The sequence below is a fragment of the Dendropsophus ebraccatus genome, chromosome 1 (genome assembly GCF_027789765.1).
Source record: "Dendropsophus ebraccatus isolate aDenEbr1 chromosome 1, aDenEbr1.pat, whole genome shotgun sequence".
Lineage (NCBI taxonomy): Eukaryota > Metazoa > Chordata > Amphibia > Anura > Hylidae > Dendropsophus > Dendropsophus ebraccatus.
Window position 1 is genome coordinate 164854006 of NC_091454.1, and position 144179 is coordinate 164998184.

General features: G+C 44.0%; 2 protein-coding genes across 5 annotated transcripts; one reads left to right on the plus strand and one right to left on the minus strand.

Annotated features, from left to right (window-relative positions):
* The first annotated feature begins 36608 nt into the window (after positions 1 to 36608).
* SH3GL3 (SH3 domain containing GRB2 like 3, endophilin A3) lies at positions 36609 to 82319 on the plus strand. Its single transcript, XM_069956617.1, has 9 exons — positions 36609 to 36804; positions 68066 to 68134; positions 70030 to 70102; positions 70198 to 70341; positions 71475 to 71608; positions 72527 to 72685; positions 79815 to 79918; positions 80699 to 80823; positions 81610 to 82319. The coding sequence occupies exons 1-9, from the start codon at positions 36760 to 36762 to the stop codon at positions 81813 to 81815; spliced, it is 1059 nt and encodes a 352-aa protein (XP_069812718.1). The 5' UTR covers positions 36609 to 36759; the 3' UTR covers positions 81816 to 82319.
* Positions 82320 to 92714: 10395 nt separating this feature from the next.
* On the minus strand, positions 92715 to 115796 carry LOC138801137 (lamin-B3-like). 4 transcript variants are annotated; one of them, XM_069983667.1, is made up of 13 exons: positions 115242 to 115796; positions 114503 to 114659; positions 110372 to 110497; positions 109461 to 109631; positions 106815 to 106946; positions 103477 to 103602; positions 102147 to 102367; positions 100433 to 100664; positions 100014 to 100121; positions 99413 to 99532; positions 98637 to 98732; positions 98474 to 98532; positions 92715 to 95582 (listed from the first exon to the last, which is right to left on the minus strand). In XM_069983667.1, exons 1-12 carry the CDS (start codon positions 115592 to 115594, stop codon positions 98494 to 98496), a joined length of 1881 nt encoding a protein of 626 aa, XP_069839768.1. In that variant the 5' UTR covers positions 115595 to 115796; the 3' UTR covers positions 92715 to 95582; positions 98474 to 98493. The 4 variants fall into 4 exon arrangements, with proteins under 4 accessions (XP_069839768.1, XP_069839760.1, XP_069839783.1 ...); XM_069983659.1 differs by lacking the exon at positions 98474 to 98532 and having other exon boundaries at positions 115242 to 115794; XM_069983682.1 differs by lacking the exon at positions 106815 to 106946 and having other exon boundaries at positions 115242 to 115792.
* Between the last annotated feature and the right edge of the window lie 28383 nt (positions 115797 to 144179).

The window sequence follows — 144179 nt, forward strand, 5'->3', positions numbered from 1 at the left end:
CAGCAAGACTGAAAAAGATGCCAGCCGGGGAGATAAGCACTTGGCTGAATGTGGATCTCCTATTCTCAGTGGCCTCTCCTAGCATAATAAGGAGCCCATGCAATATTATTCTGCCTGTAGCCTCAAGTCTGTTGGCATATACCGGTGGGCCTGGGGGCATTAACTTAGAGTGCAAGGGCTAAACTGTGCTGGGGTTTTCAGCCCAAGGAAACACCCCATGAACCTATTATTTCTAATGCCTGTCTTATTATTTTTTATCTCTATACTTATTGTGTATCTCATTGATTATACTGTCTACTTGTATTGTATTTTGAGAGGTAAACCTCACTTTTTTTTATACTACCTTTTTCTTTGCTTTTTTACTTCTTTTGGTAATATCTAAAGCAAAATGTATAACGAAACATTTGGTCTGCTGGGCCCAAGCATAAAGGGTTAAAGAATTATTGTTATTACTGTAATTATAGTCATTATCATAATGGTAACAGACATTGCTTTGTTATGATCTTGGGGATATTTCAATGATCACATGCTAGCTGGGAACGATCTTGTTTTTTTCTTAAAACTAATAATCTTATCTTTTCTTCAAATAATTTTTGTTGTAAAATGTCATTTGATGCATTTACCTATAAATGTGTCTTTATTACTATATCTTATGATCTATCTCATTTGTAACAAAGGAGGAACCTTTATTACAATGTGACATCTTTACATAGGTAAAATACAATGGCTCTTACAGTTTGAGCGTTAAATACGTTTATTACTCCCTGCAGCCAGGGCCAAGCAGTGCCAAGATCCTATGTGACATACCAGGCAACAGAACATTTAAAAGGTTTGGCCTCGGTGACATTCTCCTTACAGGGATCCATATGGGCAGAACATTTGGAGTGTAAACTAGTGCATAGCTGGCTAGTTTCACATGTCATCCTGATGCTGCATGGCTTAGCAGCAGAAGTGATACACTCTGACGCTGGGAGCCCGGAGCTGTGCACAGTTAAGATTAGCCCTTCTCAGTCTGTATAGAAACCATGAAGCTGCAAAAGAGTGCACCAGGTAAATGTGATCACTGGGTGATTTTCATCTCCCTGTCACAATTTATATATGTAATACAATATTATGTAGTGTAACGACAGAATGTGACTGACATCTGCACCACATATTGTTTGCCCTGAATAAGTACTCAGACTGGAGGTCAGTTCTGTACATCTACCTAAATCATGTTAGTGAGGACATTTTTAATGTCTAGAAAATTGGAGTTTATTGCCTTGTTTTGGACAAGATACAATATAACTTTAAGGTTCCAGTAGACATAAGTCTTAGTTTGTAGATTATATCAAATTCTCTATATCAGGGGTCTCAAACTCAGCCAGGTAAATGGGCTACGCATAGAATGTTAAAGTTGATGGTCTGAATTCCTTTCAAATTTGAAGCAATACACAATTATTGTAAATCGCTTAGTTATTTGGCCCATTTCGTAATATTGCCCACCATGCCTCTTTACTGTGTTAATGCCTCTTGTTCCTCCATTCAGCACCAATGCCTCCTGGGCCACCATTCAGTAATGATAACCCCTGAACAACAATGCCTCCTGGGCCTCCATTCAGTAATAATAACCCCTGAGCAACAATGCCTCTGTGCCTCCATTCAGTAATAATACTCTGTGTCCCCCCTTAGTAATAGTACCCCTGTGCACAAAAATAAGTTCTGTTCCAAGGAGCACATCCTTTAAGTCTTTCAGCCTGAGGCTGTCAGCGGAAGGCAGACGTCTTGTTAAATAGATGGCCGCTAATATTAATCATGATCATTATTAGCGTCTGTCTATGTTACAAGATGGCCACCTTCCTTGATATTTTCCCAATGTGGGAGCATAGCCTGAGAGCCACAGAGATGATATTTCTAAGCAGGCGTGATGAATAATGGTGCAGCAAGGAGCTGATAATACCCCTAGTGACCCCCATTCCTCATGTATGGTTTGATAATTACATGTGTATCTCTGTAATGTCTGATTTTTGTCTATGTATGTACCCCCAGACCTGTAAAGTGGTGCGCAATCTGTTGGCGCTATATAAATTACTACCCACCAGTCACAGGTCTATTTGTGATTACAGTGCAGTGACTGGCACAAGTTAGATGCTTCAGAAAAGTACTGTTCTTCCCATCAAAATGACGAACACCAAGATAGACCTCACCAGGCCCCATTAGAAGCCAGTGGGTTTTATCCATCATAAGTTATTATGGGCCTAAAGATTCATTGAAAACATTGTAAAAATCCATCTATTTCTTACAAATTCAATAAAGTTAAAACCAACCACCACCACACATATAACCTTTGTAACAAAACCTTGTCGAGATAGATGTTTCATGGAGTCTATATATTGATTGAAGTCATTCATGAGCAAATGTTCAGCATGTGTTCAATGGATGAGCGACTTTAAAATTGTGGCTGCTCACTTTACTAGCAGGCTATGTCCATAATCCCTGCGGAGATGCTATTAGCAGTCGGTTGACCTGAAATTCACATGAGCTGGCGGAGGTGCACTGCTGGACTGCTCGGCACAGTTTGAGAAACTGTACACTTTATGAGCAATTTTTATAAGGGACCTATCTTTTGAAATGTGGGCTAATACATATGCAGGTGACATATTTATTTCAGTAACATTATTACCTTCATCACACAATTAACTCAGTTATATAAGCATAACATATGTAAAAGACATAATAGACCTGCTGGAGAGAAATAATAATAAATAGTATAAACGAGTAATGATAATGAAATTGGAAAGATAATGTTGTCTTTCAGAACAATTAAACTACACAAAAAAATTGAAAGAGGTACTTGAAAAAGTGACTGCTATCACCACTCTCTCTGCAGAGGCAGCAACACATATACCACTGTGGCAAATGTGTAAAAAAAATAATTTAATGTTACTCTCTGGAGTACCAGTTTAATATTTGTTGGATAGCAATGTGTGGCAATTTTTTTTTTCATGTTCATGCTCTCTCAGGGCTTAAAATCTGCTCCAAAAATGAGAACTTTACTTTAACTGGACGTTTACTATGGTAGATTTTAGTACTCTCTGCTCCCGTAGCCCTCATTCACACATCCATATTTTTGTCTGTAATTGTGTATCTGGACAAATTACAGTCCCATAGGTTTCTATGTCCCCAACTCCAGTCCTCAAGGGCCACAAACAGGTAAGGATTTTAGGATATCTTACACAAAAGGACACTTGTGGTGAAACCTAGTGCACTGACCATAATTATATCACGTATGAAATACTAAAATAATCCTCAAAACATGACCTGTTGGTGGTCCTTGAGAAATGGGGTTGGGGAACACAGGTCTACAGAATCTCCCTGCATGTTTTTCTTAAAGGGGTAGTTCATAAAAATATTCTTTCAAATCAGCTGATTCTTTAAAATCACTGAGACCGTCGGGATTCCGCAGTGGAACTTCCACCTGTTTTACTCAGTGTAAACATACCCTTGTCTGTAATGGCTAATTCCGACAATGTTAGTCTTTGAGGCTACATTGTCAGAACTAGCGAGCGCTCTGGAAGTGGATCGCGCTGCTGTCATGCTTTTTCCCAGAATACAAACAAATTTTTATTAAAACAGGCAAACTATGGTAGCTACAATAGTAGGACTATTACACAGTAGTTGCTGCTCAAAATTGGAAAATGTAAATTTTTTAAAAATGTAAAAAAGCCTGTCAATCATTCATTTTCCACCGTGGACAGTAGTGGACTTGTGGTGGATCAGTGACGTAATAACAATTTTCTCCCAGGACAGCAGTGGACATTGGTAAATGAGCACCCAGTAAGTTATTAAGATGGACACTGTGTTCCCTATGACTTCCTATAATCCACACCCAGCACCCAGTTACTTGGTATAATGAACAAAAGTTACCCAGTTATTTGGTATACTGGACAATAGCTTCACTGCTGCCACAGAAAACCACCCATAATCCTCTCTCCTATCCTCTCCTCTCCTCTGTGTCCCTATCTCTCTGTATGGGAATGGGATAAATTAATAGTTCGGGCGATTATGCACACGGCGATACCAAACATGTTTGTTTATTTATTTATTTTTATTTGGGAAAAGGGGATAACATGGGAAAAGGGGGGTGATTCTGACTTTTATTAGGGGAGGGGGCTTTTTACTAATAACAACACTTTTGTTTTTACTTTTACACTTAGGCCCCGTTCCCACTGAGCAAAGGTAGCGGAATTCCGCGACGGAATTGTCCGCCGCGGAATGCCGTTAGCCTCCCGCTCATAATGGGAGTCTATGGGAGGCGCGCTCTCCTGCCCTGTCCGCTCTGAAGAATGAACATGTTTATTCTTCAGCGCGTACAGAGCAGGAGCGCGCGCCTCCCACAGACTCCCATTATGAGCGGGAGGCTAACGGCATTCCGCGGCGGACAATTCCGTCGCGGAATTCCGCTACCTTTGCTCAGTGGGAACGGGGCCTTATACTAGAAGCCCCCCTGTGGGACTTCTAGTATAAGTGCACTGATCTCTTATTGAGATCTGTGCTGCATAGATACGAGCGGCTACGATACGAGCGGCTACGAGCAGCACCCGGGACCGAAGTGGTTCAGAGCTCTGAACGCGGGGAGGCGGCTCTGGACATACATGTACGTCCAGGCTCGACTAAGGGTTAAGCAGGAAACAGATGTAACAACAGGAGTTGCGAAAGCTGACAGACAGTGGAGGATGAGGTTGTCGTCCATAGACAATAAAGAATGGAGATGTGCCAGTGGAACTCGAGTCCTAATGGTTATATGAAAACTTTGCCCACAGAGACAGACTTGACCTGTTGTCTTGGCATGCAGAGACAAATGACAGAGATATCTTCTCAGGACCTGATTGACTCTTTCAACTTGCCCATTGGTCTCAGAGTGATAGGCCAAAAAGAAGTCTAACTTCACCTGAAGTTGGGAACAGAGAGCATGCCAAAACCTGTAAACAAATTGATGTCCCCTGTCTGAAACAATATGCTGTAGAAGGCCATGCAATCAGAAGATATGCTGGAGGGAAAGGCTAACCAGACGAAGAGCGTAAGGCATACTGGGAAGAGGCACCAAATGGGACATCCATTGACTGTGTTCTCCGCAGATTGAGGAAGGTCGGTGACAAAGTCCATGACAATATGCGCCAAGGGCTGATCCAGAATGGTTAAGGGCTGGAGCAGACCATCTGTCTTCAAGTGGCAAGCCTTCTTTTGGGCACAGGTGGTACAAGAAGTCACTTAGTCTTTGATGAACTTTAAAAAACTTGTCCACCATTAATGTTGGGAGCTGGGCGCACATAGGTCTTGCCAGGAGGTACACTATGCAGAATTGAGGCGGCCTAAGGAACCAAGCGTTCAGGAGGGATGATATGACAAGACGCGTCTTCTTGCCCCAGGACATCAGATGCCCCTGAGAGGTGAGAGAGCATCAGCTTTTAAGTTCTTCTCTGTCAGACTGAAGTGGATGACGCAGTCAAATGTGGGAAAGAGACCATCTGACTTGCCTGGGATTAAAACATTGAGCCTTAGGGCCCTATTCCACAGGACGACTATCGTTCGCATAATTGTTAACGATAAACGATCCAAACGCCCCGTGGAATAGGGCCCTTATGAAGATAAAAGAGGTTTTTATGATTCGTATATATGATTCGTATATCGTTAATTGAATGCTTCGCCCCTTCCAGGTGATGACACTATTCTTCCAGGGTCAATTAGTCACCAGTAGCTCACGATCTCCTATGGTGTAATTCTTCTCGGACAGTGAAAAGGTCTTCAAGAAAAAGCCACATGTTCTAGTCCTTCCTGAAGAATTCTTATGGGTGAGAATGGCTCCAGCTCCCACAGAAGAGGCATCCTCCTTAAGGGTGCCTTCACACCTACCGTATCGCAGCAGAAAATCCGCTGCGGATCCGCAGCAGATTTAATTAAATGAATGAACACAGCATCAAATACGGACTGTCAAATCCGCAGCAGATTTGACAGTGCGTATTTGATGCTGTGTTCATTCATTTAGTTAAATCTGCTGCGGATCCGCAGTGGATTTTCTGCTGCGATACGGTAGGTGTGAAGGCACCCTAAGAGAGAATGGCCGGGCAAGGTCTGGACAAGACAGAACAGGGGTTCAGGCAAAGACGGACTTAACAAAGGCTTGCTTAGCTTCGACAGGCCACTGCTTGGGGTTAGCGTTTTTCTTGATAAGGGCCACAATTGGCACGACCAGGGTAGAAGAATGTGGAATAAACTACTGATAATTGGCAAACCCCAGGAACCGTTGTATCACTTGAAGTGCAGTGGGCGTGGCAACTGAAGCACAGTAAACAGCTTCCCAAGGATACACCATCCCACAGAGCAGGCAAGGGAGCAGGACGGGCAGGAGTCCGGGCGACAGGACCCGCAGATGTCGCCAGGAAGGAGTAGGGACCACAATGTGGCCACGCAGAAGGTACTAGATGCAGCTGTGACAACAGATTGTAGTGTCCCCGCTCGTGATCTTCCCAACATCATTAATAGGATACAAGTACCATTTAGTGGTCTTGCATTTAGCCAGTGAATAAATAGGGAATTTTGATGCACACCCTGCCTCTGGAAACATTTTAGATGTGCAAAAAACTAATCCAAACCTCCTCATCACAGTGAGGTCAGGCAAGGTAAAAGGACGTATAATTAGTAGTCTCTGTGTTTTCTGATACTAATCCTTTTATTGATGGGTGACATACAGCACACGTAGTTACTAATAGAGAGGTTACATTAAACTATGCCCTGCAATGTGTTTCTAAACATGCTAACCCTTCATCCAGGATGTACCTGTCAGATCTCTTGTCACACTGCACCAGATCCTAACTTTAGCTCATTATTTCTCTTGGGAGCTTAGATAGATAGAAGCCACAGAGTTAAAATTTGTCTTTTGTATAGAAGGTTTAGCGCTTAACACATTCCAGCAACTCAAAACGTTAATCAAAGGAACGTGGCACCCAGTGGATCAGACATCCCTTCAGCTGCTTTTTCACATGACAAACTTCCAAGCAGCTTCATTTTAATTACTATGTCTGACTACAAGTTTGAGCTACACTGAGCCCAAACCCACCTCTATGGTGATAACCACCCACAAGTCTAACTATACTGTAGAGTAGGCATACTCAACAACTTGTAGTGAAGGTCCACTTACCAGGGTCTATTGTCAGGTGAAGGTCCGAGCTTAACATCAGTAGTAAACGTGTTTTGTTACTTTTCACAAATGTTGTTGAACTATTTACATACAGAATTGATGCTTATTAGTGGGAAAACTGGTATTTTTTTCTCTTAGGTACAAAAAGGGATGACTGCCCCCAGTAGTATATAGTCCCCCTGTTTCTTCCTTTAGTAGTATATAGGCCCCCTGTGCTTCCCCAGTAGTATATAGCCCCCCGTGCGATCCCCCAGTAGTATATAGCCCCCCTGCTAATCCCCCAATAGTATATAGACTCCTGTACACTCCCCCTGCTGCTCCCTTAGTAGTATATAGACCCCTATTTGCTCCCCCAGTAGTATATAGCCCCCCTGTGCGTTCCCCCAATAGTATATAGCCTCCTGTGCTCTCCCCCAGTAGTATATAGCCCCCTGTTCTCTCCCCCAGTAGTATATAGCCCCCTGTGTGCTCCCCCAGTAGTATATAGCCCCCCCTGTGCGCTCCCCCAGTAGTATACACCCCCCTGTGCGCTCCCCCAGTAGTATATAGAAACCCTGTGCTCTCCCCCAGTAGTATATAGCCCCCATGTGCTCTTTCCCAGTAGTATAAAGCCCCCCTGTGCGCTTCCCCAGTAGTATATAGCCCCCTGTGCACTCCCTAGTAGTATATACAGTAGCCCCCTGTGCGCTCCCCCAGTAGTATATAGCCCCCCCTGCTCTTCCCCAGTAGTATATAGCCCCCATGTGCTCTCCCCCAGTAGTATATAGCCCCCTTGTGCGCTCTCCCAGTGGTATATAGCCCCCTGTGCGCTTCCCCAGTAGTATATAGCCCCCCTGTGCACTCCCTAGTAGTATATACAGTAGCCCCCTGTGCGCTCCCCCAGTAGCTCCCCCCGCTGCGGCCAGTGAGGGGGGACTGACAGGGAGGGAGCCAATGGCTCCCTCTCTGCCAGTGCTGCTGCACGGTAACTATGAGCGCTTGTTACGTGCGCTCATAATTACTGTGCAGAGCGCGGCTCAGTATACAGGTATACTGAGCTGCAGCAGGGGTCCGGACAGCTGGCCTTTGCAGTTTGCGTTCAGACCACGGTCCGCCAGTTGAGGACCCCTGCTGTAGAGAACACTGCGAGCAGGCGTAAATCATGATAAATGAGGCACGGCCACACCTGATCCCCGCCTTATCACGCCCCCACAAGCTCCGCCAGCCTGCCCAGCGGGGCGTACGCTTCGTAAATCCCCCCCTATGTCTTCAGGACACAGCTCCCTTTTGGAGCCAGACAGTTAACAGTATCTGCATACATCGCTGCTCGCTGTGCTGAGCGAATTGCGAGAAGAGGGTGAAGTGATTTAACTCCTTTTTCGCTGGCCTGAGCACAGTGTGCTGTGCACAGCAAGTGAGGGGACAGGAAGCAGCGATCTGTATAAATCACTGTTTACTGTCTGGCTCCAGAAGGGTTGCACAGCATGCCCACTTAAAGGGAACCAATCACGCCAATTGATAAGGAAACATGCTGGTACATCACCCAGCACGCTTCCCAAAGAACCCCCAATACCCTCCATCCCCTTCTTTATTACCCCGTAATCTTACATTTGTGAAGTCCCGCGCCGTATACTAATCAGCCCCAAGTAGTCATGGTGGGCTGAACTAGTCATGGTCCTGGGCGTAGTTATCTGGGCGTGATTCAAAGACCTGCGCTCCGCCAACATCATCTCTGGCTTGCGTTCCACGACCGTGTCGCGGCGCGTCTATCGCACACCGCGCATGCGCAGTACGGCGGGAGAAGATGCTGACGTACTGCGCGTGTGCAGTGTGCCAGAACAGCCCTTCTCATGGTCGCACTTGTATTATAACCAGTTCTGTTCTTGAAAGCTATGGTCCACTGCAAACTGTGTGTATTGTGTTACCCTTCTCAGTATTCAGGTCTGCTATTCCATTCACTTCTTGTATCTATATTCAGGTATCAGTGCCTAATGGTATTATGTCGCCCCCCAGTGTTCAAGTATGGTACTTCTCATGTATATTTTTCTGTATATGCCTAATGGTGTGATGATGCAATGGCTGGATGTCACATGACTGTGCCCCTGCTTCCATGGTAACTCCAATGGTCATCAAGCTTTGGCTGGGGTTACTATGTGACTTCCTGTTGTGCCTCAGTCTTGTCTTGTCCTCCACCTTCAGGAGACAAGTTCTGTCTGTCTGTCCTCTCTCCCTGCTAAGAGAGAGGCCTGCGTGTGCTCTGCTGCTCCAGTCCACTGGCCGTGTTCCTGTCTCAAGTCTCAAGATTCTCATCTGGGTGTCGATTCTTCAGTCGTTCCTCTCATCAGCTTCTCTAATCATCAACAGCAAGTATTTCATTCAAGTCTTATTCCACCCAGCACCTCAACTTCAGTTTCACTACTACTCCCATCATTCAGCACGCTACTCTCACAGCCTATTGCAGCATCACCCATTACTCTGCTTTATTTAAGATTGCCTTATTCCCGGTTGCATCCGGAGAGACTCTTGCTACTAGTTACCACCGTTACAATAAATATACAACTACCGTTGTTTCTGAACCTTGGCATTGGTGTGATAATTGGTGCCCTGACTAAGGACAACAAGGAATCGCATGCCCAGTATTCCCGCATGGTCAGGAGTCCGGTTTCCAGCTGTATCACCCTCGTGCCTACACCGTGACAACCTTATACCCTACAGCTGCCCCTTTCCTGCCTGTTAGCACCATCTATACTGCGGAGTGGCCCCTAGGGGCCTGGGGCATTGCACGTGCGCGGCATGCGGAAGACATCGGTGCGCCACCGTCGTGGAACGCAAGTGCCGCCGACGTGGAACGCAAGCCCGAGATGACGTTGGCGGAGCGCAAGTCTTTGTATCACGCCCCTCTGGGGGTGATTAAGACGCTGGAAGCCGCCCAGGACCCGGATAACTACGCTCAGGACCATGACTAGTTCAGCCCACCATGACTACTTGTGGCTGATTAGCATACGGCGTGGGACTTCACAAATGTAAGATTGTGGGGTAATAAAGGAGGGGACGGAAGGTACAGGGGAATGTTTTGGAAGAGTGCTGGGTGATGTACCAGCACATTTCCTTATCAATGGGGGCAATTTCGGCGTGATTGGTTCCCTTTAACCCCTTTCTAGCAAACTGCATCACTCCCTCCATCTTCCCTAGATACCAGGCAGGCAGCAGGAGATTGTAATCTTCATCCCCTTCTCTGGTCAGACAGTCCTTCTTCACCCCTTTCCCTTGCCTTGTTGGTGGAGCCCTGAACTGGGTGCTACTTTCACAAACAAGTTGACGGCCCCTCCCCAGTATTTTGTCCATCGTATAACTCCCCCCCCCCCCCCACACACACACACAGTTTTTAACATGTGCCTCTTAGTAAATCCAACATAGGGAATAGGGATGGAGATTTAGGTAAGACTGGCTTACTAATACACTAATAAATCCCCCCTATGTCTCTATACAGCTACATTATTGATACTGTATATACACCAACCAGACCACTGCTTTTAGAGCAGAGCGGTGGATGGTAACCTAGACAATGAGCTGTCAAGAATGGGAGGAAAAGAGCTGGTATACCAGGAGGCAAGTTTGCTAAATAAATGTACAGTAGTCCCTGACATACAATACCCCCTGACATGCAATAGATTCAACTAATGATAGCTTTTCAGAGGCCATTGTTAGTTGAATACAGTATCAGCTTACAATGCTGCTCGCATCAGTATGCTGGGCAGGGCCGGATTAAAGGGAGGGCACAAGGGGCATGTGCCCAGGGGCCTCCACCACTAGAGGGCCTCCACCAGTCCAAACCCAGAAGTGGTGTCTGGGAGCCAGTCCCACGCGCAAAAAGTATGTGGAAACCCTACCTGGACACAGCACTGGCAACACTGCATGCTGTCCAGGGAGGGAGGGAGGTGTAGGGTCAGGGCCGGATTAAAGGGAGGGCACAAGGGGCATGTGCCTAGGGGCCTCCACCACTAGAGGGCCTCCACCAGCCCAAACCCAGAAGTGGTGTCTGGGAGCCAGTCCCACGCGCAAAAAGCATGTGGAAACCCTACCTGGACACAGCACTGGCAACACTGCATGCTGTCAAGGGAGGGAGGGAGGTGTAGGGTTAATCCTGTGTAAGCATCTCCCTCCCGGCAGGCTCAGACTTCCCCCTGGTCGGTCTTAAAATGGATTCTTCCTGTCAAGCTTCCAGGTGCCTGTCTCCTGCCGAGGTCCTCACTCCGGGTCGGGCTAAGGTGAATAAGAAGGAGCACGTCCCACTAGCCAGTACGCATGAATAAGGGGTCCGTCCCGAAACGTCGCGTCACGGCAGTAAGGAACGCCCACTCCGTTCTATGCACACCCGAGAGAGCCCACTAGCTACCAGTATGGATTCACCATGCGAAAATTTCTGAAATAAAACGGATAAAATTCAGCAACTGAAACGTGAGTCTACCTCTCCTTTATTTCTGAAAATATAAGGAATCATAAACAGTATTGTATGTATTTATACGGCACTCCAGCACCTTTATATCCGATATTATTGCATGTGTACGGGCTAGTGGCAGCCTGGGAGTCTGAGAGTGCACATCACCTGTGCGGATCATTGACACACACAGTGTATAAGAGACTTTGTTCACACTAGACATTTTTGTACTTTTGATGAGGTCCTCACTCCCCCTTGCCCCTCCCCCTCACTGAAGAGAGGACTGCGTGGGACCTTAGCAAGAAAACCTGATCTCTCCGGCAGGGATGTGACATCATGGAGCATGCTGGAGCATCTGTCACAGTGGCTGACAGGCTGAAGGAACAGTGAAGAGCCAGAAAAGAGAAGACCTATCATCTACCCAGATCAGGTGAGTATGAGGTTTTGTTTTGTATTGGCACATCAGAGCAGGGGTATATACTATAGAGGCATATATCAGAGCAGGGATATATACTATAGGGGCATATATCAGAGCAGGGGTATATATTATAGGGGCATATATCAGAGCAGGGGGCATATACTATGGGGGCATATATCAGAGCAGGGGTATATACTATAGGGGCATATATCAGAGCAGGGGTATGTGTATATATATATATGTATATATATATATATATATATATAGCCTGTGTGCAGCATATGACATGTAGCCTGTGTGCAGTGTATGATATATAGCCTGTGTGCAGCCTATGATATATAGCCTGTGTGCAGTGTATGGTATATAGTCTGTGTGCAGTGTATGATACATAGCCTGTGTGCAGTGTATGGTATATAGTCTGTGTGCAGTGTATGATACATAGCCTGTGTGCAGTGTATGGTATATAGCCTGTGTGCAGCCTATGATATATTGCCTGTGTGCAGTGTATGGTATATAGTCTGTGTGCAGTGTATGATACATAGCCTGTGTGCAGTGTATGGTATATAGTCTGTGTGCAGTGTATGATACATAGCCTGTGTGCAGCCTATAATATATAGCCTGTGTGCAGTGTATGGTATATAGCCTGTGTGCAGTGTATGGTATATAGCCTGTGTGCAGCCTATGATATATACCCTGTGTGCAGCATATGACATATAGCCTGTGTGCAGTGTATGGTATATAGCCTGTGAGCAGCGTATGGTATATAGCCTGTGTGCAGCATATGATATATAGCCTGTGTGCAGCATATGAAATATAGCCTGTGTGCAGTGTATGGTATATAGCCTGTGTGCAGTGTATGATATATAGCTTGTACACAGTGTATGGTATATAGCCTGTGTGCAGTGTATGATGTATAGCCTGTGTGCAGAATATGGTGTATATATAGCCTGTGTGCAGCATATGGTATATATAGCCTGTGTGCAGCATATGACATGTAGCCTGTGTGCAGCTATATATGCCATGATCCTTAGGGTACGTTCACATGTACCATATCCGCTATAGATTATACACAGCCTTTAAAGAGGACCAATCACCTAAAAATCACTGTCCCTATTATCAAAGGAAATCTCTCCCTAAGTCTATCTATGAAGATACAGACTGCCTGTGCAGTCTGTATCTTATCCCTTTACCCAATTCTCTTGCTTGCTGAACGAAGGCCGGGCGCCGCCATCTTGATGACGTGACTTTGCGTTTCACCGCTGGAACGCAAGTGACGTATTCAAGATGGCGTCGCCCGGCCTTCCAGCACCGAACAAGAGGATCAGGTAAAGTATAAGCTACAGACTGTAAAGGCAGTCTATTTATGAAGATACAGACTGCCTTTGCAGTCTGTATCGTATACTTTACCTGTTCCTCTTGTTTGCTGCAGCAAGGCCGGCGCCGCCATCTTGATTACGTCGCTTGCGTTCCACCGCTGGAACGCAAGTGACGTATTCAAGATGGCGCCGCCCGGCATCAGACTGCAACGGACAAGAGGATCAGGTAAAGTATAAGATACAGACTGCAAAGGCAGTCTGTATCTTCATAAATAGACAAAATGAAGATTCAGACTGCTGTTGCAGTCTGTATCTTATACTATACCTGTTCCTCTTGTTCGGCCCGGCCGCCGCCATCTTGATTACGTTACTTGCGTTCCACCACTGGAACGCAAATGACGTAATCAAGATGGCGGCGGCCGGCCTTGCTGCCGCTGTGGATGACGGGAGCTTCCTGTCTCGAGCCGGCTCTTTTGAAAAGAGCCAGCGCGAGACACTGAATTGAAAAGTGAATAAAACAAAAACGCGGCCAAAAAAATAAATAAAAGTATTTACAAATGTTAATTAAATAAATAATTACATTGAATTAGAAAATAAAAAAAAATAAAATTTCTTCCGTGATTGGTTCTCTTTAAGTACTTTCTGGGTGCTCCTTACTGCTTTAGGTAGTTTATATGGTTGGGAACTGAAGATAGAACTTGCAAGTCCAGATTCTGCTTGCGATTCACAACTGCATATGCTAGCTGTGGTGGCTAACACAGTGGGCAAGAGAGCACAGAAAGTGCTAAAGTGCTGTGTTCTCGCATTGAATTAAGTGGGAACCCACCTCAATGCTCACCCCTTCCCCATCCTGTCTCTAGATCCTGGCATCTTCCTCTGGACTGCAGCCTCTAGGGACCATCATCTGCAGAACAGAGGAGGTTGCTGAGCCATACAGCCAGGAGTGAGGAGGGGTAGGTACTAAGTCCCCTACAGTAAGAAGCCACCTGTATAGAATGCTGTATGGTTTATTTGTGGGGAAAGAAAATGGGGGGCCCCAACAAAATTGTTGCCCAGGGCCTCCACCACCCTTAATCCGGCCCTGATGCTGGGGCGTCACTATACTTAAAGAAGAACTCTGTGAGGTCACTGATGAGGTCACAGCATTGTGTTTTTTTCTGATGTATCTGTTGCTGGAAGGCACAAGTCGTAGTGTGAATACACCCTAAGATTAGGTAATTGTAAGATTTTTAAATGGATTTCCAGAGCCATGTTGCCCACATTGGAGGCAGCTAAAATCATACACTATTTCATAAGGTGGAGTAATAGCACTAAGCTGAGGGAAGCATATATTATACATGGTGAGTTTAGATTCATATCTTATATCCCTGGTAATCTTCTACCTATTTTTATTATATTGACAAGGATTGTGCAGGGGTTAATGGTGATCTTGGGCTGTAAAATGTACCTATAATTTAGTTAAATAGGCCTAGGATTTTGAATGTATGGCTTTGTTTTTTGTATCATTCATCTATCTAGTGTATTGTGTTAAAAGTTTTGCTTTCCAACTGTATGGGAATTTTTACAGCTCTGACTGTAAGCAATATTACATTCATATGCAGTGAGCTTCCCCTAGTGGTAGCAGGGAGAATTACAGTCTTTTGGTACATTTTTAGTCATGTTTACTGCACATTTAATGCTTTGACCATCTAGTAACATTGATTTACACAGCATTACATCTGTGGCAAACATGGTATGTGTGAATGTACCCTGTAACTGGTGGTTTTCCTGAATTGCTCAGAAGGGGCTTTTCCGGCCAATTCTAGTGCACATCCGTAATACTTTAATATTGTAATAAAATATTATTGGGAAAGCTGGGTACATCTTTGGGATGTGACACATACTGTTAGTGAGTGGCTGGAAGTCAGAGGAGATTAGGATCCTATAGGTGATGTTGACAGAGAAGCTATAAAGGTGCAGTAACTGTGCTTTCACCATGGCATCTCGCAGCACATGAGCTCCAAGAGCTAAGCCGGGCTGCAATCAGTTAGGCTGGACAGCATGAAAGAGTCACTGAGGCGTTACACAAAGGTGCAGGACGGTGGCTCTGACGCCTCCTTGGCTCTTACAAATCAGGATAAAAGGCGCTTTTTTATTCAGTGCAACGGTGGGCAAAGAAATCAAAGGTACATATGTAATGTGGTTATCAGATGCAATATGGTGCTTTGCTTGGCTTATTTGCAGGGGCATAACTAGAAATGGCTTGGCCCAATAGCAAACATTTGATTGGGCCCCTCCCCTTTCCCAACTTACCACTAAGCAGCCAAGTGTAGCCATAACTGCAAGCACTGGTCAGGAGTGTTTTTAGTTAAAGGGACAAAGAAATCAAAGGTACATATGTAATGTGGTTATCAGATGCAATATGGTGCTTTGCTTGGCTTATTTGCAGGGGCATAACTAGAAATGGCTTGGCCCAATAGCAAACATTTGATTGGGCCCCTCCCCTTTCCCAACTTACCACTAAGCAGCCAAGTGTAGCCATAACTGCAAGCACTGGTCAGGAGTGTTTTTAGTTAAAGGGACATTTGCATAACTCGGGAGGCCTGCTCGGCCAATTGGTACTGCAAATGATGACAGCTCAGGGGGCCCAGCGTATTGCAGGATCAGGCCACGGGGCCCCCTGATGCAGCGGGCCCCATAGCAGCCGCTATGGCTGCTCCAGTGGTAGTTACTCCCCTGCTTATTTGGCATTTTCAGTATGACAGGTTTCCTTCAAAGTCAGATGTGTAACCACAGCGATGGGTAGGGGATAAAGCTATATGCAGTGATACCTTTATTGGTGTGAAGCTGTGATCAGAGAAATATCACAATTCCTCAGTCACTGCCCAGTTGTTACTCTTCCCAGTAAAGGCCTTATAAGTGCGATTATCTGCCAAATCAAGCAAATATCACCCTGTGTATTAAAGCAATCTATCGGCTGGTGAAGAAGCAAACGCCCACTTGTCAGCTAATCACTCACTTTAAACATGTATAATATTAAAGCAGAGGGATGCAAAACCATCTAGCAGCCCTGGTTGCACGATCATTCAGCCATATAATAGGCCCTGTAAGTGAGCGCCGATCTAGTAAATCAGCACTCTTTCGATTTGGGCCATGTAAGGTGGAAAGTAAAGAAGTGATCAGTTGTGGGGCTAAGATAGGGGAGGAAGGTTTTGGGCACTGGACACTCATTATCATAATTAAAAAATACTGATTGTTCGTCGGCTGATCTCTGTCCTTATTACATGCGGTGTTATCAGCTTGATTTTTTGCCATGTGTAACTTGCCATGTGTAACTTGATTAACCCTGTACAAGCAGGAGCAGTATGACTTTGTTGTTTTACTTCCTTTTTATGATTTGGGGCGGGGGGTTGCGTCACCAAAAGAAAATTCTGCACAGGGCGCCATCTACCCTAAGGCTAGCCCTGCCTAGTAATGTCAGCATCCTACTGCCCCAGGCACGGATGGTCTGCGCCTGTTGGTACCGCATAGCGAATAGCGGCTGCAGAAAACTGACATGTCATTAGTTTGCAGCGCCGATAGGGATCCCGGCCGGAGAGTATACTATGTGTATACACCGGGATCCCATAGACGGCAAGGTAACGTATATTTTCGTAATAATCACAGCCGTTGTTGCAATGTGCAACAACGGCCGTGGTTTTACGAAAATATATGTTGTGTGAACATAGCCTAAAGATGTAAGATTAATTTGTGTGTATACTAATGGCTGTTTTCCTACTCAACATGATGTGCGAGATGGTGTTACCCCTCCCTTAACAATGTAGCACTGTGATGTGCAGGGTGAAAATGTATACTCTAAATTGCTTTTATTTGAAGGGAATCTGTCAGACGGTTCCAGATTGTGAAACGTATGCTTTTGAACGGAGCAATTTGTGTGTTTCATACATGCAAATGAGCAGCAAGTGCAAGTCACAGGGTGGGCCTGTTTGCCTTATGTGCCCAGCATTTTCATCCCTTATAGCCAAACATCTCCTGTTGCATTTGGTTACTAGCCTCTGTACTGGGATGGAAATTCCTGGAGAGTCCTTAGTGCTCATTAACATATACTGTATGAAGAAACAAACACATTGCTCAGCTCCTAAGTCTCTTACTTGTCCTAACTAATGAGAAAGATAAAATAAATATAACTACAGGATCAGACTACACTGAGGTTGTTTGTGGTCTGTAACCATGGATACATATTGGCCTTCATATGAGCTGTAAATACAAAACAGATGGATATTTTTACCATAACTATTAGTTTTGTTTCTTATTTTACATGTATTGCGGTAATACTAAATTGTAGATATCTTTAAATTCAGCATAAGCTATCCTCTAGTGCATATACTGTAGGTTATATAGGTGCATAGGTTACAAACCATTAAATACCCATAATATGAGTGGTAATAATAATAATAATAATAATAATAATAATAATAATATGTCCATGTCACTTAATGGCAGTGATTCACAATAATTTAATGCTAAAGCACATGGTGGATATAAAAAGTATTTAAAGGTGTTACCAAATGACAGCGGAACAAAGACACTAGACATGAATAATATTAATACAATGTGTCATGAAGAAGGCATTGCAAATTTTATTTCAGTAGTTAAGTACTTTATTCTGCTGCGTTTCCTTCAAGATCATACATTTAGCAAGGCAAATTCTTTTGAAAATGTATTTGGCTTCACAACAGTCAGTTCTGGAACCGAACCTGGGATTACCAGGTAATAATAAAAGTGTTACTTATATGAAAATAGCCCTAATGGTCATGTGCCAAACTCCACAATAATTTCCAGCTTTGGGTAGGCAGAGCGTGTCACTACCTTATGACATGTTTGGTGGTATTACAGTCTTTAGAAGAGAAAAATCTGTTATTTGCTTGTCACTGAGCACATGAGCTAATGTTCACATAATTATTCTGTAACCACTGAGGCCTTTTATGATCTGGAGCTAAAGTGTTCAGCAGCTGCGGCCCATTTAGTTACAGTAGAGGCACCTATATCCCTGCCTTCTCCTAAATTGCTGAACGCCATCATTCTGCTTTTGGGAGCAGTCTCATTGAAATATACTATATGTCAGTTTTTGCCAGGTTGCTAGATTGTTTGTACACATCTGTATATGTATAACTGAGTGTCACATTTTCTTCTAATTAGTAGTTTAAGGGTGCGTTCACACATACAGGATCTGCAGTAGATCTGCAGCAGATTTGATAGCACAGATTTGAATTTGCAGATTCAATGCAAAGTAACTCTGGGCCATCAAACCTGCTGCAGATCTGCTGCAGATCCTATACGTGTGAACTCACCCTTAGGGTATATTCACACGAACGGGCTCGCAGCGAGATTCTCGCTGCGAGCCCGGCAGGTCCTGGCAGTTCCCATACACTACATACTTGCTGCGGTCTAAACGACCGCAGCGAGTATGTAATTATACCGCCCTTAACCCCTTCTGCTCCCGCCCGGCTCCCCCGCTGTAAGCATACATTACCTCTCCTTGCTGCACGGGTCCGGCGTCCTGCTCTCCCGTCCGGCCAATTAGTGTGTTGCCCAGCTGCAGCCACTGATTGGCCGGACGGGAGAGCAGGACGCCGGACCCGTGCAGCAAGGACAGGTAAAGTATGCTTACAGCGGGGAAGCCGGCCGGGAGCAGAAGGGGTTAAGGGCGGTATAATTACATACTCGCTGCGGTCGTTTAGACCGCAGCAAGTATGTAGTGTATGGGAACTGCCAGGACAGGACCTGCCGGGCTCGCAGCGAGAATCTCGCTGCGAGCCCGTTCGTGTGAATATACCCTAAGGGTACGTTTCCACTTACCGGATCCGCAGCATATTTTTCATTTCATTTAAATAACTGAACACAGCATCAAATCTGCACCATCAAATCTGCTGCGGATCTGCTGCGGATCCTGTAGGTGTGAACGCACCCTAAAGGGGTATTCTGCCCATGGCGTAAAAAAGAAAAACATTCCATAGCCCCCTGGTGAGGCACAGTCTGCTGCTCCAACTAACATGCTCCCAACTTGTCATTATTTAGCATGGATGAGCTATAACAGCAGATGGCCAATTCCAGGTCTAGGATGTTAAGACTTTGGTGCAAGCGGTATGAATTGGTGAACCCTTCCTGTCAAGTGTCAACAGTTCAGGTTGGTGGAGCTGGCATACCGGTGTGTGGACTGTTTTACTCTGATAACTGTGGATGGCAATTGGACAGAAGGGCTAATAGTGTTTAACAAAAACAATATTCTTAACATTCCCCCTTCCCAATACCACCCTATGTCTAATATACATGTAAAGCCTATTGTATCTTGCACCCTTTCCCTGTTTTTTTTCTAATTTTTACCTGCTTTGGATGTCTAAATTCATCTTCTCCGTGTCCACTCTGACAACATGCTGCTCCCTCTTCCCCCTTCCTTTTGCAGACACAGGACATGTGATATCCTCTCTGGGGGCCGGCTTATGGTCCTTTTACACGAAACGATTATCGTTCGAATTTGCACAATAACGATCGAATTCGAACGATAATCGTACGTGTAAACGCTGCAAACGATCAAACGATGAGCGAGAAATCGTTCATTTTGATCTTTCAACATGTTCTCAAATCATCGTTGGTCGTTCGCAAAAAAAAATCGCAGATTGTTCCGTGTAAACAGTCTTTCACCGATTTAACCTATGTGCGAGATAGGCTTAAGCGATCGCAAAACGATCGCAAAATGATTTTTCTGTACGATATATCGTTCTGTCTAAATGCTGATCGTTATAAAAAAAAATCGTTACTTCGAAATCATTAATCGTGCGATTGGGCGAATTATCGATCTGTGTAAAAGTACCATTCGCTGTCTATTGACTTGGTAATCCGGGACCCAGGAGACATCATCTGCACCTGTCCACTGGTAATGAAAGTGATGCTTCCATAGACTTACATGTGTCCCTGAGCATAGGTCTCTGTAATATCAAACTTTATAGTTTTATCTCTGCTTGCTGTCAGTGTATGCAGGCATATGTACCTGTCTTTGTGTCTCAGCTCTGTATATTGTAAGTGTTATAGATGTTCTTAGAGTCTGGATGGAACTAGAATGTTTTCATTCGCAGTTAGCAAGCAGAGATCTAAACCTAAACTCTACACCTCCCAGTAAACAATTGCTGTTATGCAGCACAGGGAGATGAATGAAGAGAAATGTATTTTCCTGGCCGTCGCCATCTTGGTTATACATCAGCTTTTAGAAAAATATGTAACTAGCATTTCATTTTTTAGCTTTTAGGTGAACAACCCCTTTAAGGGTGCCTTCACACCTACCGGATCCACAGCGGATCTCACTTCTGCGGATTCGAAGCGAGAACCGCTGCGGATCCGGTATCAATTCACCCCTATGATAGCACATATTCGCAGCGGGATTAACATCCCGCTGTGAATATGTGCTTTAACTCCCTGGTGCCCGCAGCCCCGCCGTCGCATCCCCCATCCCCGGCAGCAGCACATCCCCCCCATCCCGGCCACATCCCCCCTGCTCGGCGGCGCGGCTGCAGTGAGGCTCCGGTCCCGCTCAGCTGATCTGAGCGGGTTCGGAGCCGGCAGCCTCACTGCAGCCGCGTCGCCAAGCAGGTACTGTATGCTCTCGTTGGCAGCGGGCTGGGGGTGGGCTGATGGGGGGATGTGGCCGGGATGGGGGGGATGCGACGGGGATGCGACGACGGGGCTGCGGGCACCAGGGAGTTAAAGCACATATTCACAGGTGCACGCCTCTCAGTACAGCTGGCTGGCCGCTGGGCGCAGGTATTGCTCAGAAATCTACACCTGCTCTGGCTGCACAAGCTGTGGTCCCAGCACAATTACACACCACTTACACTGTCATTACGTATGAGAAGACTGTCTGTGCTGCAGCACAGTGTAGCAGAGCAAGCGGGGATAACTCTCAAACTTTACGATGGACAAAAGAGGATAGAGCATACAACAGCGCTAGTGATATGTAACTGTGAAGGTATCAGGGCTTATGAAGCCCTGCAGTTCCCGACACAGCCATTGGAGGCAGCCAAGGGTCAGTATCTTTTGTAACTGCTGCTACTCAAGGTAAAAATGTTAAAAATAAATAAATAAAAGTGATACATGCATTACCAGACTTAAAAATAAATGTTCACACATTGCTTGTGAAAGTCAAAGGAGAACTTTGTTGTGAGTCCATAAATGAAGACCACTGATTCCTGGAGGGAAAGGGTAATGGCCCCTTATTTACTGGAGATTATGTACTGGATCAAAAAATCTATAAAAGGTCCTGGGTGAGTCAATTTGCACATAATTCCTCACTTAGTGCAGTGACTCCAAATGGCAATATAACCGACATATAACAGCCAAGGATGGGATCTGTCCCGGCGCTTGGCACTGTGTACACAGATCCATATTACCCAGTTATGCTTAGGAGCTATTGCTCACTCCGTAAAACTGACTGGTTCATAAAACTTAAACTGATGGAAAATCAGGCCTTACTCTATATTCTACACAATGGCAGCTACCATAATGACATTTTTGTAGAGCTGGGTTTGCCAATGCACTACATTTTGTGATGTTGGCATTTGGTTTTCACAAAATGTAATTGGCTCTATTCCTGCATGTTAACCCATTGAGCTCTATCACAATGCACAAAATATTGTATATAAAATTAACATCGAAAAATACTTTTATTCTCCTGTCCAAAGAGTGAAAATGGCATTCCCAAACTCCTGAGGTGCCGTTGCCTGTTGTGCCTCTTCACTCCCCCTCCCATCCCTAATGTATGCTAGGTGTTGAAATGGTTCTGCAGGGATATTAGAACATGGGGTTAAGTTATTGCAGCTAATGTAAATTAGATGGAGATAAGATGTAGTGGACAGGATAAAATATTGACATTAATGCAAATTAGATGGAGGTACTGACATGCCCAGGCACCCCTATCATATCTCATAGATCTGGGGAATGTAAACCAACTTTTGACTATATGACCCTTGTTCACTGACCTGTTGACAGCATTCTTTTACCATAGGATAAATGCTTCCATGAAGTTATGAACTTGGTTGGGGCAGTTCTTAATTAGGGTGCCTTCACACCTACCGGATCCACAGCGGATCTCACTTCTGCGGATTCGAAGCGAGAACCGCTGCGGATCCGGTATCAATTCACCCCTATGATAGCACATATTCGCAGCGGGATTGACATCCCGCTGTGAATATGTGCTTTAACTCCCTGGTGCCCGCAGCCCCGTCGTCGCATCCCCGGCGCATCCCCCCCATCCCGGCCACATCCCCCCATCAGCCCACCCCCAGCCCGCTGCCAACGAGAGCATACAGTACCTGCTTGGCGACGCGGCTGCAGTGAGGCTGCCGGCTCCGAACCCGCTCAGATCAGCTAAGCGGGACCGGAGCCTCACTGCAGCCGCGCCGCCGAGCAGGGGGGATGTGGCCGGGATGGGGGGGATGTGCTGCTGCCGGGGATGGGGGATGCGACGGCAGGGCTGCGGGCACCAGGGAGTTAAAGCACATATTCACAGCGGGATGTTAATCCCGCTGCGAATATGTGCTATCATAGGGGTGAATTGATACCGGATCCGCAGCGGTTCTCGCTTCGAATCCGCAGAAGTGAGATCCGCTGTGGATCCGGTAGGTGTGAAGGCACCCTAATTAAGAACTGCCCCAACCAAGTTCATCCCTTCATGGAAGCATTTATCCTATGGTAAAAGAATGCTGTCAACAGGTCAGTGAACAAGGGTCATATAGTCAAAAGTTGGTTTACATTCCCCAGATCTATGAGATATGATAGGGGTGCCTGGGCATGTCAGTACCTCCATCTAATTTGCATTAATGTCAATATTTTATCCTGTCCACTACATCTTATCTCCATCTAATTTACATTAGCTGCAATAACTTAACCCCATGTTCTAATATCCCTGCAGAACCATTTCAACACCTAGCATACATTAGGGATGGGAGGGGGAGTGAAGAGGCACAACAGGCAACGGCACCTCAGGAGTTTGGGAATGCCATTTTCACTCTTTGGACAGGAGAATAAAAGTATTTTTCGATGTTAATTTTATATACAATATTTTGTGCATTGTGATAGAGCTCAATGGGTTAACATGCAGGAATAGAGCCAATTACATTTTGTGAAAACCAAATGCCAACATCACAAAATGTAGTGCATTGGCAAACCCAGCTCTACAAAAATGTCATTATGGTAGCTGCCATTGTGTAGAATATAGAGTAAGGCCTGATTTTCCATCAGTTTAAGTTTTATGAACCAGTCAGTTTTACGGAGTGAGCAATAGCTCCTAAGCATAACTGGATAATATGGATCTGTGTACACAGTGCCAAGCGCCGGGACAGATCCCATCCTTGGCTGTTATATGTCGGTTATATTGCCATTTGGAGTCACTGCACTAAGTGAGGAATTATGTGCAAATTGACTCACCCAGGACCTTTTATAGATTTTTTGATCCAGTACATAATCTCCAGTAAATAAGGGGCCATTACCCTTTCCCTCCAGGAATCAGTGGTCTTCATTTATGGACTCACAACAAAGTTCTCCTTTGACTTTCACAAGCAATGTGTGAACATTTATTTTTAAGTCTGGTAATGCATGTATCACTTTTATTTATTTATTTTTAACATTTTTACCTTGAGTAGCAGCAGTTACAAAAGATACTGACTTTTGGCTGCCTCCAATGGCTGTGTCGGGAACTGCAGGGCTTCATAAGCCCTGATACCTTCACAGTTACATATCACTAGCGCTGTTGTATGCTCTATCCTCTTTTGTCCATCGTAAAGTTTGAGAGTTATCCCCGCTTGCTCTGCTACACTGTGCTGCAGCACAGACAGTCTTCTCATATGTAATGACAGTGTAAGTGGTGTGTAATTGTGCTGGGACCACAGCTTGTGCAGCCAGAGCAGGTGTAGATTTCTGAGCAATGCCTGCGCCCAGCGGCCAGCCAGCTGTACTGAGAGGCGTGCACCTCATACCTGCAGGTGTGCTTTAAATCATCTGATTAAAAAAAAAATAAACTACTTTTAGGGTGCGTTCACACCTACAGGATCCGCAGCAGATCTTCAGCAGATCCGCAGCAGATTTGATGGTGCAGATTTGATGCTGTGTTCAGTTATTTAAATGAAATCTGCTGCGAATCCGCAGCAGAAAATATGCTGCAGATCCGGTAAGTGTGAACGTACCCTTAGAGTGCCCTCACACACACTTTTTCACCGGAAAAAAATCATATGCAGCGCATGCCATTTTTTTTCATGCATTTACATTTTTCTGGCATTTTTGACGTTATGTGTGAATGAACTTGTTTGTGGTTTAGACGTTTCTGTGTGCTGAACTTTTTTTCCTCTGCCATTACATGACCTAGCTGCTGGACCACAAAGGGTGACAAAAATGCCAGAAAAAAACGCCATACTCACAGCAATGGTGTTTTTGAGACAACCAGAATATTCCCATTGAAGTCGACGAGACAAATAGCACCTGAGTTGGCAAAAAAAAAAAATACTCCTCCACACCCTCAGCATGCTGCAATTTGACAATAATGCCAAAGAGCCTCAAAAGCGCCAGAGAGGAGAGAAAAACACCACCCCAAAAGAAGCCAAATGTATGAAGCAAATTATAAACTTCCATTGATTTCTAGCTAACATTTGGCGGCTGGAGGATTTTAAGGCAATGTAAAGCTAGCCTTGTAGGCAGCTATTATCTACTACGGTATACTCATGTGGCTTTGAAATCCTGATTTTATCCTGCCATCTACAGGTGATTTTTAATATAGCAGGTGCCACAGTTGAAAATCTACAGGATTTTGCAGAGAATTTCCGGATTTTGGTGTAGACTTGCCACTGCTTACTGGAGCAAATCCTGTCCCGATACTATAGTGAGCAATGATACCATATGTATCACTGCTCTCTTACCTGAAATTATAATAAAAAATTACAATAGTGCAGGAAAGGATGTTCACTTTATTACGTTTGTATTTAACTTGTTGCATGGACCAGCGGAGGTCCTAGCTGTTGTGGCTGCTCATAGCTATTCACTAGGAGAAAGAACATCATGGTCTTGCTTCCATTTTGGTGCTCTATCACAAGCTCTGTGTATTTTGAAGGTTCTGAGCAGGCCAAAGAACAGCAAGGAGTAATTTTTTGCCAGCTCAAATTCTGCTGAATAAACAGACACCACACCAGATAGAAACCCAATGGACCTTTTGAAGTCAATGGGATCTTTCATGGAGTAGGTCTGCATCTGTTAATGTCCATTCTTGAACAGACTATACAGCTTAGTTTCAATGCGCCGAATAGATTTTCTGACAGAAGCTCTAAATTGGGCCTTGGTGTGAGTGTAAACCTGAGGGTACCTGCATCTGAGTTCCATACATGAACCCTATTCATAAAGCTAGTGAACAGAACCCTTTAAAAGTGTTAATTCGGGAAGTGTATTTGCCATACATAAACAAATGTGACATTTTCTGCAAACTATAAGCTCTGCAAATTTTACACAGTATGGCTTTGTTCACACAACGTATATTTTCGTAACATCATGGCCGTTGTACAACAGCCGTGATTATTACGAAAATATACGTTACCTCTCCGTCTATGGGATCCCGGTCAGAGTGTATACACTGTATACAGTATACGCTATTCATTAAATAGCGGCCGCAGAAAACCCTGTCAGTGCACACTATGGAGCGAGTGGCTCCGGACGCTCGCTCCATAATGTGCTGAGGGAAATTCTGATGCGGACCCACACGGATGCACCCGCATCAGAACTCTGCGGCCATAAAGATTATCCGACCGGTACTGCAGTACGGGCCGGGATGATCTTTTCAGAGACCGGCCGTTCCATGATCCGGCCCGGTCATGGAACGGCCGGTCTAATACTGCGTCTGAACATAGCCTATATCAGTTATAGATGTTTAGGCTATGTTCACACACCATACTTTTTAGGAAAAGAACAGTCATTTAAAACAACGGCCGTTCTTTTCAAAATGCAATGATTTGCATTGAAGTCAATGCAAACAAAAGTAGTTGTTTCACACAATGTATTGAACAATGGCCATTGTTTGTCTATGGCTATTGAAATAATGTTCATGTCACTTATTTCCAGCCGTTGTCCATAGACTTCAATGCAATTTTTCATTTAAAACATTGTCCGTAGTTTATACATAGTGAGAACATAGCCTAACATAGTGTTATATTTTTGCAAATACAATCATTTAGAAAACATGCCTTCTCCTACTGATATGGCTGCTCTTCCCCTCCCATTGTGGACAGCTTGTGGTCTAGGTTACTAACCACTACTATGCTCTAAAAGCAGTGGTCAGACTGATAAATAATGTAGCTATGTAACTCTATATATATATATATATATATATATATATATATATATATATATAAACAGTGGTACCTTGGTTTAAGCGTAACTTGGTTTGAGAGCGTTTGGCTTTAAGAGCTCAAAGTTTTTCAAAGTTGTGACTTGGTTTAAAAGCATTGCTTTAGTTTAAGAGCTCCCTGTACCGGGTGCAGGCAGATTATAGCAAAAATGGAAAGGATGGAAATCACAAGAGCTGACAGAGACTGCAGGGAGCATCAAGGAATGAGCAGGGCGTATATGGGTACATAGAGCTATACAGTTACAGCTATAAACAGATTACCTCCACAGTCCTGTCCCCTGATGCAAGCCCCAGCCTGAAGGGGATCTGCTATGATTTGGAAGGTAAGGGAGACTTCGTGGGTCAGAGTACAGGGCTGTAGACCCCGCTATGCAGACCATGCCCCTCCTCCACTCCCCCTCCCACCCAGTACAGGTGAGCTCTTCTTGCAAAATGCTCTCAATCCAAGTAACAAAGGTACCACTGTATGTATATATGTATATATATATATATACATACACACCAGCTACACCACCTAGACAATGAGCTGTCAACAATCGGAAGGAAAAAGCAGCATAGGGAAAGGAGACACGTTTGCTAAATGAATGTACAGTGGAATCTGCTGTGTAGAAAAGTTTCTGTCACTGTCCTCCTGTGATTCTTACTTCCTGATTGGTCCATACTGAACACCCGCCCCCCCCTTCCCCATTACTGTCATGTGACCACACAGACCTCTGACAGCAGCCCTGCTTCTCTGTTCTAGCCCGTTGTACTACACTACTGCATTATGGGGAGCTGCAGTTCCATCCTGTATCTACAAACTGCTGCTGTGTTATCAGGGTTATGCTCTTACTATACATTCTACTCCACATGCTGATTGCTATACTGTACAGTAACTTATAATATCACATATTCACCTGTTTTTAAATCTTTGTTTCTGTAGTTTTCCATGTTATTGAGAATTAAAAATTATTATTTTTGGGGTGTGGAACCAATTGTCTGGATTTCATTGATTTCTTATGAGAAAATTTGCTTTGGTTTAAGAGTGATTTGGATTACAAGCGCGGTCCCGGAACGAATTATGCTCGTAATCCAAGGCACCACTGTATTTGCAAAAGTATTTAACTTGATGAGTCCTATGAGATTAACTATAGAAGTTAAAGAGTTCTTAAAGGGTTATTATCTCAACTAATATAAAGTCTTGTACCGTTGTAAATAGGCGTGGGAGGAGGTCAAGGATACTGAGATAAGGAGCAAGACTTGAAATGCTAAGAGGAAAGGAAGAGCATGATTCTAATGTCTGGGTTCAACAAGCTAACTGTGCAGCTGTCATTTATGGTTTCTATTAAGTCATATTACATGTGCATTTTGTTAATTTATATTTTTATCTGTCCATATTGTATTTATTGTGTTACAACCACACTATCTGAGAGCTCTGAAACTTTGTACATAGACCATGTCAGCTACTATGTTTTATATTAATGTGATAAATGTATAACAGGCAAATATTCATGTTCTTATATACCCAAGCTAACAGCTAGGTGGCACTATTAGGTAACAATACTAACAGAAATCAGTGATATCTTTCTGCACAAGAAGGCTCCCTGGATTTTACTCCTGTAAAGTACTTGGAGCATTCAACTATGTTTGTTAAAAAAAAAAAAAATTGCACCCAATAGGGTAGGGTCACACATAGCATAAATGCTGCAGATTACTTTCTTCTTGGTCATTTATATTTCAGGTTGTTTTTATGTTCTGCACCATAGAATAAAACCTACTGCACCCTACATGGAGCCAATCACAATGCTGCTGTTATAATTATTACAGGTCTATTTGAGATTTTGAGTACAAAGCACTCCAGCAAAAAGGCCCCAGCATCAGTCATGGAAGTATGCTCCATCTTATTGTTGTAAGTGTATGATGTGAGATAACAGCCATGGCAGTGGTAATGCCCATTGCTAAGGAATTAGATTATGAAATGGAAAGCATTGATTGATGTGTGTCTGCCGCACTTAGCATAGGAGAAAAGGACAAGACTAAGCTTCATTGATATGTTCCCTGGATCTCCTCATTAATGGCTTCTCCTGTCTTCCACCCACGCAGCACACCGAGCATCCTTACAGGTAGTGACTGAGAAGAACACACCATCAGAATCTTCTGTGCAGGGATAACCGAGACTACAAGTCATACCATAGATATTATACCTCTGTGAAATTACAATATATTGTGTATTCTTTATGAATCATTATTATAACTTCACACTAGTACTAAACATATCAGGGCTATTCTGTAATATATGTAATATGTCTTTGGCAAATGAAAATAATAGGCATTACCTCTACGCCAGTTTACTTTGCTCTCATTTTATAAAATCTCCCCCAATCTTCACAGAACTTTTGTCTTTAGCAAATTCTGAAATATTTGTATCCAATCTAAAATGTGCCGAACATAGTTACTTTACACTACGTTTGGTACAAATAAATGGATGTAATGGGAACACACTGTGGTATACATCAGCAACCCAATCTCCAGGGTTTCCAATATGTACTTTAGCCAACATAGAGATGTGAACTTTAGCCTTACCCTTCCTATTTCTTGCACAAAAGCCTTATACCATGAAGGGTGTTGTCTCTAAACAGGCATTACGGAATATTGCTAGGAGGGGCATAGCTAAGATTCATGGGGCCCCATAGCAAAAAAACTGTGGGGGGTCGTGCTTTGGGGTGCTGTCAAGTGTCCGCTAAGAGACTGTCAGCATGGTAGCACTATGGAGACAGGCCACGCTTTGTCAGCACAAGCTCCATATCGGTTGCGTGGTCTCCATGGTAGCTACGCCACTGATTGCTAGTATATGCCATCAGTGTCCAAAATTAGGGGTCGCTTCTCTGTGACTATTCTGGTACTTAAAATAAAGGAAAGAGCCATGTCACCTTGACTTATGTTGGCTCTGCAGGGTTTTTTTAAGGGTTTTGACTACAATGGGTCATCTTTGTGGCTTTCAGAGAGAGTAGTGCTAACATGATTAATCTAGGGATGAGCAAATCTACAGAGGAAGGAAGCAAAGTGCTTAGTTTCTTTCTGTATTCCGCTCATCACGCTGCAGGGTTTTAAAGTGAACTTCCCTCTGTGCCGCTCCTCCTCGGGTTCACACAAAGCCCCGCAGACTGACTTCGTTCACTTCGTTCCTACTGTAAATTTGATCATCTCTAATTAATACTACTACTACTACTACTACTAATAATAATAATAATATTTCATATATAGTATTGGAAGACTGTCAGCCTTGCAGAGCTAAAGGTAGCCACCATGCGCTTCACAAAGCTTTTACCCCCAAACACTCCCATACACTTGCACATTTAGCCCAGGCAATCATGTATGTATTCTCAGCAGAGAGAGGGAGTAAGGGCCCTATTCCATGGGCCCGATCAACGATGTTAACGAGCGCCGATCTGCTATATCGGCGCTCGTTTACTGGGTCTATTCCACGGGCCAGATGTCCTTGCAGCCCTAGCACCATACATTACCTTGTAGGGCTTCTCCTGCGCTCCGTCTTCCTCCCTGGCTTTGGCCAGTGATTGGCTGAGTGGTCTGACAGCTCAGTCATGCAGCTCCGGAGCTGATGCTGTGCTGTGGGACCCGGGGAGGAAGACGGAGCGAAGGAGAAGCCCTGCAAGATAATGTATGCTGCTGCTTCTCAAATCGTCAGTTGCCCACCACGCACCGCTATTCCACGTAGCGATGTGCGGTGGGTGACCGATAATTTTAGGTCTGGGCCTAAATAAATGATCAGCTGATGACACGATCATTGGCTGATCGTTTTCTCTATTTCACCGAGTGATAATCGCTCCAAGGAATAGGGCCCTAAGCCAATGCCAGACCATTTTGGTGGCAGCTTATCTGCCATGTTTAAACCCAAGATGCCCAACTTTCCTTGCCCCAATCTGCTACTGAATGAAAGTCAGGACCTTCCCATACAGTGGGTCAGTCTCCCAGATATTAATGGGTTTGGTCTTCATCTAATGTTTATGGCCACCTTAGGCAGCTACTGTCCAGGTTCTACATAAAGTAGAAAGAAGGTAATAGCATCCAATGTAGGTGTAAATTCAAGAATACTGCTTTATTCCATCATGGCATCCATAAACAAGCAATGTTTTAACCACCAGGTTTTTCTTAATCTAAATAAGTCTCAGCCCCCTATCCATATTTCTTGACCCTAATAATGTAAAAGCCTTTTTCCTCTTATTAAATGTAGTTACGACCCCTCTTTGCTCAATGACCAGGCTCTAGATGACAGCCATCCTTTACAAAGTAAACACTTGTCAGGCTGAGCTCACCATATGAATGTGTCATTCTCATTTGTCATAAAAATGTCCCTCACACACTGCTTACATGCCGTTCATCACACATGCTCCTCACAGACAGCGCCTGTCTCTTACATAGTGTTCACATGACACATATGTCACTCACACTGCAGAAATGTAACAGCACAATATGGACAATGTGATTAATACATTGTTGTCCTCCTGGCAGAACAGCCATTTCTTTCTAACCATTCTGTAGCCATAATGTGTCATGCAGTGCACAACTGCTAACCAAGCCAGTAGTGCTGATGTGAATTGTAAAGTCTGTAGAGTCCTCTCCCTCTTTACTGACTTTCTTACTTGTTTTCTGTGTACAGTTGTAATAAACTGTGCAGTTGACTGTTTGTTTTTTCCCCCCAATACACTTGGGGCTGTGGTATCCTAAGGTATTCTGGCTGAGCATATAAGTATATACCCTTTTGCCCTAGGTATGGGCATTAGGTTCTATTGGCACACACATATGACACCATTGTAACACAGTTACAGCATGCCCAATGAAATTTTAATGCTGCTACAATAGATTAAAGAGATTTTTTACCTTCATCCTCGGCACCATTCACATGCAGTTAGTAGTTGGATCCCTATACTAATCGGGCGGTTTGGAGCACTGGGGGCAGGACTACCCCCCCCCCCCCCACAGCCCAATTCGCCCCCGGACAGCTCCGTTGATTCTTAATAAAAGAGGCGGGCTGGCCACGAGCTAATCGGTGCTCAGGGGTGGTAGTCCTGCCCCCAGTGCTCCAAACCACCCGAATAGCATTAGTAGTTAGGATCTAACTTCTTACTGCACAGGAAGGGCAATGAGGATGAAGGTCAAAAACTCACCTTCCCCCCTCAGCGTGCTGTGCACAAAAGGCGATATCAGCAGGTTAGATTTGTTTAACCAGCTGATAAATATTATAAGCACATTGCATGTTGTACTCTCACATTAGTGATTCTCTGTGGTTACAGTCCAAAGCAACCTTGTAGTAAGTGCAAGCATTTTGCTGTATGAAACAACAAAAAAGTTCTATGGGCCGACATTAGTAAAATTAAATGACGTTTCAGTATACTGCTCTGTGCACCCTGCTGATCAGTGTTCGGAACATATGACATGATCTGTGATTGGTTGCTATGGGCAAAATTAGACAGATTTGGTTATAGACAGATTGATATATCTGGGCCATTGTCCTTAGGGATTAGCAATTGATCACCTTTTGTTCATAGTAAAAGCAATGTAGAAGGCAGAACATCACATACAGTTCCAATGATGGAACCTTCATCGGCTCCACTCATACTTTGTGAATAGATCCTAGCTATCACTCAGTGAGCTCTTTGTGAGAAGGATGGATACAGTAGCGCAGCATCCTGCCTCTGTGATCACTGGGGGGGGGGGTGCATAGCAGCTGGGTCTAACAATGTCCAGACAGACTCCCACTGAGTCAGAAGTCACAATACAGAAGGGGCGTTCTCTTCTAACTGGGACACATACTGAGGCTGTGTAGAATAAAAAAATAATATATATATATATATATATATATATATATATATATATATATACAGAGGGAGAGAGAGAGTTATGCCCGATAGATCAGCAGATTATAGCAATGGTGAGATGCACAATCTGGATCAGCACCTTATTAGTGGAGGCTTACTGTACCTCAAGTTTCACATCTCTTGTATGTTCACAATTTACAGCCTCCCTCCAGTGTGTGAGGCCGTGCAGCTGAAGGGACTGTGTACAGTGTTAGGCAGGACGTCCGCTGGCTTTGGAGCTTCTGATATTATAGAACACACTCACATTAGAATCAAATGGATTTATTCCTATAGAGATTAATCTTAATGAAAGATTATGGAAATCTCCATCCATTCTTTTCAAGCTTTCCTCTGGAGTAACTCACTGCGGCTGAAATACATAAAATTTTATATATATATATATATTTATGCAGTACCTTGGTTTAAGAGTAACTTGGATTAAGAGCATTTTGCAAGAAGAGCTCACAGTTTTTCAAAATTGTGACTTGGTTTGAGAGCATCGCTTTGGTTTAAGAGCTCCCTGTACTGGGAGCACGAGTGGAGGAGGGGCATGGTCTGCACAGGGTGGTCTACAGCACTGTACTCTGACCCAGGAAGTCTCCCTCACCTTCCAAATCATAGCAGATCCACTTCAGGCTGGGGCTTGCATCAGGGGACAGGACTGTGGAGGTAATCTCTCCATAACTATAACTCCTCTCTCTCCCCAGACAGAGAGTGCTGCTTGTATGTGCCCACATCTGCCCTGCTCATTCCTTCATGCTCCCTGCAGTCTTTGTCAGCTCTTGTGTTTCCCATCCTCTCCATCCCTGCTATAATGTGCCTGCACTTAGGGTCCTATTCCATGGGCCAATGGGGGCCCGATCAATAATGTAAACAAGCGCCGATCTACTAGATCGGTGCTCGTTTACTGGGCCTATTACATGGCCTGATAATCGTTTAGCGAGGGCTGCAGGCACATTGTTACCGAGGTCCTTGCAGCCCTTATTTAAACACCATACTTTACCTATACATGTTGCAGGGCTTCTCCTGCGCTTCTTCTTCCCAGTCCCGCGTGCAGCAGCAGCTTTGGTGTGGCCTGTCTGAGCTGACAGACCGCTGCAGGCGAGACCGGGAGGCAGAAGAAGCGCAGGAGAAGCCCTGCAACATGTAAAGGTAAAGTATGGTGCTTGTGAAATCGTTGGCCACCCGATGATTTTAGGTTTGGACCTAAACAAACAATCAGCCGATGACACGATCATCAGCTGATCTTTGTCTCTATTCCATGGAGTGATAATCGGCCGAATAGGCCGGATTTGGCCGACTATCGTTCCGTGGAATAGGACTATTCCACGGAACGATTATCGTCCGTATTCGGCCGATATCGGCCACTACGGACGATAATGTCCGGTGGAATAGAGTGCAATGATCAGTCGACATCAGTCATGTCGGCTGATCGTTGCAGTCGCTTGTTTTCCAACATGTTGAAAAACAAGCGACTGATACAGCAACGATCTGCTGCCGTCGCTCCGTTGAAAAGGACGATCAGCGATCACCCGGGCAGCCCCCCCCCCCGCCGCCCCTCGCGGCAGCGAGCGAGGAATGAGGGGCAAACGAGCGCTCTCAGCTTGCTTCTCTAAACGACCCGTGAAATAGGGCCATTACATTCAGCTGTACACACTGCTGCTATAATGTGTCCACACTTAGGCCCCGTTCCCACTGAGCAAAACTAGCGGAATGCCGTTAGCCTCCCACTCATAATGGGAGTCTATGGGAGGCGCGCGCTCCTGCTCTGTCCGCGCTGAAGAATGAACATGTTTGGAGGTGTGTTTTGGGTCATTGTCCTGTTGTAGGATGAAATTGGCTCCGATCAAGCGCTGTCCACTGGGTATGGCATGGCGTTGCAAAATTGAGTGATAGCCTTCCTTTTTCAGAATCCCTTTTAGGCTGGGTTCACACACAGTATATTTCAGGCAGTATTTGGTCCTCATATTGCAACCAAAACCAGGAGTGGATTAAAAACACAGAAAGGCTCTGTTCACACAATGTTGAAATTGAGTGGATGGCCGCCATATAACAGTAAGTAACTGCCATTATTTCTATATAGCAGCCGTTGTTTTAAGATAACAGCAAATATTTGCCATTAAATGGCGGCCATCCACTCAATTACAACATTATGTGAACAGATCCTTTCTGTGCTTTCAATCCACTCCGTCTCACAAACGTTCTTCTTTGTGATCCAAACACCTCAAACTTGGATTCATCCGTCCACAACACTTTTTTCCAGTCTTCCTCTGTCCAATGTCTGTGTTCTTTTGCCCATCTTAATCTTTTTCTTTTATTGGCCAGTCTCAGATATGGCTTTTTTTTGCCACTCTGCCCTGAAGCCCAAAATCCGGCAGCCGCCTCTTCACTGTAGATGTTGACACTAGTGTTTTGCGGGTACTATTTAATGAAGATGCCAGTTGGGGACCTGTGAGGCGTCTGTTTCTCAAACTAGAGACTCTAATGTGCTTATCTTCTTGCTTAGTTGTGCAACGCGGCCTCCCACTTCTTTTTCTACTCTGGTTAGAGCCTGTTTGTGCTGCCTCTGAAGGGAGTAGTACACACCGTTGTAGGAAATCTTCAATTTCTTAGCAATTTCTCGCATGGAGTAGCCTTCATTTTTAAGAACAAGAATAGACTGTCGAGTTTCAGATGAAAGTTCTCTTTCTCTGTCCATTTTAAGCGTTTAATAGACCCCACAAATGTGATGCTCCAGAAACACAATCTGCTCAAAGGAAGGTCAGTTTTGTAGCTTCTGTAACGAGCTAGACTGTTTTCAGATGTGTGAACATGATTGCACAAGGGTTTTCTAATTATCAATAAGCCTTCTGAGCCAATGAGCAAACACATTGTACCATTAGAACACTGGAGTGATAGTTGCTGGAAATGGGCCTCTATACACCTATGTAGATATTGCACCAAAAACCAGACATTTGCAGCTAGAATAGTCATTTACCACATTAGCAATGTATAGAGTGTATTTGTTTAAAGTTAGGACTAGTTTAAAGTTATCTTCATTGAAAAGTACAGTGCTTTTCCTTCAGAAATAAGCACATTTCAAATGGACCCCAAACTTTTGAACGGTAGTGTATATATATATATATATATATATATATATATATATATAGTATATACCCCAGCTGATGACACACAGCACTGTATAGCTGTATACATATATACCCCAGCTGATGACACACAGCACTGTATAGCTGTATACACATATATAGTATATACTCCAGCTGATGACACACAGCACTGTATAGCTGTATACACATATACCCCAGCTGACACACAGCACTGTATTGCTGTATACATATATACCCCAGCTGATGACACACAACACTGTATAGCTGTATACATATATACCCCAGCTGATGACACACAGCACTGTATAGCTGTATACATATACACATATATATAGTATATACCCCAGCTGACACACAGCACTGTATACATATATACCCCAGCTGATGACACACAGCACTGTATAGCTGTATACATATACACATATATATAGTATATACCCCAGCTGACACACAGCACTGTATACATATATACCCCAGCTGATGACACACAGCACTGTATAGCTGTATACATATATACCCCAGCTGATGACACACAGCACTGTATAGCTGTATACATATATACCCCAGCTGATGACACACAGCACTGTATAGCTGTATACATATATACCCCAGCTGACACACAGCACTGTATAAATATATACCCCAGCTGACACACAGCACTGTATACATATATACCCCAGCTGACACACAGCACTGTATACATATATACCCCAGCTGACACACAGCACTGTATACATATATACCCCAGCTGATGCTATAGCTATACACACTCATACACTGTACACAGGTGACGCCCAGTCTTTGCACGCTCCGTTCTCACAACATCATCTATAATCATCACTACAAGCAGTAGGCCACACCCATCTCATCTGCATATCCCGCCTGGTCCAATCAGAGCTGAGGGGCGTCTCCCCCGAGGACAAGGCGTCTGCTGCCTCCGCTCGTCGCTCCTGTCCGAGGTGTCAGCCGCGGGATCCTCAGTGCTGAGCGCCGTGTACACCGCCGCCTGCTGAACCATTGTTACACTGACGGCTGCTGACCTACAGGCTGATGACAGGATGTCGGTGGCCGGACTAAAGAAACAGTTCCATAAAGCCAGCCAGGTAAGCTGGGAGCAGAGGGGACCGTGCAGGATGTGGGCTGTAGTCTGTGGATGTACGCAAGGAGGTGTCCACGCTGTCTCCATGGAGCGCTGGATGGCAGTGTACACAGCGCTGTACAGCACTGCTGCTGGAGGGGGACATGCTCCTGTGTGATGGATGTGCTGGGGGCAGGAGGGGGATGCAGCAGGTCACAGTGGGCACTGTCTAGGCTCACGGCTGTCAGTATACCCTGATGTGCATTGTGCCGGCCATATACATCATGTCTAGGGGCATCCCTTACCATCATGGAGGACACCCAGCTGCTGCTTGTCATGTTCTCTAGGAGGACATGTACAGTCACAGATGTGTATTGTTGTATTTGTTGTCAGCTGATGACGTGGTCCTTATGTACAGCCTCTCCAGGAACAGCCGGCAGGGATGGGCCACCCTATAGAAGACCCCTGCCATAGAAGACCCCTGCCATCCCTGCGCTATCCCTATAGAAGACCCCTGCCATAGAAGACCCCTGCCATCCCTGCGCTATCCCTATAGAAGACCCCTGCCATAGAAGACCACTGCCATCCCTGCGCTATCCCTATAGAAGACCCCTGCCATAGAAGACCTCTGCCATCCCTGGGCTATCCCTATAGAAGACCCCTGCCATAGAAGACCCCTGCCATCCCTGCAAGACCCCTGCCATCCCTGCGCTATCCCTATAGAAGACCCCCGCCATAGAAGACCCCTGCCATCCCTGGGCTATCCCTATAGAAGACCCCTGCCATAGAAGACCCCCGCCATCCCTAGGCTATCCCTATAGAAGACCCCCGCCATCCCTGGGCTTTCCCTATAGAAGACCCCCGCCATCCCTGGGCTTTCCCTATAGAAGACCCCCGCCATCCCTGGGCTTTCCCTATAGAAGACCCCCGCCATCCCTGGGCTTTCCCTATAGAAGACCCCCGCCATCCCTGGGCTTTCCCTATAGAAGACCCCCGCCATCCCTGGGCTTTCCCTATAGAAGACCTGCATTTATTGTCTTGCACAGATGTGTACTATTGGAAAGGAAGAGCCCTTCCTCCACGCCACAAGAGTGCTTTAACTTTTTTGGGAACAAAGGATAAAGTGAAAGAGTCCAATTGAAGATGCAGTACAGTGTGTTATAAGGCAGGAGGAGCAGAGCCGATTGATATGTAGATTTGTTAAGAAAACTCCACTATAACATCGGTTATTGTGACATCTCTGTTCATTCTGGGCTTAGGAGTCCATCCAGGTATATCTGTATACATGGTCATACAGCGAAGGCTGCCAGTCACTGAGCAGGACCGCCCACTGGACTCCTAAGCCCTGAGTGATAACTGATGATATACATTCTGTCTGTATTGTCACTGCGAAAGTTTTCCCTCGGCCATCAGAGAGAGTCAGGTGGGTGAAATCTGCAGGTTTAGATGACTTCTTCTATCTTCTTATGGGGGTTATTAAAGCCAATGTACCACTAGGTATATCGGATTAGAATCAACGGAGCCGTGTCACAGAGTGGAGATTGTCACACATGGGCCGGCGGGCTCGTACCCAATGCTTCATGTTGGGCTGGTGCTTTGTAATAGACCAGCACAGTGTGCGGGAAACGGGCGGCGTTTAAAAAAAGAAAAAGACCCCAGCACCTGCATCCCTGCACCAGCTCCAGTCTGTTTATGTAAAAAAACTAGTAAGTTATGTACCTAGTAGTAAATTCGCTTTAAAGGGGTTATCCAGGCTTTACAAAACATGACCGCTTTCTTTCAGAAACAGCGACACTTTTGTCCCCAGATTTTGCACAGATTTGCAACTCCATTGAAGTAAATGGAGGTGAATTGTTGTGATGTGCCATAGACAATGAGGTGGTGGCTGAGTCTGTCCTCAGGATTGGAGGTGACAGCAGTTGAACCCTCACAGATCACTCTTTTAGGAATCAGCAATGATAAGAACATTGTACTGTACATCTATATGTGGCTTAAATGGTCACTTTAAAAAGAAACTTTTGACATGTTGTTTGACAATCACTAGAATAAACTGGACTACTAGTGTACGCCAATGGGAAAAGTACCACATGATGGTTCTCTCATATACATGTCCCTGAGCTCCATAGAGGAACTGGTTTGTGGCATTTGTCCCCTGCATGGCCGCCGTCTTCCTCTTTCCATGGATCATATTCTCTGTTATTATAAGGATGTTAATGCTGAGGGTCACAACGTGATCAATAATGCATATCCATTTAATCGGCTGTTACTTGATAGATGACAGTAATTACACTGGGGCTGATAGCTGAGAGAAAGAACGGCCACCATTGGTTATAGCACAAGATCATTCACTGGAGTGTCCTTAAGTTCTATGGTGACTCACTAAATGGTTGTGGCTTTCATCAGAATGTGGATGATGCTGTTTGGAGCCAACAGGTGTAGCAGAGCTGAGGCTGTCCCGTGTAGCAGAGCTGAGGCTGTCCCGTGTAGCAGAGCTGAGGTTGACCCGTGTAGCAGAGCTGAGGCTGTCCCGTGTAGCAGAGCTGAGGTTGACCCGTGTAGCAGAGCTGAGGTTGTCCCATGTAGCAGAGCTGAGGCTGTCCCGTGTAGAAGAGCTGAGGTTGACCCGTGTAGCAGAGCTGAGGTTGTCCCGTGTAGCAGAGCTGCCTTTGTGATTTGGCGAGCGTTATTACAGGTTTTACTGCAGAATAAACATACAGAATTGTTATAACCTGGAGAGCTATAATGAGATGCGGAAACCAGATTCCTCTGTGCTATGACTTGCACCCTGATCACTGTACATAGCTGCAGGATGATGGGACAGGTAATTGTGAACAGGTACCTACAGGAGGAATGTGGAGCTCAGCAGTGAATCGTGTCATCTAATAACACATGATGTGTTAATGACTTTTCTGTCACAAACAACACACTGTAAATGTGCACATTTATTTATAGAAACATTTTAGAAGATCATGTCAGTGGCTTTCCTGGGAATGGATGGATGCCCTTCCCCCCGCACTGATATCTTAAAGGAGAAGTCCGGCAGCATTTATAAAAATTTCTAGCAGACGGGCCAGGGAGGAACATAACAATCAATCTTAACTAACCTCTTCCTGTGCCCCTTAAGCGCTACCTTGCTCCAGTGACGTCACAACCCGCCTGATTGCCTGCTCAGCCAATCAGTGACTGGGGCTGGACACTGCTGCAGCCACTGATTGGCTGATGGGGCCAGGTCGTGACAACATTGGAACTTCGGGCGGGATCCTGAAGCCAGTGATGTGACACATTGGGGGCATAGGGAGAAGTAAGTAACACTTGTTTATTATGTTCCGCTCTGCCCCAGCATGCTTGCAAATTTTAAAATTTGCCAGACTTCTCCTTTTAAGAGGTTGTCCGATACATTAAAATTAGGATAGTCCCATCAATTTCAAATAAGTGGGTTTCTGACTCTCAGCACTAGTTTTTTTATTCTGCATTATTCTATGCAGCAAATAAACATATATCCAGAGGTAAACCACGTGAACGGGGGTCAAATTGATACTTTATGATTAGGATTTAGAGGTCTATAGAATCATTTACCATGTACACCTGATAGCAGAAGAACAGTTAAACAAGCCGTAAAAGGGTCCATTTACACAGAAACATTATCTTACAGATTATCTGACAAAGATTTGAAGCCAAAGCCAGAAACAGACTATAAACAGGGATCAGGTCATAAAAGAAAGCCTGAGATTTCTCCTCTTTTCAAATTCATTCCTGGCTTTGGCTTCAAATCTTTGGCAGATAATCTGTCAGAAAATCTTTCTGTGTAAAGGCTCCATTAGACCTGATGATCTTTTCCTGCATTGATCTATAGGGTATGTGTATATGGTGATAGAAAATCTCAGCTGGGATGCAACTTCAGTTGTCTCATATGGGGCTCGATGTTAGGATTTCTGAGGACTGTTCATACACACAGCACACTTAGGCTGGTATTACACGGGCCGATGGGGGCCCGATAATACCTGTAAACGAGCAGCGATCTGCTAGATCGTCGCTCGTTTACTGGACCTATTACACGGCCCGATAATCGTTTAACAAGGGCTGCAAGGACATCATTACCGATGTCCTTGCAGCCCTTGTTTAAACTATATACTTTACCTATCCACGCTCCAGGGCTGCTTCTGCGTTCCGCTTCTCCACAGGTCCCGCACGTTCTAGCCTAAGAGTGGCCTGTCAGCTGACAGGCTGCTCAGCCAATCACAGGCCGGGGCCACCGTTGCCTGTGATTGGCCGGGGGGCCTGTCAGCTGACAGGCCGCTCTGAAGCCAGAGCGAGCGGGACCCGGGGAGAAGACCGCAGGAGCAGCCCTGGAACGTGGATAGGTAATGTATATCGTTAGTCGCCGGCTGCACACCGCTATTACACGTAGCGGTGCACGGTCGGCGCCCGATGAAAATAGGTCAGAACCTTTATCAACGATCAGCTGATGATCGTTGTCATCGGCTGATCGTTGTATTTATTACATGGACCGATTCGTCCGATTATCGTTCTGTGTAATAGGACCCCTACTTAGGTTTGCCATACATTGTTTAGCTCTGCTGTATTCCGAGAATCATTTGTCAGTCTTGCTGATTAAACATCAGTTGATCTAACCTAGCAGGGTATATAGAAGCAAAAATTCATAGATTAAACTTCATCGTCAAGTCCTTGGATTTTTACCTTGGCTCGGTCTTTCTGTTGTGAAGTCTAATTACTGCAGAATTTAAAGAGTTGTTCATACCTATAAAGTGCCAGTGTTGGCCATAGCGGCCTGCGCTATGGCTATGGAGTCTGCTTCGTGTTGTGTGCATATGCCCTCTTCCCCGCAGGCAGCTGCAGTACTTCTAGGGAGTACACGGAAGTCCGTTTTTAGGATGGAATGTACTAAGCGTCTGATCAACCTTTCAAAGCATGTATCAGACTCTCTGCATTGATAGAATAGAAGTTAACTGTTGGGCTATTTTCCCACATTATCTTTTGCCTGCATTTTTCATTTTAAAAGTCATTGTGCTAAAAATTCTTTAAAAAAAATTAGGATTACATTACCAACTAAGGCGTAAGTAGAATGGTTCCATTGTAGTTCTGCTGCAGATTGTCTCCCTGCTTTTGGAAGATGATGGGTTGCTCTGCAGAACCATATATTTGCTGATTGTGGTGAAATTCCTTCAGTTGATGAGTTATGGAAATACAATGGATCTCTGAGTATTTTTATAGGTGACTATTAACCAGTCTTTACCTCCCAATTGCAGGAAGCAGGTTATTTCCTGCATCATAGAGATGTTCTTATAGGAGCGATAATGACATAATAAGAGGACTGTGGAGTCAGCCTCATGGTCAGATGGTTATTACAACTTTATAGGGTCTGCGTTCCATTATAACTATTATGTTTACAACATTTCCCTACAGAGTAAACAAATACCTAGCATATTAATCACCGGAGTGCTTTTTTGGATGTGAATATTCTCATATGTTATTAAAGGGTTTTTCAGGAATAGACATATATGTGCTGCCACAAATGAGAATTTTTTCAAATGATATATCATTCCGTCTAAACGCTGATCGATATAAAAACACATTGTTATTTCGAAATCGTTAAAGAAGAAGTCCAGCGAAAATTTTTATTAAAGTATTGTATTGCCCCCCAAAAGTTGTACAAATCACCAATGTACACTTATTACGGGAAATGCTTATAAAGTGCTTTTTCCCTGCACTTACTACTGCATCAAGGCTTCACTTCCTGGATAACATGGTGATGTCACGACCCGACTCCCAGAGCTGTGCGGGCTGTGGCTGCTGGAGAGGATGATGGCAGGGGGACACTGAGGGACACAGGGCCCTAGAGGGACACTGAGCATCCCCCTGCCATCATCCTCTCCAGCAGCCACAGCCCGCACAGCTCTGGGAGTCGGGTCGTGACATCACCATTTTATCCAGGAAGTGAAGCCTTGATGCAGTAGTAAGTGCAGGGGAAAAGCATTTTATAGGCATTTCCCATAATAAGTGTATATTGGGGATTTTGTATAACTTTCAGGGGGCAATACTTTAAAGGACTTCTCCTTTAATCGTTCGATTGGGCGAATTATCGCTCCGTGTAAACATACCATTATCTCCTGTCTCATATGGCCCAGGTGCACTAATGAAAGGGCTCAAAATGAATGGATACAGCTGAGCTGGGATGAAAGAAATTGCAGTGCAGGTATATTGGTGGTAAGTTAAAGGGGTTATCCAGCAAAAATCTTTTTCTTTTAAATCAACTGGTGCCAGAAAGTTATATAGATTTGTAATTTACTTCTATTAAAAAATCTTCCCATAAGTCTTCCCATACTTATTAGCTCCTAAATGTCCTGCAGGAAATGTTGTTTTATTTTCAGTCTGACACAGTGCTCTCTGCTGACATCCCTGGCCGAGAAAGGAACTGTCCAGAGCAGGAGAGGTTTTCTATGAGGATTCATATAAAACCGAGACAGGGTTCCTGTCTCGGCCAGAGATGTCAGCAGAGAGCACTGTGTCAGACTGAAAATAATACAACATTTCCTGCGGGACATACAGGAGCTAATAAGTATGAGAAGACTTGAGATTTTTTAATAGAAGTAAATTCCAAATCTATATAACTTTCTGATATCAGTTGATCTGAAAGAAAAAGATTTTCACCGAACAACCCCTTTAAGGTCCTTTTACACACACAGATATCTGACCAATTTATCTGACATTTTTGAAGCCAAAGCCAGAAACATATAAACAGAGAACAGGTAATAAAGGAAAGACTGATATTTCTCTTTTCAAATCCATTCCTGGCTCTGGCTTAAAAAATCTACCAGATAAAGTGGTCAGATATCTGTGTGTGTAAAGAGACCCTTAAATTATATGTTCTCCTTGACACTCCAACCCTAAAAATGTTATACTCAACAAATATTTATTATTGCCATTATAGAGCCAATACTGTTAACTCCCAGGCTTTAGGAGGCCTTACAAGGCATATAAATAGGAGTTCTTTGCAGTTACATTCCTCCAGCCACTTACTTATGCCAGGTTGGACAGAGTTGAATATCGTAGGTGTTCACATTGTGGCAGGGAATTTGATAAATATGCTATTTAGCGTGAATGGATTGCATTGTTGATTCTGCCCCAATAAGTCTCAGTTTCTAACCCTTTAAAGGATCAATAGGTAGAAACCTTCTTTCTTACATTTAGAGGCTGTCAAAGATACTCACGCCTGCAAACAGTGTGGGGATTAAACTAAAGTACATATTATTGTCATTTTTGAGGCATTAGTGACTGTATATCTATTACCATACTAAATAGTGAACAAGGTCTGATGTAACCCCCCTGGGTTGGCTGGAGTGCTTCACATTCCTATCACTGCAAAACTCCACGATGTAGAAATCTATGGCTCACAGCTGGAATATCTTTACTGGGTGGGATCTGGGTATATCATTGGCTCTTCGTACTCTCTGTTTATTGACCCTGTACAAAGTTCTCGAAATGTTAGGTTGTAAAGTTTTTAAGGCATGAACAGCAACTTATAAAGATTTTTTTACATTCACACTTACAGGATCTGCAGCAGATTTAAAGCTCCAGAACTAAATGCTTTAACAAGCCATCACATCTGTGTATATCCTGTACATGTGAATGGATCCTCTTTAAAGAGCTAGTATGTGTTTAAAGGAGAAGTCCAGTGAAAAATGTTATTAAAGTATTGTATTGCCCCCCAAAAGTTATACAAATCCCCAATATACACTTATTACGGGAAATGTACGTAAAGTGCTTTTTTCCCTGCACTTACTACTGCATCAAGGCTTCATTTCCTGGATAAAATGGTGATGTCACGACCCGACTCCCAGAGCTGTGTGGGCTGTGGCTGCTGGGGAGGATGATGGCAAGGGGATGCTCAGTGTCCCTCCCGTGCCCTGTGTCCCTCAGTGTCCCCCTGCCATCATCCTCTCCAGCAGCCACAGCCCGCACAGCTCTGGGAGTCGGGTCGTGACATCACCATTTTATGCAGGAAGTAAAGCCTTGATGTAGTAGTAAGTGCAGGGAAAAAGCACTTTATAAGGATTTCCCGTAATAAGTGTATATTGGTAATTTGTATAACTTTTGGGAGGCAATACAATGCTTTATTAAAATTTTTCGCAGGGCTTCTCCTTTATTTGTTTTCCATAAATCATTGGTACAAGTGAAGATAAGAAACTAATAGATAAGAAACTAATAAGCCGAACAGTTGTTCCGCTTATTAGATTTTTTTTTTTTTCCACTGGTCACCACTGAATTTGCTGATAAAATTCACTGACCCTACACTGAGAGATCAGGTTATAAGTGTTGACCATACGTGTCTATGGAGAGGAGGAGGGATCAGTGGCAGAACGAACCTCAGAGGTTAGAGCGACTCTGTACCCACAATCTGACCCACCCAAACCACTTGTACCTTTTGGTAACTGCTGTTAATCCATGGTCTTCCTGGGGTCCGTTCGGCAGGTGATGCAGTTATTGTCCTAAAAAACAACTTTTAAACTTGCAGCCTGTGCCAAACTGGAGTATCTGTGCCCTTTGCACAACCTCTCTGTCCCTCCTCCTCACCCTCCTCATCCTCCTCATCATTAGGAAGGCTCCAGGCAGATTGCCTCCTATTCCCCACCTTTGGCAGCCCGGCACATGGGCTGGATCATTAAGGACCTGTGCAATGTTCAGCATGGCGAGAATGTTTCAGTGGCATTTCTAATGATGAAGAGGGTGGGGAGGAGGGACAGAGGGGTGGTGCAAAGTTAGGGCACAGATACTCCCATTTGGCACAGGCTTCAAGTTTAAAAGTATTTTTTTAGGACAATAACTGCATCACCTGCTGAACGGACCCCAGGACAGATCTTGGATTAAAAGCAGCTATCTGAAGGTACAAGTGGTTTGGGGAGGGTCAGATTGTGGGTACAGAGTCGCTTTAATGCTCCTTCAGACCAAAAAACAACACAAAAATGTCACAAAAAGAAATGCCTTTTGTGTAGTGTGTCTAATTTTTCACTATAAATGTACTGCAGAGTTTAGGGATAAAAAGGAATTGTAGGTAAAGTAGTACATTTATATGACAAGAATGCTTGCAGCTATTAAGATCTATGAGGCTATCCTAGAAAAGGCGGTGTATGCTGCTTAATATGAGGTTATTCTGACTCACATGGGTGCTGTATGATTGTAGCATAAGTCTAAAGCTGGCCATATACATTAGTTTAGCATTGCCAGAGCCAACCAATTGTGGTGGGATTGGCTAGCCATCTAGTATGGTGGCCTCCCAACTCTCCTCCAGTGGCAAATGGTGGAGAGAATTGTCAGGCTCAATTCCTTTGTACTCAAGGAAACACGGAGCAACCTGAAGTGTCTGGCAGCAGCTTTCTCCCTTATTTGAACTGTATGGCCAGTTTAAGATGGGTGGACATATACTCGATATTAGTTGACCAGCTTGATGAAGTGTAAGCTTAGGTGATCAGAAGGCAGCTGTGGCTGAGGATCACTATTGCTATGTACAATACACTGGTTCAAAATATTTAATAGGAACCTGTTAAAGAAAATAATTTTTCTTCACAAAATACAAACAGACAAAATACAAAATTTCAATAAAATATGTGTCCATAGCCCTTAATCCTTCTTAGGGTAATTGTTGGAAGCCATTGCTGTTTGTGTGTTATATTTCACTCTTGTTCTTGCAGCTTGTCATAGAACAGCTGTGAATCTGAAACCTGAATACAAGCTTGGCAATGCTAGCTGTCAGGGGAAATATGGCCTACTTACTATTCTTACTAATCTAAACCAGGATTTAGGCCAAGGAAACACAACCTTTAGGAGAAAAATGCCTCTTCTGGTCACATTAGGAATTAGTATATAGACAGTTTGAGACCTAAGCTTCAAGTTGTATTGAGAGAGCTTCACTGCACAGATTTGCTACAGGAAATGATCTGCTCATTGAGATATAGTGTACTATGCATATTGCAGACAATTCAGTGCAAATGTCTGCAGGCCCAGGTTTGGTACCTAAAGGGAAACTATCACTTTCATGTTACCGTAACCACAATTCATCTGGGCACAAGGACACTGCCACCCACTATTCCTATAGTGCTGTCTGTTTCATCCCAGTTCATCTGCATCTATATATAATATATATACTGAAGTGCATTTTTGTACAGTCACATGGGACAGAAATGATATAGAATTGAGTAGTACAAAGTGTGATAACCTTATACATGGGCTGAAAGGCTTCAGAAGAAGAACCCTGATCTCGTTGATTGACGCTTGTTTTCTGAGCTTTTACCAAGCTTGACCAACCTTGTGACCATCCTGCATGAACAATCATGTTCGTGCAGCCCATTGAATTTAGCAGTGTCTGCTGCATGTCAGGGTGATTTACATGGGCAACTTATATGGGACTAGTGTTCCACATAAAAGGGCCTTCGGCCCAAGCTTAAGGCTTCATTCACACGTTCCATAAAATTGTCCGTGGTCGCGGATCTGTGACCACAGACCATTTTAGGAACCTTTTAAATGAATCCAGCCATTCACACGGTTTATGCTGCGACTCCCACCACAAAAAAGTAGGACATGCCCTAGTGTGGATAGTGGCATGGATCACCCCCAGAACGCCCCCGCCCCCTTCTATTGGGGGATCTGTGCTGCGTTCCTCCTCCGGTCATCACAGCGCAGATTGCAGTGGGGGTCGCGCCAGGGATTGTGTGAATTAGGCCTAGCTTTAATCTAAGTTCTACACTAAACAGTTTCTGGTATAATGGAAATATGACCTCCTTATCAGTAAATTACAGAGTCCATCAGGCTTTATGGAGGTTCATTTCCCCTCCTAGTTCTCACCTGGTGGTTTCTTCTGTTTTGTCACTTTATATACAATTCAGTTCAGTGTATGAGCTGTGATGCAAGGTTACCTGGGAGTGAAAATGTAGCTGCATAGTGTATCCTGAGAGTCCTGTCCACATGAGGTTTTATAACATGGACTGGGGATCCACCTTTGCATTGTTCCACTTATGCTTTTGGTAAATGCCATTGCTGAAAGCTGAAATAAAAGGAAACACAACAGGCTTATGTGCACAGTGGGAGACACTTACTCAATGTTACAGCACACAATGCCAGATCTCTGGCCTAAGACAAATACACTTCTTTTATCCACCCAAAGCATTTGAAGAACGTGCGTGTGGGAGTTCTGCATCCTATGTAAACTGAAAGTTAACTGTGGAAGCACCATGAGCGTAGCAGATTACTGTATGTGTTATAATGTGTTACTTCAGGGTTATCTGGGAGGAACCGTAACAGTAATGCTGGCTGTGCTGAAAACTCCGCTCACTCATGGCACATTCACAGGTCCAGGAAACGGATGGATGGCTGTTTTTCATCATTCTCTCTCATTGGAAAGTCACTATCTATTCATGTAGCTTCTAGGAAAACTGATGTTTACCCTGCAGAGCTGATGCTTTGTAAGGCTGGGTTCACACTGTGTTTTTACAGTCTGTTGAATGTATTCCCTTTATGGGAAAAAAAACAGATGCAAAAACTAATGCAATTGTTTGCATCACTTAATTTACCAGAAATGACCCCTTGCCCATGAAAAGCTCTAAAGTCTGGGCCACTACGTGTTTTACTTTCCTGAAAGCTACTGCCCACTGCCTGTTGTTAGTGGAATTATGTCTCTAAATGCAGAGAGCCCAAGACAGAACGAAAGTGGAAGCAGCTCTTACAGCATAGTGGAAAAGTGTATGATCCCTAATTGTCCGACCTTCAGGACCCCTACAGTTCACAAGAACAGGGATCCTTAATCTCCTGTGGTGGTCATTCATACACACTGACACTTTATTCATTGTCTATAGAAATTCAAGCGATAGCCAATCTCTAAACCCAGTAGAATGAACAAATCCCCAAACTGAAAGAATACTAATCCCAGGAAAAAAAAATGAAATCACAAAGAGAAAGAAAAGTACGTTCTAAGGGATAAAAGGGTGAATTTTATTAAACATGATTAATAATAAAAAGCTCAAAAGATAAAGTTATAGCAAAAAGCAAATACAACAAAAGATGTAAATAAGAGATGAACAGTAAGAAATGATAGACTGTACAGAAAAGGGCTAACGTGGTACAAAACCCCATCAAAGGTAGATAGTGTCAATCAAAGATAAAAAAGACAAAATGTAACACTTGTAGGGCTGTTACACCATAAGCACTTTGCATTGTGTTACGGTATAATAGTCCTACAATAGTGTTGCATTTTGTCTTTTTTGCCGTGTCCATATCTTTGATTGACATTATCTACCTTTGATGGGGTTTTGGACCATGTTAGTCCCTTTCTGTACTGTGTGTTAAGTAACAGTCTATCCTTTCTTATTGTCCATCTTATTGTTATCTTTTGTTGTATTTCCTTCTCTCTCCAACTTTATCTGTTGGGCTTTTTAATATTAATCCTGTTTAATAAAATTCAACCTTTTATCCCTTAGAACACTCTTTTCTTTCCCTTTGAAATCTCTATACCCAGCCAAGTATGCATAGCCCGAACTACAGGCATCATAGGATTTACATTCATACATAAGTATTAGGGCTACGCAGCAGATAGCTCCTGGATGTGATTTTCTTGTATCATGCACTTTTCTATTTTATTAAACCGTGCCAACTACTCTTCTTGCCACCCTGCCCACATAACTGGACTCATAAATATGTTGGCCATGTAACATTTTGGCCATTTGAAGGGTTATGGAAGGAACATTTAAGTTCTGTTCATACTACCATTCATTGTATCTGGTTTCTGGCTTCTATACTTCAAGATTAGGTAACCTGCTGCCATATATATATTTATATATACCGTGTTTCGCCGAAAATAAGACAGTGTCTTATATTAATTTTTGCTCCCAAAGATGCGCTATGTCTTATTTTCAGGGGATGTCTTCTTTTCCCATGAAGAAGAATTCACACTTATTGTTGAACAAAAAAAACATACAAAAAACAGACAAAATAAAAATGAGTAGGATCCATTTGAAGGGGTTATCCAGGGTTAGAAAATCCCAGCTTATATCTTCCATAAGCAGCGCTACTCTTGTTGCGCGCTCACATCCGCCTCTGCTGTGACTCCTCTATTCTGTCCTGTCATTATACACCAGATCTCACACGCTTCCATGCATTCTCTATGGAGGAGTGTGACTTCCGGCGTTCAGGCGTTCAATTACAAGGCAGAGGCGGATATGAGCGTGCGCCGGATGTGAACGGCGCCGCGGAACTGTAACGAAGCCGCACCATGGGACACAGATCTGCTGCCATGAGTACACATGCCAGCGGCTACTGGGGGGGGGGGGGGGGGGGGGGGGGTTGTCCTGGGGTCCGTTCAGCAGGTGATGCAGTTATTGTCCAAACAAACAACCTTTAAATTGGCAGCCCTGTGCCCAACGGCCATGGCCATGTATGCATTGTGTATGCATTAGGCTGGCACAACCTCTATGTCCCTCCTCCCCACCCTCCTCATAATTAGGAATGCTCCAGGCAGATTGTCTCCTATTCCTCAGCTGTGTGAATACTGAACATGGGCTGGATTGTTAAGGCACCTGTGCAATGTTCAGACAGGAGAAACTGTTCCAGTGGCATTCCTAATGATGAAGAGGGTAGGGAGGAGGGACAGAGGGGTGGTACAAAGTTAGGGCACAGATATTCTAAGCTCCGGCCATTGGACACGGGGTTGCCAGTTTAAAATTAGTTTTTTAGGACAATAACTGCATCACCTGCCAAACGGACGGCAGGACAGATGTTGGATTGAAAGCAGCTATCTGAAGGGGGGTCAGATTGTAGGTACAGAGTCACTTTAAAGCTCACTTTGTTTGAAGTGAATGGAGCTGAGCTGTAATACCACACATCAGCACATTATTAGATCCAAAATACGGCTGCATTTTATACCTATTTTACTGTCGTATTTTGCTTTTATTGTACTGTATGTCACCATAGCCTGGGCTTGCATTTCCGTTATCAAAATTTAGAAAATTTTATCCCACGCATTCTGGAACACAAAAACAAAACCTCTGTTTGCCATAGAGCATTATGTCATAAAGGATGGGTTCACTATAGTACACAAAGTCTTCTCAGTGGTTTTCTTTGCCACATTTTTTCCGTGGTAGAAAACCAGCAGGGTTAGTAGCCGGCCTGCTTTAGTCTTTGTTCCACTGGGTTTCAATTGATTTTTCACAAGACTAGTGTAGCCCTATACACTACAGACATGCTAGTGTGCAACACAACAGAAGATCTGTGTACCCTGACACAAATTGTGGCAACTGTAATTTACACCGCAGATAGCTGTAACATTTAGTCCTCATGGTAGCATCAGAGCCCACGCAAGGGCTTCACCAGCAAATAGTATGCCCAGTATCTCCGAGCATGCTGTTCATACCTGCAGCCTGAGCCGCAAGACATGATCCCCGCACTGGCCAATGCTATGATGTCATGTCATTGCTCCTGCCTGAGGATCCTGTCTGGGAAGCTCAAAGGCGGCACTAAACAGTGGAGCAGGACTAGGCGAGTATTTTTTTTATTTTTTTTGCATTGGGTATTATTATAGTATAGGGCACTAGTGTCAAACTCAGGCCCTCCAGCTGTTACAAAACTACAACTCCCGTCATGCCTGGGCAGCCAAAGCTATAGCTTTGACTGCCCAGGCATGATGGGATTTGTAGTTTTACAACAGCTGGAGAGCCTGAGTTTGACACACCTGGTATAGGGGAACAAGGGATTACTGTTACAGTATGGGATCACGGGGGGGGGGGGGGGGGCACTATTACTGTATGATGGCACAGGAGACATTATTAGAAGAACTGAGGCATTATAAATACATGGGGAGAGGAATGGGGGCATTATTACTGTTTGTAGGCACAGGGGGCAATATTACTGTATGAGGGCACAGGAGGCATTATTTATACAATATAAAGGCGCATGGGAAGGGGTGTAGCTAGGATTCATGGGGCCCCATAGCAAAAAATTTAAGGGCCCCCCTCCTCTAGGCACAACATCAAAGCACTGCACATTACTGCTGGTGCACTGATAACCCCTGACCTCTGCACAGAGCTCTGCACATTTTCCTTTCCTACTTGATTGCCAGCTGGATAACAGAGGTTATCAGTGCAGTGAAGCAAAGATCTCTGCCTTTTGCTTGTTAACCTTTTTTTTGTGTTGCAGCATGTAAGTAAACATTGGGTCACTTACACACTGCAGTACATTAGGGGTTAAGCAGAACGACACAGGTCAGCTCTTACCTTCTCCCCTGGACCCCCCTCCTGCACGGGCCCCATAGCAACTGCCTACCCTGCCTCTATGGTACCTACGCCACTGCATATGGGGAAATATTACTTTATGGAGGCATTATTATTGTATGAGGGCACAGGAGGCATTATTAATACTGTATAGAGACACAGAGGGCATTATTACGATATGGAAACACAGGGCATTATTACTGTATGAGGGCACACAGGGCATTATTATTGTATAAAGGCACAGGAGGCATTATTAATACTGTATAGAGGCACACAGGGCATTATTATTATATTTAGTATATTATTACTATATTATAGAAACACAGAGGGCATTATTGCTGTATAGTAACAAAGGGGGCATAATTTCTGTACTGGGCACAGGGTAAATTATTAGTGTATGGTGTAACTGCATTGTGCACTGAGGTCATTATTTGTGGATGTATCTCCAAGGCCCCCTCTGCCACCATACACCTGTAGTTATTGCATGGTGGCAGAGGGGGCATTATTTTATATATGGGCACAGGGAGCATTATTACTATAACTAATTCTAACTGAATGTGTTTTTTTTGTTGTATCAAATTTGATGTAAATTCCAGTTCTTGTCCAGTTTTTTTTTCTTGCCCCCTCCTTATTATGGCTTTTAATTTTTTCAAAATTTATATATATTTTTTTACATAAAACATAAACATAGAAACCGCTCTTGAGAGCCAGTCTTGTCTAAAGCTAATATTAGCGCTATAAAAACTATAGTTAACTCAGGTGAACTGGAAACGCTATGTGAACTGTGAGAAATGTTAGGTATGTCTTCGTACATGTGTTGGGTGGATGGATTTGGCAGGGACGAGGAAACAGTCTGCAGGGATTGGTTGTGCAGAAGAAGACAATACAGGGACGGCAGTCTGTGAAACAAACCAGAACACTAGTGTGATTCAGGAATCTAAGCCACAAGTGGAGAAGTGTGTTCTTATGCTCTGTTCACACTATGTTTTATTACAATAGTTTCCTGACAGAAAAATGATCCTTTCTGTTTAAAAAGAATGTGTGCCACAGTTTGCATAGAAATTCACTAGTGTATTCACTTCTATTGTGATTTTCTGCTTCATTACATAATATACAGTACATGTGAAACCACCCTGAGGTTATGTACATGGATGCCCTGGATAAAGTTTTCATACCCAAAGTTTTACCCCTTTTTTGAGAATCTTGAGTCAGGTTTGACAGAAAATTTATATTTTACTGGTAAAAACAAATATTTACCACATATATTGGAAATAAAACTCATTTTGAAGGGTTTTTCATCAGTTTTTATTTATGCCTGCACTGTGTCCACATAGCCTTTGGCTGTAAGATATCTGTAAAGGCAATTTCTACTGAAAAACACAGTAATGCGTACCTAAACATTCAGATAATGTTTCAGAGTTAGCTATCATTCATGTGTAGATAAGGGGTGACAGAATTTATGATCATTATAGGACATGTATGCAGTGTCCCAGAACAGCCCTTCTTATGCTCATACTTTTATTATAACCAGTTCTGTTCTGGAAAGCTATGGTCCACTGCAAACTGCGTGTATTGTCACCCCTGCAGTATTCAGGTCTGCTATTTCATTCATTTATTGCATGTATATTCAGGTATCAGTGCCTAATGGTATTATGTCGCCTCCTAGTGTTCAAGTATGGTACTTCTCATGTATATTTCTCTGTATATGCCTAATGGTGTGATGATGCAATGGCTGGATGTCACGTGACTGTGCCCTGCTTCCATGGTAACACCAATGGTCATCGAGTTTTGGCTGGGGTTACCATGTGACTTCCTGTTCTACCTCAGTCTATCTCCTGCCCCATAGGGAATAGGTTGTGTGTTTGTCCTCTCTCCCTGCTAGGAGAGAGGCCTGCGTGTGCTCTGCTGCTCCAGTCCACTGGCTGTGTTCCTGTCTCAAGTCTCAAGATTCTCATCTGGGTGTCGATTCTTCAGTCATTCTTCAGTTCCTCTTATCATCATCCTCTCAAATCATCAACAGCAAGTATTCAATTCAAGTCTCATTCCACCCAGCAACTCAACTTCAGTTTCACTAGTACTCCATCATTCAGCATGCTAATCTCACAGCCTATTGCAGCATCACCCATTATTCTGCTTTATTCAAGTTTACCTTATTCCCGGTTGCATTCGGAGAGACTGTTGCTACTAGTTACCACCGTTACAATAAATATACAACTACCGTTGTTTCTGAACCTTGGCATTGGTGTGATAATTGGTGCCCTGAGTAAGGACAATGAGGAATCGCATGCCCAGTATTCCCGCATGGTCAGGAGCCCGGTTTCCAGCTGTATCACCCTCGTGCCTACACCGTGACCACATTATCCTACAGCTGCCCCGGTTCCTGCCTGTTACCACCATCTATACTGCGGAGTGGCCCCAAGGGGCCAGGGCATAGCATTTATGTAGAATTTTTTACCAGTCTTCCCCTTTGCGGACATAAAGGAGTACTTCGGCCAAAGTTTACTGTCTGTGAAGCTCTACCACCGGACATCTTGTACTAATAAGGATGCTTTCGGCATGAATCATGGGACCTAACTGAGAACCAACAAAAAATACATGACGCTCCAGTCGCGGCCGAGGGTTACAAATACAATATGCTCCCAATCCCTCAGGCTGAACGCCTTGGGAGACAATACGAAAAAAGAAAAGTTCAGACCAGCTCACCTCACATGTGTGAACAAAATGAATCCCAATGGTTCGGGTGGGGGTTGGGTGCACGGATCCTGCAGCGGCAGCCAGGCTTGTGTTCACTACGGGACGATCATAGAGGTATAAGATCCGGCACTCCCAGTACGTGTAGATGAGAAGGTTAGAGGATTAAAACATAACCTTTAATGATAAAACTAAAATAATGTATTAAAACCAACGCGTTTCGCGCAGCAGCGCTTAATCATGATTAAGCGCTGCTGCGCGAAATGCGTTGGTTTTAATACATTATTTTAGTTTTATCATTAAAGGTTATGTTTTAATCCTCTAACCTTCTCATCTACACGTACTGGGAGTGCCGGATCTTATACCTCTATGATCGTCCCGTAGTGAACGCCTTGGGACAAACGCTTTCTATAATGGGACCCAACTAAAATATAACTTTTAATCTTACATACGAATACAATCTGTGTATAAGGTGGTAGAAAGAAAATGTTAAATAAACAACAGTCGAACTGCTACTGTATAAACCATTTGCAGCAGGACCAAAACACGTCTATGTCGCTGAATATGGTGGAGCAGTGTGCTGTTGCTGTTTAAAATCTGCCTATAGCCCCTTCAACATGTTTCACTGTGTCCACAGCGTCCTCAGGAAGAATTGCCAGCTAAGGCACGGTTTTCTTTCTTGCGTAGAATGATTAATCCCCCCCCCCCCCTATGTCTCTCTATAGTATACCCTAAGAAGCAGCAGCAACATGGAGGAATTCTTAGCAAATTGAATGGTAAACCTGCCAGATCATACAGTAAAACAGTCTACTATTGCTGTAAGGGTATATTCATCACATTCAGCAGATTTCTTGCAGAACTTTGTGATTGAATAATCAGTTTCATACATCTGAATGGGGCTGTATCTGCTGCATTGGATGGATTTTTCCAAATCCCATTCAGATGAATAGGACAGGTGCAGACATTTCAGTGAAAAATATGCTGAGAGTGAATACGCCATATTAGTGGATTCACATGCTGCGTAAAGGCCCTTTTACAACCTAGGAACACTTATACTCGATAATCGACTCTCGTAAGAGCAATCGGCTAAACAGCGAACAAGCGCTTGTTAGTCAGCTGATCGTATTTACATGGTTTACATGTGGATTTGGCTGCAGAATGCAGGTTGTAAGGTGAAATCCACTGCACCCAAAACTCCATCAAAACCATATGTAAACCATTATAACCCCGTGTGTAATAAGGCCAGCGTGTAAAGTTACACAAATGTGTATCCACTCTAACAAAGCAGATTTGCATGTCAGGGGTGCGGTAGAGCTGACCAGCTACCCATATGGGAGATAGGTAGAGATGAGCGAACCTCCAGCATGCTCGAGTCCATCGAACCCGAACTTTCGGCATTTGATTAGCGGTGGCTGCTGAAGTTGGATAAAGCCCTAAGGCTATGTGGAAAACATGGATATAGTCATTGGCTGTATCCATGTTTTCCAGACAATCTTAGAGCTTTATCCAAGTTCAGCAGCCACCACTAATCAAATACCGAACGTTCGGGTTCGGATGGACTCGAACCCAAACCCGGTTCGCTCATCTCTATAGGTAATGATTGTCACCCGTATTTCTCTTACAGATTCTCTTAGAAGAAAACATAACATTCTTTTTACTGGTGACATAATGTTACTGTCGGAGGAAACACTCTTAGTTAACTGGATGTAATGGTTTTCATCAGCCTTTATAAAATCGCTGTCTTTCGGCTCATGAAACAAAGCGCTCATTCAGCATCTGATGGACCTCATTGTGTGGCGGCGTATAATGAAGACTGGTGCCTTCTATTATTCTTATTGATTAGCAGCACGTGAAGCCGCTTATCTTCTTGCTGACTCAGGTAGCCATAGGGTATATCTGAACAGATGTGCCGGCTGCTCATAGAGGCAAGCTAAAATGAGATCCATCTTGTGTAGGCATTTACACACAGCCACTGAACATATGAGCCTGGCATTTGGGATTTTCTAAGAATACACTTCTTTTAACAATACATACACAGTAAGCTCTACATTATGTATGTATTATGGGAGCACATAGTACTTTCCAGAAAAATTACAGGGATGGACCCTAGTTATACCAGTGGGGCTCAAGTGTGATGGACCTGATACCGTGTGTGCCCTCCTTTTTTTATATAACACTCACCCACAACTGACAGCATTTGAATTGTGTCGCACACAATCATAGACAATGCATAATGCTGATTCATGTAAAGTCGGTAATAGGAAAACCAGAAAATAAGCACTTCTGCAATTCAGAACATATAGTAATAAGAATGAATAATGGTAATATGGTTCAGGAAGGAATGAGGAAAGAGGCCTTGTGCTGCCGCATGCTCAGCATGTACTGTCATATAGTCTTTCTTTCTCCAAAACAACCACTATTCCCAGAGGACTTTTAAGGCTTTGAATTGTAGTACCACATTATCATATTTGCTCATCCGTCATGACTCAAGGTAGGTATATATACACATTTGCATTAATCTCTCTTAATACTTAAGTGACCTTAATCACAGAGGAGCTACCTAACCAGGTAAAAGCACAAAGCCCTCAGGCTGAAAGCTGTACATTCTGTATATTACCATATAACTCATAACTCATGTTTTCTTAATGGGCAATGAGATGATGTCATTAGGACCGTCCAGTTATATCATTAGAACATGCCCCATCTGAATACATGTGCTTGTTCTGCTGTCACACGTGGCTGTCCTTCCTCGGCTGAGGCATTATATGCAGTGATTAATACCGACTTTACCCGGTGGGATCAGAGTTCCATTTTTGACACTTATGACATTTAATCCCTCTATCTTCCAGTTGAGAATGTTTTGACTGACCAAGCATTACGAATCTGTGATCTGTGCGGTTGGATTTTTCCAGCTGTATAAAAGCTGAAAATACAAGACTATCCAGCTTTGCTCAACCCACACAGTTTATACCATGTATACCATGATTGATTAATCAGTCGAAAAGCAGTGCAAATGTTCTAAAATAATGAAAGACACCACACAGCTGTAGAATCCTGCTCCCATATAGCACAGATCCTTTAGCAGTCTCCTGCTGACTAATGCCGCTGACAGGCTCCAGTAGTCACATGCTTGTAAACACGTCATTGTCGGCACCTTGTAAACAAAGAGCGGTGGGGGACTTCTGGAGCATCTGCGCTGGAATGGTGGGCAATTAAATAAGTAGTAGTTGTTTTAGAATATTTGCTGCTTTTTTAACAACTAGATTGTTCCTTAAAGAATTAAATGTCATCCTAGAAATATTTGGTCTATCTGCATAATGCACAGACAGCAGTGATTTTATTTTTCTGTGGCTGCTAAAGGTGGACCCTAACCTGGCGTCCTCCTCTACTGCATCAGTACTGGTAGGGCTTGTCTGGTTAATGATAGGAAGCCGCAGCAGCTGCAGCTTTACTCTCTATGTTCAGAGCTGATGATCATGTTGTTCCTGTTTGTATCACTCATTCACCCTTCTGTCCTTCCTGGATGTGAACTTTCCCTGTGTCCTCACACCTCTTTTCCGCTCAGGTCAGGTGCTTAGTTTCCCCTTGGCTCACAAGGTGCTGGCGTCCACTTCTTCTTCTTCATCCGTTCTTATATTTAGTATATCTGCACACATTCACTGCACTGAAAGGTTTTCCTATCATCTTCTGTAACTTTACAAACAATATTGCCACAATACTAAAGAGCATTAAAGATTAGAAAACAGTCTGCTCCTAAATCCTTTTTTCATATCTAACTTAAAGCGTAACTGTCATTTTAGGGTCATTTTTTTGAAAACATTAAATATCAACAGTTCAAGCGATTTTAAGAAACTCTGTAATAGGTTTTATAAACCAAAAGAGTTTCCTTCTGTACTGAAAAAGCAGTCTCCCAGCCTCCCCATCAGATGAAGCAGGATTTCTCTGTCCATTATGTGGCTATGGAGAGGGGAGGGGCTGTTAGGAGTGACTGAGCACGGAGCAGTCCTGCACAGCACAACACCCTGCAATCTTCTCTCAGTAAGTTCATAGATAAGCACTGACCTTTCTGACACCAGAATCCTGCGGTTTAGGTGCCCAGAGAGTCTACAGACAGCTGACCTTCATGTCACCTCTTCCTGCTCCCTCATCTCCCTCAGCCCCTCCCCCCTTCATAGGCTTACAATGGAGAGAGCAGAACTCGTCTTCACTGGCTTCTCTGTAATGAAGACGTGTTTGCCTGATAATGCACAGATAAGAAGTCAGGGGGGGGGGGGGAGGCTGGGAGATTGCTTCTTAAAGACAGAAGGAGTCTTTTTTGGCTGATAAAATCTATTACAGAGTTTCTTAAAATCGCTTATACTACTGATTTCTGCAATAAAAAAAAAATATGACAGTTACGCTTTAAAAACTTGCAGAATTCAGGGATCTCATGACCTGGCTTAGAGCATCCCCCCACTACTATGATAACGCTTACCGGTATGTACTAAACAGAATAGATGGTTCATCATTGTATGATCAGCAGGGTGCCAACACCCAGCACCCCTTTATCCGTCACTTTGTGGCTATCCTGTCCCCTCAGGACAGTATTCCTGCTAAATAATTTCCACATCTAGTTGAATCTATGCTGTGACGAATTGCTAAGGATCTGAAGGCCAAAGAAAGCCCAGCTAGATGAGTGTCTTATTCGTAAAGAATAACAAGGTCTGCAATAAAATATTTGTAACAAATAAAAGTCCTTCCTTCCTCCTGTGCCCATTGAACCGAGCATTTCTGTGTGTAAACATTGTAGCTGAGCGCAAGTCCCTACAAGGATTCACTCTGAGCAAAGTACAGGACACCCATACATTACACTGTGAGGCTGAGCCAGGTTATACTAATATGGTATTATAAGGGGCTGCAGAAGTATATATGGCGGAAACCCCCTTCAGACAATAGAATGCTACCCTCAGAGAGATTATAGCTTCCAGGAACAAAGTATTATAAGAACTGGTGCCGGCTGTTAGAGTTCAGCAGTAAGTGAAAAAGTTAACACTTAAATAATTATTTGTATTGATGCTAGGCAGAACAGAACTAATAACTATATTCTGTAAATGGAATTGGTGGATAACGGAGGGCAATGGAAATAATCTGAAGGAGAGTGGGTTCTTTATCACATCATTCCCATATATACATATATGTGTATACATATCATACACAGGACAGGTCATTTTATCCTTTACATATGATCTATTGACCTAAGGAAATTAGGAATTACATCTGAAGATATTGATCAATAGCGGATTTAGGATGACTATGTAGTGTAATTTAGCTCAGGGTTGGACTGACCAAATGGCAGTTGTGGCAAATGCTAGATGGGCTTGTAATGTAGTTTGTGAGTCAGAGCTGAGTTTTAGTCCCGGTCCAGTCCTGATTTCGGGTACGATCACACTAAGGAATAGGCGAGGAATTGGAGAGGAAAGTTTTCTGCTTGAAATTCGCCTATTCAGCTCTTGCAGAATTTGAGCGGAATTCAAGCCCCATTTACTTCTTTAGGATTTCTCTAGCCATGTCAACAACAGAGAAGAAAACCCATTGAACACAAAGGGACATTGCTCTGTCAATATTTTACAAGTGGAATTTTCAAGCAGAATTTTAAGGAAATTAAGAGCAGATTCCGCTACAAATTCCTGATTCCTCAGTGTGAACATACACTTAGCTTGTATAGTCTCACAGCATTTCTGCAGCTTGCTTTCATCCAGTTATATCTATACATATACTGTCGATAAATGCACTATGAATTAGAACTGGCAGAATATCGGTAATCTTTATTCTCCATACAACTATGAAAGAGATGTAGGGTAGACTAGACAGGTCATTAAGCTATAGATGTTAAATTTTATTTCCCATCTAATAATTCTGGACTAGCAAATGGGGTATTGTTGTAAAGCATTGTTTCTTGACTTTGATATAGATACTGTTGTGTATTCCCAGTCCAGATGATCAGTTAGTCCATCCACAGCAGCAATAGTGACTTTAAGGCTGCGTTCCCATGTCCCTGGTACAGTCCGTATGCCACATGTATATCACGGACTGAACTCTTCACCTATTACAGGTCTCTCTGCATCATAATTCATTGTGATACAGTGAGTTCTGACACAGCTTTGTGATGGCTACCCTTTGCCTATAAATAATAGGAGATTTTGCTCTTTTAGGCTGGGTTCACACACAGTATATTTCAGGCAGTATTTGGTCCTCATGTCAGGTCCTCGAAGCAACCAAAACCAGGAGTGGATTGAAAGCACAGAAAGGATCTGTTCACATAATGTTGTAATTGAGTGGATGGCCGTCATTTAATGGCAAATATTTGCTGTTCTCTTAAAACAACAGCCGTTGTATTGAAATAATGGCAGTTATTTACTGTTATATGGCGGCCATCCACTCAATTTCAACATTGTGTAAACAGAGCCTTTCTGTTTAGGGTCTGCTCCTGGCTTTGGCTTAAAAAAATCTGTCAGATAAATCTGCCTGTGTAAACGCACGTTTGGCTATGTTCACACTATGTATCTTTCCGTCCGTAGTGCGAACCGCGAATATACGCCCGTAGTTTTGAGGTTGATGCGTACGCTTGAAAGTATACGATATACGGCCACACAATGCACACTACGTATGAGCCTACGGCCGGATCGTATATGGCGCCGTGAAAAATGAACATGACCATTTTGCGGCCGGAACTGTTCCAACGCACGGCCGTGGATTTCCATGCGGTCCAGTACGGAGTACTTATTTCAGCCAAATTGAACTTTATTTTTATATTAAAAGGTTCTGTGTGGTTTATTGGGCTGCGGGGGGGGGGGGGGCACGGACTCATATTCGGTGCGAGTTATCTTTTTTTTTTTTTTTTTTTTTTTTTTTTTTAAAGATACGCCGAAAACCTACTCCAGCTCTCAGCTGGCGTAGGTTTTCGGCTGTGCGCACCGGCTTGCACGGGATTTATGTAGAGGCAGCCTCTACGTAAATCTCCGTAGCGCCGGAAATGCGGGGGAATTTTTAAGTCCGGCGCAGAAAACGCCGGACTTGATAAATGTCCCCCTAAGAGTTATATAGCTTTCTTAAGCTGAGGCTCCTGGATTTATGTTCATGTATAGGCAGTGGTGTCATATTCATAGCTGAAACCTTATAACTCCTATTACAGGTTTGGGTAGCAGGTATGCACATGATGCACACCACAGTATTTTGAACCCAGTGCAGCATTTCTTTATTAAAAAAAAAAAAAAAATCCTGCAAAACAGGATATGAACTAGGACATATTTCTAACATGGTTTCCTTTTTCCTTGTTTGATTTCCCAGAATGTAACAGTAGGGACACATCCAGAGGAGATGTAAGGAATAAGCACATTGCTAGTGACCTCAACAATGGCTGTCTTATCATGCTTCCACTGGAAGCCTTGTCCCTGGCTGCCTGCCATTGAACCTGATGGTTAGATTGTTGTCAGTGAATATAGAAAATGCTCAGTAAACAATAAAGCAAGTTAAGGCTTGTCTGATATGGGTTCTCCAGAGACTGAAAGTACAGCTATTCATAACTTAGCTGATTGGCAGTAATATTATGTGACATGTTCTCTAGAGATGGACAGGTAGAATACAGTTGGTAATGGGTGCTAGCACCATGTTTCACACCTTTGTTCAACACCTTTTTTTATTTCTGAGGGTAGATTCACACTTTTGGATCTGCATGACATTTACATTGATCAGATCAGCGCTCACTTCTTGTTTCCCGCTCACTGCTGGCACTATTACACACAGACATTGAGTGAGGAGGAGCAGGGGGGGCGCAGGCAGCTGCAGGAGGGGCTGCCCGGACGATCTATACACCGTGTAGGTGGCCCATAGAGGAGAGCTGCATCGCTATCTTCATTGTAATTTTAGAACATCCTATAGGACAACGTTCAGCCGACATTGTGCATGCGGACTGATCATTGCCTTTCAATATGAGAACACAAAATGATTATTGCTCAGAACATCCGCTAATTGGCCAATATCCGTTCTTGTAATAGGACCCTTATTGTGGGTGACTGGGATTACTGACATAATTCGTAATGCATCAGATACAGGGCACTGGCATGTACACATACTCTGGATATGGCATAGAGATTAGCTATAGGTCTATATTGTGGATCTTTAAAGGTGCCTATGCACCTTCAGTAGTTGTAGTTGTCATATACAGTATTTTGACTTATCTATTCTCGTCCATGCTCGGCTCAGTCAAGCATGCATGTGCTTTTAATAGGAAGACAGGAGTAAAGGCCCTCATACACACTGAAAGAAGCCAAACCTACCTATTTAGGCTGGGTTCACACACAGTATATTTCAGGCAGGTCCTCGTGTCAGGTCGTCATATTGCAACCAAAACCAGGAGTGGATTAAAAACACAAAGGATCTGTTCACACAATGTTGAAATTGAGTGGATGGCCGCCATATAACAGTAATTGCCATTATTTCAATATAACAGCCGTTGTTTTAAAATAACAGCAAATATTTGCCATTAAATGGCGGCCATCTACTCAATTTCAACATTGTGTGAACAGAGCCTTTCTGTGTTTTTAATCCACTCCTGGTTTTGGTTGCAATATGAGGACCACAATACTGACTGAAATATACATAGTGTGAACCCAGCCTAATAATGTGTATGGTGGACCTCTGACTTCTGGTTTATTCTAGTGCTCTTTTATCCTCTCTGGAGATATGCTGCCGACAGAATTTTCCCATTTTCCCTTTTCCCATTTGAATGATTTTTGGGAGAAATAGCAATTGGCTAAATGAGTGTTTAGCCAACACCTGTTATAGGTGTATGGGCACCTTGAGCTGCAGTTAGACACCTTAGCCCAGGGGTAGGGAACCTTGGCTCTCCGGCTGTTGCAAAACTACAACTCCCATCATGCCTGGACAGCCAAAGTTAAAGCTTTGGCTGTCCAGGCATGATGGAAGTTGTAGTTTTGCAACAGCTGGAGAGCCAAGGTTCCCTACCCCTGCCTTAGACAGTGGCCTGTCTTTAGGAAGGACAAAGGCATCCACTATAAAAATTCAACATCATTTATTCTCCTGGCATTATTTGTGGAAGTAGAGTCTATATGCCCCCCATACACAGAAGACTGCTGGCCAGTGACCATCAGCAATGATGACGAGATCTGGTGAGAATACCATGACCTTCTCTGAAAGGGACAAGAACTTGTTGATCAGTATCGGCAATGTTTCGGTTATGTAGACTTCCTATATCCTGGGATTTATTGTGCTCCGCTCAGTGTTATCTGCACCTGTTCTCCTACAATGCTTACAGCTCAGAGCTGGTAGATTGCTCAGAGAATCAATGCCCATCTAAGTGATTAGTGATAGTGATTGCAGATCCTGACTAGCCAGAGGTCGCAGCCAGTGAATTATAGAGAGGCATGGAACACATACCCACTGAACTCCTTGTATTATGTGCACATATTTAGAGAAGTTTGATTTCTTCCATTTGTTATAGTTGTTATGCATGTGACTTCATACATACTGGGTGACTCACGCTAGTGGAGGACATCAAATACAGATACCACTTATGTGATGAGGCCTACCGTACGCTACCCTAACACAGGGGCTTACTAATGAGAAGACATCAAAAGTGTCAGAAAACGCCATTATCCTCATTACGTTGCAATGTTGTGAATCATTGGTAATACAAAAAAGATCTTTATATAGCGCCAACAATTCTGATCAATCTGATTCTATCTAATCAGATACAAAGTGCATTGAGCGTAGTGGGACACTGCTGAATGAAAGGTGATGTAGGGAAAGTCATGTAGGTAATGTCATAAGCCTGCCTAAAGAGGCCTGTTTTGGGGCACTCTTAGGGTCCTATTACACTGAGCGATTTTTAACGATTAACGACTAACGATTAATGATCGCAAACGAGATTGTTTATCGTTAACCTGAAATCGTTCACCACATTACACAGAATGATAATTGTTAGTTACGATAGTTAATATGATCGTTATTGCGATCGTTACTATGATCGTTTATTCCTTCTGATCCCAGAAAAAAAATGGGCAATGTGCTATTACACTGAACGATTAGTGAAAAAATGCGGAACTTGAGCGAACGAATGTGGAATTACAGCGAACGAATAGCGGACAATTAACGATAATTTTAGGTTCAGATCTAAATCAACAACATACGAACGATTTTTCGATCGTTGCCTGCAATTACACAGAACGATTATTGTTTAAATTCGAACGATTTAACGATTTTTCGCACGATAATTGTCCTGTCTATTAGGGCCCTTAAATCTGTGGTTGTTGGGAGTGTGAGTGTTTTAGATGTCACATTGCAGAGAATTGGTGCAGCACAAGTCTTGGAGACAGGAGTGAGAAATTCGGATTATGGAAGATGTTAGTTTTAGCTCATTAGCAGAATGTAGAGACCTGGTAGGGTAATAAACATAAGGAAAGAGATGCAGGGAGGGGCAGCAATGTGGAGAGCTTTAGGGGTGATGAAAAAATCGTCATACCTACCAGGCCAGGGGAACATATACAGAAATTCCATGGTACCACAGTAAAACTGGGCCACACTTTCCACTGAGACCTGTGGTGAGTTACTTCTGGACCCCAGGTATATAAACTTAACATAACCATTGCAGGAGAGTGTCAGCTAACCACTAACATAATGTCCGCACCATAAATGTCATGTCCCTGTACATTAGAACAATAAATGGGTGTATACATACTGTACTTCCCTTTCTCTCCTGCTGCTCCCATTGTCAGGTCCTCCGGTCCTGACTGTGTTCTTGTTCTGCCAGCTTCGGATGAGGTTCCACCTAGCTCTGTGATTGGCTGAGCAGGTAGTGAGATGTCATTGGAAGCGCAGCCAGGACCTTACAGTGAGAGCTGCAGAGGAGCGAGGGAGCCAAGTGTGCGCCCAGTTATTGTTTTAATGAATGTTTTATTTGTCAGTAAAACCAACATATTGTACAGTATGTTGTTCTATTCAATTTTATGCTATATTTATAGTATAAATATACTGTTTTTCTTAGTGCCTATATTTTTAAACATGGCTATAATTCACCAGGCTGCAATATGAAGATGTACATGGGAATAAAGTACATATTGATGTACTTGTGCTGTAGCTTGGAGATGCTGGGATCTTTTGTCCTTCAGACTGGTGTCAGCAATAAACTATGTGTGTGACGTGGCTCTGCCTGGTGCGCACTGACTCACCCAGCAGCAGCTATGCTACATCCAGCCTGGCCTCATTCATCAGCAAACAAAAGGAGCCTTTGCTTTCTCGCAATATCATTATGTCGCCTTGATAAATTTCTTTCTCAGATAATGATGTAGGAGAGGCATAATGGGCATCTACTTGTGGCTCTTTTAACCTTGGCACTGCAGTTGGGACATCCATGTAAATCTATGGAAATCAGAAATAAAATGTGTGGTATAATGAATTTGTACTCAGAGTAGCAAATGTTATGTTTATTGTATTATATGAAGAACAGCACAAATTTTACATGTATCAAAATAAAATTCATTTCTTCAGGATTAGAAAAACAATGACAGGTGAGGCCCTCATTTTGGAAGAAAGCTGCCATGTTTTTCCAGTCTAGTACAGCCCCTTTTAACATTCAACCCAAATATTTAAAAGGGTTTTCCCTCTATGGACAAGAAGAGTGATAAGTGCCCGCTCACTGGGAACCCAAACAATCACCAACCCCCCCCCCCCATTCTTCCTCTCTCCACAACCACGGTAAAGAAGACAATTCTACCAGTTTGATAAATCTCCCCATAGTGTATGTTGTGGTCCCTTAGAGCCCTATTCTACGGGCCGATCAAAAGTGTAAACGAGCGCCGATCTACTAGATCGACGCTCGTTTACTGGGCCTATTCCGCGGCCCGATGATCGTTTAGCGAGGGCTGCAGGGACATTGTTACCGATGTCCTTGCAGCATACATTACCTAGCAGGGCTTCTCCTCCGCTCCGTCTTCCTCCCTGGGTCCCGCGGCACAGCATCAACTCCGGAGCGGCCTGACTGAGCTGTCAGACCGCTCGGCCAATCACTGGCTGCGGCAGGCCCGGCCTGTGATTAGCTGAGCGGTCTGACAGCTCAGTCTGGCCGCACCGAAGCTGATGCTGCCAGACGGAGCAGAGGTGAAGCCCTGCTAGGTAATGTATGGTGCTTCTTAAATCGTCGGTCGCCCGACGCGCATCGCGATTCCACGAAGCGATGCACAGTGGGTAACCGATTTTAGGTTTGGGCCTAAATAAACGATCAGCCAATGACACGATCATCGGCTGACCGTGGAATAGGCCCCTTAACCTCTCAGTCACAGTGAATCACCATCTGCAGTGCCTTTCCTTAGGAATTAATTTAAGCATATTTTTGTATAAAAAAACCTGTTGTGAACAGAACCTCAGCTTATTATTATTACTGCTGATGTAGCATGAATGACGTCTTTCTTCTTACAATAGCTTTTTGCTATTCTGCTTTATATATCCTTTCCTAAGAGGTGAACTAACCTGCCTCTGCACTGTATGCACTGTATCATCTCTTGTGTATACATAGGGGATTTGCTTAGTAACAGTTTTCTGTAGACACATCTTCCAGGCACTAGAAAACCTGTTCTGTGCTGTTACATAACTGGCTCTTCACATAACCTACTATTTAACAAAGCAAACCTGCATGGTAATGTCTATAGAGATGGATGCAGACACAAGTCTCCTTGGCCACTGCTTATCCTGCAGAATTGGGGGAAGGGAAGGGGCAACAAAAGGAACTGCTAAAGAAATCCGACTTGCTAGTTTTCATCTTTCCTCTTTCACGCCTTCTGGTGTCATACTGAACTAGTGTACATTTTGATATGGTAGTGAAGATGGGACTGACCCATTCTTGTAACTTAAAGGGGTTCTCCATTCGCAATATTTTGCTAGTCTTACATCAGTATGTCATTAATATTAGATTTGTTGTGGTATCGTCACCCGTGTATAATTACTACAGACCAGACTGCCTCACCAATAACTAGGTGCTCCTCCTCTGTGAGGCCCACCTCATGGCTGTAGAGGCTCCTATACATATATGTGTGTGTGTGTGTATATATATATATATATATATATATATATATATATATATATATATATACACACACACACACACACACACACACACACACACACACACACACACACACACACACATACATACACACACACACATACACACACACGTATAAAACAGTAACAGTGCACTGTAGTGATGTTCATAGACACAGCGAGTCTCATGGAGCAGGGTGTGATAGCTGATAATTGTGTGATCTCTACTTTCAGCTTTTAAGTGAGAAAATAAGTGGAGCGGAAGGAACAAAACTTGATCATGATTTTCAAGAAATGGAAAGGGTAAGATTCAGATTTTACTTGCCTTTATGAAATGTGATACGTATGACCCTAACAATAAATCTATAAATCATCATTTTTTTCATTAAATAAAAAACAGGACATACTATCTGTATAATAAGCTTGGTAGGAGTTCTTGATATCGGTATGGCAGCACACAGACCCCAAATAGGTCCATAAGAGGCCCCAATCACATCACATTTTGGGCTACCTTACCGGTACGCTTTTGTCGGTATGTCCACATGTGCTGCCAAAGTAACCCAAAAGCATGATCTGAATGGGGCATTAGAGACTGTAATCGCTATATGTGTGCTGCATGGTCTGTCCCATACTGTCCCATCGAAGTAATGTTACTATTTCTTTAATATGTCATGCAATAGAGAATGCCACAGTTCTGGCTGGCAAATGACAAATATAGTATGAGAAAATATGTACGACATATTACATGATGAGAGTTGAAGGGCTCCATGTTATGAATACTTCTACTTACCTAGACTGGTTTAGGACTGAGGTGATAAGGTTGCTCCTTCAGGAGAGTGCCGAAAGGTGTATGGAGCCTAAAGGGCCTATTACACGGGTCGTCAGAGGAGCAAATGAGCGATGTCAGCGCTCGTTTGCTCCTCGTTCCCCGCTCACTGCCGCCGCTATTCAACGCGGCTGCAGCGAGCGGGTGAGAACGGGAGGGGGCGGCGGGGACCTGCGGGGGGGCTGCCCGGGTGATCGCTGATCGTCCGGGCAGCCCATAGGATATAGCAGCGTCTGCTGCCGACGCTCCTATTCAACGGAGCGACGGCAGCAGATCGCTGCTATATCAGTCTCTTGTTTTTCAACATGTTGAAAAACAAGCGACTGCAACGATCAGCCGACATGAACGATGTCTGCTGATCGTTGCACTCTATTCCATGGGACGATTATTGTCCGTAGCGGCCGAATACGGACGATAATCGTTCCGTGGAATAGGGCTATGCAGTGCTTCTTGGGGGAAAAAGTATGCAAAGTTTACTCCATCTGTTGGTGGTAGTGCCCCTGCATGTCTATGTCTCACTCTTTAAAGAGCCTTGAAACGTGACTGGAGAATAAGGGTGGTATTACATGGGCCGAGCAGGGCCCGATAATACCTGTAAACGAGCGCCGATCTGCTACATCGTTGCTCGTTTACTGGCTTTATTACACCGCCCGATAATCGTTTGACAAGAGCTGCAAGGACATCGTTACCGATGTCCTTGCAGCCCTTGCTAAACTGGCATACATTACCCATCCACGTTCCCGTGCGTGCTCCAGCTTCACAGCGTCCTGTCAGCTGGTAGGCCGCTCAGCCAATCACAGGCCGGGACCGCTGCGGCCTGTGATTGGCTGAGCGGCCTATCTGCTGACAGGCTGCTGTGAAGCTAGAGCGCTCACGGGACCCCGGGAGAAGCGGACGGCAGGAGCAGCCCTGGAACATGGATGGGTAATGTATATCGTTAGTCGCCGGCCACGCACCGCTATTACACATAGCGGTGCGCGGTTGGCGCCCGACAAAAATAGGGTCTAACCTATATCAACGATCAGCCGATGATCGTTGTCATCGGCTGATCGTTGCATTTATTACATGGAGCGATAATCAGCCGAATCGGGCCAATTCGGACGATTATCGTTCCGTGTAATAGTACCCTAACAGCCAAGCCAGAATCTTTCCCAGAAGGAAAAGTTACCCAGTAGTACAGGCAGGTTTCACAGCTTTTGATGCAGAATGCAAAAGGGAGAAATATTTTTGTTCCCTTTGTAGTTTTGGCAAAAAAAAAAAAAAAGCATCATAAACATTACTTGTGAATCCAGTCCAGTAGCATGTTAGGAGGGTTTGTATTTAACCAACATGAATAGCACAAATTGATTGTCATGTTGTATTTGTGTTTTAGAAAATTGACATCACCAACAAAGTTGTAGCCGAACTGCTTTCCAAAACCACAGAATATTTACAGCCGAATCCAGGTAATATTGACTTGCTGTACAATGTGCTCTCTACCCTCACCCCAGCTCAGTTTGGGGTCTAGACATTATTGTAATAATTCCATTTCTCATTTCAGCCTATCGAGCCAGGCTAGGGATGATAAACACCATGTCAAAAATCAGAGGACAAGTGAAAACTACAGGTTACCCGCAGACGGAAGGATTACTAGGGGAGTCTATGCTCCGGTATGGGAGAGAACTGGGAGAAGACTCAGAATTTGGTGAGTGGACATATTGTGGTGGTTCATGGATAAAATAGGGGGCTTGTTTAGCGACACATGGCATAAAAGGGAGTTTAGCAAATAGGCGTTTGCACTTCTCCTATCTCATTCTAACCATGGGTTGGGTTGGAACACTTGGACTACCACCAAATAAAACTGTCAGTGTTCAGAAACTAATTGATCATTAGAATGAGCAAAAAGACTACTGCTCTGCCGTACGCTCCTCTCCCCTTTGTATCTATTAAACTCTGACCGATCTATAGATGACAGGTACACTTTGAGAAAGGGGGATACTGCTAGTAAGAGCAAAAGTAAGATCGTGGTCTGTCACCATCTCCTGCTGTTATTCTCCCCTGTATACCCTTTTAGTGAACCAAGAGATGCCATACATACATGCATGCATACATACATACATACATACATACATACATACATACATTTTAGTTTATGTTATAGCCCCCCTTCACCAATCATTGATCATATCTGCCTTCTGATTTATTTTTTTTCAACTAAAGATAGCCAGCACCCATTTACCTACTCTGTGAGTCAAACATTTAGCGGCACCTGGAGTGTGGAGACTTGTGCTCGGCACAGTGTGTGACATTGCAGATTGCCAGGAACAGACTTGTAGCCACAATATTAATAATAAAAACCCATTTAATAATGCTAAAATTACATAAAGGCGCCGGTAAGTTTAACAAGCCAGGTGACTAATCAGAGAGGAATTTTGCTGTCTGCGGGTTACATATAGGGCAAGGATGGGGAACCTTCGGCCCTCCAGCTGTTGCAAAACTACAGTTCTCAGCATGGTGGGACAACCAAAGATTTGTGTTTGAAGTGTAAAAATTGTCCCAAAATCTTGGCAGGTAAGGGATTAAAGTAGTGTAGGTGGTTTGGGATGGATCCTCTGTTATACTTGGTATTTCTTATTTGTATAACACCCACACATGTGGCAGTGCTGTACAGGGAATATATTCAGTCACATTAGTCTCTATTAGCACTGTGCCTTGCAGTTCCTTTCTTCCCTATTGAAGGCATATATACACATGCGATGCTTGGTAAAGCCATTACTCTTGATCTCCCAAAGCTTCTCAGCAATCTGCAGTCATCAATAAACTTTCCATTTATACCAGGCAGCGCTTTGCTGGATGTTGGAGAAAGTATGAAACAAATGTCAGAAGTGAAGGACTCTCTCGATATTAATGTCAAGCAGAATTTCATCGATCCTCTGCAGTCCTTACAAGACAAAGACCTAAAAGAGATTATAGTAAGTATTTATCATTTACCTGGTGTTATTATGTATCCTGGGGAAAGTAGAATCTGAAATCATGTATATCAGACATGTCAAACTCTGGCCCCCTGTGTCATTATTTTTGGCCCGCCAAGGATATCAATTGATTTCCTAGAGCTGGCCCACCAATGTCACAACAGATTATTATGTGTGTGGTCAGAATGGGCGCTCAGACCACCTATATTATAATTTTCTAGGACACAGGCAGTTTTAAGCCTGTGGCCTTTAAGTGAGTGAGTCACGTTCGGGCAGCGTGGCGACATCACCACACAGGTCCTGCCCAAGGTCCAGCCCAGTCTTCTGATGGCGGCAGTAAGTAACAACTATAGGGGGAACTATTGTTGGAGCTTATAGTGGTGCACTATTGGGAGGGCTGGCTACTATGTGGAGCAATACTGAGAGTGCCGGCTACTATGTGGAGCACTACTGAGAGGGCTGGCTACTAAGTGAGGCACTATTGCAAAGGCTTACTATTATATGGAGCACTATTGGGAGTGTTAATTACTCTATAGGGCACTATTGGGACAGCTGGCTACTATGTAGGGCGCTAATGGGAGGGCTACTATGTGCTACACTGTTGGAAGGGGCGCACACCGCTCTGCACGCTTTAATAAATATCATGGTTGGCCCGCGGCTTTGTCCAATTTTTCAATATTTGCCCATTGTGTATCTGAGTTTGACACCCCTGATGTATATGGTACAACAATATAGGGTCATATGGTATAACATTAAAGGGTTATACATAACAAATTTTCATATTTTAGTCCACAGTTCCAATGAGTTTTCCATGTATCTAGCCTAAAGTGAATTATACTCATTTTACGAAGATGTCTTAACTCATTCATAGGCTAAAGTAATTGAATTCCTGATGTCTCTCTTGCTTTTGGTCTTTAGTATCATTTGAAAAAGCTGGAAGGCCGGCGCTTAGATTATGACTACAAGAAGAAACGACAAGGAAAGATTCCAGATGAAGAAATTCGACAAGCAGTGGAAAAATTTGAGGAATCTAAAGAAGTGGCGGAACGAAGCATGTTTAATTTTCTAGAAAATGATGTAAGTATAGAATGTGCTGTGGAAAATGCACACTCACTTTCTCTACATATTTACTTATATAAAGATCACTAGTTACAATATCCTCAAGTTACAGAATTTAATGTACAGTACAGTGGTCTTTTCTAGAATATTGTACTTTGCCCCTTGTAATTACTGCCCTTTACCTGTTGTACATGTTCTTTATGGCTCTTTACCTGTTGTACATGTTCTTTATGGCTCTTTACCTGTACTACATGTTCTGTATGGCTCTTTACCTGTACTACATGTTCTTTATGGCTCTTTACCTGTACTGCTCTTTAGCTGTACTATATGTTCTATACTGACCTTAACACCTATACTACATGTACTGCATTGCTCTTTACATGCACTAAATGTATTGTACTGGTCTTTACCTGTACTACATGTACTATTGTACTCTCTACCTGCACTTTCCTGCTTGCTATATTTACTTTAAGATAAGCTGCTACTTTGGATATCAGGTTAAGGTTGCTCCATTTCATTTTTACTGTACTGTGCATGTACTGTCCTTAGTAGTTGGTACCAGCCGCTCCATACATATATGTAACGATTGCATTTTCTGCATTATCTGTTTGATACTACTACTATTATTTAATCCCCCATTTGTTTCCTACTGTGAGTTCACATTTTGGCATTGAATCAATTACTAGATTTCCGTGAAGCTGTGGTTATCCTTAAAGGGGGTAGTGCGGCGGTAAGCAATAATTCACTAAATAACACACATTACAAAGTTTTACAATTGGCTGAGCATAACTGTGGTCAGCCAATTGTGGCTGAGCAGCTGATGACGCGGCAGAGGGCGGCCGGCACGAGGGACGGTCGGAGCTGTTTGTCTGGCCGCCCGAAGAAGACATCATTGTCCCAAGATGGTGGACGGGGGTCGACACGAATCAGGTGAGTATAGAGCACTACATTTCCGGGTCTAGCGTGGGTGGGGGAAACACGGGGAAGGGGGCCATTCACTAACATAACATACATTACAAAGTTGTAAAACTTTGTAATGTGTGTTATTTAGTGAATAATTGTTTAGCGCAGCACTACCCCTTTAAAGAATATATGGACCACAGTATTGATGAAGTAATAAGCTTTTTTTTCACACATATATAAAAATGTGCTGACAACAAAATCACACAAAACCATCAATGGAAATCAAATTTATTAACCAATGGAATCACACACAAAATTTAAGTGGAAAAACACACTCCAGGCTGATCCAACTTTGATGTAATGTCCTTTAAAACATGACAAAATGAGGCTGAGTATTGTGTTTGGCCTCCATGTGCCTGTATGACCTCCCTACAATGCCTGGGCCTGCTCCTGATGAGGTGGCGGAGGGTCTCCTGAGGGATCTCCTCCCAGACCTGGACTAAAGCATCCGCCAACTCCTGGACAGTCTGTGGTGCAATCGGATTTAGGTCTGGGGAACAGTCGGGCCAGTCCATAGCTTCAATGCCTTTATCTTGCAGGACACACTCCAGCCACATGAGGTCTAGCATTGTCCTGCATTAGGAGGAACCCAGGGCCAACCGCACCAACATATGGTCTCACAAGGGGTCCGCGGATCTCATCTTGGTACCTAATGGCAGTCAGGCTACCTCTGGCGAGCACATGGAGGGCTGTGTAGCCCTCCAAAGAACCTGCTTTCATCTGTGAAGAGCACAGGGTGCAAGTGGCGAATTTGCCAATCCCGGTGTTCTCTGGCAAATGCCAAGCGTCCTGCACGTTGTTGGGCTGTGAGCACAACCCCCATCTGCGGATTACAGTTGGTTTCTAATCGTTGGTGCAGACACATGCACATTTGTGGCCTACTGGAGGTCATTTTGCAAGGCTCTGGCAGTGCTTCTCCTGTTCCTCCTTGCACAGAGGCGGAAAGAAGTGGTCCTGCTGCTGGGTTGTTGCCTACTACGGCCTCCTCCACGTCTCCTAGTGTACTGGTCTGTCGCCTGGTAGCACCTCCAGCCTCTGGACACTACACTGACAGACACAGCAGACCTTCTTGCCACAGCTCACATTGATGTGCCATGCTGAATGAGCTGCACTACCTTAGCCACTTCTGTGGGTTGTAGAGTCCATCTCATGCTACCATGAGTGTGAAAGCTCCACCAACATTCAAAAGTGACCACCTGCAGGACCACTTCTTTATTAAGTGTATATTAAGTGTATCTTGCTAATTGCCAGTTATCTTGCTGTTGTCTTTTTCATTGGCACAACGGCATGTGAGATTGATTGTCAATAGTGTTGCTTCCTAAGGGTCCATTAACACAAAAAGATTATCTGACAGATTATCTGCCAAAGAGTTGAAGCCAAAGCCAGGAACAGACTATAAACAGAGATCAGGTCGTAAAGGAAAGCCTGAGATTTTTTCCTCTTTTCAAAACCATTCCTGGCTTGGGCTTCAAATCTTTGGCAGATAATCTGTCAGATAATCTTTCTGTGTAAATGGACCCTTAGGGTCCTATTCCACGGGCCGAGGAGGGCCCGATCAACGATGTAAACGGGCGGCGATCTGCTAGATCGCCGCTTGTTTACTGGGCCTATTCCACGGCCCGATGATCGTTGAGCGAGGGCTGCAAGGACATTACCGATGTCCTTGCAGCAGCATCATACATTACCTGCAGGTCTTCTCTGCGCTGTCTTCATCCCAGGGTCCCGCGCGCTCTATCTTCAGAATGGCCGGTCAGCTGACAGGCCACAGTCAGCCAATCACAGGCAGCTGACAGGCCACAGTCAGCCAATCACAGGTCCCAGCCTGTGATTGGCTGAGCGCTCTGTCAGCTGACCGGCCATTCAGAAGATAAAGAGCGCGGGACCCTGGGATGAACACAGCGCGGAGAAGACCTGCAGGTAATGTATGATGCTGCTGCTGTCAAATCATCGGTTGCCCGCCGCGCAACGCTATTCAACCGTAGCGATGCGCGGTGGGGGAACGATGATTTTAGGTCTGGCCCTAAATGAACGGCTGATCATCGGCTGATCGTTCTCTTTATTTCACCGAACAATAATCTGCCGAATCGGGCCAAATGGGGCCGATCCGGCCGATTATCGTTAATGTGGAATAGGGCCCCTAGGGTGCATTTACACAGACAGATTTATCTGACAGATTTTTAAAGCCAAAGCCAGGAATGGATTTGAAAAGAGGAGAAATCTGTCTTTCCTTTATGATCTGTTCCCTGTTTATAGTCTCTTCCTGGCTTTGGCTTTCAAGATCTGTCAGATAAATCTAAACGCACCATAAGTTGACAGTTTGATTTCACAGAAGTTTGATTTACTTATAGTGTGTTGTTTAAGTGTTCCCTTTATTTTTGTATGCAGTGTGTGTATAGATATTCACACACCCGGCAACTGGTTATACAGCTCAGTAGAGATGGTGCTTTTTAGCTATAGATGAATAAATCACTTCCTTCCATTACTGGTACAGTCACATACTGACATCCTGCAAAAATCCTGTTAGTGGGAAGAGAGGAATTAGGTGACAGCTAATGTGGGTGTTGAGGAAATAATAGTCTCCTTCCACGGATGTGATAGCAATCTTGTACTTGTGAGCAGAGCACAATATGTAATTCATCATCATGTGTAACACGTCATTACATGAATGAGCCATACCGAACAAGGCTACTCATGTGTTATGGTCTTCACCTCCATACACATTAAGCTGCTGTAAGCTACATGTTTCTTTGAATTTTTAAATATTATTACATAGAACCTAAATATCCTGCATTATCTCTAGAGTTGAATCCTGGCACTAAATACCAACACTGTTCTGCATTAGGTTGCGGTTTTTCATCCGTATTACTGACAATGTCCTGGTGTGGCAGTCAGGATGGGACTTATTAGTAATACAGATGCAAAAAAATGAAGCCGTGGGGGGGCGGTCAAGTCAGTGTCCTTATAGCACCTGTTTCATATAGCTTTAGTTTTCTAGAGAACTGAGGAGTGGATGCTTTGGAGTTGCCATTGAGTGGATTGTCATTCCATATCTTATTGACCTACCACACCTACAAATGTGCGCAGTTTACTTTGAAAACACTTAAATCATGAGCTTTACAGCACCAGCCTGGGATTGGTAACTCACCTTTCACATACTATGAACAGACTTCTAAGACTCCTGAATAAAAGGCCCTTCAGTGATAACTTGCACTTATACATTAGGCAATAGCACAAGCTGAGATCCTGTAAAGTTCCCTTCATTACAATCTCCACTTTTACTAGAAGTAGAAGTCATGTCATAGAGCAGGAAGGCCATACAAAATAATAATGCTGTATATACTGGAAATGGAGGTTCACCAAAATAAAGGCACAAATAGAAGTGACCCAATTAAAAAAAGGAGGCTATATTAAGTGTGCTGCCTGCTTGTCTGTGTGACTGATAGTGAATGAATCGAATTACATATGCATCAATACCGATGACCTGTATCCATACAGATGAGCTTATGAGCACGTGCTTCCTTACTTTTGTCACACAAATCTAAAATTAATCCTTCATTGTTATTCAGCTGGAAGCGCATATATATAAATGGGATCAGATCAGACCACACCTTACTGCAGGATTCACGCACAATGTTTTCTATACCATTCCCCCCCTTAAACCATTATGGTCATATATTATTTTACGTATAGCACCGTGATTTTTTTACATCACCCCCTTTAAGCTACTTTGTAAAATCACATGGGGTACACGTCTTCTGAGACATGTTAGGCGGACCTGATTGACTTCTTTTTCCGAGAAGCCTGTTATGTTTTACGCCGAATGATATCCTGCATGATCTATTTCATCAGTATGCATAATTCAGGCCTTCCAATGCTTCTCGGCAATTAATATTAAAAGCATCCCCCAGAATTGGCAGACACATTAATATTCATTTTAGAAAATTCCATGGGATGTGTATGGAATATGCAGAGCACTAGGCAGTTCACTGTATATGTGATCAGTGTTCACTTTTCAGGGTAAAAGCTGTGACATCTTGGACAACGTTTTATTACAGCACCCTGCAGAAGCTATGTGTTTAAAACCCAAATATAGGGTCAGACGGAAAATACTAAAATATGGCAGTGTGCATGTGCCCTGAGGAAACCTTGGCAAATATAGATGTATTACATAGAGAAAAAAAGGAATAAACTAGTCACTTTAAGTGGAAACAGTTGTATAATGGTTGTATGCTGCCCTCTAATGGTAGGTTTATAAAATACATGTACGATTATGTAATATGTTGACGTATTCTGGAATACTGTATGCAGAAGATCAGATTTGCCATCATCGTCACAGTTATGGCTCTTTGTGTATATTTTGTGGATGTTTTTCTTTTAGCATTTTAGCCTCTGTAGTAATTTTAGACTGTGGCCGGGTTTGAATAGGATTTTATATAGAACATTAACCTTGCTGCATGCTTTATCTGTTGTAGACTATTATATATATATGACAAGAACTCACCTGACCTGCTGGACGTTGTCCTGGTTTGATTCAAGGTTCCAGTACTGAAAGGCTGCAGTACAACTCCTTACGTATTTATTACTATATTAAAGGGGAACTTCGGGCAGGCTTGTAAAAAAGAAAAACACTTCTAAACAATGCAAGGTTCTTCCCTATGTTTCCCCTAACACTCTTTATGAGGTTTTACAGTAGTGTACCGCCCCTCCGATGCAGTTTCCTGCCTGTTCCATGTCTCTTGCTGTTCCTCTTCCTGACCACTGCTATCAGACTACATCTCCCAGTGGTCTTTGGGGTGCACACTCAGTACATCCTGTTTCTTCTACCCCTATAAGCCCATCCCCTCTCTCATCAATGCCACGCCTCTTTCTGTCCACGCCCTGCTCCCGTTCATAGAGACAGTTTCCCCAGTAGCAATGTGTATTCTGGTGCTAATAAGCATTAGATTACATATTAGGTGGGGGCTCAGCATCACTGATACTGCATGCATACAGCTAAAGCGATATCTAACTGTGCCAGGACCAGGCCTTCTGAAGCCCTGCAGTTCCTGACACAGCCACTGGTGGCAGCAGAGGAGCCCTGTCACCCCTTACAACTGCCATTCAATGAAAACATTTAAAAATAAAAATAAAAACTGAATTTTCTTTAACGTTATTTTAATCAAAGTTTTCTAACTTTATTAAAAAAAAAAAAGCTTTAAAAGATTATATATTTCTCCAGAATACTCCAATAGGGTGCGTTCACACCTACATAATCTGCAGCAGATCCGCAGCAGATTTGATGGTGCAGATTTGATGCTGTGTTCAGTTATTTAAATGAAATCTGCTGCGGATCTGCAGCAGAAAATACGCTGCGCATCCGGTAAGTGTGAACGTACCCTTAAGGGGGTACTCTAACAAAAAAATCTTTCAACTCAACTGGTGCCAAAGATTTTTAATTTACTTGTAATAAATAATCTCAAGTCTTTCAGTACTTATCAGCTGCTGTATGTCCTACAGGAAGTTGTGTACTCTTTCCAGTCTGGAGAGCAGGAGAGGTGTTCTATGGGGATTTTCTACTGCTCTGGACAGTTCCTGACTAGAGTTGATCGAACCTCGGGATATCCTAGGTTTGATCGAACTCGAACATACCCAAACCTTCCGCATTAGATTTCTGATGCCTTCCCGATCTGTGGGGAAGGAGGAGACATCCCTGGGACCGCCTGGAATTCCGGGATTCAGCCTATTACCTTGGCAGAATCCCGGAATCCGGGTATGTTCGAGTTCGATCGAACCTAGGATTTTCTGAGGTTCAATCAAATCTATTCCTGACATGGACAGAGGTGGCAGCAGAGAGCACTGTTTCAGACCGGAAAGAAACACCACTTACTGCAGGACAAACAGCAGCTGATAAGTACCAAAAGACTGGAGATTTTTTAATAGTAAAGTAAATTAAATAGTATTAAATTTAATAGTAAAGTAAATTACAGATCTCTGGCACTTTTTGACACCAGCTGATTTGGAGATTTTTTTTCCTGCTGGAGTACCCCTTTAAAGTGCAGTTGAGGTAGATATCAGCCAGGTTAGCTCAATGCTCCAGTCTGCAGACACTGTCAGAGGGCATTGTCTGTTCAGTATACAGTACATATGACTGATGATAGACATGTTATGTTCTTGTTACTGATCACTGCCCCCACTCTTATTACAGATAGAACAAGTGAGCCAGCTGGCTGTATTCACAGAGGCGGCATTGGACTACCATAGACAATGTGCACAGATCCTGGAAGACCTCCACAGCAGGTTACACAACAGGTGAGCTGATATATCATATCGTGGGTAGAGTGTACAAGCTGTTTTCTTGCTTTCTGTGGTGTGATAAAAATAAGGCCCCAGTGTCAGACTATAAGTGATGATCACATATGCTTATTTGCTCTTAGGTTATAAGGTTAAATGATAGATAGATAGATAGAAATGATCAATCGATCATCTCTTTGGGTGTCCACATGATTGTTTCCAACATACCTCACTATAAGATATATGTATGTATGACAGCATGCACATAAACAGTCCCCACTCCCAAGACAGGCTCTTACAGGTAGAGCGTTTCAATAGATGAATAGGACCAGATTCACACAGGTGCTTTTTTTTTTTTTTAGCTGAGACTGTCAATGAAACAATAGAGGAAAAGTAGAGGAAACAGAGGAAAGTCTAATATGTGTATTCCTTTATGGTATCCGATGTATAGCGCAACATAAACTGTGTGTGTGAATCTGGCATAACATTAGTACACAGAAGAACAGAGACTGGATGGAGATAGCAAATCTTTGGCCCTCATGGCACACACAGTGTGAGGGTCTGTATAGTCCTGTTTACTGAGTGTCATCCTAATGGGCGTTTATGTATCCAATATTCACAGTGTGTATGAGGTCTCCTTATACTGTACATATGAGCATTACTCTCCATCCCCACACAACAGGAGGTGGGAAGTTTGTATAAAACAGCACTGCTTTTCCATATCCCTCAGTAGGAATTATAGAATCAGATGATTGTTTTAAGAATTTAATCTGAAAAAATGATGTCTTCTGTTTTTAGAATGAATTCTGCATCCAGTCGCCCTAAACGTGAACACCAATCAAGATCCATAATGTCCGTACTAGACTCAGATGAAAGGCTACAACATAATGGAATCTCCAGCAGTTCATCCATTAGGTTGTCAGGTACTGATGACCTCCTATGTTCTCATCAAATACCCAGTTTTATTCTTTTGGCTTATAGCTTCTGCTGGCTCTGTACACCGCACTCATTGAGCACTGTGTATACAGCAATAGGGAAGGTGAACTTATCACTGCCTTCTTTCTGGAGTACCATACCATTTAAACCACCTGGTTGATAATGTGAAGGTCCCCCCATGGGCAATGTCAATTGGATTGGGGGAACTGAGGGAACTCTTTGTTGTGCTCTACAAATCATTCATGAACAAATGTTGTAGTGTAGCAGGGTACATATCTGTTTTAATGGTGTTCACTGTACATAATAATGTGATTGTTTCATAGTTTAGGCTATTAGTCTTTCTGATTAGCAGGTGGGTCCTTCCTGAATACTTTAAGGAGATAGTAAAGTGGTATATAGCCCTATTACTTTCCTCTTTTTATTGGCCCTCCAAGCAAAGTAACTTCCCTGAGAATGGCAACCACACCACTCCCAACATGTTTCTACCAGTAGTGATACCTGTGTCATCAGGGGACTTAAAAGACAATTGTTAGGCACAAAATAAAACAATCAAGGTGTTGGGCATGTATGGTGATTGAGTAAAGGCTACATTTTAAAGGACTTCTGCTGGGAGCTTTCCCATAATATTTCACGTTAACAGTATGCTCTATTGCTTCCACCACTTTAACCCAAAAAGTGGTGCACTGAGTTTCATCCCTGTGTACCATACTCTTCAGTTGCACATAGCTATGACAGTTTTTAAGGCTTTAATGAAACTTGTTTGTCTTCCCCAGGTTCCACCATGCAGTTGGATCAGCCTTGTTGCAGAGCAATATATGATTTTGACCCTGAGAATGAAGGTGAACTTGGCTTCAAAGAAGGAGACATTATTACATTGACCAACCAAATAGATGAGAACTGGTTTGAGGGCATGGTCAACGGGGAATCAGGGTTCTTTCCAATCAACTATGTTGAAGTTGTTGTTCCCCTCCCCCAGTGAACATCACACCAACATGTTAGAGACAATTCCACCATCTTGCAAATAGACTCTGAAAACCTTCTGAATGTGGCATTCTGTGAACGCCTTGCTACTTGAGTGACTTAAAATTTATTGTGTCATCTCTTTTATATGTATTTATTTTGTATCGATTTTTATTTTTATGAAGACATTGACACTGTTACAAGGATGTGCAAAAAAAGATTCTATTTTGTCATTGTATGGAGATTGTTTCTTTATGTTTCATATGTGGCACGTGTTGCATGTATGTTGCCTATTTTTAAGATTTTTTGTTTTATTAAATCCTTTTGAAAGTATTTTAAAACACATGAGCAAGTCTGAAGGAGTCAGACTTATTTTCCTTATGACCATTAGAAAACACCAGTTCTTAACTGTGAATATTCTCATACGTGTTGCACAAATCGGCATTATATGTGTCAAATTTGTGTTATGTTGTCTTAATATAAACTGATGTCTATATGACCAAATATAATAAATATATTACAAAACTGCATTCTACTTTTAGTTTGCTTGTACAATCGGAAACTACAAAATAGAAGAAGACTGGCTTCTATTTGTTTACATGCTCAATGTATTAATTCCTTTATAATTCCCCCATTTTCTAAATGTATGATGCATCTGTTGCAGGTATGTGACCTTGTATGATAAGCTGTGTATAGCAGTATTGCTACTTTATTATATAGCTTGTATAGCATTTTTCTTTTCTGTTCTGCAGTTTCCATCACACATAAAAGGATGCTTCTGTGTCTATAACAGGGATGGGGTACCTTCGGCCCTCCAGCTATTGTAAAACTACACTGCTTCAAAAAATAAAGGGTCCACTTAGGGGGACACTTGCTAACTTGCTATTGTTGCATCCCTGGCGTTCAACAGGGAGAAGCTGTATCCCGTGCTCGCGTGATGGGCCGGGGGGTGGCAAGGCCTCCTCCCATGCCCAATTTACCATGATTTATCACGGCAGAGATCTACACTAGAGATGATCGAACTCGAACATCCTCGAACCTGCCGTATTTGATTGCGGATGCCTTCCTGGTCCGTGCAGAAGGAGGACATAACCTGGGGGCCGCCTGGAATTCTGGAGTTCAGCCTAGGTAATAAGCTGAAACATGGAATTCCAATCGGTCCCCAGGCACTCTCTTCCTTCCCCACGGACTGGCAAGGCATCAGCAATCAAATGCGGCAGGTTCAAGGAAGTTCGAGTTGGATCAAACCTATGGTTTTCCTATGTTCGATCATCTCTAATCTACACTTGTTCAGGAGCAGGTGAAGATTACTGCAGGCACAGGTCAGGCCGGATTCACTAAGAGGCGTGCGCTTCTTACTGAATCCAGTGGGGCAATTGGGGTATGTCCCCCAAAAAGACCACATCTCAGAGCTTAATAAATTCAAATATTCCAGTTGCAGATCTTTATTCATTACATAGTAGAATGTGTTGAGAACAATAAAACATATGATCAATGTAAATCAAAATGAATATCTAATAGAGGTCTGGATTTGGAATGATACTTAAAAATCAAAGTGGGAAATCAATTTATGGGCTGATCCAACTTCAGTGAAAGTGCCTCAAGAAATGACAAGGAAATGAGGCTCAGTAGTGTGTGTGGCTAGGCTTGATCTAACAGTGGAAAAAGCTAGGTTCGAACTCGAACCTTGCCGGACCCTCCAGGCGGTCCCTGTGATGTCTCCTCCTTCCGCACGGATCAGGAAGGAATCAGGAATCGAATGCAGAAGGCCCGGCTAGGTTCGAGTTCGATCAAACCTAGCTTTTTCTGCTGTTCAAACAAGCCTATGTGTGGCCTCCATGTGTCTGTATGACCTCCCTACAACTTGGCATGCTCCTAATGAGGCAGAAGATGTCCTCCTAAGGGATCTCCTCCTAGACCTGGACTAAAGCACCTGTCAAATCCTGGACAGTCTGTTGAGCAATGCGGTGGATGGAACAAGACACAATGTCCTAGATGTGCTTGATTGGATTCAGCTCTGGGGAGCAGACAGGCCAGTCCATTGCTTTCATCATACAAGAACTTCAGCCACAAGACCTAGCATTGTCATGCATCTGAAGGAACCCAAGACCCATTGCATCTGCATATGGTCTCAGAATTTCATCCTGGTTCCTCAGGCCAGTCAGATTAGCTCTGGCTAGTACATGGAGGGCTGTGCAGCTCTCCAAAGAAATGCTGCCTCACACCATTACTAACCCACTGCTAAACCTGTCATGCTGGAGGATGTTGCAGACGTCTCCAGACTCATGTGCTCAGTGTGAACCTGCTCTCATCCATGAAGAGCACAGGGTGCCCTTATCGAATCTGCCAATCTTAGTGTTCTCTGGCCAATACCAATCCCCTGGCATAGTGTTGGGCACTAAGCCCAGTACAACTTGACTTCAGGCCCTCATGCCACCCTTGTGGAGTCTGTTTCTGACATATGGATATTAGTGGCCTGCTGAGGGTCATTTTGCAGGGCTTTGGCACTGCTCTTTTTGTTCATCCTTTGTGCAAAGGAGGAGGTAGCGGTTTTGCTGCTGGGTTGTTGCTCTCCTACGGCCCCTCCACATCTACTGGTATCTGCTCCTTGCTCTAGACGACGTGCTAACAGACACAGCTAACCTTCTTGCCACAGCTTGCATTTAGTGGCGTAGCTACCGCGGTCGCCGCTGCGACCGGGCCGCTACCAAGGGGGGGCCCCCGAGGCCCCCCCTTGCCACTGCACCCCTCCCACTCCCTCTTGTGACCGCAAGCAATGTTTTGCTTGCGATCACAAGAGGCAGGCCTGGACGGGCCCCCGGCTGACTTGCGGCTCCTTGGCTCTGTCCGGTACCGTCCCTGGCAGCACACACACCAGGGAGCTCTATGTGCGCCAGGAAAGTACTTCCGGGGCTGAGAGCACCGCGCCGGCAAAAACCAGGTCCCGGGAAGCCCGGACAGAGCGTGTTACTTGAAGACTAGAGAAACCATACAAGTGAGTATAGATTTTTTTGTTTTAAAGGGCATGATGAGGGGAGTAGTGGTATGATGATGAAGGAACAAGATGATGATGGGGGGTGTAGTGGTATGATGATGAAGGAAAAAAATGATTAGGGGTGTAGTGGTATGATGATGAAGGAACAAGAGGATGATGGGGGTGTAGTGGTATGATGAAGGAACAAGAGGATGATGAAGGGTGTAGTGGTATGATGATGAAAGGGCAGGAGGATGAAGGGGTAGTAGTATTATGATGGAGGTGGTTGTAGTATGATGATGGAGGGGAAGGAGGATGAAAGGGGTAGTAGTATGGTGATGGAGGGGCAGGAGGAGGGGACAACATGGGGGGCATCTGTAAGGGGGATAAAATGGGGGGCATTTATAAGAGGGACAACACAGGGGGGCCATCTATATGGGGGACTACACGGGGGTGTATGCAATAGGGCATGCACAGAGGGGGGCATGTACTATAAGGGGGTTACATAGTGTCAGGGCTACCTAATAAATGAGGGTGAAAAGGGGACAGTACAGATGTGCAGTGTGTATAGAGATGAGGATGGTGTCAGTGTGAGGAGCCTAATATGTCTGTCTGGCAGATTCTGTGGATTCGTGGCTCGGAGAAGTTCTCATAATGGCCCAGGACAGATGGAGAAGATGAAAAGGGAAGAAGTCCGATCAGAGAAGACGTCCCCTGTGAGTCACTTGATTTAACTGCACTGTAATGTATATGGTGTATAGAGCCTGTGTACAGTGCATCCACCTCTATATGACTGTATGAAGTGATATTGGTCTATGTACAGAGAATTTTATTCAGTAGCAGCGGTGGTGTTAGTCAGTATGTGGTGGTGTTAATCAATAGCAGCGGTGGTGTTAGTCAGTATGTGGTGTTATTAGTCAGTATATGGTGGTACTAGTCAGTAGCAGTGGGATGTTAGTATGTGGTGGTATTAGTCAGTACTGTATGTGGTAGAATTATTTGTTACTTGTTATCTGGTACTGTGTTTAATTGGATTTAGTATACTGGATTTGGTCAGTAACAATATGGTGGTGATGGCTGTGGTGTGGCGGTAATATTTCCCCTTGTGTACTGGTAATATTGGCAATATTGGTCTTAGTATACAGGATTTGGTTAGTAACAGTATGGCGGTAATATGTATGGTGATAATATTTCCTATAAACTGGTATAATTGGTAATATCAGTCTTGAGATATATATCTACCAATAGCATCGAGAAAAGGGGGGCCCAAATTGACCTCTTGCACCAGGGCCCAAGAGACATTAGCTACGCCCCTGCTTGCATTTATACCTGAGAAACGTCTGTGGTTTGTAGACACTGTCTCATGTTACCAAAATGCAAAAGTGACCAAAAGAGCAGCCAAAAAGGATGAAAACAGAGAAATGATCACCACCTGCAGAACCACTCCTATATAGGGATTGTCTTGCTAATAAAATCATTTCTACCTATGGTCTGTTCAATTTGCATAACATATGTGTTGTTTAAATCTCCCCTTTATCTTTATTTTTTTTTTAAGTGTACAATTTCCATCATGTCTAGAGAGCTAAAACTAAGCTTTGGCTGTCCAGGCAAGATAGGAATTGCAGTACAGGAAAATGGAGGTGCAGCTCACAATTAAAATACTGGTTTGGCCGAGGTTAAACTAAAACTGCCCTAACCTAGAAATGGGCAGATATAGAAATGTACACTAGAAAATACCAAATAACAGCCCTAATTCCAACACAATTGGAGATTGCAATATTCATACCCTTGAGTGCAATCACAAATGAGCCACTATTTCATAGAGCAAAGTGTGGGTTAAACTCCTTGGGATATAAATGTTTCTGAGTGTTAGTTTTGGACTTGTAGTCCTTCTAATCTACTTAATTAGATAGATCCACTGAAAGTATCTCTAGTGCCGTTTTGGCATCTCAATACTAGTTGCTTAGTGTAAGTTGGATACAAGTGATAAACACAGTTACAATGTAGCGGCGTTTCTCACCCGTCCTGGAGCGGCTGATAGCGAAGCTCTCTCCCTTATTATGGAGCGGCCTGTCAGTGCTGTCAGGGGTCCTGCAGCACAACCTCGTGTCTCTGGACTTGGATTTGCGCGCAGTATCACAGCCTCGTTCTCATTGCAAATCGGTCTGGCTGGAGCGGGGTGATAAAAATGATGATGTGTAGGTTTGTGGCCGTAGGTGCAAGGGATGATGTAGCACATTAGGGGCCCCCCCAAAAAGGAACAATACCGGTATGCACAATAATGCCAAAAAACATGGGAAAATTGAAGAAAAAAAATATATCAGTAAGATAAAAACAAAAATAGAGGTAAAAATCAGTCTCCATCAGAAATGACTAATCCTATATGGCATTAGTCATATATAATAATTTCCAAACGCGTTTCAAGGTTTTACTAGATTAACCCCTTCATCAGTGGCAGTGATAATGTTCAAAAAGATAGGAATTGCAGTTTTGCTACAGCTGGAGGGCCGAAGGTTCCACAACCCTGCTCTATCCACAACCTAAGAAAAAGTAGGAGAAACAGCAGCATGACGATCATTACAGAACCATATGGATCAGTGTAAGCTGTGAATCAAGCTCTGGATGGGGTGAAAGTTAAAGTGAAACTACAGCAAACTTCTAATACACAATAAGACATGGTGCTGTTTTTGCAAGAAATCAGTAATGTTTTTTCCGATGCTATTATGATGATCTTAGGTTTGGTTCAGCAGAACACTTGAAGGGAGACAGGGATTAAAGGAGTCGTCCAGAACACAGCAAACTTCTTCCAAAAACAGCACCACACCTGTCCTCAGGTTTTGTCTGGTATTACAACTTTGCTGTATTTACTTCAGTGAACTGAGCTGCACTATCACACACAAACTAAAGACAAGAGTGGTGCTGTTTCAGGAAGAAAGCATGCTATGTTTATTCAAATCCTGTGAAGGGAATTTGTCAGCTCTACTGTAAATCATGCTCAGAGTGGAGACATTGGCAGATAGCTGATAGGGCATGAAAACAAAACAATGCCTGCCTCTAATTTGTTTTCAAAGTTAAAAATTCAAGTTCTCTCCAAACTCAAGTGTCATACATAAGGTGCCTAGCTGCGGCATGCATACTGACTCCCTCACTGCATGATTGATGTACGTTGCTTAGTCCTGGAATCCAAGCAGGGAGGGAGGTGGTATGCATGCTGCAGCTTAGCACTGACTGACACATGAGCTTGGAAGGAAAAATAATTTTATAATTTTGCAAACAGCCATCAGCTATGGGACCATTTGGTTTATCCTGCTTTCAGCTGTTTGTGTCTGCAGCTCTAAGCACGATATTGGTCACACATAGGTCACATACCAGTTTTAACCAGCTGAAAATTCTGACACCCATCTTAAAGAATGTAAACTATGTTATACCATGGTTTCCAGATGAGAGAAATTAAAGTGACTCTGTACCCACAATCTGACCCCCCCCCCAAAAAAAACCACTTGCACCTTTGGATAGCTGCTTTTAATTCAAGATCTGTCCTGCGGTCCATTCGGCAGGTAATGCAGTTATTGTCTTGAAAAACAACTTTTAAACTTGCAGCCCCGTGCCCAACGGGAGTATCTGTGCCCTAACTTTGCACCACCCCTCCGTCCCTCCTCCCCACCCTCTTCATCATTAGGAATGCCACTGAAACATTTTCTCCATGCTGAGCATTGCACAGGTGTCTTAACGATCCAGCCCATGTTCCGGGCTAAACAGGTGGGGAATAGGAGACAATCTGCCTGGAGCATTCCTAATGATGAAGAGGGCGGGGAGGAGGGACGGAGAGGCTGTGCCAGCCTAATGCATACACAATCTAGGCCACTCCTGTAGGGCATGGGGCTGGCAGTTTAAAAGTTGTTTAGAACAATAACTGCATCACCTGCCGAACGGACCGCAGGACAGATGTTGGATTAAAAGCAGCTATCCGAAGGTACAAGTGGTTTTGGGGGGGTCAGATTGTGGGTACAGAGTCACTTTAAAGAATAAAGCAAAAGCAAGAGCCCAACCAAGAAGTGGCAACTCACAGTCTAAATGCAACTTTATTTCAGGCAAACACCGATCATCGGTTCACAGGCAAAGCAATCACATAGAAAGTGTGTCCCACTGAGGCTATGGCCGTTTCCTGAGACCAGTTGAAGTGCGGAAGCGTGAAATGTCCGTAGCCTCATTGGAACAAACTTGCTATGTGATTGCCTTGCCTGTGAACCACTTAGACGGTGAGTTACCACTTAGACGGTGAGTTGCCGCTTCTTGGTTGGACTCTTGCTTTTGGATCGCGTATGGTCTTTTTGGCTGTGCACCACCTATAGTGCTACATACATCACACATGTAAAGACTGCACGCCAGCCCCTACTGCATTGTATGGAGACAGTACCAAGCACTTTCTACGCTCTTTTTGAACTATTATAAAAGAATAAAAATAATGGAATCGAGCATGAACTTCACTAATGCTTAACATTATTCTATATCAAGCAGTTGTCAAACCAGCTCTGTCATAGACATATGTCATTTCACCCATGGTAAACCTACTCCGGATAGCGTGCGGTCTACATCATTGGGCAGATATACCTTTCCTGGATAAAAGCATTAACACTTTTTGCTGTGAGCCACAATGCAATATTTATCTTAAAATATACTTCCCTGTGTCAGACCCCACCCCCCCTTACTAACTTATGGCATGGGATTTGGACTTGTCGAGCTACAGTTTCCTATTGGAATATGATCATATCTTATATCCATTCCCAATACAAACAAACTAACATTGGCTCCAAAAGTGATCTTATTCCACCAGTTGCGGCCCCCTGAATTAGTGGATGAGGTTAGATCCATGCCCCAGTTAGTACACTTCACCTTATTAGTAGCTTTACGGTGCCTATTTACAAACTGGTTGTTACCAGATGTGCCAGATATTGACATGGTAATAGCGCAGTTAAATTTTTTTCTTGGAGTAGATAGATTGGATACAGGGACACAGACACAGGAACAAAGAAGTTCTTTAAGAAATGGAGACCTTTCATTCTGACACATTATGATGCGGCGGCAATACATTATATTGTCCGACCATTTCAGTTAACCAAGTGCTATTGTACTGAATCTTTGAAAGGGATGTTAGGTGCCTTACAGTTACCTTAACCCCTAGACGACCCTGGACGTAGGGTTACGTCATGGAAGTCTGTCCCCAGACGACCCATGACGTAACCTTACGTCATGGGTGTTATTCCCGCTATGAAGCGCGCTCCGGAGCGGCGCGCGCTTCATAGGAGGTGGGGGCCGGCTGCAGTGAGCAGCCGGGACCTCACCGGTAATGACACGCTGCAGCGATCGCACTGCCGCGTGTCATCAACCCCTTAAACGCCGCGACCGCAGCGTTTAAGTGTAAGTGACAGGGGGAGTCCCCTGTCACTTACCGATCGGGACCCCCGCAGTGTGACTGCGGGGGTCCCGATCGTTGAAACGGACTGCTGGAGGTCTCTCACCTGCCTCCATGCGGTCCGATCGGCGATCTGCTACACTGAGCCTGCACAGGCAGGCTCAATGAGCAGATCGCCGATAACACTGATCAATGCTATGCCTATGGCATAGCATTCATCAGTGTATAAATCAAAGTAGTGTATGTACAAGTCCCCCAAAAGGGACTTCAAAAGTGTAAAAAAAAAAAAGTTCAAAACACTAACACACTACCCCAAAACCCCTCCCCCAATAAAAGTCTAAATCACCCCTCTTTCCCATTATATAAATAAAACATATAAAAATGAATAAATAGATAAACATATAATATACCATAGCGTGCGTAATTGTCCGATCTATTAAAATATAACAAGCGTCATTGCGACCGGTAAACGGCGTACACGAAAAGAGAGGAAAAAGTGCGCAGATTACCGATTTTATGTTACATTATATATTAAAAAAAAATCTATAAAAAGTGATCAAAACGTCCGATCTTCACAAATATGGTATTAATAAAAACTAGAGATCATGGCGGAAAAAATGACACCCCATACAGCCCCATAGGTGAAAAAATAAAATCGTTATAAGCGTCACAATAGGCCCATTTTATTAATATTTAATTGCCAAAAAAAAAGGATTTCATAAAAAAATATATATATAACATTAGAGAATCTGTGTAACCTGCATATGGTTGTGTTCGGACTGACCTATAGAATAATAGTGTCATGTCGCTGTTACCATATAGTGCATTACGTAGACACAGGAACCCCCCAAACGTTACCATATTGCATTCTTTCTTACGATTTCACCTATTTATATCTTCATAAATAATATATTTGGAATTCCATCATACATGTTATGGTAAAATGAATGACGCCATTACAAAGTACAACTATTCCTGTAAAAAACAAGCACTTACATGGCTTGTTGATAGAAAACTGAGAGTGCTAGAGCTGTTAGAAGGGGAGGAGGGAAAAACGAAAGCACTAAGATCAAAATTTGCGCGGTCCACTGGGTCATTTTGGGCCTGGTCCTCAAAGGGTTAACAGTTGTCTCATTACAGTACTTCTTTGTCCCCTGATGCTCTCTGAAAGTACCTTTTTCCTGTTACTCTGTTTGTCTTAGTCTTTGAAAGCTGTGTGCGTACTCCCTGTATGATGGATGTGTCTCTTGTCATATCTCCACTGTATATCCTTTGTATTGTTGCTATTTACTATTGTGTCTTTTTTGACATTGTGTTAATTTTTTATTTTGTGAAAACCAAATAAAAATATTGGTTAAAAAACAAATATATATACTTCACTATCACCAACCCTGGAATGGGAAGAATGTCTAATATTTCTCTGTACACCTGTGCGATAAAGGATTGGTATAATTTCAAAATGGCTGGATATAAAAGGAGACGACACTTGGAAACATGTGGCACAATAAAATGATTGTGATCATTTCCTCAACAGTTAAAGGGTATTTATCTTACTGGTAAACAAAATAAAAAATTAAAGCAACTCTGTACCCGCAATCTGACCCCCCCCCCCCCCAAACCGCTTGCACCTTCGGATAGCTGCTTTTAATCCAAGATCTGTCCTGGGGTCTGTTCGGCAGGTGATGCAGTTATTGTCCTAAAAGACAACTTTTAATCTTGCAGCCCCGTGCCCAAAGGGCATGGCCTAGATTGTGTATGCATTATGCTGGCACAACCTCTCTGTCCCTCCTCCCCACCCTCTTCATCATTAGGAATGCTCCAGGCAGATTGCTTCCTATTCCTCACCTGTGTCAGCCCGGCACATGGGCTGGATCGTTAATGCACCTGTGCAATGTTCAGCATGGAGAAAATGTTTCAGTGGCATTCCTAATGATGAAGAGGGTGGGGAGGAGGGACGGAGGGGTGGTGCAAAGTTAGGGCAGAGATATTCTAAGCCCTGGCCTTTGGGCACGTGGCTGCAAGTTTAAAAGTTGTTTTTTAGGACAATAACTGCATCACCTGCCAAACAGACGGCAGGATGGATCTTGAATTAAAAGCAACTATCCAAAAGGTACAAGTGGTTTGGGGGGGGGGGGGGGGTCAGATTGTGGGTACAGAGTTGCTTTACGCCACTTTTTAAATAGTCTTAATTAAAAATGTTCTACAATTTTTTTGCTGCATTTTCTGTGGCATCATTATCAACCATCTGGTGATCTGCAGAGTTGTGTCTGTCTCTGTGGTTTTCTGCTCTTCCCCCCTCTCTTCTCAGTGAGGGAGATTTATCAAACATGGTGTAAAGTGAAACTGGCTCAGTTGCCCCTAGCAACCAGATTCCACCTTTCTAAAGAGTCTGTGAGGAATGAAAGGTGGAATCTGATTGTTGCTAGGGGCAACTGAGCCAGTTTCACTTTACACCATGTTTGATAAATCTCCCCCTAAGTGTTAATTATAGGAGTTGTACAGAAAGCAATGACACACGTAAACTGGCAAAATATTTTATTAACTTTATCTGAAAAACTAGAAGATATATACAATTAACAATAAATAGAACAATAACATAACTGTGAATGACATCTTAAAATATTTTCTACCAGCATTGCTTCTATTTTACAGTACCAGCTGATTCATTACATCACAGCAAAAAAAATAATCCCACTAGTATAGGAGAGGCTTCTCAGCAAACATATTTAGTGCATTATTTATACTCCCAAGACATCTAGCTTTCCTGCCAGTGCTGTGATTGTCTACCATACTGCTAAATGGCAACTGCAGCTAAAAGGAAAAAAATAAAACAAAAACCAAACAACAAACGCAACTGGTATTCCATGGATCTCCTTCTTTGTTCAGGTGTAGCCTGCATGTTTTTTTTACAAAAATGGACACCAGTAATATAATACAAATATGAAACCCATCCTATTAGATCAATGTCAGTCAGGACTTGCACACAAAAAACTTAAAGGGGTTGTCCCAACTTGCATCTTTAGGACTGGGCATAAATACCTGATCGTGGAGGGTGTGACAAATGGGAGCCCTGGTGATCTTGAGAATGGTGACCCAATTCTCAGTGGAGAAGCAGGATGTCTGCTACCACTCCATTCTCTGGATGGGAGCCTGGTATAGCATTCTTCTATCTACAACAGCTCCCATTCTGTTGGGACATTCAGGTCTTAGCCTAAAGAATAACATAGGTATGCCCTATCCTGAAAATAGTTAACTTTACAAGCTGGAAGACTTGAAAGGGGTTGACCAAAATTCTCACTTTGTCAAGAGGGATGGAGTACTATTTCCCTGGAAAAAGAAACAAAAAACAACACAGAGATAAAGGGTGAAAAGAACAGATAAGTCATTTGAGAGGACCAGTCATGCTCTCCTTAAATTCTTTTGGAAATGTAACCATTTACTAAGAACACATATTTGGACATATTTCACTACCAATCGACTTAAATGGGTCGGCAGTAAATCTGCAAAACCTCCACTACTGAGGACTTCCTGAAGACCAATTGACGTCAATGTCTAGTAAAATCCAATTATGTACTTGTAAACAGACTCATTTTAGATAATCTTTTCCTAGAACTCGGCGTTGTGCTGTTCCTCTATTATACCTATTGGAAATGTATATATAGACCTCTGTGCATTACAATTTCCTCTGTCAAAGTGTGATCACTGACACCATCCAATGCTGTGTAGGGGCATCATGTATTGACAGGGGGCATGGTAATATCCACTTGTCAATTTTTTCATACATTTACAAGAGGAACAATAGAGGAATTGCATAAGTAAACTGGTCCTTTTAATGATAACATTTGTCCAATATGTTATACTTTCCTTACAGACATGCTGTTGCTGAAGTGTAGAGTACTTTAGAAGAACCTATAGACCTAGACATTATGCAACTGGCATGGAAGGAGAGGGGTCACCAATGTTCATTAAGGGCCACTGGACCAGCCCATCCACTGATCATTGTCATCTTTCTCCCTTTGCACCGTAATAAGAACAAACCTGCCAATCTTTAGCAGATGAGAGGGGCCAGCAACCTCCCCAATGAATATCAGCTACCCCTCTCCCACAGTATCAGGTGCATACTTCAGGTGTAATGTAAGCTCTCTTAAACTACTCCATACATCAACAGGCTGTCCCAATGCTAAAGACCATGTCTGTCACAATGTTATGCTGCCAGTGTAATTAAAGTCCCCTTTAATATATATGGTGCAGTATGTAAAACAAAAATAATACATCGGACTGATCATCAACTAAGCCCATTGAGCTTCATGACTGATGAAATTGCGTACAGAATAATCTACTCCGTTTTCCTGGCCCATACATGGCACACTGCTATACCGGCAGATATTAATACAGGCACTTAGCATTCTACCCACAGAAGGCAGTCACTAGGCTGGAAATGTTTCCTGCATTCCAGTTTCCAGTTCCCTTCCACTTATCAAGCTACCCACGAATAATGGATGTTACAATTAGATTTCAGGTGAAATGAAGACCACACAACACAGATATGTAACACAATGTAACTGGCTTCTAAAATCGCCATGTGTATAAAGTGTTATGCAAAATTATCAAAATGGAAAATAAATAAACAAAGTTTCAGCAACAACCATTTTAGTGCAATCTTTGTAGTGCAAAACTAACAAGCAATCTCTTGTTTTATCTACAATTACAAAAAAAACAAAACATCCATTTACTGTATCTTCAAACCGTGAAGCCAAACTTATTAGATTCAATTTTTTTTTCATATTCTTATTGTTCTAATGGACTGTGGTCACATAAATAGTGCAATGCCCATAGAGCAAAGCCCACTATATTAGGCCTGGTTACCGCAGACAGCATTAGCACAGACTTTACCCCTCCCCCTCACTGTGATACTACTGTTCCCAGGGCACATACAGCATAACAAACTACCTACTATGAACAGTAAGTGACATGACCAGGCACCCATGTAATAGACATATTCAAAAATCTCCCATTTAAAATGCAGGAAAATCTACAAAATGGGGAACAAAGTAGCATTATTCTTACATATAAAGTGCCCACAATATACAAACTAGTGTTATTGCAAACTATGTCAGCATGTGCAAAGTTGGGCTCTGCAGTCCACTCCTTACGAGGTTAGCAGTGCATCGACTGACTCTTCGAAATAAACCACAGTCCTCTGTTCTGTAAAGGTCCAACGGATAAAAAAAATCCTCCATATTCCACCTTAGAGAAAAACATAAGAACTCCTCAGGCAATATACCCAGTAGAGGACAATTCTGAATAAACTGAATGGTAATGATGGAGTTCACAGGTGGGCATCCGATCCTGCCTTGCCATTACATGATGGAACAGCTGGGATCCACTGTCTGATGGGACTGAAAAAGCAAAAGAGGGAAAGATATAAAAGCATGTTTCACCTTTAAAGGGAACCATTCACCCCGTGGCCCCCGTTAGAAACAGACAAACAGTTACATAAAGGTCAATATACTTACCATATCGCTCCCGATCCCGTCCCGGATCTCGTTGTTGACACGGAGAAATCACCGATTCTTCTTCTCCCGCCCATTATGGTAATGAGCTGAGATGAGTCCAACGTCCATAAGAAACGACGGACGAGTCCAACTTATTCATGAGGTCCTCTTCTCGTCGCCGCCCATCCACGCCTCCTGGAACTTGATTGACGTCTTCAGTCTTCTCACGAATTCCCGCGCAGGCGCCGTTGCGAAGGTCTCGTCATCTCTTCTGCGCCTGCGCGGTAAACAGGATACGTGCTTGTGACGTTCCTGTGTACCGCGCATGCGCGAAGTCCAACACGTCACTTCAGCTCTGACAATCGGCGCACGCGCAGTAAACATTGAAGCTGTGGAGCGGCTTCAATTGTGAACTGCGCATGCGCCGAAAACGACCGTCACGGCGCCTGCGCGGGATCCGGCGAGAAGAAAGAAGACGAGGAGGAAGAAGACCCGGCGTCAATCAAGTGTCGGAGGCGGGGAGAAGGCTGGACTTCGGGCCGGCGGCGCTCATTACCATAATGGGCGCGAGAAGAAGAATCGGCGATTTCTCCGTGTCAACAACGAGATCCGGGACGGGACCGGGAGCGATATGGTAAGTATATTGACCTTTATGTAACTGTTTGTCTGTTTCTAACGGGGGCCACGGGGTGAATGGTTCCCTTTAACAACAGGTAAGTGCAAGACTGTCGGTCTGTATGGAAGATGAGGATTACAGACAACACTCTTTAGACATACATGCTAAAGTTACACAGATGTAACCTACTCATAAGACAAAAATAAACAGACCAAAAATCTGGGTTTAAAAGGGACACTTTCACCTAGTGTAAAGGTACAGAACAGCTGATCTTTCATCTCCAAAATGTTAGAAGCAAATTTTAGAAGCATACTTAATTCTTAAAGCGACTCTGTACCCACAATCTGACCCCCCCAAACCTCTAGTACCTTCAGATAGCTGCTTTTAATCAAAGATCTGTCCTGCAGTCCTTTCGGCAGGTTATGCAGTTATTGTCTTAAAAAACAACTTTTAAACTTACAGCTCCGTGCCCTACGGGAGTATCTGTGCCCTAACTATGCAACACCCCCTCTGTCCCTCCTCCCCACCGTCTTCATCATTAGGAATGCCGCTGGAACATTTTCTCCATGCTGAACATTTGCACAGGTGTCTTAATGATATAGCCCATGTGCCGGGCTGACACAGCTGATGAATAGGAGACAATCTGCCTGGAGCATTTCTAATGATGAGGAGCGTGGGGAGGAGGGACAGAGGTTATGCCAGCCTAATGCATACACAATGTAGGCCACTCCTGTAGGGCACGAGCTGCCAGTTTAAAAGTTGTTTTTTAGGACAATAACTGCATCACCTGTCGAACGGACCGCAGAACAGATCGAGGATTAAAAGCAGCAATCTGAAGGTACAAGCCATTTAGGGGGGTCAGATTGTGGGTACAGAGTCAATTTAAAGTGTCACTGTTGTTATAACTTTTAAAACCTAAAATCAACAGTAAATGTTATATAAAGCAAGTTTGCAATTTACATTCATTATTTTTTGTTTATCATGGAAAACACGGCACTTCCTGTATTCTATTTATTTATTTTTTTTGGTGTCTTTTTTTTCTCAAAGAGACTAAAACATAGGAAATCTTATGTTCCCCCGGTCATCCACACACTCACAGAGAGAAGGCAGTCATATGATTGATGGACACATCTCTGCATTGGATGGGACTTCATGTTTTTAGTGTTTTTACAACCAGCACAAGACTAAAAACCTGCCTTCAGGAGACTGGACCTGGATTTCTGGTAAGTTCAGCTTTGTTTTACAGCATGAAAACTAAAAGAAATAATGAATGTAAAATGCAAAGTTGCTTTATATCACATCTACTGTTGATTTACATTTTAAAAGCTAAAACAGTGACATTTTAAATGTGTTTTAATATATGCTCCAAGAACTGTACATACACATTTTCTTTATACACTGATTAGCACTAAGGTAAAACTACTCCACTGACAGGGAAGTGACTGACATATTGAACTTGTGACAAAGACATCAGTGAAGTCCTTAAAGTTGATGTGATGGAAATAGGACAAGCTTGAAATGGATGAAAGTAAAGATCTGAGCCACTCTGAAAAGGGCCAGACAGCTAGATGGCAGAGCATCTCAATAATAGGAAGTCTTGTAGGGTGTTCCTGTTCGTACCACCAATATGGCCATGGGCACCCAATAACAACTAGTGTGTGTAGGAAATGTTAGTCCTTCTGGTCTGATCCACACAGAGGAGCTACAGTAATACAAAATGCTGAAAAAGTTAATGTTGGCTATGATAGAAAGGTGTCAGAGCATCAAGAGTATTGCCGCTTCCTGTGTGTTGAGCTGTGTACAGTCAAGACCTCTGCCCACCCCTAAAAGTGCCTATAATTGGAATGTCGGCCTCTTCAACACATTACAAAATCGTCAAATGATTCCCCATTGGTTCTTATTTGTACTTTGGTTAATACAATCATTATGAATCTGTGAAAACTATATACATAGCACGATAGCCCATTCTGTCAGGTGAGGATAAATGAGAGGTATGAGTAGTGAAGTGAGAGTCTGTTAATCAGCTACAGTACATTCAACCAACATGAACTTTTCATGCAAATACATTGTATAATGGTCCGGGAGGTTTACATGAGGCAACTGGTTGCATATTAGAGCCATGCTTGTTATTTGCACTTGAGGGCAGCATGCATATGATGATCCACACAAGTGGACTCACCTGCAATTCTGCCTTTTATATCATGATACTAGGCAGCATTTCTTTTTCTTTCTTTTAGGCTAAAATGGCATTGAAAACGTGCAGATGAGGGATAAACCTGGTCAAGTATAGTTTAAAATTGGATAAATACACAGAAAAAAAAAATTAGAAGAAGATGTATTACCTTAGAACGCAACTCATCCAATTCCTCATCAAAAAATTCCTCATCAGTTTCCCCTTCATCTCTTCTTACTCTAAAGAGAGTCCGCTCAGCACAGTCCTAAAACAAATTATTGCACAGAGACATAAGAGATTATCCATTACGGGAGGCCACATATTTTCTGGCCAAGCTTATTGGTATGTAAGGCACATTTTTACACTTTTCCTGGAGGGAAAAGAGGGCTTAATAAATGTGCATGTTGCCTTGTCTGAAAATGGGGCATTTTATATAGTCACTGCAACTTTCTTACAGGAAGCATACAGAGTACCACAAAATTATGGCTATTGCAATCTTTTAACAGATGCTTGGTCTACCTACTTATGGATAGATGGATATGTGGATAGATAGATGGAACGTATATATATATATATATATATATATATATATATATATATATATATGTGCAAAATGTTAGGGCAACTAAAATCGCACGGAGCGACACGCAGCAGACAATCTCTGCTCTTTGACACGATCAGTCGACCTTGTGTGATCACTGACTTTCAACATGTGCTATTACACTGAACAATTATTGGCCTGAAAACAGAGTAATTGTCCAAGTAAGGTCAATAATCATTCAGTGTAATAGGGCCATTACTTTGCAGCATTATTCCACACCTGTCTAAAACTTTTGCACAGTACTGTCTATACAAGGCTGCCCCCCAGTAGGTAATTTACGACATAGGAGTGAAACAGGGTGATCTTCTGTAAAGGTTAGCCAGTGTGCATCATAAATTGCTTACCTCCCCTGTGGTATCCACAAGTGTAACTTTCATGTCATCTCCAGTTCCCCAAGATTTTTGAGCCTTCCACACAAAATCTGTGGGAGGGTTGTGAACAGCTCCGGCTCCTGCTGCCCATATCTGTCAGAAACATGTAGTGTGATTAATGCTGACAACTCAGAGTGCATCAAATGATAATATAAAAGTAAAATACTGAAAAAAATAAAATAGAGACTCCTTGTCTATACAACAAATGCAGCAGAGCAGAATATACCAATTTACTGTGGGCTTTCATGCATGAAAACAGTTGTATCAGAACATGTCTGTTGCCCAGAATAAACAGGTATCACTTATTCACAATCCTGCTCTGGGTAAAAAAAGAACAGTCTATTTTTATGCATGACTCCTAATGAGTTTTCTACAGTACAACAGAAGTAAAATTATTTATTTTTGTAAATGTCAAAGATCCAAGAAAAGACAATTAACACGACCAGACATACTCTTCTTTCTATACCTAAATATCTATTTGGTCAATCATAATATTACAAACTATACAGACAGACTATTCTGCTGCACCATTATACTTGTGGTTTTCCATTAACATACTGTAGCTACTACTTACTGTAACTTGCTGGCCAGCTTTAAGAATAAATCGTCCTGGAAGCTTAAACCCAATTTCAGGCAGGCTTCTGTGTTGTCTTCTAATGGTCCAGCCACTTATCTGCTGATCCTATATTTAATGCAAAAGATATTTTAGCAGTGACTATTTACATGTTCTACTGCAAGTTCTATCAGTTATTAACTCTCTAGACTATGTCATTGCAGATCTCAAGCTAGTGCAAAATTCCAGTTCCCAGCTGACCCGAAGTCTGCAGCTATCAGAGCATGCTGGGAGTTGTAGTTTTGAAACAACTGGATAGCCACATTTAGGATCACTACTCTCCTGCCAGACAAGTTCTCATGTTTTCCTAAGAGCAAGATGACATTTTCAAACGTAGGGACAAAATTTTATATTAATGTGGGTGTTATGTATTTCAGTACCTTATCCGAATTGTTCACAAGCCTCAAGTACTTTCCTTCTGGGTCTAATTCTTCTATAGCTACTGGACCTGAAGAGGAGGCTTCCTGGATGATCTTATACCCTGGTCTGCTCTCTTCTCTTTCACACTCTTCTAACTTTCTCTTCTTGCCACCACGCATTAATCTGCTTGTGTGACTTGAGCTGGTCCGGGAAACTGAGCCCTTCTGAGAAGGACTTGGAGAAAGCTTCAGCCTAAACGACACAGACAACAAGAAAATTACACAGACTGTCTCTGCCGTCTCATGTGAGCAGATTTTTCAGAGTCTGCCATTAGATGCAGCGTCAAAATGCTGTCCCCTACCTGCTGCACGTAAGAGATGACAGGGAAAAACCAATCACAAGGGGACAAGCTGAAGCTACATCACACACAAATAAACAGGTGACTCTGCTGTGACTGTTATGGGACAGTAGTTCTGTGTCACTGATCATCACTTGCTGCATGAGACCCCACTCCCTCTGCCTCCACAAAGCCAAAGGCATTACGGGAGATGTACTATATTAGGAGGACCAGATCAGAGAGGAAGATGAAATTAAGATGGCATCCAATCCATAGATGTAGTACTTTCTTTTAAGATTTAAAGGGACTATTCTTTTAAATAGTTATATACCTTTGAAGTTTTTACTTTTTTCCTTACATTGAGTGGGAGCAGTAAGAGGTGACATCTCCTTTGCTGCCACCAAAGCCTGTGTTGGGAACTGCAGGGCTGTAAAAGCCCTGGGCTCGGCACAGTTACAGATCTTCAACACTAATGCATGCAGCATTAATACTGAGCCTCTGCTTATATCTATTCTAATTCTATTTGCCATTAAAGGAGAAGTCTAGTGAAAATATTAAAGTATTGTATTGTCCCCCAAAAGTTATACAAATCCCCAATATACACTTATAACGGGAAATGCTTATAAAGTGCTTTTTTCCCTGCACTTACTACTGCATCAAGGCTTCACTTCCTGGATAATATGGTGATGTCATGACCAGACTCCTAGAGCTGTGCGGGCTGTGGCTGCTGGAGAGGATGATGGCAGAGGGATGCTCAGTGTCCCTCCAGTGCCCTGTGTCCCTCAGTGTCCCCCTGCCATCATCCTCTCCAGCAGCCACAGCCCACACAGCTCTGGGAGTCGGGGTGTGACATCACCATGTTATCCAGGAAGTGAAGCCTTGATGCAGTAGTAAGTGCAGGGAAAAAGCACTTTATGTGCATTTCTCATAATACGTGTATATTGGGGATTTGTATAACTTTTGGGGGGCAATACAATACTTTAATAAAAAATGTTGCTGGACTTCTCCTTTAAGGCCCCATTCACATTATGTTTTTGTACTTCTCCACCAGTATACACTGGAATACTATCAAAAAGCTGTTTCAATGTAAACATGGCCATAGTCCTAAAATAGGTTAATGTAGTCTACTTGTGAATACATTTAGCTTTACACCACTTTGAGTTTTATTTGTGAAAGAGAAAAACGTAGTAAGCTGCTTCATGGACAGTAGCATATACCACTCCTGAAACACTTTGGTATATGCCTTTCCAATATTTACCAGGAACTAATGGTGAATATGTGATATAAATGGGGAAGAGCTATTGTTATAGATTACCAAACCATGTTAAGAACGCATATCTAAAAAACTTAATTTATAAATGTGCAACTTACACATAGGTAAAAAAGTGAAGCCATACCTCTGCTCTTCTCCTTCCAGCATTTTTCTATATGCATTTATTTCCATGTCTAGCGCCAGTTTGACATCCAATAACTGCTCGTATTCCTCCAGCTGTGCCTGCAGCTTACACCTCATCTCAGACACCTCTCTGTCCTTTTCAGACATTTGTCTTCGGTGCACATCATGTGTGCGATCCAGCATCTCCTGTAACTCTCTAACCTTGTTTTCCAGAGCACAGTTCTGTCAGAGCAAAGATTTAATTCAATGTATTACCTTTTATCATTCACCTGACAGAAAACTGGCAATGTCTAGAAGGGAAAGGCAGCAACTACTTTTAGGCGCTTGCCTGAACATATTTGCAGGTACCCAGCACACACAGCTTTTGTTCAAATGATTTATTGGGAAGGCTAAAATAGTTTGTCTTGAGAACATAAAAATAATTTGCCTTTGATAATGTGCACAAAACTGGCATAAAGGTGCGCTAGACATATTACCAACATATATTAATAGCCTATCCTAAGGGTGGGAGTTAAGGTCCTTTTAGGCCTAAAGATTTGTCTCAAACAAGCGCTGGTAACCAACACATCGAGCAGTCGGGCTACTCCTTGTATCATCCGAGCAGCTGTACAAGCTGACAGCACAGATACCTTTATATTTGTGCTGTAAGTTCCCACATCACAAGCAGCAGACAATACTATAGTTACCATCCATGCTGCATATGATAAGGCATCCCACTTTACCAGTTCTCCCGTCCTGTATCTTCAGCCCCTCCTTCGGCTGTCAATCATTCTTGACGCGGGGCCTAAAGATACAGCCGGTGTGTGGAGGACTGGAGCAGCTTGAATGGGAAATTTACTGTACACACTGCTTGTGATCTGGAAATTGACACAACAGATATATACATATCTGTGCTGTCAGTTTCCCTTTATTGGCCACACAAAACCCTGTATACAATGACGATAAATTTTAAAGCAGGCTGAAAAGACACATTCAGCCAAGGATCAGTTCTCTGCTGATCACCGTCATTTCTACAAGGCCAATAATCGGCCTGTGTAAAAGGCCCTTTAGCCTCTTAGCACCCAAATAGCTGTAACACTCATGCGGTTTACACTGGCTTCAGGCTGCTCCTTATTTGCTAACGCAGCAATAATGCAAAGTGTTGTCCAGTTCAGTAGTTTATACACACAATGCAGCACCTCCTGCATGCAGCAAAGCTAAAAAGGAGCTTGGTAGCCAATAATGAAGAAAGTAATGTCAGATAAGCACTTTATTACATTTTTAAGCAAACACTTGGCCGTCCACTATGTGAATGTACAAAGCGGTCAACCTTTCCAGAAATAAAGCCATACCTGCTTTTGAAATTGACTTAGCTGCGAGGACAATGTATCAATGCGGAGCTTTGTAGACATGATCTCTTCCCTTGTTGCACTTGCATAATCACTGTTCTTTGCGGCTGCAAGCTGTGCATTCTCCAGCTATAAAATATTAATAAGCATTCACATTACCATGCAGTTATATACAAAACAGAGGACTCACATTAGGTCAAGAAGAATAATTCTGTAAAATAAAAAATAAAATTAAAAAGGTATAGGAAAGATTACCAGTTGAGTTTTATATAGCACTCACTCCATAATATGACAGGCTCAGGAGGGCTTATTCACACAAGTTCCATGTGGTGTACTTGTGTAATCTGCCCACAGTCCTGTCTATACACTTATTCTGTAAATATACTGCTTCCCCATTTTTCTGCACTGACAAACATGCTGTTTGAAAAAATAAAAAAGAGCTGCCATACATGATCAGATGCAGATTCACAGACAAGAATTCCCAATTGATGTTAATGGAGACACAATGGATTCTTACTAGATCCAAACTCACTGGAGTAAGGCTTCTATTTTGGATTATCTTGAAGAATATTTGTAGACCATTCCTGGTGCAGCAGTGCATCCGACTAACAGAACGCCGGCACTGCTGACTAGCCACAATTTACATTAACTTTCTTGAGTTACACTAAGCAAAGTTATGGGATAGTGTACCAGTTCACAGTATAGGATTTATTTACATTATGCTGCCAAACCTGCCAATTTTCATCAGCCAATAATGTGTATGAGGGTTTCCTAACTAAGGCTGGGCGATTATTTGAATTAGATTACTTCACCCTTGGGGTGGGGAGGCTCACCACTTCATTTTCTGCAGAAATAACATACAATTTTTTCTCATGTCCTCTGGGTGGGATCCTGTGCAGGGGTCTTTATTGCCGGAGTAAATGAATGTGGCATCTATTTCTGTGCTGCAACATGTAAGTGACGTAAAAAAATTACCAGTAAAAATCCAAAGCTGACAGGGGAGGGTCAAAACCTAAAAAGAAGTCATACTTACCCATCCCCATGCCACCGCAGCGCAATGTCACCTAACCTACAGGGGGACTGTCTAAAGAGGGTTATCTACAGGGGCTGCTTACAACAGGGAGATTACCTACAGGTGGTGGGGTACTTACTACTGGGAACTAGTGATGCACGATGCACCGAAATATCGATACTACTATCGATATTCGGGGCAAAAAAACGGTTCGGTACCAGGATTTCCTGGTATCGATACTTTATATTATATTTAAACATAAAGTATAGTGCAGAGAACACGGCCGGCGGCTAGCTGAGCGCCGGCCATGTTCTGTGTGCTGCCCGCCCGGCTCACCAGCTCTTGCTCCGTGCTGCCCCGTCCCGGGTGTCGCCCCCCCCGGCTCACCAGCTTCTGCTGCCCGGTCTGTGAACAGGAGTGGGGCGCTGCAAAGTAAGTCAGAGTGGGTCAGCGTGCCACAATTCATGTGACACGGCACTGGCCGACCTCTCCCTTGCAACCCCCCGGGTCCGCCCGGGTAGGGCTGCATGCCGCTGTCACCATGGGGTGGTATTCATACTGGGCTGTGCTCCGCTGTGACTCCCGCCCCCGCACACAAGCCGCAGCCTCCTCACTACTTGCTTCTTGCCACTGTACATCGCCTGCTGTGTACGGAGTGGCTCGGATGCTGCTGACACTTGACAGCGGCATCTACACAGTTAAATAGCGCTGTCAAAAGTGTCAGTAGCATCCGAGCCGCTCCGTACACCGCAGGCGATGGACAGTGACAAGAAGCAAGTAGTGAGGAGGCTGTGGCCTGTGTGCGGGGGCCGGGAGTCACAGCGGAGGGGGAAGGGAGGGGGAGTGACGCCGGGACCGGGCAGCATGGAGCAGAAGAGGCTAAGCCAGGATGTGAAGGTTCTGCTCCACTACAGCTATATTACTATCCCCAACATACTATACTAGTGCTATGGGTGAGCACTAGTATGGTATGTTGGGGGTAGTAGTTGTATGGCTGACACATAACACTAGTATAGTATGTTGGGGTAGTAGTTGTATAGCTGTGTGTCAGCCATACAACTACTACCCCCAACATACTATACTAGTGCTATGTGTCAGCCATACAACTACTACCCCCAACATACTATACTGTGCATCTGCCATACAATTACTCCCAACATACTATACCAGTGCTATGTGTCAGCCATACAACAAATCCCCCCAACATACTATACTGTGTCAGCCATACAACTACTACCCCCAACATACTATACTAGTGCCATGTGTCAGCCATACAACTACTACTCCCCAACATACTATACTGTGTCAGCCATACAACTACTACCCCCAACATACTATACTAGTGCTATGTGTCAGCCATACAACTACAACTCCCCAACATACTATACTGTGTCAGCCATACAACTACTACCCCCAACATACTATACCAGTGCTATGTGTCAGCCATACAACTACTACCCCCAACACACTATACGGTGTGTCAGCCATACAACTACTACCCCCAACATACTATGCTGTGAGTCAGCCATACTACTACTACCCCCAACTTCTATAATAAAAACAAAAAAAGGGGGAAATATTGGCATCATAGCCTGTGTAAATGCATGTTTAAATGATCACCTTCCCTAAAATGTTACATTTGTAAAGTGTAAGTTGTAAATTAAAAGGAACATATATTGTACCTTTGTAATAGTACTGACCTGAATAATATAGATGACATGTCAGGTATATTACATGGTGAACATTGTATATGCAGTCGGGGGGTGGGGGGGCACTTTATAAAATTATTATGGGGGGGTTATACGCCAAGTATCGAAATGGTATCGAGTATCAAAATAAAAAAGTTGGTATTGGTATCGAACTCAAAATTCTGGTATTGTGACATCCCTACTGGGAACTAACTACATAGATGCACAGAGAGGATCTAACTACTCTATGGACCCACAGAGGAGACCTTCTATACTATATTGAGACACAGAGGGCACCTATACTCTATGGGGGCACAGAGTGGCTTATTTAGAATCACATATTGGCCATAGTTGCAGAGTTAGCACTGTTACTGTGTGAAGCGAGTGCAAGAAGAAAAAAAAGGAGATGTATAAAATCAAAAATTGTTCATAATGTAAAAAAAAAAACCCATAAAACACACAAGATTTTCTTTTTTTGTCCAAATTGCCCAGCTCTGCTCCCAACCAATAGGCATCTGGCCATAGGCTTATTCCTTATGGGGGAAAATAACTGTCTGCCAGTTAACAACTTCACACAATCTAGTTTTCTCTCTCATTTTCATGACTTTACAACGTATAGCTTTCGGCCTATAGATCTGTACCTGGTGTTGATCCTGTCTCGTCTCTATCTGTCCTTGGACCTGACTCACTACCATACTGTTTTTTATTTCCAAATCTTCTTTATGTTGCTGCTCTAACTGCACTTTAGCCTCAGTAAATCCTTTATAATACATCTGTAGATATAAATTTTTCACATTTTTCACAATGAGTAACTAACCTTATATCCAAAACAAACTAACGTAACTTCATAATTTCTATATATTTTAACACCATGCAATGTATTCATTGCTTTATTTTTAGATCATTCTTATTTTAGTAAATTTAAAATTTTTAATCTGGGGGGAAAAAGTAAAAAAAAAACTAACAAACATAAAAATAGTGGACGCTCTGAAGCATAAAACAAATCAGGAAAGACTTAAAGGGCATCTGTAAGCACCCAGACCCGAGGTGCTGTAGGTGCATCAGTAAGCAGTTAGCTGTGGCTATTCTCTCAGTGGAGGGGGTGCTGTACAACATCGATTTTCCAACTGTAACCAAGAGTCAAGGAGGAGTCATGGTGAAGTGCTCACCATGGCACGCCTCACCACTCCCTCCTCCTCCATGAATATTCCGAACTGCCCAGCCTCCTGCACAAGTATTCCATCTTCCTGGTCTGCACAACAATGACGGTGAACAGAGGAGGAACGTGGCCTGTGACATGCGCAGACAAGGAAGATGTCACGACCATGCAGGGGGCCAGGCATTTTAATGGAGAAGGAAGGAGTGCCACAACTCCTCTTTTGCTCTTACAGTTGAAAAATCAGTAGAGGGGGAGCTGTACAATATAGATTTTTCAACTGTAATCAAGAGTAAAAGAGTTGTGGCACTCCTTCCTTCTCCATTAAAATGCCTGGCCCCCTGCATGGTTGTGACATCTTCCTTGTCTGCGCATGTCACAGGCCACATTCCTCCTCTGTTCACCGTCATTGTTGTGCAGGAGGCTGGGCAGTTCGGAATATTCATGGAAAAGGAGGAGGGAGTGGTGAGGCGTGCCAGAGTGCGGCACAAGCACTTCACCATGACTCCTCTTTTACTCTTGATTACAGTTGAAAAATCTATATTGTACAGCACCCCCTCTGCTGACACAATAGCCACAGGTAACCTACTAACTGATGTAATACCACCTACAGCACACTGTCAGCACCTTGGGTTGGGTGTGGGTGCTGACAGATTCCCTTTAAAGATCTAAATCTGTATAGTCTTGTGGAAAGAAGAGAAAGGAGCGACATGATCGAAACCTTTAAATATGTTAAGGAACTACATAAGGTTAAAGACAAAGTGCCGCTAAAATTTTTTTCTAAATTAGGTTTTGTTTCTATAGATGGAATGGGGCCGCAACTTGTCATTTGGGCCTTTGTTACCTTTTCTTCTTACTGCCAATTTCTAATGTAACCGTAGAGACAAGGCAGGGGCTTGTAGCTGTAATACGCTCAAATGAAGGTGGTCAGAAAATCCAAACAGCAAACATTCTTACTATAGCAAAAGATCTAAGGATATACTTCTTTCCATGGTGTATCACCAATGTTTTTGTCTGATGAATACGCAACATGGACATCAGCTTCTGAACTGTAAGAACCAGGAGCTATAATGCTGGTTCTAATGCCCCTATTCCACGAGTCGTTTGGAGGAGCAAACGAGCGCTATTAGCGCTTGTTTGCTCCTCGTTCCCCGCTCGCTGCCGCCGCTATTCAACACGGCGTCAGCGAGCGGGTGAGTGCGGGAGGGGCGGCGGGGAGCTGCTGGGGGGGCTGCCCGGGGGATTGCTGATCGTCCGGGCAGCCCATAGGATATAGCAGCATCTGCTGCCGATGCTCCTATTCAACGGAGCGACGGCAGCAGATCGCTGCTATATCAGTCGCTTGTTTTTCAACATGTTGAAAAACAAGCGACTGCAACGATCAGCCGACATGAACGATGTCGGCTGATCGTTGCACTCTATTCCACGGGACGAATATCGTTCGTAGCGGCCAATATCGGGCCGAATACGAATGATATTGCTCTTCTAAACGACCCGTGGAATAGGGCCTTTAGTGCCTGGCAGTTTTACTCAACTTATGCCAGAGAGCTGGTGTTACAGGTGAAATAGATACCAGCTCTGAGCTGGCACATATTTGTGTTGCACAGTGCCTCTGCTAAAGAGCTAGATTCATAAATGTGGCTAATGGAATGAAAGTAGGTTTTTTTTTGTTTTTTTTTAAAGATTGCCATGTGATACACTGGTATCAGTAAATTCCCCCACAAAGTAGTATTTTTCCATACCATAGATTTTTCTGTTAGTCATATGACTTTCACCCAAATACCAAGCTCTAGTCATGCTGTGACTCGAGAGCCGTATGTGACTAGCAAGCCACTTGGCTGAGAAATACTAAGCTAGAATAACCAGACTGTACACAAGGCTATCCTATATTACACACTGTCACAAAGTGTCTTTATGCCAATACTCTTATTTGATGAGGAGAGGAGTGGTTCAAACCCTTTGAGGACTGTGCATCCGATACTGTGGAAAGGCAGACCTAATAGATTTTGTTTATATATTATATATATATATATATATATATATATATATATATATATATATATATATATATATATATATATATATATATGAGAAAGGACCGCTAGAGTCATAACAATATACCCTGAATCACCTTAGCGCTGAATGTTTTTTCTAGCTGCTCCTTGTAGTCGTTGATTTGTTGTTCGTGGTCTCTTCGTAGCTCCTGTAAGGCTTCAGCTAGTTTGCTCTCAAATTCTATCCGCCGGCCAGAATCAATTTCTACAATCCTGGTATCATGACGTTTTTTCATTTCCCGTACCTCCTGTTGTTGAAAGGAACAAATAAATTTATAATATTGCACAATAATTTTACAACTAGTTACTTCTTATTCACATGGCACTAAACTAAATGTAAAACATGTACTAATATTTTTCATGGAAAAACTAAAATGGCCAAATATTTTGTTTACCTGCTAAAAATAAAAACCCTGTAAATGTTAGAGGGAAATCATAGCAGCTTTATCCACTAATCTGCTCTACATCTCTTATTCCATAAATGCTGGATCAGACTGAGGGTCGTTGTACCATTTTGCACAAGTTGGCATCAGGTTATTCCAGTGGTTACAAAGATTGCTATCTCAGAGAAAACATACCCACTCCACCCATCCTTTAGTTAAATCAACTGTGAATTAAGGCCCTTTTACACGGGCTGATTATTGGCAGCAAGTGTGACTAGAAATGATCCTTTGGCCGATAATCAGTTTGTGTGAAAGGTGTCAGCAATCAGTTAAAAAAAAAAAATGCCTGCTCGGCGGCAGATCTCATCTTTTGAGCAGCCTTAATCATTGATTACCATCCCTACACATTTCATTGCGTAAACAGGGGATGTGCAGCCAATAGCAACATAGTCAAATGGCGCACGACAACAAGGATTCTTAGGGCGGCCTGGCTGCTCTGTTATTTCTTCCATGTAGAGGCACTGCAAACCAGGACCAATTTTGCTGCCTGTCACTTGTCTGCAGCCCCAGACAGCCGAAGGCTGGCAGGTGTAAAGGACCCCTACCTGAGTATGAACATTTTTCTCAAAATCCATATGCTCCTTAAGGGTTTGCATTTTATTTTCCAGGTCAACTCTCCAGAGCATTTCATCATGAAGCTGTTTTGTTGTCTCTCTCAAAGAGGATTCAAGCTGAAAAGAAAAAAGTTACATGTCAACTGCATAGACAAGAACTGTATCCATCTAAATAGGGATTCTCTCCACTTGTTACTGTGATAAAATAGGATGCAGAGACTAGAGATTTGTGATGTCACAATTCCAGAATTATGAGTTCGATACCCTCTTTTTTTATTTCGATACTCAATACCATTTCGATACTTAAAGGGAACCTGTCACAGGGGACGCGGGCACAGAGCCTGCCGAACTCCCGGTGCAGCCCCCGGATACTTACCCTTTCCGGCGAGTCCCGCTCCTGGAGCCGGTCCCACGACAAAGATATCAGCGCCCGAAGCTGTGTGTGCGCTGTATGCAAATTACCCGAGATGAGTCCGATGCCCATAGAGAATGAATGGGGACGTCATTCTCTATGGGCATCGGACTCATCTCTGCAGCACGCGCGTGCACGGCTTCTGCCGGAAAGGGTAAGTATTCGCGGGCTGCACCAGGGGGTCGGGGGGGCTCTGTGTCCGCGTCCGTGGTGACAGGTTCTCTTTAAAAGAATTTGAAAAAAGCGCTTAAAATACAAACATAATGAATCCCCCGCCCAGACTGTGGGTATGATGCCCCCAAGTACCACATTTTTTTTTATTTATGTCACTTTTTTATCACTTTTTTTGTTACATTTTATAGTTTGGACAATTACGCATGTAACAATGCCAATTTATTTTTTTATTTTTTTTTAACAAAAGGGAAAAGCGGGGATTATTAGAACTTTTATTCTGAATTTTTTTTTAATTGTCATCTGCCTCAAAAGGTTTTTCGCCTTCCTCTGGATCTACACAGTAGGGTTTCCCTACTGTACGTTGAACCTAATGGAATCTTGTCTTCTTTCAACCTTATTAACTATGTTACTATGTAATTTTCAAAAACACTTTTTTTTTTTTTTACACACACTTTATTCCCCTGTACCTTCCAGCATACCTTCTTGTGCACTGCAACCCCCAGCGTACCAAAGAGGTATGCTGGAGGTTGTAGTGCACAAGAATGTATGCTGGGACTTACAGTTGTGCAGCAGCAGCCTCCCGAGACAACAACTCCCAACATATCTCTTTGTGCACTGCAACTTCCAGTATACCTCTTTGTGCACAAGGTGGTAAGCTGGGAGTTTTAGTGCACAAAGAGGTATGCTGGGAGTTGTTGTTGTTGTGTCAGGAGGCTGCTGCTGCACAACTTCAACTCCCAACATATCTCCTTGTGCACTACAACTCCCAGCATATCTTCTTGTGCACTACAACTCCCAACATATCTCTTTTTGCACAAGAACAATAGGTGCACAAAGTAGTATGCTGGGGGTTGTAGTGCACAAGAAGGTATGATGGGAGTTGTAGTGCACAAGGAGATATTCTGGGAGTTGTATCGGGAGGCTGCTGCTGCACAACTACAACTCCCAGCATACCTTCTTGTGCACTACAACTCCCAGGATACCTTCTTGTGCACAAGGGCGGGACTGACGGGTGCAGCGACGGCTCCCAGGGGTGACAGGATGGGGGGCAAACCCCATCTATAGCAGATGAGGACACTGTAGATCAGGAGGGCGGGCAGCACTGTAGTCCCGGCATATTGTGTCACCTTCTCCTGTGTGTCTCATTACCAGATACATCTTACATACCATTCCCCCTCAGAAACACCTCACACACCAATCCCCCTCTGCAGCTCATTAGAATTAAAGTTGTTTTTTTTCCATTAACAACTACTACTCACAACGTAATGTTCACATAAGGTCCACCAAGCCTTTGTGACATTGAAGGAGACTTTTAAAACCAGTATAAAACGTTACACTTTAAAAAGTATACAGAGGATACAACAAAGTCTCCCCCCACATTATCATGGAAGACAATTACGACCTTAACGAGTTATGACATTTAATGAAACTGCTGCTCGCTCAGGGTGAGGGATTAGGCCCAGTCCCCAAATGACCACGCCTCTTAGTGAAACTGGCGTGACTTGCATGTTCCCCGGGATACCGTTATGGCGGTAGCCCAAGGGAAAAGGGGGAACTCCACCTGTATTTCCTTAAAGCGTAACTGTCATATTTTTCTTTTTGCAGAAATCAGTAGTATAAGCAATTTTAAGAAACTCCATAATAGGTTTTATTAGGCAAAAGAGCTTCTTTCTGTACTCAAAGTAATTTTCCAGCCTCCCCCCCCCCCCCCACTTCTTGTCTGTGCATTATCATACAAACCAGTCTTCATTACAGAGAAGCCAGAGAAGACGGGTTCTGCTGTGTCCATTGTATCCTATGGAGGGGGGAGGGGCCGAGGAAGCAGGAAGAGGAGACAAAGGTCAGCTGTTTGTAGACTGTCTGGGCACATAAACCGCTGGATTCAGTGGTCAGAACGGCCAGTGCTTATCTTATTACAGGGTGTTGTGCTGTGCGGGACTGCTCTGTGCTCACTCACTCCTCTCAGCCCCTCCCCTCTCCAAAGAGCAAAATGATCACAGAAATCCTGCTTCTTCTGCAATGAGGGGGAGCTAGAAAAACTGCTTTTTCAGTACAGAAGGAAACTCTTTTGGTAAGTAAAACCTATTACAGAGTTTCTTAAAATCGCTTGTACTGTAGATATTTATTGTTTTCAGAAAAATGACAGTTACGCTTTACGCACAGGAGAAACTATGTCCCACTCCAGGTCTCCTGCAGGGATAGAAAACCACTGAGGATGGAGAGATGGCCCACTTTTTTAGCTCTCCAGGTTTCCTGTCCCTGGGGAAGGGTCCCTCTCTCTCGTGTTGCTGTCATGTCGAAAGGAAAAACTACATCTGTTCCTGAGCAAGCAGGCGTAAATCAAGGCAAGTAAGGCAGGGGAGGAGGCCACGCCTCCTCCCCACCTTGTCTTGCCCCCTGTCTGCCCATTGGGCGAGCGGGGGATATGGCTGGCATACACAAGGGAGAAGGGTTGGATCTGCACCTTCTCCCTGGCATACGCCAGAAGCACAGCTTTCACAAATGTCCCCCTATTACTCTATAGACTATAGAATTTGCCTTCTGCAGAAAGCCGGGGAGAGAAAGGCTCAGCCAAGTGCTTCTCCCTACTGGTTCTAGCAATTAGTGTTGGTCTAAACACCCACACCCTGACCCATCACAACTTTTCAAGTGTCTCTACGACAAAAACGTTAAATGACTAATGTTTTCAAACCAGAAAAATTGTAGCAAAATAAAGGCTCGATCAGTCGATTAGGCATTTATACAGTCATTAACCTCAGCATACAAGAATTATCTGCGCCACCAATTTTTGTTCGTAGCGTTGAGATGTTTTAGATTTATTGTAGATTTTTTTTAAATCTATTAGGACCTGTAACAAATTATAACAGTGCTGTTCTTCAGGCTACACTGTGGATTTTCAATACTGCAGCCTGTCTCTTACCCTGTGGCGATACCAAAGACTTTTCCAACAGATGCAGTTTTCTTATCGTCCTGATAGCTTTTTATTTAATGGCTTTCATTTAGGATCTCACTCTGTCATTTTGGTAAAGCAATAATGTTTACCTGGGGAACATCATGTAGAATTTTCCCATGTGTACAGTAGCTAAATGTGTACACTGTGCCAGGGGATGTTTAAGCACAGTGAACAAACAGGTAGTGTAGGTGCAGGAGCAGATAGGATTATTAGGGTATGTTCTGCAGTGAAGCCAACATGTATCGCCTGCACATGTTACCATCCTATTATTAAAGGGTGAAATCTGTGGGGAAAAACCCATGGGGAATCCACACAATAACAGGCATGGTATAATACTAAAAATATTATTATTACAAAACATCCCCGAAAATCTGATCTTTCATGCAATGGGGTAAGTTTGCTTAGTAGATGAAAACAATGTGGAGCATAGCTAAACTATTGGGGTCCTCTAACGTCTGATCTGATAATGTCAGGCACCCATCAATTATTAGATACCATTGTAATGTCTGACAGCAGCCTATCTAATGGCATGTGAATGACGTCAGTCTGATCTCTCCAGAGGGAGGGGGGGGCGGCTACTTACCCCGGCTATCTGAGCCTTCAGCTCCTGTATCTGCTCGTCCAGGCTCCTCTTGGCACTTAGCGCGGTGGCCAGCTCGGCTTCTCTGGCGTTCAGTTTGGCTTCCAGATCTCTCAGCTGGTTCTGGGTTGAGGCCAAATCAGATTCTTTTCTACTATTTCTGAAATGAGATTAATAATTGTTAACAAGGCGTTCTGCAATATGGGGAATCCAACATTGTGTAACAAGAATACTACAGGTTCTCTAATAATAGGACAGTGTACACACAACAGATTTGGACCTATGCTAGTTTATTTGTTCCTTATTTAACAAAAAGAAAACGTGCAAGTGAAGCAGTATGGTGCACTGGGGGCTCCTGGGATCAGATGTGGGGATCACAGACAGACATCACTACTTATACATGTATGAATACGCATAAGTAGGAGGACGTACACGCCGGCGGGCCAGAGTCCCCCCCCCCCATGGGCTTATAGGCATAATTTCTTTTTAATGAAATAACTGGAAAATGGCAGTGAAGTCACCACCTATACAGCTATGTTACAGTGCGGTGGATGACAACAAGGGGTTAATGAACCTCCAGCTATGTGAAGACCACAGCTGCTGGAGATATTGTTTCCTACCAGGGCAATGCCAGTGCACACAGCAGGCTGCCCTCACCTATACCCATATGGCAGCTGGTTAGATATCTGGCTGGCACAGTAGGGTGCATTCACACGGTGCGGTTTTCCCCCCGGTGCGGTACCTGGCCTGCAGCTGCCGGTGCTCCTCCCGCACCTTCCCCAGCTCCACCTGCAGCCGGGCCCGCTCGTTGGCCGTGTGGTCCAGCAGCTTGCGGGCATCGGCCAGCTCGGTCTCGTAGAGCTGGCGCAGGTTGGTCACCTCCCGGCTGGTCACCTCCTCCTTCTCCTCCAGCTGCAGCTTCAGCAGAGACTTGTCCGCCTCCAGAGACCGCACCCGCTCGATGTATGCGGCCAGCCGGTCATTCAGGTGCCGCAGCTCTTCCTTCTCCTGCAGGCGGCTCAGGCGGGTCGGGCTCCCCGGTGAGGCGGCGGCTGAGGTGGAGCGGGTGCTGCGGCCGGGGGTGGACGAGGCCATATCTGCTGCTGCTCCTCACCAGAAACCTCCAAGTGCTGCGGCCGAGTGTCCCCCTATATTACCTCCCCGGGAACTGCGGAGCGCCGCTCAGGTACCGGCCGGGCAGCCAGTGCTGCGCATCCTCCCCGCACATCCCTCACATGCGGGATGCGGAGACTGATGGTCCCAGCTCTGACTGACAGCTAATGGAGTCCCAGCCTGTAGTCAGGACAAATCGCACTACAATAAATTGTATGATTTTTCCGCTGGGAATGATGCGGATTTGATTTAGAGTTTAACTTTTCACCAATTCCAATGGGGAGAATCAGTGACAGCATCTTCTGCAGGCTTTCTCCATAGATAGGTGTCAGGATCAGTGTGTCTGATCACTAGCCATGGCTGCAGTGCAAAGATCAGATGGCAAAAACAAACATCTCATCTGCTGCCCATCTGCCATGTAGGATTTTGAAAGAAAAATCAGCAGAAAATCGTCCAAATTTGCTGTTCTCAGGTTGGCGAGAAGGAAAACTGCAAGGATTATTTATTAATATGGAGAGTAAAGTGCAGGCTCGGACTGGCTAAGAGGGAAACAGGGGACTCTCCCGCTGGGCCCTACCCCTTGGTGGGCCCCTGGCAGGAGGTGGGTCTACCTGTCTCTACCAGAAAATAAAAACAATTTATATGCTATAGAAGCACAGACAAATATATGTATATATATATATATATATATATATATATATATATATATACATTATATATATATTTATATATACAGTGTCAGCAGTTTGGAACATGAATTACAGCTGACAGAAGTCTCGTAACAAATGATAGGTGGGCAGTGAAGTGTGGGAAGATAATAAAGAAACTATACTCACCAGTCCCCGTGCCCCTGGATCGCTCTCTCTCCCACAGCCGCTGGAAGTAATTTTCAACCAGGTTCTGAGTATGTCATGGCCCCAGCTCAATGTCACATACTCGGCTGATGGATTTCCTGCTCAGCCAGTCAATGACTGCAGCGATGTCAATCCACCAGTCAGTGACTGGCTGAGCCGGCGATCCATCAGCCGACTACGTGACGTTGCAGCTGGAGTTGCTGTAGGAGGCTGGTGACTATTGGATATCATTGAGGTAGAGCTTAGGGGGCACAGAGATGGGTAAGTATATTTTCGTTATAATGTTCCTGCACCCCCCCTGCCTACCTGAGATTTGTTAGTTTTATGGCACTTCTCCTTTCAAGAAACTTAAGTGGCACGTTATGGTGTTTCCATAGAGTGACTGACAAGTTACTAGTAGTGAGCTAGTATCGCTGGTCACATACACAGCACTGTGCAAAGCTGCTATAGTAATGTGAAAGGTTTGGTTCTTGTTATATCTGGTGTAAGTAGGGTGGGCCCCAAGAATCAAATTCCCAGGTGGGCCCACAGTACCCCAGTCTGACCCTGGCCAGCTGGTGCTCCCCCTAAAATCCATAGGATAGGGGATATCAAGCTAAAAGAAAAAAATCTTTCAAATCAACTGGTGTCAGAAAGTTATATATATTGTTAATTTACTTCTACTAAAAACCCTCTAGCCTTCCAGTACTTATCAGCTGCTGTATGTCCTGCAGGAAGTGGTGTTTTCTTTCTAGTGCTGAAACAGTGCTCTCTGCTGCCACCTCTGTTCATGTCAGGAACTTACTTTGGACAGTTCCGGACATGGACAGAAGGGGCAGCAGATATCACTGTGTCAGACTGGAAAGAATACAACACTTCCTGCTGAGAAGTAAATTACAAATGTCTGGCACCAGTTTATTTGAAAGAATTTCTTTAATGCTGTTGACTATTTTACTTTTAAACAACTAGACGACCCCTATTGTACAGTCAGTGCAGTTTCTCCATTGATCAACTAATCAGGTGATCACCTATTTCCTATGAAGCCTGGGAAATGTAGTTTTACATGCCACCCATACTGCTTGTCTATACTCTGGAGGGTTTCCAGGTGGGCATCACCTCCTTCTCCATTTATTTTAGCAGCTTTATGTGTAATACTCTTTGGCTGCCCTCTCAACATACAATTACATCAGATTGTCAGCAGTCTCCTTCATGTTAACAAATCCGCCATATATAACCGTATACCAGTGGATGCTAAACTGAGTGACAGGAAATGCTGGGAATTGTAGTGTATAGAAATGTTGGGAGGTATGGAGGAAGGGCTGACTGCAAAGCATTATGGGGAAACTTGATGTCATGTCAGTCATCATCATCATCATCATCATCATCATAAGCTTTACAGCAAGGGAGCAGCTTTATCAATCTGCCAGAGAGAAAACACGATCTGATTTGCCCATAGCAACCAATCACAGATCACCTTTCATATCTTAACAAGGTCTTATATAATTAAAGCTGAGCTTTGATTGGTTGCTATGGGCTCCTATAGACTGTCTAAGTTGCGCATGACAACCAATCACAGTTCAGCTTTTATTTTACCAGAGTAATGTGAGAAACAAAAGCTGAGCTGTGATTGGTTGCTATGGGCCACATCAATCCATATTATTTAGTGATCTTAGTGTGGCCTAACCATAAGCTGTTTGCTTGGTCACAAGGGTGTTTAGTGACCTCTGCAGTAAAGCACATCGCCAGTCATTAATGGGTTAATGCTTCAGATGTGTTTACCTGCAGTAACCATGGCAACCATGCACTATGATGACAAGCGCTTATGTCATAAAGAAGGTTCCATAAAGCAATGCACCGCGCCCTGATCAGTGCCATCTTGGATGCGCCAGAGGACCTTGAGCTTAACCATTTTACTGCCCCCTACCCTTGATGTAATTTGGAGGTTCTAGCAGGGGAAAAGGGGTGATCTGCTTTAGATTACCCCTTCATCGAGTCTCCACCTGTTTAAGAAGTGGACCTGGATCTGTGAAGGAGAAGAGATACAGCCACCTCGCCATCAATAAGGTGACAGAAATTGCAGCCAGATCTTTCTCACATCCAGGTTATTATATTTATAGCATGGTATTACCCTCTAGGCCCAGGGGAGGGGCAGCTCTCCAGCCATGGCTCCCTTGAGGTTTCCCCCACAGGGGGTTTTTCCTCGCCTGAGTGCTGGAGGGTGACTCTTTGTGAGTCGGGAGTCTGCCATTTTCAGTGTCATGTAATTTTATATAAAATTGGGACCCTTTGACACCTGATTACAATGTGTTGTGTCTTTATTTTGCGTTCTTTGGTGTAACTTATTATGCTTGGGAGTTGGGGATCCATTACATATGGCAGAGTCATAAAGCCAGACATCTGTCTTCTACACAGATCCATCACCTGCACAATAAGCGGAAGTAGGATGGAGCAGTGGATAGTAGAACTCCTGCATGTATATGCATATTCCTGGATTAAAGGGACATCGAAATCTTGAAGAAAAAACATGCATCACAAGGTTTATACCTACATCTGCAAGGCAAAAGGTTTTATCAAGTGACAGGGCTATAATAGCATATCATAGCAACATGGACACCACCATATAAATATCAATATCATAAAAATCAAAGTCTGTCTGTCTGTCTGTCCCATATAGACTTCCAAATGCCTGAACCGTTTGACCCCAAATTTGGCACAAAGATACATTAGGTGCCTGGGCAGGTTAGAGTGAAGGTCCCGTCCCCACCAGATGTACAGGAGGGGAGGGGGAGGGGAAAGAGTGGCGCCCCATAGAGATGACTGGGAAAATCTCACTGCACACACAGGTGATATAATTAGCTGCAGCAACTTGTTAGCAGAAACGGCAGTTGGAGCCTTAGCAACCAATAGGATTACTAATTTAATTTTCACAGGAAGCTGTGGTTGCTAGGGCAGCTGCCTCACAACATCCACAGTAATAACTATTAGACCCCCTTTTAACACCACCATATCAGACCTGACCTATACCACCATATCAGACCTGACCAATACCGCCACACTGTGACTGGATAACACCGCCATATCAGACCTGACCAATACCGCCACACTGTGACTGGATAACACCGCCATACCAGACTTGACCAATACCGCCACACTGTGACTGGATAACACCCCATACCAGACCTGACCAATACCGCCACACTGTGACTGGATAACACCGCCATACCAGACCTGAACAATACCGGCATACTGTGACTGGATAACACCGTTATACCACACCTGACCAATACCGCTACACTGTGACTGGATAACACCGTCATACCAGACCTGACCAATACCGCCATACTGTGACTGGATAACTGCCATACCAGACCTGACCAATACCACCACGCTGTGACTGGATAACACTGCCATACCAGACCTGACCAATACCGCCATACTGTGACTGGATAACACTGCCATACCAGACCTGACCAATACCACCACACTGTGATTGGATAACACCAAAATACCAGACCTGAACAATACCGCCATACTGTGACTGGATAACAACGCCATACCAGACCTGACCAATACCACCACACTGTGACTGGATAACACCGCCATACAAGACCTGAACAATACCGGCATACTGTGACTGGATAACACCGTTATACCACACCTGACCAATACCGCTACACTGTGACTGGATAACACCGTCATACCAGACCTGACCAATACCGCCATACTGTGACTGGATAACTGCCATACCAGACCTGACCAATACCACCACACTGTGACTGGATAACACTGCCATACCAGACCTGACCAATACCGCCATACTGTGACTGGATAACACTGCCATACCAGACCTGACCAATACCGCCACACTGTGACTGGATAACACTGCCATACCAGACCTGACCAATACCGCCATACTGTGACTGGATAACACTGCCATACCAGACCTGACCAATACTGTGATTGGATAACACCAAAATACCAGACCTGAACAATACCGCCATACTGTGACTGGATAACAACGCCATACCAGACCTGACCAATACCACCACACTGTGACTGGATAACACCGTCATACCAGACCTGACCAATACCACCACACTGTGACTGGATAACACCGCCATACCAGACCTGACCTGACCAATACGGCCACACTGTGACTGGATAACACTGCCACTCCAGACCTGACCAATACCACCATACTGTGACTGGATAACACTGTCACACCAGACCTGACCAATACTACCATACCCCCCTTCGAAAAGACACTAGATTTTCTGGCAAGTCTGAACAGGAGGTGGAAGACTAGAAAAATAAAAAATAAATAAAAAGTTGTTTCCTTCCCCCTGCTCCCCGGCGCTGCCCCTATGCAAGGTGCTGCTTTAGGCAGACCACGAGTGCATAATGGTAAATACGACCCTGCAGGTATACAGGGCACTACAGGTATACAGGACCCCAAAACTATACACTACAGGTGCACGGGACCTCCACCACCTATATACTACAAGTATACAGGACCCCAAACTATACACTACAGGTATACAGGACCTCCACCAAATCTATACTACAGGTATACAGCATCCCCACCAACTCTATACTACAGGTATACAGGACCCAAAACTATACACTACAGGTATACAGGAACTCTACCAACTATATACTACAGGTATACAGGACCCCAAAACTATACACTACAGGTATACAGGACCTCCACCAACTCTATACTACAGGTATGCAGCACCTCCACCAACTCTATACTACAGGAATACAGGACCCCAAAACTATACAGTACAGGTATACAGGTCCCCCAACTATATACTACAGAAGACTACAGGTATACAGGACCCCAAAACTATACACTACAGGTATACAGGAACTCTACCAACTATATACTACAGGTATACAGGACCCCAAAACTATACACTAAAGGTATACAGGACCTCCACCAACTATACACTACATGTATACAGGACCCCAAAAGTATACACTACAGGTATACAGAACCTCCATCAACTATAAACTACAGGTATACAGCACCCCAAACTATACACTACAGGTATACAGGACTCCAAAACTATACACTATAGGTATAAAGAAACTCCACCAACTATATACTACAGGTATACAGGACCCTCAAACTATACACTACAGGTATACAGGACCCCCGAACTATATACTTCAGGTATACAAGATCTCCACCAACTCTATACTACAGGTATACAGCACCTCCACCAACTCTATACTAAAGGTATACAGGACCCCAAACTATACACTACAAGTATACAGGACCTCCACCAACTATATACTACAGGTATACAGCACCTCCACCAACTTTATACTACAGCTATACAGGACCCCCAAACTTTACACTACAAGTATACAAGACCTCTACCAATTATAAACTACAGGTACACAGGACCCCCAAACTATACACTACAGGTACACAGGACCCCAGAACTATATACTACAGGTATACAAGACCTCCACCAACTATACACTACAGGTATCCAGGACCCTCAAACTATAAACTACAGGTATAGAAGTCCTCCACCAACTATACATTACAGGTATACAGCACCTTCACCAACTATATATTACAGGTATACAGGACCCCCAACTATACAGTAGAGGTATACAGGACCTCTACCAGCTATACACTGCAGATATACAGTACTTCCCAAACTATACAGTACAGGTATACAGCCCCCCCCCAATTATACACTACTGGTATACAGGACCTCCCTCAACTATACACTACAGGTATACAGCCCCCCCAACTACACACTACAGGTATACAGGACCCCCTCAACTATACACTACAGGTATACAGCCCCTCCAACTACACACTACAGGTATAAAGGACCCCCTCAACTATACACTACAGGTATACAGTCCCCTCCCCCACCCCAACCATACACTACAGGTACTGTATACAGGATGGATGTTTAAAGTTTTTAGTTTATTTCTAATGTGCATAAGGTACAATTTACATAAACAGTGCAGAACTGTCAAGTATATAGGGGCATATAGGGCTACTGGCGATTTTCCCTTAAACAAAAAAAAACAAGGACATAGATTGGCCTCCTGGGCACCTTAGAATAAATCTAATTATTACACTGACACTTTATACCCAGGCAGCGCCGGGTACATTTTCTAGTACATCATATATACACAACCCAGTGGCTCTTGTTTGTGTGTGGGCAGCATGAGGAGCAAGGCAAAGTATTAAGAGGAGGCTGAAGTGACTGCAACGACATGTGACCAATAACTGTGCTCAGCCAATCGCGTATGAGCAGCTGATGACGCGGCGGAGGGGGGCCGACATGAGGGATGGATGGAGCGGTTCGGCCGGCCTCCCGAAGGTGTCATTATGGTCCCAAGATGGCGGACGGGGGTCGACACGAATCAGTTGAGTATAGTGCATCACACTTCCGGGTCTAGCGTGGGTGGGCAGGAACACGGGGAAGGGGGCCATTCACTAACATAACATACATTACAAAGTTGTATAACTTTGTAATGTGTGTTATTTAGTGAATAATTTTGAAACGCCGCACTACCCCTTTAATACCGCTCTGTATTGCCACTCCGAGTGGTCATGTGCTGAAAATGTAGGGAACCTGGTCACATGACCTTCTCACAGGCAGCTTCTACCGGAAGTAGGAGTCTCCCAGGTACAACCATTTCTAGGTTAGAACCATTTACTGCCAACCTAAATCCAAAGGCCGTGGCCCGGGGTGCTGAGGTGTTCTGCAGCAGGTGGGCGTTTGGTGATTTGTGGCTGGTTTACTGTACTTGTTAATCTCTGTCCAACTTTACTACTACCGACGGCCTCCCAGGCCCTGGCCTAAGGCTAGGTTCACACTAAGTTTTTGCAATTTTTTTTTTGCAATCGTTTTTTGCCAAAAATAGGAGGTTGGACCTGGTCACCCCTATTTAGGCTCAGCTTGTTCCTGGTGGGAGGTCTCTTTCTAGTTAGGCGCAGCGGGGACACAGTGAGAGTTGCTGTTGTGGTTTCCAGCCAGGCCTGTCTTTGGCTGGGTTCACACTATGTTTTTACAATCCGTTTTTTTTTTCATCCATCTTTTGCAAAAAATGGATGAAAAAGCGAACTAAAAAAATGGATGCTTTTGTGTGCATCCGTTTTGATCCGTTTTTCCATTGACTTCCATCATAAAAAAACAGATTTAAAAGGGATTGTTTTTTTTTAACATACACAAAAATTTAATTGACCTCACTTTTGTGTCCGTTAAAAAAACTGGTCCGTTTTGATCTGTTTTTTTTTTTTTTTAATGGAAGTCAATGGAAAAACGGATCAGAACGGATGCACACAAAAGCATCAGTTTTCTCATCCATGTTTTATCCGTTTTTTGTTTTTTTTTTGCGAAAAACATAAAAAAAAACGGATTGCAAAAACGTAGTGTGAACCCAGCCGAAGACAGGCCCGGCTGGAAACCATAACAGCAACTCTCACCGTGTCCTCGCTGACTAGAAAGAGACCTCCCACCAGGAACAAACTGAGCTTAAATAGGGGTGACCAGGTACTATTGGTGGGGAAAGTGCTAAAAAGGAAGTGTGTGAGTGGTGGTCTGGTGTGTAAAGTACCTGCACCTGTCATTGGTCAGAATAGTGAGCATAGATACACATAGTTAACCCTTGGCATACCTTCAGCTGTGCTTCTACAACAGACAGATAGGGGAATGTGAGACACCAAGTGATGAAAGTGCAAAAGGCAGTCTCATCCCCTAGTGTGACACCTGACAGAGTTATGTTTTACCTGGGTGACACAAAACAATATCTGTACCAGGACACTACACAAACCTTTGGATCTTTCTAGTCAGCCAGTCAGGCTTTGGCCAGAAAGGTGTGCACTCAGCACATTTGCTGAGAGGGCAAATCAACTCTAAAGAATGTGTTCCTGGTCCAACAGACAATTAAGAAGACACAAGTGGACAAAGCCATGCAAGGACTCTTCTGTGACCCCTAACTCTAAAGGCCCTATTACACGAGACGATTATTTGCCGTATTTGCCTGATATCGGCCATTACGGACAATAATCATCTTGTGTAATAGAAGGCAACGATCAGCCAACATGAACGATGTCGGCTGATTGTTGATGTTGTTTGTATTTCAACATGTTGAAAGACAAACGACTAATATAGAAGCGATCTGCTGCCATCGCTCTGTGGAATAGGAGCGGCGGCAGCAAACCACTGCTATCTTCTATAGGCTGCCCAAAGGATCGCCCGGGAAGCCCCCAGCAGCTCCCGCATTCCTCCTGTACTTACCCGCTCGCTGCCAACGCGTGTAAGTGTCGGCAGTGAGCGGGGAACGAGGAGCAAACAAGTGCTCCTCGCCCTGTGTAATAGGGGCTTATTAATAATAATATCAATAATAATAATAATAATATTTATTTGTATAGGGCCAACAGATTCCGCAGCGCTTAAAGAGGACCTGTCACCCCCCGTGCCGGGGTGACAAACTTATGACCCCCAGTTAGACCCCTTATACGTACCTCATCCCGCCGAGTCCCGCTGCCGGAGACGGTCCCGGGACGGAGATATCCGGGTCAGAAGCCGGCGCGTGCGCTCTGGAGCGAGGTCTGGCATCCATAGAGAATGAATGGAGCTGTGTGCGCGCTGCAGAGATGAGAGATGAGCACGTCGGCTTCTGACCGGGATATCTCCGTCCCGGGACCGGCTCCTTTTAGTGGGCTTCTCGCCATAGACACTGCTTGGTGGCTTACATGTCACCAATGTCTTTAACATACGCCCTATACTGGGGAATTGTGCTGCACCTAACCACAAGCGAAGTCTTCTCAAGTAATCGGACCAGCAAAAAACATGCAAACTGTGTTACATATTCACTGTGGATATCAATGATATAAAAAAGAGATTTTGGCAACCCACATCATCTCCAGGAAATACAGTGATGCCTTGGTTTACGAGTATAATTCGTTTCGAGACTGTGCTTGTAATCCAAATCCACTCTTAAACCAAAGCAAATTTTCCCATAAGAAATCACTGATATGCAGACAATTAATAATGCAAAACAAAAAATAATGAATTTTTATTCTGAATAACATGTAAAACAGATTAAACAAACATTCAGAAACAGCAGAATATGTGATATTATAAGCTACTGCACAGTAATGGAGAAGATGGGAGACGGCAGGGAGCATGAAGGAATGAGCAGGTGTCACGGCCGCGGCGGCGTCCCGTGTTCCGGGCCGCCGCCGCGACCTCCTCCTGCCCCATGCAGCTGCCGGGGTCCTTGTGCAGGGACCCGGCGCTGCTGCTAGTTCGGCCCCTGGGGGCGCCTCACCTCTCCTCCGCTCCTGTCTCCGTCTGTGCCGGCCGGCGCGCGCGTCCCCGCCTCCTAGGGCGCGTGCGCGCCGGCTGTCTCAGATTTAAAGGGCCAGTCCGCCCCTAATTGGTTAGTTGCACCAATCACTCCCTATATATTCCAGCCCTGCCCCACTACAGGTGTTGGAGCCTCTACATGCTTCCCATAGCGTTTGGCCCAGCTCCCTGTTGTTCCTGATTCCTATCCGCTACCTGGTCCCTAGTCCTTGTTCCTGGTTCCTGCTCCCCTGTTACACCATTGCTCCTGTGTTCAGCCTGTCACCTGCGGTTACGCCTACAGACCTCTGCCAGCACTATCTCCTGCCTACTGCTCCTGCCACGCCTCGCCTGCCGTCACTAGCAACCAAGCCAGGGGTAGCGACCTGGGGGTCGCCTGCCGCAGCTAGTCCATCCCGCCTTGCGGCGGGCTCTGGTGAAAACCAGCGGCCTCTTAGACTCCGCTCCCTGGTGAGGTTAGTGCCATCGCTGGTGACGGTCCAGTGGATCCACTACTCCAGGCGTTACAGCAGGGCAGATGTGGGCACATACAAGCAGCACTCTCTGGTTTGCTCACTTGTCGACGGATCATGGGCAATGAGCGTTCCTACACACACCTGTTAGTGATAATCAGCCAGTGTAAAAGGGCCATTATACAGTCTTTTGTTATTGATAAGTCTTGAAAATCCCAACTTTACATAAAACTTTTACAACTTTTTGAAAGAGTTTTGCTTTTTTTTGAAGCTTACAGAAGAAACCTCCTTGACGCAATAGTGAAATCCGAATAACTACACGGTACGACCCTTCTGTGATATTCCAGGCTGTCATAGATTTAGTTGTGTCTAGCGTCTGTGGAATGTCTGTATAAATAGCTACTGATGTTATGGCAGGTCACAAGCTGGGCACAGACCTCTCTAGACTTCAGCTGCAAATTGCTGCCTGTTGTATATAGAGCCGTCAGTAGTAAACTTTCTATTAACTGACAATTTTTACACCTGTCCAAGCAGGAAATTTTTTTTATAATGTGCTTCTGATGTAAATGTAAAATAGAGCTCTGATTACATTGTGCCAAAATGCTTTCACTGAAAGATCTTCCAATATATACCTCAAAAGGAAGGCAGCAACATGTACCATAGAGATGTAAGCAGAAGCTGTAGAATGACCTGTGGGCGGATGACTGGGCTGTAGTGCTGCAGTCTAGCCTCAGTGAGAAAGATAAGTGTTGCTTTGCAGAGAGGGAGACAGCCTGCCACAAATGCAACTTGCAGAATGGGGTAGATGGTCGGCTACAAGAGGTGCTGTGCAGCAAGGGAAAAATCCAGCTACAAGAACTGGTCTGCAGAGGAGGAGACAGCCTGCTACAAGAGCTGCCTTGCAGAAAGCGAAATAGCCTGCTACAAGAGCTGCCTTGCAGAAAGCGAAATAGCCTGCTACAAGAGCTACCTTGCAGAAAGGGGAATAGCCTGCTACAAGAGCTGCCTTGCAGAAAGCGAAATAGCCTGCTAGAAGAGCTGCCTTGCAGAAAGGGGAATAGCCTGCTACAAGAGCTGCCTTGCAGAAAGGGAAATAGCCTGCTACAAGAGCTGCCTTGCAGAAAGGGAAATAGCCTGCTACAAGAGCTGCCTTGCAGAAAGGGAAATAGCCTGCTACAAGAGCTGCCTTGCAGAAAGGGAAATAGCCTGCTACAAGAGCTGCCTTGCAGAAAGGGAAATAGCCGGCTACAGGAGCTGCCTTGCAGAAAACGAAATAGCCTGCTACAAGAGCTGCCTTGCAGAAAGGGAAATAGCCTGCTACAAGAGCTGCCTTGCAGAAAGGGAAATAGTCTGCTACAAGAGCTGCCTTGCAGAAAGGGAAATAACCTGCTACAAGAGCTGCCTTGCAGAAAGGGAAATAGCCGGCTACAAGAGCTGCCTTGCAGAAAGGGAAATAGCCTGCTACAAGAGCTGCCTTGCAAAAAAGGGAAATAGCCTGCTACAAGAGCTGCCTTGCAGAAAAGGAAATAGCCTGCTACAGGAGCTGCCTTGCAAAAAAGGAAATAGCCTGCTACAAGAGCTGCCTTGCAGAAAAGGAAATAGCCTGCTACAGGAGCTGCCTTGCAGAAAGGGAAATAGCCTGCTACAAGTGCTGCCTTGCAGAAAAGGAAATAGCCTGCTACAAGAGCTGCCTTGCAGAAAAGGAAGTAGCCTGATACAAGAGCTGCCTTGCAGAAAGGGAAATAGCCTGCTACAAGAGCTGCCTTGCAGAAAGGAAGTTAGCCTGCTACAAGAGCTGCCTTGCAGAAAGGGAAATAGCCTGCTACAAGAGCTGCCTTGCAGAAAGGGAAATAGCCTGCTACAAGAGCTGCCTTGCAGAAAGGGAAATAGCCTGCTACAAGAGCTGCCTTGCAGAAAGGGAAATAGCCGGCTACAAGAGCTGCCTTGCAGAAAGGGAAATAGCCTGCTACAAGAGCTGCCTTGCAAAAAAGGGAAATAGCCTGCTACAAGAGCTGCCTTGCAGAAAAGGAAATAGCCTGCTACAGGAGCTGCCTTGCAAAAAAGGAAATAGCCTGCTACAAGAGCTGCCTTGCAGAAAAGGAAATAGCCTGCTACAGGAGCTGCCTTGCAGAAAGGGAAATAGCCGGCTACAAGTGCTGCCTTGCAGAAAAGGAAATAGCCTGCTACAAGAGCTGCCTTGCAGAAAAGGAAGTAGCCTGCTACAAGAGCTGCCTTGCAGAAAGGGAAATAGCCTGCTACAGGAGCTGCCTTGCAGAAAGGAAGATAGCCTGCTACAAGAGCTAGTTTGAAGAAAGGGAAATATTCTGCTACAAGAGCTGTTTTGCAGAGAGGGAGACATCCTGTTTCAATAGACTAAACAGCTTGTCACAGAAGTTGTATCATGGAGGGAGAGACAGCTTGATACCAGAGACCCCAATGGCAGTGGTGTAGCCACCATAAAAGCTGACCACACCTGCAAGCCCCTGACCCTCTAACTGTGGAAGTTCGTGATAAACACTCACAGTTAAATGCTACAGCGCTTTGACTAATGGTGCGTTTACACAGACAGATTTATCTGACAGATCTTTGAAGCCAAAACCAGGAACAGACTATAAACAGGGATCAGGTCATAAAGGAAAGATTGAGATCTATCCTCTTTTCAAATCCATTCCTGGGTTTGGCTTCCAAAATATGTCAGATAAATCTTTCTGTGTAAACTCACCCTAAGGGTATGTTTACACTGGTTAAAATTTGCAGAATTCATCGAGCGGGCATTTCAATTGTTTGAGCGGAGAGCCACGGAAGCTAAGGCATGCGAGCCCTCCCATAGAGATACTATGGGACACTGAGGCAGGCGGGATTCTGCAGCGGAGAGCGCTACTTAGTGTGAACATACCCTAACAGAGCAAGAAGCCATCAGTTTTCTGGCCTGCAGTCTCTCTTGTGGCTGGTGGCAGCATTGCACCTCCAGCCACAAGAGCCCCCATACACATACTCACCTGGCCCAGCACAGTCCCTCAGCGTTCGTTCTCCGAGCTCCCAGGTGCACGAGTTGGAGATAGGCAGGTAGGCCTTCAGGTCATTGGGGGCAGAATAGATTCTGTTACGCTACGTTTACACAGAACCATAATTCGCCCGATCGTGCGATTAACGATGTCGAAGTAACTATGTGTTTTTCATAACGATCAGAGTTTAGACGGTACGATATATCGTACGGAAAATTTGTTTTGCGATCGTTTTACGATCGCTTAAGCCCATCTCACACATTGGGTAAATCGGTGAATGACTGTTTACACGGAACTATCTTCAATTTTTTTGCGAACGATCAACGACGATTTAAGAACTCGTTGAAAGATCAAAATGAATGATTTATCGCTCGTCGCTTGATCGCTCGCAGCGTTTACACGTACGATTATTGTTCGAATTCGATCGTTATCGTGCAAATTCGCACGATAATCGTTCCGTGTAAACGCAGCATTAGGCAAGTAAGTTTGGAAGGGGGGGAAGTAGAGAGGGGGAGGGAAGAGAGAGTGAAAGAGAGAAGAGGAAACGGGGGGGGGGGAAGAGTAGAGAAGGGAATAGGTGGAGAGCTAGAAGTGACGTGAGTTTTTTCATAGTAACCATGGGTATTATAATTTTTTTTTAAATAGGTTTTTATTCGAATCATGTTTGCAATTCTGTTCTATTTCTAATTATATTCTAGTAACTCATATATATATTTTCATAGAGCCATGACTAAGGACCCCGGTCTGACACGCGACGGCATATTTTAACGAATGAAATAAAAATAAAAGTTTTATCCTAAGCTGAAGAGTGTGTGGAAGTTTTTCTACTAATCTATGGGTATTATAATATTCACAAATCACTGAACACAATTTTTATGGCAGAAGAGCACATTCAAAGACTGATTTTTCCTTTTTTGGTGGTAACACTATTTAAAAGTGATAACTATTTATATAGATTATTTTATTGCTGTTTAAGTACTGTGAATCTGTAATATTATGTGCTTTAAAAGTACATTGATATTTTTTTGAAGGGGGCTTTATGCTTATTACAGTAAGCAGTAACATATTTGACTAGAAGCCAAATCTATTCTGTGTATTTTTATAGTTGTGCATTCTATAGCTTTTTTGGTCATAGGGCTGGCAGTAATCTATCAACACCATGCTATAATAAAGTTATAATGAGCAGTGTTGGATTACTGTTTCCAAACATTGGAATTGTCCTGTATATTTTACTATGGTATTATATGACATTAAACATTGTAGGTTACTGCACACTATGCTAGCATACATCAATCAGGCATAATATTAAATGAGTAGTCCAGAAAAAGTTGTGAAAAAGTTGTGCCAGGAAGTTACAAAGATTTGTAAATTACCTTTATTTTTTCAAATGATGCCATCAAATACATATCATCTGCTTTATGGCCTGGAGGAAGGTGCGTAGCACTTTCCAATTCGACGTGATGCTTCCACAATAAAAAGTCCAGTATACCCCCATACACTGATCTATAGAGAGGTAGATTTCAAATGATACACAGGTTCTGCATGCCATATAAGTGATTCCAGTGCAGTTACATCCAGTGACTCACAGGGGTCGCTTACTTCTCCTTTCTTCTCCATCTTACCCAGCCATAAGGAGACTTCTCATCACAAATTGCCTTTGCAGAATCTGCCAGACAAAGATTTTAGGCTCCTTACTCCAGCATCACATTTACCTCTATACAAAGTCCCCATCAGTATTGCTCCACACTATAACAGTACCCATTTTGTCCTCCCATGTAGTATTTGGGCTCTCTCTATACACTAACATAGTAGAAAGGCTCTTGTTTGTGCCCTCATATAATAGATAACCCCATCTGTGCATTTAAATAGTAGTTAGGCCCTCATCTGTACATACATATAGCAGTCAGGCCCCCCTCTGTACATACATATAGCAGTCAGGCAACCCTCTGTACATACATATAGCAGTCAGGCCCCCGTCTGTACATACAAATAGCAGTCAGGCCCTCCTCATCCATAAACTAGTTATAAATACACCCCAAAAGGTAGTATGTAGCTAATGCCCCCTCCCCCAGGTAGTCTCCCTTTCAGGCAGGAATACCGCTGTAGGTACCCCCCCCCCCCCAGTAGAAGACAGCATACCAATGATGAGCACCTGTCAGTTAGCCCCCCTCCCCCATATCTAATAAACAGCATGACAGTATCCCTCTAATAAAAAAAAAAAAAACATTCACCCAGGTGCAGGGCTTCAGTCATTCAGTGTCTCCTTCCTCTTCCTGCTCTGGGCAAGAGGCAAGAGTGACAATGTTACTAGAAGAAAGCAGTTTTTCTAATCCTGGATAACCCCTTTAATTGCAGACCTTTGGGTACTAAATTAGGTTAAGTGTCTAGCATACCCAGAGGGTTGTCCCAATAGTATCATGTTGCATGTGCAATGTCCCACTATGTGGATTCCTAGCAACTTTGTCTGAATTGTTGGACAGAAACAGAAAGGTCTCATTCCACTGTGTCCATCAGAAGTAGCATCCCACCTGGCCGTCCCCATGGGATTTTTTCACAGTTGTAATGTATCCTATGACAGTGTCAATAAATACCCAACTCCGTGCTCACTACTGGTCCAGTGCTCCTGCTCCCTTGTGGATGTGCACCAGTAACATCCTCATACATTGTGCACACAGTACCATAGTGGTCACATGAAGTCCATGCAGGAAGATACTGCATGTAATGTCAGTCATTTACTTCATTATCATAGCAAGACTTCTGGTGGGGCAAACCAAAGAGGTGGTAGTGTTGGAGCAATGACAAGCCAAGTTTAGGGTTCATATATATTTTTTTTTTTCATACCATTCCCATACAAAATGAGATCAAACGGAAAGATTAAAAAAAGAAAAACAGAGGGGGCGTGGCTAGCCATGCAAGCAGAAGGAAGCATGGAGTAGGAGCTCCTTCCCAGGCCACAGCATTTGGGGGTCCAGAGCATTCTCACATGGGGCTGAAAAAGCAAAAAGCAAGCAGGAAGGTGCTGTCTGCTCCCCGGTCCCCGGACACGCCGATATCTAACTATTTCTCCCCCCTTACCGCCTTGTCAGAGGAAGCTGCGGGAGAGAGCCGAGAGCCGGCGCCATCTTGCCCTCAGCCTTGCGTCCAGGGGGAACGGCAAACCCGGCGGGGTGACGCTGCCCGTCAACCAGCTGCACTCCCGGCGCTGCCGGAGACCTCAGCGCGTCGGTGCGGAACCAGCGGTGGAGGCGTACAGCGGAGACCCGACTCACCGAACAAACCTCCCCCTCAGCTACACGAGGGCCTGCCGTCTTGCCCTGTGGACCGGCGATCGCAGAGGGAGAGCGGAGAACAGCAGGAGCAGCTCAGACAGGAGACGGCGGCGCTGCTGCATCACAGCCGTGCAGAGGGAGACGGTGGCAGTGCCGCCCGGTCACAGGAGGCTAAAGTCCGGGAGCAGTCCGGTAAGGAAACGCCGCCATCTTGCCCCCACGTGCCCCCAGTCTCGCAATCTGCAGAGCCCATACCGCATACGGACACGGCGAAAAGCCGCAGCCCTTCTACCCAGCCACACAGCAAGATCCCTGTGTCTGTGGGGAGGAGATCTCAATCTTCACGATCCCCCCCTGAAGCTGTTCCCTCAGTGACCCGATTAACCCCTGCCTCCCCGGGTGGTTGCTTGGTGGCTGCGCAGCCAGCTCACCCAACCTCTGTAGCCCCACAGCCAACACCTCGGGATACCAGTGACTCTCCTGGCAGGCACGGCCAGGAAACGTGCCCCATCCCGGCCACCCCTGAGGTGCACTATACCCCCCCAAGTACCCCGGACCCCCCCTGCTCAGCCCACGACAGCCGCTCCTGTGACTTTTGGTGCACACCCTTCCACTTCCACAATGACCTCAATGTCCTGCCTCAACCAGCTTCCGACCCGTCCAGCTTCCAAGGTGGCCTCGGGCAATGCGGCTGCGAGCTCCTCACAAGGCCCCCCATCGCCGCTATGGTCGGCAGGGCTGCCTCAAGGCGAAGCAGCTACCATACTCAGTGAACACCCGGAACTGCAGGCCCTGTTGGCGTTTCTACCCTCTAAACAAGATATTGAGACAATGGCGCAGGATTTAAAAATGGCCTGGACGCAAGACTTGGGGATGGTCAAAGCGGACATTGCCACCTTGCAAACCCAGGTGCATGACCTTGAAACCTTCCAATCATCGGTGCAGCATTCCCTAGCGGAAATGCAAACCCAGATTTCTTCTCATTCCTCTCAACAACAGATGATTATCTCACACATGGACGACCTCGAAAATCGCTACAGACGCAATAACATCAGGATTCGAGGTCTCCCTGAGGTGACACATGCAGTGGACCTGCTCCCAACCTTACCGGCTAGCTTTAACTCACTCCTAGGCCGTCCACCGGACGCCCACATAGAAATTGATCGAGCCCACAGAGCTCTCAGACCGCTGAGTGGAGACCCCTCAAGGCCTCGTGATGTTATTTACAGAATCCACTACTATTCAGTGAAAGAAGAAATTATGCAGAAAGCTCGCCTCCTCCCTGAACTGGATTTTGATGGAGCCAAACTCCTCCTCTTTCCAGACCTCTCTAGGCGTACTCTCCGTTTGAGAGCAGCTCTGAAGCCACTGTTGGCTCTCCTGCAGTCCCGCAACATTGCATACCGATGGGGCTTCCCCTTTGCCCTGTTTGCTCGGAACAATGACAAGACGGCTTCTCTCCGCTCCCCAGCTGACCTGACGGCCTTCCTACAGGCCTTTGAGCTCCCCCATGTTGAGCTACCGGAGTGGGAGACAATTCTGCAAAACCCTTGGGCGGCTGGATGGCAATCAGAAGCCGCTTCATCCCAGACCGCTCGCCGGTCCCTACCCCCGCGACCGCAGAGATCCAGGAGGAGGAGAAGGAGTGTGTCCCGCTCTGATTCCGAACTTTGACCATCGCCGAGATTGGGTGATATGTGAACTGTTTATATATTAGGCACCTGTTCGCTGGTTTTCTACTTTAGTGTTCCCCTACATGATGTTATTATGTGATATACAATCCCCTAGTTATTTTTGTGCTCTTTAGTTTGGCTTTCAGCAATGGCCTTCCGTAGTTCCTTGACAGAGACTTGGTTACTTGTACCACCCCAATAGGTACTCGGATGACTCATATGCATCTGTTGGTTTTAGTACACTTACTGTACGTCCTAGACATATTGCCACCTCTTTCATGGTGTTGCTGTTATGTTTTCTCCCTTTGTCTTGTTCCCCTTCTCTCACCCCCCCCCTCTTTCCTGTGCCAGCACGGTCTGATTGCCCATCTAGTAGTCTTCTCCTTTATGCATCGCTTTACTACCTTCCTCCTGCCCCCCAATGGAGACACTTAATATTACATCCTTGAATGTTCAAGGATTTAATATCCCTGAGAAAAGATCGCAAGTCTTGTATGCCATGCATAAATCGAGAACACACATTTTTTGCCTTCAGGAAACGCACTTCCGCTCGGACAAGGTCCTGACATTTAGAAATCGTTACTACTTTCAGTGGTTCCATAGCAGTAACTCTGAGAGTAAGTCTAAGGAGGTAGCTATACTAATACATAAATCCTTGCCATGCCAAATACACGAAACGAGGACGAACTCTGCGGCACGCTATGTCTTCCTGCGCTGCACCATAGCCAATCAACTTTATACGATAGCCAATGTCTACGCCCCTAATCAGGGACAACAAACGTTTTTAGCTAAAACACTAGATGACCTTAACGTCTTTAAACAGGGACACTTGATTGTTTGCGGAGACATGTATGTCCCACTGGTGCCGGAGATGGACGCGTCCTCGGGTCAGTCCTCGTTTCCTTGTAACAAACGCAATAGAATCAAAAAAGATCTTCATGCGATGCAACTGTGTGATAGCTGGCGCTTGACTCACCCAGACACCCGTGACTACACACACTACTCTAATGTGCACCATATTTATAGTAGAATTGACTACATTTTCATTCACCATCACCTGCTGGAGAGAATAAGGTCAGCCTCTATTGGCAATATACTACTTTCTGATCATGCCCCTGTACATTGCAAACTTTCTTTGCCATGGACCTCGGAGAAATCATATACCTGGAGGCTTAATGAGTCTTTGCTTAATGATTCGCTGTGTCTCACTGACCTGAAAACTGCAATAAACCAATTTACAACAGATCACAGTACGGATGTCACCTCCCCGCAAATAAAATGGGAAGCGCTTAAAGTGACACTGTCACCCCCAATAATCATTTTTCAATCTTTATAGGTGTGTGTAACCCGCCTATATCTCTCTGCATACCTGTAATTGTTTTTCTGTTTCATGAGGTGGCTTTGCCTGAAATTGTAACTTTGCCGAGTATCTTCTAGCACCACTGGGCAGGGCTTGGTCCCTGAAGCGCCACATAGCCCCGCCCATTACAGCGCCGTTGACCCCGCCCCCTTGGGAACGTCATATGTCCCGGCCGCCGCTCCCTGTTTTGAGGCCTCCTTGACGTCGGTGACGTGCGCGTCCACATCCCCCGCCGTCTTCCGCGTGCGGGAGTGTCATGTGGCGCACAGGCACAGAAGGTAACCGCTGGGATTACACCGGCCGCACCGCCCCTTGTTGTTTGGGACTCTCCGGAGGCCTCGCTGTGGCTGTGAAACCCTCCTCACAGCCAGCAGCGACTGAGCATGCGCCGAAAAGGACTGCTGCAGTGCGCCTGCGCACTATGTCTGCGCCTCGCTGCTGGCTGTGAGGAGGGTTTCACAGCCGCAGCGAGGCCTCTGGAGAGTCCCAAACAATAAGGGACGGTGCGGCTGGTGTAATCGGCGGGCTGTGCGACCGCACGCACAGCCCGGCTGTGGGTGACCTGGCGGTCACCTTCTGCGCCTGCGCGCCACATGACGCTCCCGCACGCGGAAGACGGCGTGGGATGTGGACGCGCACGTCACCGACATCAAGGAGGCCTCAAAACAGGGAGCGGCGGCCGGGACATATGACGTGCCCAAGGGGGCGGGGGTCAACGGCGCTGTAATGGGCGGGGCTATGTGGCGCTTCAGGGACCAAGCCCCGCCCAGTGGCGCTAGAAGATACTCGGCAAAGTTACAATTTCAGGCAAAGCCACCTCATGAAACAGAAAAACAATTACAGGTATGCAGAGAGATATAGGCGGGTTACACACACCTATAAAGATTGAAAAATGATTATTGGGGGTGACAGTGTCACTTTAAGTGCGTAATGCGAGGGATACTGATCAAACACGGGTCCAGGCTAAAGAGAGAGGCGGCGGGCAAACTCCGCAAATTACTTGATACCCTACAGACCCTTGAGTTGAAACATAAAACGACGCTAGCAGAGGGGGATTATAGAGAACTACTGAGGATACGCGCTGATATAGCGACTATTTTAGCTAAAAAACACCACAGATACAGGCAAATTTGTGCAAGCGCCTTTTATGAACATGGCAATAAATCAGGTCGCCTACTAGCACGGGCACTGAGAGATAAAAGAGCCTCCTTATACATTCAATCGATAAAGAACCCATCTGGACGCATAGTCAAGCTCACCTCAGAGATATTGGATTCCTTTAAAAATTATTATTCTGATCTGTATCATTTGCCTCCGAAAGTGGACACTTCCAGAGAGGACAAATTACAATACATCGCCCGTACGGCCTTGCCGCAACTAGACCCATCGACCCTGTCAGATTTAGAGACCCCGTTTGGCGTGAAAGAGCTCGCTTCCGCCATCGCTGCGCTCCCTTCGGGTAAGAGCCCTGGCCCAGACGGCTATACGAGTAAATTCTTTAAAATACTGCAGTCTGAACTCTCCCCTCACATATTGCTAGCCTCTAACGAGATTTCCTCGTCATCTCCCTTTCCGGACTCTTTCCTTTCCGCACATGTCATTGTTATCCCTAAAGAGGGAAAAGACCCCAACCTATGCGCGAGCTATAGGCCAATATCCCTCATAAATACTGACGCCAAACTCTATGCTAAATTGCTGGCCCGGCGACTGGCGCCTCTCCTGGGAACCCTGATCCACCCTGACCAGGTGGGATTCTTCCCCTTCAGAGAAGCTAGAGATAATACCCTAAAGACCTTTTCAGTAATCCACTATGCTCGGGCTTCCAACACGCCTTGCATGTTGCTCTCCCTGGATGCTGAGAAGGCATTTGACAGGGTGGATTGGGGTTTTCTGGAGGGTGTCCTCGAGGGCATTGGACTTGGAGAGGTGATGAGGGAGCGTATATTGGCATTATACCATCACCCTAAGGCACGAATAATAATTAACGGAGCGCTGTCTGCACCGCTAACAGTTTTTAACGGTACTAGACAGGGGTGCCCCCTTTCCCCTCTCTTATATGTGCTTGTCATGGAGCATCTGCTGAGAGCTATTAGATTGAATGAGGATGTTGTGGGCGTCAGGCTTGGAGAGATGCACATGAAATGCTCAGCCTTTGCGGATGACCTGCTGGTGTACCTTTCGGAGCCGGAAAGATCCTTGCCGGCCCTGATGGACACTCTTGCGATGTACAGCAAAGTCAGCAACTATAAGATAAACCTCTCCAAGAGTGTTGCCCTGAACATCTCCCTACCCCCGGGGTCCACTCGCCCCCTTCAGCAACGTTTCCCCTTTATATGGCGCACTTCTTCTTTTAAATATCTGGGAGTGCACATCCCGGCTAACTTGGCAGACACTTTTGAGAAAAACTACACTCCCCTACTGTCTCAGTTCAGGGTGAATCTTGCCAAATGGGATAGGAAAGATTTCTCCTGGCTGGGCAGGATTAACATTATTAAAATGAACTTGCTGCCTCGGTTGCTGTATCTGTTTCAAACAATACCAACTCAGCTTTCGCGCTCTTTCTTCCAAGCGATTAACTGTCTTTTCTCCCGCTTTGTTTGGGAGCGACGACGGCCCCGCTTGGCGAGGTCCACCCTCTCTCTGGCAAAATTGGACGGTGGTTTGGCCCTCCCAGATCCCCATAAATATTATATTGCGGCAGTGGCAACAAGAGTGCTTGATGCCTTCCACAGCTCGGACTCGAAACTGTGGGTGCGATTTGAAAATATACTATCCCCCTTCGCACTGCCGTCCCTCCTATGGATTAGGCCATCCTCATGGTCAGGGACACAGATATCCTCCCTCCCCCTAATAGCCCGTACTGTCTTACTGACGTTCCGCTACATGAAATCGAAGAATCCCCTCTATGTAGCTAATGGCCCCCTCACTCCCATAACGCACAATGTAGACTTCCCAGCAGGACATTCTGATCCCACTTTCCCTAATTTCCCCAACCGGCACCATCTCTGCTTCAGAGAGGTCTGCTCCACAACATCGCTCGCTCCCCTCGAGTCGCTCATCCCGGATTCAGTTAGGTTGCCCAGACTTGGGTGGCAATATATGCAGCTATCACACTTCTACCGATCCCTGACCCCTAGTGCTAATCTACACAGACAACTCACCGCATTTGAAGAGCTATGTGTTCAAACCGAGTCCCCTAAACACACGGTCTCACTCATCTACGCTTTATTAAACGCCCCGGGTGACTCATACAAAATGTCCTTTCAATTAGGCTGGGAAACAGAGTTGAACCGCACTTTTTCTAGAGAAGACTGGGAAAAGGCACTGTTTTTCTGTCATAAATCCTCAATATCTAGCAGGGCTCAGGAGACATGTTATAAAGTCTTGTCACGATGGTATAGAGTCCCTACTCTACTTCATAGGCTGTACCCTACGGTTTCTGATACCTGCTGGAGATGCGGATTAGCGAGGGGTTCGATGACCCACATATGGTGGGGCTGTGCTAGGCTGCAGGGGTTCTGGTCGGAGGTGATTGACATAATACGGGATATCACGGGAATAGCACTAGTTAATGATCCAGCCACACTTTTGCTGCTTATTCTCCCAGGGTCCATAGCACACCTTAAGAAAGGACTGGTCAAATTCCTCCTGTTGGCTGCTAAAACGGTAATACCCCGGAGATGGAAGTCAGAGCTTCCCCCTACAATTACTGACTGGTTTGAGGAGGTCATGCGTTTCCAGAGAATGGAGGAACTCAAGGCAGAGTTCCACAATAAGCCCCAGCCCACAGCTAGGCTATGGTTTCCCTGGATGGCTGTCAGGATGGTATCTTTGCGGAGCGTTATGCGTCCCTCTGCTCGTGCTGTGCGGCCGAGAAGGCGCTGATATTCTCTTATTCTGTTCTGTGTTTTGTTTTGCTGTGTCTGAACATTGGTTTATTTGCTCTCTTTGGGAGACACACCCGACTTCACCTGCTGAGTTCTGTCTGGCCATGTCAGGGTTAATCTGTGTTTTGGTTCTGCTGTGACTGACAGGTCTTCCTGCCAGTGGATCTGTTTTGTTCTCAGGTGTCTGTGCTTGGAGATCAGGGGGATGGTCCAATTATGTTCTGGATCAGAACCCTGACCTCCTATATAACCTCCTCAGTCTGGGATATCATTGCTGGTTATTGACTTAGTCTCTGCCTGCTTGTATCTTCTGTGTATTTGCTATTCCTGATCTTTGCCTTATTCCTTGACTTCCCTTGCTTGCCGCCTGCCCTTGACCATATTGCCTGGACTTTGACTACGTTTATTGGATATTGATTTTGTACTTTTGCTGCCCGATTGTTGTGACCCGGACTGTTGACTATTCTTCATTGTGTTTGTCTGTCTGTCTGTTTGTCTTGTCTTTGTGTCCCACCTAGCCAGTGCAGGGACCGCCGCCAAGTTGCTCTCCGCCATCTTAGGGCGGATTGTGGCAAGTAGGTAGAGGACAGTGGGCGGGGCTGAGCTTAGGGCTCACTGTCTTGTCTTGTCCTGCTGTCCGGATCCTAACAATGGCCTTCTTAGACTCTCCCTCCTACAAAGATAGGGCCATTGTGCTGAGCATTTCAGATCCGAATACGGCTCTCTCTTCGTGATCAGATCTTCTCTCGGGAACATAGACCGTGCTGGCACCCCCTCCCCTCTCTATCCCCCCTATACTTCCCTATTACCTTTCTTCTCTTGTTGTTTGTTTGTTTTTTTTGTTCCTTTTTTGTTGTCTGATATTTGTTTGCTTTTTCTGGTTCTATGTTCGGTAAACAGAAATGCTGGCTCTTAGAACAGCAGGTATGGCTAGAGCTCTGTGTTATCGATTTTTTTTATGCCGAATGGCATGTTGATAATTCTTACTGCAGTTACCTGTTCTACAGATGAGCGGAATGCGCTCGTAATGTTTGTACATTTCTATTGCATTCTTACAATAAAAGCATTAAGAAAGAAAAAAAGAAAAACATTTAAAACAGCTTTTAATTTCTGTAAGTAGAAAAAGAAGTTATTATTAATTGCAATATACTTTACTTCCGCTAGGTGGTAATATTTACACAACAAATGGAGCATTGCATTGTCGTGTATCATCCAGTAAGTGGCGCCAGATAGTCTTAAGAAAGCATTCAAGATTTATTACTATATTAAGATGTTGTTCATCTTGTGTCTGGATATATGAAATAACTTTTTTTTTTTTTTTTGCCTTTTTTTTTGTTGTTGCTTGATTGATCTGACATAATCTCATCTAAAATAGGATAAACTGGCCAGAACTTTTTATTCTTTATTTTTCAATCAACAGGGCTTGTTTATTGCCTAATGAGTATTTATTTGTAGTAGTTTTATTAATATTATGTATATAGTTTATATTCTGAAATGTTATTATTTTAAGGTGCTCACCATGCAGTGTATGTTACTTGTTCATTTTGTTTTACGGGTTGAAATGGACTGTTGTGGGAGCTGCGGGAGCTTGGCTTTTCTGGTATAAGCTGTCAGGTACAGATGCCATTTTCATCACTTTTCATTGTGTTTTTTTTTTGGAGGAGTATTTTTTAGATTTTACTACAGCTGCACAAATGAAATATAAAAAAGGATTATTTGTGTTAGAGCCTCATTGCAGACTTTAAAACCATTACCTTTTTAACCTTTGGATCATTTGGAACAGAGTTTGGATCATTATGAACAGAGTGACACTAATTATGTGTCTTTATGTTAATTTTTTATATATATAATAATACAGCAGAAAATTAGTCTAGGAGTTATTATTATTATTATTATTATTACTTTACTAAAAAAGACAATTTAATACCACCATAAAATTAAAGTGGTATTCCCACCGGGTGGGATTAAATTGTCTTTTTTAATAAAGAAAATAATAATAATAATAATAATAATAATAATAATAATAATAATAATAATAATAATGCCCTATCCAGAGTATGCACAAGAAAAAGAAATGGCATAACTAAGAGTTCCCAGGGGATCTTACTGCTCTGGCCCCCTCAGGATCTTGAAATTTGGGACCCCAAACCCTCCACAGAATAGAGTGTGGGGTTGCGTGTGTGCTCTGCAGATTTATTCATTCTCTGTAGGGTTGCTGAAGAGAGACAAATGCAGCTTTCGCTATTGCAGCCAAATGCAGCCCTATAGATTTCTTTCCTTCAAAGGTCGCTGGTTGATGTTGAGGCTCTGTTCTAAATATACCAGAACAATCATAATATTCTATTAGGACTCCTAAAGAAATTAACTAACCTGCCCCACATTATAGAAGACCTCTGGGGTTTCTAAAAATGGGACCCTTCTCACAAAAAAATTAGTGACCAAAGCAGAAGTAGTCTAACAGCAGGAAATTTGATAAAATAAAAAACGACCTGTCATGACATACACTTACATGGGCCATATTACACGGCCTGATATCCTAGAAAAGTGAGCGCCGATCTAATAGATCCGCACTTTCTTACTGTGCATATTACATGTCTCGATAATCATGCAACAAGGGCTATATATATATATATATAGAGAGAGAGAGAGAGAGAGAGAGAGAGAGAGAGAGAGAGAGAGTTAGCGATGTCCATGCTGCCCTTGCCTTCAGTGTAAAATAAAAAACTTTAAACATACCTCTCCATGCTCCCAGTGTTCTCCTAGGTTCTGCCCAGTACCCGCAGCCACCGCTAGAGCTGGTCTCTGAAGTGACAGGCTGCTCAGCCAAATAAACAGTAGAAAGAGACAGAACTTTTAAAGTGAAAAAAATCTGTGGCTTTATTCACACACGGCTAAACACACTAGCCATTCTCAAGCAGCCTTTATTCAGATGGTCCGGACTCTGAGCCCAGCCTGGTGAGGTGTGCACTGTTTTTTCACTTTTTGTGTTTCCACTCTTTATTACAGGCTGCTCCAATGCTCCAATTGTGCTGCGGCCAATCATTGGCTGAGCGGGCTGTTACCAGAGACCGGTGTAGAAGGGGCGGGGAGCGAGCAGAACCGAGGAGATCACCAGGAGCATGGAGAAGTGTGTACACTATAACATTTTTTTACACAGTCATCAGCTGTTGGCCACACATAACTATTACACGTAGAGATGCGCAGTCGGTGGCTGATGATTTTTAGACAGGACCAAAAGATACGATCAGCTGATGAACATTTGGCTGATCGCTGTCTTTATTACTTTGGGTAAGCAGCCTAATTGAGCAGTTATTAATTCGTTTTGTAAGTCTTTAGGAGAAAACTGTCAGAAATAAGAAAAAAACAACAACTATTTTTCCAGATTTTTTCATACTATGTTTTAATGCTGTTAATTCCATAAATACTATGCATCCCCAAAAATATTTCCTCTAGTTCTCTATGTGTATTATGTAACATAAACATTGCTATAGCTCCAATAACAAAGGTCCTATTTAGCTGCACATTTTATTTCCTTCTTTAGCTTTAGAGCCAGCCTCTGTGTATGGCTGACAATCATCCAGATACAGAGAGGTTTATTAAAACAGATAGGATAGGGGAAGATCAAATTGTTGGCAAAGGGGGAATTATTTTATTATTGATGTAATTTACATTCTGATTGACGGGAATGTGTTAAAGGACGCTACAAAAACATGGCCACTTTTCCCCCTACTGTTGTCTCCAGTTCAGGTGTGGTTTGCAATTAAGCTCCATTTACTTCAATGGAACTGAGTTTCAAAACCCCACCCAAACTGGAGACAACAGTAGGGGGAAAGTGGCCATGTTTTTGTAGTGCTGGATAACCCCTTTAATGCCTGAGCACCTTATCCCCATGCAAAATGCATTTGTGTCAAACAGGATGTCTGATATTGGTGTGTGTGCAGCTGGAAAGGTATACACATTCTTTCAGGGCGGGGGACTATGTATTTATTTTAGGTTCTTTTTAATTATTTTAATTTTTTTTAACCATTGGGGGTAAAGACTAGCAGGGAAATATTTTCTGTGTTCCTGCTCTCCTCATATACAGATTACTGAAAACTGCTATCTAAAGGTAGCACCCCATTAGATTCCTGTTACCGGTGATCTGTATAGACAGACATTGAGAGACAATGCAGATCTTTTCTCCTCTTCATGCCCTCCTGCCCATTCTTTTGAGGGAACCCTTTGAGGTCATTACTGATATCGCAGAAGTCCATAGCACTCCAGGAAGAGTTCTGTGCTCTTCCTATTCTATCAAGGCTGAGGAAACTATTTCCACTGAGCACCTGTTCTTTGTAAGGTGTGCTAGAATTTTCTAGAAGAATTACTGATATCATAGGTGTCCCCAACAACCGTCCAAACGTGAAAGCAGAAGGTCTGAGTTTGTCAATTCTCAATAGGAGTGCCGTGCTCATGGGTTTTTAGTGAGAGGGAACTGATCATTTTAGGTCCTTGTAGTACAGGATTGGGCTGTCACTGTGGCAGCCCAACTATTCCGATGGTTCTTCAGACAGGAACAAAAGTCAAACACATAAATAGGCTACAGGATCGGGTAAAAAAAACCTTGCAACTCATTCCTGTTGAGCAGTCATCTTGGGGTTAAAATTTCAGGTTATTAGAACACCCAATTTTATCATTTTCTTTTCACCAGCCACAATTTTGGGACACTGTTGGGGCAAAGTTTGGGGGGGGGGGG

What these genes read in the sequence shown, in the direction of transcription:
- LOC138801137 (XM_069983667.1), bottom strand. Translation starts at nt 115,594, where the DNA reads ATGGCCTCGTCCACCCCCGGCCGCAGCACCCGCTCCACCTCAGCCGCC. An exon ending in TAAGTCAATTTCAAAAGCAG is followed by an intron (nt 102,368 to 103,476) that starts GTATGGCTTTAT and finishes TTGCTCTGACAG; the next exon opens with AACTGTGCTCTGGAAAACAA. An exon ending in TTGTGGATACCACAGGGGAG is followed by an intron (nt 98,733 to 99,412) that starts GTAAGCAATTTA and finishes AATTTGTTTTAG; the next exon opens with GACTGTGCTGAGCGGACTCT.
- SH3GL3 (XM_069956617.1), top strand. Translation starts at nt 36,760, where the DNA reads ATGTCGGTGGCCGGACTAAAGAAACAGTTCCATAAAGCCAGCCAG. An exon ending in ATATTTACAGCCGAATCCAG is followed by an intron (nt 70,103 to 70,197) that starts GTAATATTGACT and finishes TTCTCATTTCAG; the next exon opens with CCTATCGAGCCAGGCTAGGG. An exon ending in GGGAGAAGACTCAGAATTTG is followed by an intron (nt 70,342 to 71,474) that starts GTGAGTGGACAT and finishes CATTTATACCAG; the next exon opens with GCAGCGCTTTGCTGGATGTT.